The sequence below is a fragment of the Struthio camelus genome, chromosome 1 (genome assembly GCF_040807025.1).
Source record: "Struthio camelus isolate bStrCam1 chromosome 1, bStrCam1.hap1, whole genome shotgun sequence".
Lineage (NCBI taxonomy): Eukaryota > Metazoa > Chordata > Aves > Struthioniformes > Struthionidae > Struthio > Struthio camelus.
Genome location: NC_090942.1, coordinates 5,927,352 through 6,071,530, shown reverse-complemented (window position 1 = coordinate 6,071,530; position 144,179 = coordinate 5,927,352). Strand labels below are relative to the sequence as shown.

Genomic DNA, 144,179 nt, shown 5'->3' with positions numbered 1-144,179 from the left:
GGATTCTTCATAAAAGCACTAAAATATATTAATCACTTCAGTTTTGTGGGGGGGGGGGAGGAGAAATGAGAACGGGAGAAAGCTTTGTATGAAAATGATTAAATTGGGATTGTTTGAACTCAGTATTGGCATTATCAAGCTTTCTGTTCACTTGAAAGAAAAGTTCAGATCAATTATATGTACTCACTACATGTTCTTACTTTTTTAATAGCCTAAAGATAGGAGTAGGATTTCTTACGCACAGTTGCAGTCAAGGCATAAAAGGGACATTTTATTTCCACTGCAGAAGAGAGCAGAAGGAACAAGTTTGATTGCCATATCTAAGTTTTGCCTTAGAAGGGAAAAGGTCAAAATCTTGTATCCAGCCCTATGCGGATGCCCAGTTCAAGCCCCAAGCAATATTTCAGCTCTGTTAAACTCTTGAAATTAAGCTTTTGTGCTGTGGAAGTCTTGTCCCAGGGTGAGATGTGCTTTCAGTGATATGGTGCAAGAAGGAGGTTTTGCGTGTATGTGCAGTAGCCCATGGTACCACTGGATGGCAATGGTTACATTTGTCGCTAACGCTTTCAACTTTTCTGCAGTCGCTGTGATCTTCAGTGCGATGAACTTTAACATTTAGGTGCTGATTTTCTTCCAGAGAAGTTATCGAGAACTTTTCCATTGCTGGCTGCCACAGCAAGACTAAATGCAATATCTTTTAAAAAGTGAAAAAGTACAGCATAGCTTTCTCCCATGTTAACGCTCTTCACAGTGTAGGCTGGGAATCCCTCGATATGGATTGCAGGTGGCTGAGCCTTGGCAACTTTCATCCAGAGCATGAGTTAGAACAGCCTTTGGGCTGCTCTGACTTTCTGAGCGTGCAGGAGATGAGAGCTGGCCGGTCACATTCAGCTCCAGGCATACCTCATCTACCATACGTGGCACGGAGGATCTGACTGTGCTGGTTTACGTCTGCAGTAGCAGCCTTCCCCACAACAGGAATTTGCCTCTTCTGTTCATGTCATACGAGTAAAACAGACTGTACCGAAGAATCTGTTTCTTAGTGTATGTGGAAAAAATGCTCAGCATCTTGCTGTTTCTTAATCTTACCTTGCTGTCCAAAAGAGATGACTCACGGTGGGAATTACCAATTATACATCAATATACGAAAAGGTCATATTTAGGAGGCTTAAAAGATTTTCAGTGGCTTGCTAGTATTTCTTTTGATCTATGCAGGGTCAGATAATATGTTAGCAAGCCTATGCTTTCAGCTTGGGGACTGAGTGGAAAAACAATGGATGTCCTTAAGATTTATAGACCTGTGATTTTTTTAGGTTTTTGGCCTCATCCAGCTAGTAAGCAGCACACCTGCAGACTCAAGTGCAGAGACACAATTCTGTGCTTACTCCTGCTGAATTTAGTACGGCTGAGCGCTGGAGTAGTATCTACCACTGCAGATTACAGCATCCAATGTTTACACTAAGGTTTGCTTTGTTTTTTGGCTCCTGATGTCTGAATTGTGTCTAATTTCCAAAGATGGTCAGAGTGTTTTGTGAGGAGTAATGCAACATGCTGGAATGTTTCAGAAATGTGTAGTTGTTAGATATTGTTGATACTATGCTCGTATTTATGGGTCCAGGCAAATGAGGTAATGGATCAAAATGTCTAATCTAATCCTCATGGCAGAGCTCCACAGCTATGGTGTGATTTGTAGGATTACAGAATCGTTCAGGTGGGAAGGGACCTCAGGAGGTCCCTAGTCCAGCCTTCTGCTCAAGGCAGGATCAGCACTGAGATCACACAAGTCTGCTGAGGACTTTGCCCAGTCTGGTCTTGAAAATCTCTAAGGACAGAGATTTCAGAATCTCTCTAGGCCCCCTTTTCAACTCTTAATTATCCTCAAAATGAAGACATTTTTTTCCTTATATCCAGTTTTCTTAATCCTTATATCCTGTTTAATTTATGACCATTGTCTCTCACCCTCCTACTAGGCTTCTCTGTGAAGATCTTGGCTCTGTTATCTCAGTAACCTCCTCGTAAATATTGAAAAGCTCCTACCAGATCTCCCCAAAGCTGTCTCTTCTCCAGGCTGAACAGGGTCAGCTCCCACAGCCTCTTCTTACAGAAGAATTATTGCTCCAAGTGCTCCAGACCCCTGCCCTATGCTACTTTACCTCCCATGCAGATCGAGTAAATAGTCATGGTTGAGAAAGTGGAATTATGAGCTAGCCTTTATAATGATGGAGGGAGAGAGTAAGAAAAGCTGATGTAATTTGCCATGGTTATATATCAGCAGGAATCAGCACCTTTTTGGTGCATGAAGAAAAGAAGAGGAAACATTATTTTAAGGGAATATGCCCAGGCACCTGGTCTTGCTCAAAATGATGCCTCAGAGCAAATTCTAGGAAACTGTCCTGGAAACTCTACAGATGAAACACTGTGCTACCGTGGAGTGAGCTCATCTCTGAAATGGAAAGAGGCAGGTAGAGCAAAACTGCACGCTACTTTCATTTCTTACTCTCAGAGGGAAAATGTTAACAAATGTAATTTGAAACTGGGAACAATTTTAGATCTTCCATAAGTGACTGGAAAATTCATTTTGTCTAACTTTACGTGAATGTCTTGTAAACACTCATGTATGAATTAGCTATCCAAAGTCCCGAGATTGTTAATGGATAGATAGAGACCCTTCTTGGGCACAGTTCTTCTCATCCTTAGGCAAGTATTTAAAAGACATATTGTTAATTGCGGTCTATAAATGCCTGTAGTCCTTTGACTGCAAAGAGAGCAGAGGACACCTGAATCAGGTACATAGCTCTATACTCTAACTTCTAAAGGACTTTTAGAGGCTTTTAACAACTACACAATGCAGTGTTAAATCAGCTGTTTCGCAACATCAAGAGTTTAGGGATAGCAAAGGGTGTGGACCGTGTGGTCATGACAAGTCAGCAGAATGGAAGAAGGAATGTGAGAAGACAGGAGCTAAAAATTGGTGCCGAGAAGAGTGAATGCAAAAAGTGGATCAGAAACAAGCAGACAAAAATTGTACTTGACTATCCCACTGTGGTCTGCTATTTCTAAGCCGTGGGAAGAGGGTTTTTTTGTTGTTGTTATTAATCTAGACTATTTTTTTAAAACTCTTTCCCTCAGTTGTCTCAGCAGTTGGAGGCAACCTTCTTCTTTCCTCCCACCCCCTACACACACTCACACTTCCCTCCTCCCACACCCAGGATGCTTGACCTTTCACTAATATCAGTCATAAATTAGCTGACCTAGAGCAGAACTAATCATGAGAGCAAGCTGTAAGGAAATGGATTGCCAAGCAGAATTGTGCAAGTTTAAATGTACCTTTAAATGTGCCCAGAAATGCTGAAGACGTATCTTTATTTGAGGTAAAGGTTGTTTGTAACACTGTGAGAAAGAGACCGAAAAATTCTTTCCATTTAGAGGAAAGAATGTCCCACAGACTTTGTGGGCAGCTTCTTCTCAGCCTCCTCACACGAGGAAGAGGTACTTGTTATAAACTATTTGGTTTCACCGGATTAGCCAGCTGGATGAAAACTTTCAGGACTGGGTCTATCTGAGAAGGTTTGGCCGTATAGCCCAGTTCTCCTAAGAGACGTGCAAAATACTATAGGTCAGATAATCAACCATCATGTGCTGGAAAAAGCTTCATCTGGTGTTGTAGTCACAAATATCCATCAGTATTCATGGGTCTGTGTCATTTTTAACAGCTTACACTTTATCCAGGGAACTCTGGGCCTTCAGCATTGTCATTGCTACATAGGAGCCTGAAAGATGGGGAAATAACTTCTCTCATTTGCAGGGAAATACCAGAAGTAGATTATAATGACTTTTTTGAGGTAATTTAAGGAGAAAGATATAAACAGATGGCTCCTCAGGCTTACATTGTCTACTCTGGTGTGGTATCCATCACAAAGCATAAAATATATAGTTTATTAACACAGTAGCAGCACCTGCCTGGTTAGCCTACAAAGTTATGGTGGCAAACTATTCTGAGTCTTTTCAGTAGTTTCTCAGAGAGGAGAATACCAAATGTGGATTACTATGCAGAGAATGTGAAACAGCCTGGATTTACTATCCATTCATTATCCCTTTTTCAGCTCCAGCAGCCCATGTTCATTCTCCTCGTAGCTGGACTCTGTATGTTGGAGACCTACCTGTGAGGACATTAAAAGAATGAGATCAGGTTCCTTTCCAGGACAGCTGAGTATCTGCTATGAGAGCCTAAAGAGATTAGTCAGATCTATTTGGTATAGAAAATGTTATCTTGGATAGCCCTTAAAGCGAAGATGGTCGCTTATCTTTTTAGGTATCTCTGCTCTCTCCTAGCACTTGCAAAGAACTCTGACTAGGTCTAGGAAGCATGTTTAAAGAGTGGGCAAGCGATAAAATGTGGATTAGTTTGCTTTGAATAAAACTAGAGCTAGAGAAAGTTGAGGAAAGGCACTTACTCCTATGGAGCTCAAGCGTGGGACGGAAGAGGTAGAGATATTATTAGATTTGGTGTGCAGATCCCATTTAGTAAGGTTAGGTTAAACATACCATTTGTGGAATGACCTTTCAGAAGAAAAAAAAAAGTTAGCTTGCAGAGCATTCCTTCTTGTTAACGGCTTCTGTCTGTGATGATAAAAGATATTAGAAAGTAGAAGGTATTAGAAAGCAAAAGGCTGATACTTTTTTTTTTTTTTTAATCTTTCCAAAGAAGCCTCTCAAGGATCAGCTTGAGAATTTCAGAGTCAGAAAGATAACAGACTTCTTATTTCTGTTTACGGTTATACCAGTGCAAGTCTGTAGTGACTGTATTCAAGTCTGAGTACACAAGTAGGGCCCATACATTAGGTCTTAAGGAAAAACAATTGGTAGGTAACCAGAGTTACCTGGAATTGAAGATGCAGTCTTTCGCAGAAAGTGCTCTCCATCTTTGTAATGACAACCTCTTTTCCAGCTACATGTGTTCTGTTGCTTAGACCTTGTACATGCTGAATAGCAGAGTATAGACACATTTTTTTAGCAATCAAAGAAACCCCTGTGCCCTGCCCAGCAGACCTGAAGTCAGGGGAAGTTCGTTTGCATCAGGCTCGTTGAATCAGTCCACTGACGGCAGTCACTGGGGTGTATCTAATGTTTACACGTCTCAAAAAAAGAAAAAAACACGCACACTAAAATCTCTCACATGCCTTTAATTACATTGACATTGACTACAGAAACGCTCCTTATTCTCCATGCTTCTGAATGATGGTTTGAATTCAATTGGTGGAGTCTGGTCTTAACTTTGATGTTTTAAAAGCTTGAAGAGAAACTATGCAATCAGAAGGAAAAAAAATCTAATTAAAAGAAAAATGATGAGATCTGAAAAAAAGTTGCAGGAGTGGGGAGAGAGGGGGAGGGAGGTGTATATTGAGAGTTTGCTCTTAACTCCAGGAAAAGTTCCCCTTTAAAGGAAACATATATAAACTAAAAGACTTTTTAAAAATTAATTTTTTTAATGATAGTGAAGCAAAATTTGTGCAACTACATAGAAAAACAGAAAAATTCCAATTTAGAATTCCATCATGAAACGACACCATTCTAATTTCTCCAGGCCACGGTTTGTTAATATTCCACAAAGTCCCAGGATGCAACTATAAGACAGCATTCAAATCTATGAACATGAGGCAATCATGCTCAGCAGAGTATAACAATAATTATAATAGAGATTAAATAAAAATAATTAGAAAAAGTTCATCTAGTTTTGATGTATTAATTATTCTGACCCTGTTCTATTCAGAGTCTAATTATCTGGTTCAGTGAAAATGCCAAGATTTCTACGACTCATAAAAATTACATTCCAGTAATTATGTCAGCAAACTAAACAGTATTCATTTACCATGCCTTTTTATGCACACATTTGAATATGCTTTTTTAACTGTTTTTGCTCTTTGTTCCTATTCATGGGAAATAATACCTGTAGAGAAATTTGAAAGTCAGTAGCACTCTAAACGTAATGTGCAATTCTTGCTGATATTTTTCCTTTGTGAGGCTTCTGTAAGTCTCATATAACCTTTGTTTAAAAAACATGAATTAAAGTTCACTCTTCAGTTGTTTCAAAGAGACATTTTGAAGTCTGTGCTGCATTTAAAAAAAAAAAAGTTTAAAGAGGCAACACAAAGCAGAATTTCATTTCAAAAAAAGTTGGCTATAACGGAGATGAGAAACTAGAAGCAAACTAAGACATGTGAGATGTGGTCTGGCCAGCTCTTCCCCTCAATGACCATGGTACAGTGTGCTTTAACAGGGAGAGATTCTCACCCTAGTGGGTTCCCCCTTTTTTTTTCCTCATGGAAAGGTAAATAAAATGTGTATCACCACTTTGTTCTCAGGAATGGCACGCCTGATGGTATAAATCACTGTAGCTTGGCACACTATGACAAATTGCAGTCAGAGGAGGATCTGGAGGATCTCTTATTTTGATGGGACTTAAGTGAGACTAAGGCTGTCCTTTTACTCAGAAAGGAACCACATCTACAATATATAACACTATCAGGATTTAGTTAGTATTATCTAATTTTGAGCAATCTGATTTTATGTAACTGTGCAGCCTTGTCCCAGTACTCCTTTGCCTTCACCTACTTAATTTAACTTAACGCTTTGATTCTTAAACTGTCGTCCTCCATCCAGATGAAGTGATGGAGTAAACCAGAGGGTCACCTCTCATGAGGCCAGCAATATCACTTCTAGGTCAAGAGAATGGTATACAAATGGGTCACAGTATGTTATTTCTCTGCCATGCTAGCAAGTAGTATGGATACTGTGTACGCGGAGATAAAACAGAGACTAAGGCTTTCAGCAGTAAGGAAGAAGTTCAGGATATGCAATTTATTTGCATCTAAGGGAACAGTCTAATAGTCAACAGACCTGGCTGAGTACCACTTCAGAAAAATAAATGTCTCAAATGAAAATGATGCAAATATTCAATGGATTTTTTAAAAGGGCATTCTTCAGATCATAGTCTATGATGAAAATCCTGCAGATTATAGCTGATTATGTTTCACCTGCGAGAAACAGGATTGCAACTACCTACAATTTGTGCTTTTTTCAAGGGCAAAAAAAAAAAAAAAAAAGAGAGAGTAAGCTCATGTCCCTAAATTGGACCACAGAGTTTGTCCAAAGCAAAATCACATTTATTTGGTGAATTAATTTCTCCATCTGCTCTTGCTAGCAGCAGTTCTCTGTTTGCTTAGATGATCAAGCAAGACAGGAACCCAAGAGAAGCACAAGGCTCGAGATTTTTCCTTGCTTTGCTCTTGTGTGCAGTCACCTGACACCTTTCATAAGTGGAACTTCACACGTCTTAGTTACCGATTGTGCTGAAACAAAATTGCGTTTAAACTATCACAGAGTATTTCAATTTCAGCAGATGTTTATAGGAAATTTTCTTTAGGAAAGGGAAATACATAAAATATCCTAAAATTTTCCAGTCTAGTTTACCTGTTATTCCCTGAACTAGTGTCCCTCCTCGGAAAATTCAGAGTTCAGGAGGCTTTTAAGGCTTTCTCCATGTGAAGTTTGGTGTGTGTGTAAATCCCATTCCAGTTATGCAGTTTTTCTGTTCTTCCGTTTAACAACTTCCATCTGGTTCAAGTCAAATCCACATTCTCACAGAACTACCACTGTCGCATTTTCTGTTCTGCAAGCAACAGTACTGGATTCAGGATTTTTCTTCTTTTTCTCTTTGCTTTCTGTTCTGTTTGTATCTTTTTTTACTCAGGCTATTAATAATGGTCCCGCGAATTTGAGAAAGATAGTTAGCTCCACATTATAGATAGTATGTGTACCCAGAAAAGGACCAAGACACAACAACTGACCTAAGAACATCTATTCCTGACTGGTTCTCTGGGCTCCCTTTATAAACGAGGGAACTTGTAGGATGCGATTTGTCTCGTATCAAAGCTGAGATGTCTAAAATTATACATCTCATATCCTGATGTTACCTGTTTTTCTCCATTAACATTAAAAGGAGTGTAGTTATCTAAGCTACTGCTCCAGCTGATGGAGAGGCACAGATTATTCAACCCACTTGCCTCCAACTCCCCTTTTAAGAAGGACCAAATTGTCCTTTGAAAGTGGTAGTTTCAATCCCTTGACTACAAGGGGAGGATAGGTAAGAGAAATTCCTGTTCCAAATCTGAGTGTGGCTGAGGCAGAATTTAGTTGTCTAAGTCCAAGTAGGGCAGCTTTCTACTCCATTCTTCAATATGAAGGCTCCAGCAATTCCTAGATGGTACATGCCTGGACCTCTTTTCATGCTGTAGAAAGTGAGCGACCCAGCATCTCTCTTAGGATCTTTGAACATTTGTCTGGTTATGCCTAACTCCCATTTGCAGTAATGAGCTCAGAATTGCACAGCTGAGATTGACTATCACCATGCCTTGAGCTCAGGAGAGGATCAGTCGCTGGAGAAACCGCTCGTGACACACTGGGCCTGTATTCAGTGCCCTCAATTTGTAAAATGAGCACAAATAAAATTACCAACATATTTGATCATAATTATCATTGTAGACAGTTGCATTTAGGAGTGCTGAGTTAGAAGTGCATATTTCAAGGCAGAATATCTACCTTTAACCTCATTGTTTTAAACCTTCTCCATTTACTTTTAAGTGAGTCTTACCTATGTCTTACCTATTATGTTGCTTTTACTCTTTAAAAGGTCATAAATTATTGAAATGAAGGACTCTGTCCCACATGAAAAGACTGTCTTCCTTAATAGTAAGATAAGGTCTTGATGATAGCTGTAGAAGATGAATAAATGGAAGTACCTTTCTGCTACAACAGACTTTCTGAACTAAAGTATTGGAAATAAAGATGTCAAGTATCTCGACAGATGAGACATCCTCTGCTTGCTATCAGTGCAGCAGATGGGTTGACATTCAGCCTTAAGCTCCAGTACTGCAAGCGCTATTTCATGCAAGTTGTTTGATGCTCTTGGGTATTCCCCAACGTTCATGACATTATTCTTTACTGAAAATGTGAGGTGGGTAGAAAAAGTGCTATGTATTTCATGTGCTCTGGCATTTTTCCTATTTGTTTTATTTTTTGATGACACAAGAATAGCGCTGGGGAAAGGAAGAAAAACCCCAGACTTTTATAATCTTCTCTTTCATAAAAAAAGGGAAATGGGAAAAGGGAAAAAGGGGAAGAGAGGGGAAGGGAAGGGAAGGAAAGGGAAGGGAAGGGAAGGGAAGGGAGGGAAGGGGAGGGGAGGGGAGGGGAGGGGAAGGGAGAAAAAAGAGTTCACATTAGAATTATCTCCTGTGCAGGCAATTTTTTCTAAAACTAATTTACACAAAAATCAGTTAATAGTTCCCCACACTTCAGTAGGATAACTGCTTGTTTACAACAGTATCCTACAAAGCAGGTATTTTGTGGAGATCGAAAATATATCTCTTCAGAAAGAAATAAAGAAAGAATGTTTCCTTATTATTCCACGGAAAGCCTGGGTTATTTGTCGTTGAAACAAAAACTTTCCTAAAGAAAGAATGACTGGAATGGTAAACCAAGGTTTCTGTCTCTCACACTCTCTCTCTGTCTCTTAGCTGGAAGCTGGAAAGGTTAGGATCATCTAGCAGTACCTATGTCAGACTGCAGCATTTTGATTTAGTGTTGGGATGTGTCAACTTAGATTATTTCTATGGATAGTTCCCTTATGAGAGGAAAATTATCTCCACCAAAAAAAATGTATCAGATGGGTGGGCTGCAGCTATCAATTACCCTCTGAGCGCAAGCTCTGGCTAAACCTTGTTTGCTGCTTATTCCCTCCTGGGCCAGAGGTTAACCTGTTAAGTTGAGAACTGATCCCAAAGTAGACATTAATGTCTTAATGCATTTAGTGGCTGTGGATCTTTTTGGCGGCAGGCCCCTGGGACCGTACTGTTTCTCATACTTGACTAGGTCACCAATTGCAGAGGGCACCTGGAATGCTTGAATAAATATGGCTCGGTTTACCCTCTTCCCTCAGTTATTATTTCAAAGCTGTATGTCTTTCTGCTGCTGGAGAGGTTCATGCGCCTTGAGATATGTTCAAGGAACCAATAAGAATAGTACAATCGGTCTTTGAAGCGGCAGGGTCCACCTTTAATTGTGCTGTTGCAGGAACTGTTGTTGTAGCTTTGCAGGACTGTGATTTTATAAAAGGAAAGGATTTTGGTGTCGCCTTTCTCCGCATCACCCTTCAGTACTTGAACTGAACTAAAATGCTAAGACTGTTCAGCACGGGTCAGACTCTGAGGTCCGGCTTAGGTTTTACCAGGAAAGACTCTCAATTAGCATTTTTTGTCTGGTATTTGCATTTAGGTGTTCTACTAGGTAAAGATAAATACCAGGATTAAATTATAGCACAAAATATGTGGGTCTGCCTAGGTGCTTAGCATATTTTAAAGGCCTTGTAGGGCTTTTCTAGCTTCTGCGGTTAGTCTCAGAGTCCTGCGTTCTCAGAGCCAACAAAGTATTTTCACTATAATATTCGCTGTGTAGGGGTTTGGGGAATATCGTTACTGCACAGCGTCTGATCTTTATTGCTGCTCAGTCTTAACCTTGGATAGAAAGACCCGCAGGTAGTCTACGAATGTTGCTTTGCCTCTTTGGGGTGCTGTGCGAAGAGAGCGCTGTACGCTCGGCAGCGCTTCTGCAAACTTGGCTCCAGCGTTTCCAAGTGAAACGAAGCGTTGGCACTTAGGACAAAGCAGAGGGAGGGAGTTTTGCAAACCTTGTGCCAGGGTTTGTAGGCCCACCAGAAATTAAATAAGCCAGGCAAGGACTTAAGCACATAGTTCACAGCCAGACCTACGTCTACGGGTAGCTTGTGTCAATTCCGGTGGCTGCCGATGAAAGAAAATTACAGTAAAAATAGTCAGACTTGAAGGGAAGCAGCAGTCTTAAGGAATGAATGACTCTGAGAGAGCGTTTGCAAAAGCCCTGCGAACACCGTAACGAGGGGCTGCTCTTCCAAGGCACCGCGTTGTCTCCCTGCAAAGGGCCAAGCTTCTGAGTCAAAAGGACTCAGCTGCTCACGGGTGATATCAACCTTTTCGCTGGATCAGCCCCAAAACGAGCCACCCAAGGATCAGACCACACTGTTTGCAGCCAGGACTGTGCATGCATAGGCAATTACTCCTAGGAGAAAGTGATGAGAGAAAATGTAATGTAAACTCTGCACTCAGCCAATAAATCTTACAGTAGCCTAATTTTTCTAGGACTGACGCCTCAAGCAATACCTGTGTGGGCCGGAAAGGAAGGAAGGGAGAAAAAAAAAAAAAAAGTTTTGAAGTTTCTAAAATTCCCTTATCCTGTTTATCAGAACGCTGCTGCTTCTCTTAAATTGTGACCTTCCCCTTGGGGATTTTGCTCTCCAGACAAGGCTTCAAAGCCTTTGGGTTACTGCAGGAGACGTCCCTGTCCAACCGTGGACCAGAAGCACAGATTGTGCCCAACTGCAACTAATTTCATGCTGTCGGAGCAGAGCGTAACCTTGGAGTCAGCAGCCGCTGCCTGTTCTCAAGTGACTTTTGCAAGCCTTCCCGACGTCAGCTGACTGAGGCTGAGAAATAAAATCTCTTTTTTGGAGGTGATATTCTTTTCTCTCTGGTCAAGGATTGCCTATTTCAGAGTGTGTTACCAGCAGTTAGGAAAAAAAATAAATAAATAAAGTATTGCTATGAGGTGGAACATTTCAAATAGGCAGTCAGCGCAGCAAGTTGCAATCTGCTTATGATCATCATGCACCCAGAAAAAAAAAAAAAAAAGGTTATAATCTTTAAGGGAGCTTGCGATCCCTTTTCCTGTACTAGGGAGGTATATTTGAGATGACTTCACCTAACTCAGTCCATGAGGAACTCATTGTTTTTCGGTAGTCCTCATCAGAGGGAGTGAAAAATGGAAAGGTGAAGAAATCATAATACTCCAGAAGGAATGAGGTTGTTTCTGTTTTGCAGGAGCAGAACTTGAACAGCTATTTGCTTTGTCTAAATTTCCCCACAGACTTCTTTTCCCCCCACCCCCGACCCACTTTCTCAATTTTTTTCTTTAACCAAAACAAGAAGTCTTCAGTAAGTGACTTAGCAGGCATCTGGTTTCAGTCAGTAAATGAAAAATTTCAATAGTCATTTTGAGAAAACATTTGCTGGAAGTTTTTGCTAAATGGATTTTAAAATATCTTTTTCTTTTCAATAGATTTTTTTTTTTTACTTTCCATGATGGACTTTTGTTTTTTTCAATTGAAATAATCTTTTAGGGTGAAAAAATATCAAAAAGGAAACAAAACCCTTTTAAATTTTTGTTCAGCTATAATTTTTATTAAGAAGACAAGAAATTCTTTGCAGCTCTTAGTAGCATTTAAAAGCATACGAAAATCTAAAAATAAACAAAGTAATTAACACTCAACTCCTATTATATCTGCTCCATATTTAATCCTACTTAATTTTAAAGTTGCATTAGCAGAACTCCCTTTCCTCTACTAAGCTAAGCTTTGCTTCATTTGGGTGTCTCACTTACTACAGATTAAAATCAGACATGCGGACAGTTACCATGAGTCAAGTAAAGTATCGCAGCTTGTTATGCTGCGGTAACCAGTTGTGAATCTGAGCCCGAGCTTGCACAAATTAACTACATTAAATTCATATGTTTAATTAATGGGACTCTATCTATACAGGCAGTTTTTGTGGTTTTAAAACTACTAACCTGAGCATACTTAAGCCTGTTTTGCCATTACAGTCAGAATAAATCTGATTTTAACCAAATTAGGAATGATCACGTTTGCTGAAGGAGGAAAATTGGAAATAAAACAAAACCTAAAGTTTAATCAGCTTTAATTTCCATCCAGGAGGCAGGAAATTGTTTTCAGCCATCGCTGGAATTTCTGTGACATTACCACGAATTACTTATTTACTCCATTTTCCTCACATCGTGCTACCCTTCTGGTAAGTGTCAGCTTTAGAGCTTCCCTGATGGCAAACTCCTTCTTGGTAAAAAGGTAAATTCACTTGCAGAGCTTCAATATCCTTTCTTGGAGGCTACACAACATGAGGTGCATTTCCAAGCAGCCTGTTAGTAGCAGCCTGGCAGAAACTCTTAAGCTGCTTTATAGCCACTAACCTGTGAAAATAAGAGAAGTAAAGCAAGAAATGTCTGTTAGAGGCAGTGTCAACATAAGCTGTTCCCACCTTTCCTATCCCACTTTTTGCTCTTGCCTCTACTCTTCCCACCTCAGCATTTTCCAGCACGACTTCGTGATGTTACATGGTGGACAATAGCATTTTATTCATTTGGACTAAAATAACTGTTTTGTTTTTCACTTGTAGTGGCTTTTTGATTGCCTACTTTTTAGCAGAATCGGCTTCCTGATCTAGTTTTCCTCTTGTTCTCATACCAGCGGGAATAATACGAAGGCAAGAAAAAGCAACCAGGAGGGGCATGGTGGGGCAGAGCTTCTCAAGCCTCACTGTCTGACCATCCCCAGGAGCTCAGTGCACCAGAGGGGAGGAGAAGGACAAGGCAGTGCCTTAGCTTCAACTTTGAAAATGTCATGGTGGCTTTAGGTACCTAAATCCCTTTAATAACCCATCCCTAAGTGATTTGGCTGAGGTCACAAAGACGTTTTACAACAAATCGGGGAATGAAGCCCAGATGTGTTACAGTCCATACCGGCATCCTAATTCCTGTTCTTCATTCCCCCTTTTCACCTGAGCTCAGAGCCTGCTCTACTGTCATCGCGTTCCCCAACATCTTTAAGATGGGCAAAAGTTACAGCTTCCATCTTTGGTGGTTCAGAGCATCAAGGACCATCATAAAATTACCATGGGGGGCAGGATTTAAAACAACAACAACAACAACAACAACAACAACAACAACAACAACAACAACAACAAGCATACAGAGTTTTCTCTCTACTTCACTCCCAAGGCGAGGAATTTTTACAATACCCTCTGGAGTTCCCCTGGCCTCAGCATCAAACATAGAGAGCAGCAGCCAAGAACAAGCCCACACCCTGTGCTACTTGCCAGCAATAATTAATTAACTAAGCAGCAAACAGCAGCAAATATTCCCCTTATAGGCTCACCCAGCTTCATTTGGTTATGTTCCAGTGATCGGAGTGTCACTCCATCTCTTTGTTTTATATTTTGTTTTGTTTTTTTTATGTGTGGGTGTTTTTTTTTGTTTTGTTGTTCTTGTTGTTGTTGTTTTTCTTTAAATGAAAATTCAGAATCTGATTTTATAAGCTAAATCCCAACACTAGACTCCAGGAATGAACATAGAAATCCAGCAATTCATTCTCTCTTCTGCCTTGCTAAACTGCAGCTTACAGTGGCTCATTCCCGTCCTTTCAAAGTGATTATTCCTCCGACATGGCTAGGGCAACTCTTTCTCAACAGAAAGGATCCGCTCACACAGTGAATGCTTCTGGAAATATTGCTCCTCAGGCAGATACTTTGGGACAGCTCCACAGAGGGACTCAGAAAGGACTTCAACAGCTACTTATCCGTTTGCCTGACACCTCTGGTACCTAGCAATAATGTTCTCCCGAAGCCAAAAGTGCCCAGAACTCCCTCACGCTTGACAAGACCTTGGAGTTTTGCTTGTATGTCATTCCTAACCCAGAAGGAGCAACACAAATGATGTGTTTTTCTACTTATTTTGCCCACAAGGCTCCATCTGGTAGGTGTTTTCAGATCACTCCTGCACAAAACACAGCTGCCCAGTTCGGAGGAGGTACTGGAGTTCAACTTGATATAATGACTCCCTGGTTAAAGTGTACCCCACTGCCAAGGACCTAAATTCACGTTCTGACCCAGCTCCCCATCTCTCATTTAACAATCCCACGTCCTGACCAGCAGGCTATAGGGAGCAGTCCTTCTCCCCTCGGGAGGGTTCCCATTCCTTACAAGATGCAGAGAATTGCCCTCCACACCTCACATCGCTGTCCCAGGGGCTGTGTGTCTGGTTAACTGATTATGACTGATTGCAAGTAAAGCACAGGATGAATTGTTTGGGGCGCTGTAAGGGCATGGATGATCTCAGGCTTCCCTGCTGAAGCAATTTCAGTTTGCAGGTAATAATTCAACATTCCTTGGGCCCAAAAGAAAAAGTGCAGCCATGTGCAGTGGGGAAGCTGCTGTGGTTGTGTGCAAGAGAGCAGCTCCTGGAGTTCCCCCTCGATTTGTCTCTCCAAGACATGTTTTGCTCTGTGGATCTTGGCTATAAAAAGATCTTGATACGGCAAGGTACTGTTTCATAACCTGGTTCAGATGCTCACCTGGCAGGGGAGGAGGGGGACTTTGGGTTCTAGCCTGGAGGCCACTAAAAATTTCAATATCTGGTATTAAGCATTCAGTGTAGTGGGAACTTGAGTCTCTCCTGCCATTAAACTATAGATCTGAGTTTAAATGTCCTTTTTCTTTCACTGAATCGATGAAAATTCATTCAGAGTGAGACAGCTGTGACTGGAAAGATTGAGGGAGCTTCCCCCTGTGCTTCGTAACCCAGGACACTTTTCAAGGAGGTGCTGAATGTATGTTAACATTTTTCCATGTGGAGAAGGGATTCAGTTAAGCCTGCCACTTCTTGAACAAATACACTGTTTGTTGAGTTTCTTTGAAAAGAAAGGACTGATGCATTTCTTTCATTTAGCTTTGATAAGAAAAGATTTGAGTATCTAAGTCTAGAAATGCTCGGAGTTATGCGCAGGGAGGCTTGCAAGCCCCAGGAAGGGATAGGACACAAACAGACATCCATCCCAGCCACTTGTCCCTGGCAAAATTAGGTTGCTCCTTGCTGAGCATGATGGTTTTTGTTGCCTCTGCCCATAGGCAACTAAAATGCCTTTACCTCATAAAGTCATGCGCTCCAGCTTGTGGGCAGCTGCACAAAAACTAGGCATCACACTCCTCAACCTTGCGATGCCCAAGTCCCCCAGTGGATCAGTCTTTCAGAATTAAAAGGAACACAACGAAGGGCAGAGTCGTATGTTTTGACTTTCACGCTCTGCAGAGCACTGGATCATGCAGATGGCAGGAGGACACCGTGCCATCTCCCCCTTGCTGAGTCACGTCAAATTTGTCACGCAGAGGAGAGCCCGGGAGTTGAGGGCTGTGGCACTCTTACTTCCTTGTTACTCCTTGGTCTTCCACAAGATCTAATCTACATATAGTCCCACAGTAAAATAGGAAAGAAGAGTCTAGCGTTATCTCATTTAATATACTGGTCCCAAAGAGGTTAACAGTGCTGTGTGTGTTGAGTACAAATATCCTATTTCTTGCTTAAGGATCAGGCTGGCTGTAATACTGCCTAGTTCCCATATGCCATGTATTAATGGCAGCTGCTTCTGCAGGTATGTTCCTAAAATGTCTTTTAAAAAAAAAAAAAATTGTCCTTTTACATTTGTAAGCCTTTTAGAGGTCATGTTATTTCTGCAAAGTGGCTATAGGCTCTACTAGCACACATTGGCATATTCTCTATTGCCGGGGCCTGCGCTTTGTACAATTGTTCCCACCTAGGCAAAGCAGGCAAAAACACCATCAACAGTTCTCGAAAGCTCAGATTTGCTACAAAATTCAGCTCCCAAATCTGGCCTTTCCTTTACTGCATTACTCCGGCTGTTAATGAGCACCAGCCAGCTATCCACTCCTCTTAAAACACTCACTGAGGCAAGTCATATTTAAACTTGTAAAATACAGCTTGTCTTGTCTTGACCAGATTTTTAAATGCAAAAGAGCTAAGGAAATGAACATGACTTTAGGCACATGCTGATAGGCTAAAGAAAGCCTTAGTCACATAATGAAAGTGGCCAGAATTTACTCAATGAGAGGTTCTTGGGAAATCTGCCTTGGCTGCAGGTGTAGCATTTGAAAGCCTTGCCCTCGTGGTTCCAATTTATTAAACTTTGCTTCCTATCTATACAGCTTAAATGGGGATTATTTATGGAGAAGAGGGTACTTTTTCAATGAAATCCATTTTCTCTCAATAAAAATTAAGCAGGGGAGCTCCCCGTGCTGTTGCTTTCATCCCAGCTGCTTTCTGGTGCTTGCAAGGGCTCCCACCTCCAGTATTGTGGAGTTTTAAATCATGGCACATGCAGAGGATTTCCCAAGGCTGACTTACCAAGGGATGTGTGTGTGAGGAATTTCAGACTAATCTAAGAAGCCACGATCCCAGTACAGGGATCAAAGAAAGGGAAAAAAGGACATTTAGACCTGTCTCCAGGGTCATGCATTACTTGCAGGGAAAGGTTTGGCAGCCAAATGGCAAACTTATTGCAATTGAAGAAGGGAATGGTAACGAGGGGGGAAAAAGTCGGGGGGGGAAAAAAGAAGAAGCAGGCTAGAGTTTTCTGGAAAGGAAAGCAGCAGGCTATAGTCTTTCCTTTTGCTTTTGCTACACTCTTTATTTACTTATTTGTCATCAATTAATTAGCAGCACTGCAGAAACACTAGCTCCCAAACAGCTTGCCGCTTGTGCTCAGAGTAAATACCCAATACACACAAAGTAATTAAAAATGTAAATAATGCTATCGTGGAGTACTAGTTTGTGTGTCAGCAGAAAGGACGCTGCAGGACTAGGAGGCAGGAAGAACAACGGTGATCCGGAGGCTGCAGATCTGCTCGTTGTGCCGGTTGACCAGAGGGTAACACAGGAGTCTAATCTATTTACCCATCGTGGTAGGACCTCATTGTTGATCACTGTCAATATGCACATTGAGAATTAACCAAAAAGAGAAGAGTCGCTGTTGTCATGGGGACATCATGAAAAAAGGCAGCAAAGAGAGCTCATCCAGTTACTGGAGCAGTGGCTGGGGGCTTGGGAAACGTGGCTTTAAGTCCCTGCCTTGTCAAAGGGCTTTGGATATGACACAGGCAACTCTTTTATTGACTTGAATGCCATTAATTTCTTCAAAACAGGCATTTAAATGTTTCGGGGAGTCCTACCTCAGTTTCCCATCTTACCACCTCACTCTTCCCTACTATCTTTACTACTTTGGTGTCTATGAGCAAATATGTTTTTCCTGGGCACACTAATATGTAAGATCTCTTTCTGATGTGAATTCTCAGCTGTCCAATATAATATGATTTTTTTTTCCCTTGAATGAGGGGACTAATGTCTGCTATCTTCTCATAGTGATTTTCAATAATTTGTGGGAACACAAATATTCTTGCAAGCTTTAAGCCTCTGTCTTCAAAATATTTTGAGGGATGCACTCTGGCAGACACAAAGGAGCACAGAAGAGATGGCCTTTTTTCTACAGAAGCAGGCTAAAAAAGGGAAACAGCTTCTCAAATTATAGTTGTTATGAGTCAGAATACACTGGGAGTTTGTTTGGCTTAACCAAAGCTAATGTTGCTGGCGTTTTGCTTTTGATAAGGCTTGAGATTAACAGTAAGACTGAACTTGTAAGGTATGGTGTGTGCTCCATCAAATACAGAGTCAGAGCGCGTTGTGATTCAAGTGTTAACACTCATCCCTTGCCGTGGGATGGGACCTGAGCGAACTATTTTTGCTTCAATTTTGTGCCAGGCCTGCTGATATGCTGCAGAGGCGGGCTCTGCCCGTTGTCTCCCCACACTTGATCCCAGCTTTCTGCTGTGGGAGGTGTACAAAAGCCTCAGCACATTGCTCCTTACTGGAGCTAGGATTTGGATGGGGGAACCACCATACAGCGTGGTGGTTCTCCAGGAGCCCACAGGGCTGGCCAGATACCAAAAAGCAGTCCACAGGTCGTCCTGCTCATCCTCTTGAAAGAGACTGCAGAGTTGTGCTCATTTTTCCCTGTGACGAATCAAGAACCCCTCAATGGGACTAGAGACGTGCAAGGACATAACAGGTGCTATCTCTGCAGTAAGGTATAATATCTCAAAGGTTCCCCCAGAGCACCATGGATCCCGTGGCACTTCTCCTAGCAGGACTCATCTTACGCTTTCAGCCCTGGTTCAGCTTCTACTTGAATCCATTACACCAGATGACTTACTTAAATTCCCACGCTTTTTCAAGTAAAAAAAGCTACTGCTTCCACAGGAGGAAACCTTGCCTGTGTGCCACCGCGGTAGCCAAATTTTGAGTAAGGGGACCCAGAGGCCGTGGAAAAGAACAGGTCTGTGTCTACATTTCTGTGGTGCCATGGGACTCATAACTAGTCTCTGAGTTCCAGCACTAATTGTGTTGATTCTAATTTGGATTAGGTAGCCTGAGATGAGCACTGCTCTGACAGAGTTCCTGTAGCTGGGCACTGTCTGGACCTGCCCTCCAGCCATCCCCTCCAGAGAGGATGCTCTCCCTGCAAACCCTCTTACCCCTCCTCCACGTTGTGAACTCTTAATTTGAGCTGCTCCCATGGGCCAAGTCATCTGCTGGAGATGAATCAGTGGGCAAATGGGAAGGAAGGAAACGGTGGTCTCCCAAAGAGTGTGTTGTTTTTGAGTAACTAGTTCTGGTAGACATCAACTTCTTACCTGTTTCACATACCACGGACTCATACCACATCTACTAGTCAGCTGGGTAGGGCACATGGAAATTAGGAGAGAGAGAGAAAAGGGAATCCTGGCACCCTGGTAATAAGAGCTGGAGTAGGTTGTGAGGAGGTGGCCAGTTGAGTGATTCTCAGCGGGAAGCCCGTGGCCCTGGCACATGGGTGAAAAACACAGACTATAAACCTTCAAGTAAGAGGAGGTGGGATTACCATCTCCTTGCAGGCCTCCTCGTAGCAGGGTGGCATTTCGTTCCCCATCCTCAAAGAAAAAAAATGTATTTTTTTTCTGACCTCTGTTTGTTTTTTTCCCTGCCCTAAAGAGTTGGGAAGCCTTGTTGGTGCAGATTTGTCTCAGAGCTGGCTTCCCTACAGCAAGATATGTACACCTAGTAAAATGGATGGTGTACATTTTCCTAGCAGCAAGCAGGGATTTAGTTTACTGGAATAAAAATGGCTAGTTAGATCACAGCAGAGCATTATTATCTTATTGTTAATTGAATTTATTGAACATGATTCCCATAAAACCACAAAAATTCTGAAACAGGCATTGTATTTTCTACACAGAATGCTGTTTTTGTGAAGTGACACCCACTGACATGAGCAACAGCAGAAAAGGTTTATTTTAATTCTCTTTTTTGCTTTAGATCCCATCTCAAACTATCCACCTTTAAAACAATTACATTATTATTTAGAATGACAAAATTCTCTGTTAAAGCTAGTAAATTGCCTATTTTTGTTATGAAGTTAGGCTCCGAAAAACAAGTCCCGTCTTTGTCACTGAAATCCTTCTTCCCTCGCAGCTGCTCAGTCATTAAAGATGATGAGCAATTGTCGTTACAGTTAACGCACCATCTCGCAGGAAAAATCTTTGAGTGTGTGTGTACGTACATACATGTATATATCTCTATAGATCAAGAATTTAATCCAACGCATTCAGTTTCTGATTGGGGGCACTAATTGCAACTATGATATTAATAATAAGAGGGAGCAATCTAGGATATACAGAAGAAAAAGAAAAGCGCTTTGAAGCAAGGTCTGCAAGATTAACAAAACCACTTTTTCTCTTTTCCTTAATGCAATCTTAATTTAATATTCTGATCAGGAATTAGGAGGGAGTTGTGCAAAGCTTTACTTGGTTTATTCAGGGTTTTTGCATCATTAACATTATTCCTTGATAGTAATTTTTTCTAAACTGAGGGTACTGAATATGCGTTCTACTACCATACTGCACGTAAGGGTTTCTACTGCTTTTCAGGTATGTGCTATCTGCGTTAACAAGTGAAATGTACCTTTAAAAAGCTTGGAATTGTTTTTAATACCATCTTATTGATCAAAAAAATATGACCTAAATATTCATGTTAGGCACTGCTCAAATCAAAAAAAAAAAAATGCTTGTCTAGCATTGTCTACATATCAGTGGAAAAGGTCAAATTATGATCTCTGCTCAGGACCTTCCTATGATTTCTTGAAATTTAATTTAGTAAGTAAGGTAAGTCTGAAATGACTAAGAGATGCTCTTGTCTGTAGACTGCTTCCTGAGATATGTCATTTGAATACTGATTTCTTTTTATTGGGAAACAGAAGGGCAATTTTTATATCTCTCATTGAAAATAAGATGATACATTTAGTCACTTACATGCATGTAAAACCTTTCTTCTTCCCCTTTGACAATAGCATTTTTACTTTTCCCTTCAGTTTTTTCCTAGTGCTGTTTATATGCCATATTACACTCTCTAATTTCCTTTTATCTTTTCTTTATTTTGCAATGTCTCGGTACATGTCTCTTTAAGACAAGTTAATTTAGTCAATTACTCCAGTTTGGTTTCAGATAAAATCTTTAATTTATCCAGGCCCCTCTTTATTCTTTCTAAGATCCTCTTTCCATTAATTTCATGAAACATTCTAATTCTCCATTTTAGGAAAAAGCTAATTTCACTCACTTGCACAGACTTCCTCAGTCATTTTCCTCTGTTGCATGTTTTACCTAAAACTAAAGCATGTGGGGATTGCTGATGCTCACACACAGTAAAGAGCAGCTTTGCTTTCTTGAACTGCCTGAAGAGCAGATCCATTTGCCCTCTCCGGCGTTTTTTACTCAACAGGGAAAATGGTGAGATCCCAAAGGGGCGAGAAACGCTTCATATCCAATATGGGGAAGATATGTGCCATGGTCATTGCAAACAGTCGTGCCTTCCAAAGATGCCTCTGGGCACCATGTGGTGTAGAAGGTTACTGTCTGGCTTGGGAATGAATTGGTCACTGGTGGGATTATCTTGCTGTTGCTTATAGATTAGTGCTCTGAGGCAGGTATGAATCCCCCAGGTTTTCCCAGTATTGGATCTGGAGGTTGCTAAAGTGCGTTAAAGTCCCTCCATCTCCTCCGGCCAAGGATTTTGAGTTTCATGGGCAGCTTGCACCGCAGCAGTTCTCTGGGCTCTGCTGGGGACTTGTTTGGCCTCCTACGGCAAGTTGCTTTCCTGTGCCTCATTCTCCTCACTTGTGAAACAGGAAAGATCAACTCGTTGCAGAACAGCTTGAGCACCAGCAGTGCCAAGGGGCATGAAACAAATGAATAGGTAGAAGTTCTTGGTTACTTTAAGTGCTTTTATTACTTCAGAAATACATTGCCTTGTTTAGTTATTTCCTCCCTCGTTTGCAGCTCTTCACAAGTTTCATTTAAAGGATTTTAGGGAATGCCAAGTGATAGGTCCCTTATCCTCTAGGGGATTCCTTATTTCCCTAGGACCATCACAATACAAAAAAAGTGCAAAGCGCTGCTGTATTTGTGCAGAAAAAAAATGCCTCTTGCTTTCCCAACCACAAAATCCTTGTTCTGCTCCTTGATTTCAGCTCTGTTTCTCTTTTGAAATATCCTGTTCACGTTACGTGAAGAACTCCAGTTGATCTAAGACTATGCTAGCTGTTGTTTACTCTTTTCCCCTTTTTTTGATGCAGTGCAGATGCATGGACAACAGGATCAGGAAGCTAAGCTTGCTGAAACCTAAAACATACAGTTTTCAGACAGCTTATCAAGCTGTCCATGAAATGTCTCCTTCAACATAAGATGGAAGTGAGTTGGCAGTTATAATGCTCAAATCCTGGAAGATGTTGAGGACTTTCAAGGGAAGCTGAGAGCTAGTAAAAAAGCACACTGAAGTTCCTGGAACTAGAGTTTAAAATGTATCCCTTAAAACTGTTAAAAACAAAAATTAAGAGTATTCAGCAAAATTAACCTGCTGTATTAAGAAAAGGTATGCACTTTCCGCAGAAAGTTTTAAAAGCTTTTTCGTCTGAAAAATAGAAGACCTCCAAATGGAATGTGTATAGTTTAACATCATGCTACTGTATCGGAGATGTTCCTTGGCTAGTCTGCTGTTCTCCTTCGTCTTTATAAGCTGATCTCAAGAGTCGAAGTATATCCTTAACAAGCTTTATCTCTTCTTCATACTACTGGGAGTGTGTCAAGGACTGGGATTTAATATATCAAAGTGCTCAGAACCAGAAAAATGCAATGCAATGTATTGCAATCGATTATTCACCTATAACGCTGCAAAGTATTGGAAAATATAGCCCAGACCCTGAGCTGCAGGGTAGCATTTTGCCCTGGCCCACTCAGTTCAATCAGACTGTGTTTACACACACACAATCTCTCTCTTTCTATGCAGCGTGTCTAACTGAACTCCCCTGAATTAAACCCATTTTTGAGAAGGCACTTCAAAAAGCAACCTCCTTGTAGCATGCCACCAATTAGAACCGCATTTGCAGAGATAACCCCATCACGGTGGACTCACATTTGGAATAATATTTGCATATTCAATTTTTTCTATCATGAAATGCTCTATCAACTGTTACATTCCAATAACCATGAACATAAATGAGTGCAGACTTCAAATGGACAATCATTAACCTATGCTGTAATGATTATACAACATTCTTCAAATATTGCATGTTTTGAATATGATCAAGTGATTCTTTCTTGTTATTTTGACTTTCACACTAATTATTAAACTTTAATTATCCATTATGGGTAATTATTAATATTTATTGCACATTATTGTCATTATTCATGGGCTTTTTTAACAGGAGCTATACTTGATACAGAAAAAAAAAACCTCATTATATTAAATATTCATTTGGATGTTTTTGTAGCAACCTATTTTTAAAACAAATGGGTTTGAGTCTGTTTTTCTATTTGTTGTTATGCTTATAAATATTGATATAATGCCCATTACTCTTCTTGATTACACTTCTGTTACTTTTTACACCTTTATGTTTTCTCTGTAACCATTTTCTCCCTTGTTGAGATTATAAATGTGAAAAGAAAAAAAAAAAAGTGAATGGAAAATTAAAGTTTCTAGCAGTCATATCAGTACTAAAAGTTGTTGCCGCTGTTTGCACTTGAAGTAAGACATGCAATGACTGAGTGCTTAATTAAAAACAACAACAACAAAAACCCAAACACTAATAAACATTTCATACAGTATTTTTCTCCAAAAATTGAGATAGTGCATAAAGAAAACTGACTTTTGAATAAGTGCTCACAGCTTAGCTAATTTTAATTGTCCTTAAACGTAACAGGAGGCCCAATATTTCAAAAATGTCCATGCCTGCATCCAAGAAAGGGGCTTGCCCTTGGCCTAGGGATGAATGCAGACCTTCAGTGAGGCACTTAACGGACCCCAGAACTGAACCCAAAAAGCCCAGAATGCCTGGAGGAGGCTGTTGTGGAAACAGTATATCGCAACCACCATCCGCACTGTGGTGTGTAGGTGTTTTACTCAAGGGTGCAGAAAATTGCTTGCCGGCACCCACATTTTTTGCTATCCACCTACCTCTTTACTTTCAAAATCTGCATGGAGATGAGGTTTCTCTTTCCTTTTGAGACATGGCTAGAAAAATTTCAGGGTGAAAGTATTTGCCGTATGAACCAATTGCAGACCCCTCTCCACTTTGGGAGGGTTGTGGGAGAGTGTCATATCAGCAGGTCGTCTCATATCCAGGGGCTGGTGATGAGGGGACAGTCCTTGTGCGTGCCCTCCAGCCTCTCAAGCTCCAAAGCCCAGTCTCCCCTGAAGCTGGTGCATCTTGTGGCTACTCAACTGACTCTAGCTGAGTCAGAAAGAAAGCTAAGGAGAAACATGAGGAGACCTAACCTAACTCTTAAGGTATTTAATGATCAGAAGAAAGTTTTTCCTCTCTTTGTTTTTCTTTTTTACAAAGACCTGTGAAGTGGTGCCACGGCAAGGAGGTGTAGGAGAGCTCTGCGGAGGTGGAGGTGGTCGCTGTGAATTCCCTCAGGAAGAGGCAGGACAAGAAGGGCAAAACACCTATATTTAGAAGAAGGGTTCCAAAAAACAACCCTTGTAGCTCTGAGTAAAAGTGCCTAATCCTCACCAAGGGGCTTTAAGTACTAGCTCTACCATCAGTATTTGCCCGTGGGCATCAAGCTGTATGGGACAGAGAGATCTGCTGCATAATGTGAGGCCATGGATCCCATTATGATGATGTGCAGTCCGAGAGTTAACGGTTGCAATGCCCAGCATCACAGCGGCACCATTTTTGAAGGCTGAGTAATCGGAAAAAATATCTGGAGTCCCATGTGAGATTTTAGCCCAGCACTTAGACCCTTGGGTGTCCTGATCCGGAAGAGTACAGAGCATGCTCTATTTGGGGAATATGTCAGAAAAAAAAGTCAAACCCTTGGAAAAAATCAGTATGAAATATGTGCCCTTTATAAATAATTCCAGCGTGTGACCTTTAGGTTGCCAGCGCTTTTATATGTGAGCAGGGACAGAGCTGTGAATTGGACTCTCGCACTGAAGGAGGTCAAACAAGTGAGTTGCACTGTGGGATTTGGAAACTAGGCTGAGGCAAGGAGGTAATATGGAAGGAATAGACCGAAACAGGGCTTTAGAAAGGCATCACAGGCCAGGGCTCTGTGCTAAGTTCGAATAGATGAATGATCACATATGGCCCCCGCTGGGCAGTAGGTTAGTGTATACACTCCGGAAAAATTATGATCTGCAGCTTTCTTGAAAATTGTCCAAAAATGAGCCATGAATTCTTTCAGATTCTTTATTCAAAAGCATTCCTCAGCATATAAGCAGGGAATGGTCTGGTCCTCAGCACTTTGCTGAGGCTGGCTCCCACTGCTGGCTCACGTAGTTCGATGCCTGCATCCTGTGTCCTGCTGGCTGCACGCGTTCCCCGGGAGGACTGAGGTCAGTGCAGGCATTCGGTTAACGCAACTACGAATCCGAATCTGAGTTTCAGTCCCAGGCCTGACCGCTGTGCTCTTGCTAAAGGCATGCGCAGCGGGGAACTCGTGTTTTGAATATTTATAAAAAGCGAGCGCAGAGTGGATACGTGCCACGTAAATGGATTTTGCAGAATATTTTGACTTAACACTATACAAAATAAGTTTCACAGCACCTTCCATCGTACCTGCCTGCTATTTGCAGAAGTTTATTCCATGCTCCTTTCCAGAGGTCCGATGTGGCTTCAGTTCCCTGTAGCTCCAGTCATACCGAAGAGCTTCACCCCCTTACAGCACGTGGCCCGCTTTGTGAACGATATATGATGCTGAGCCTTTTGATCTTAAAACTGGACTCAGTCCCATCTTCTTTAAACATCCTCAGATAATCAGATGCCATGCTTAGGTCTGAAAGGCTGTGGTTTGCTGTGCATCGCTGAATTGCTCCCGCTCGCCCTGAAGCCCGAAAGAATAAGGATTTGAAGCAAAGCGTGCTCAGCTCGTGAGGAGGCAGGAGCAGCAGCATCTCCTCTGCTTTATGCACCCTTATTCGCATACTGATATCGTTTTTACACGTTCATGCAAAAATAATCGCAGGATTTACTTCCAAACAGCCCAAATCCCCCTTTCCCTTTATGACAGACACCACCGTGCCAGTTCAGGTTTCCAGGTGACATTTAAAAATGTGCAGTGCTTTTGAAACAAAGAGGCAGAATGGCTAAACCTGCTTCTGAAGTAAGTGACCCCAGCTCCTCTGCAGAACAGAGCTGGCCAGTGGATTTCACCTGGATATATATTCACCTGTTTTCTGGGGAGAAAGGGTGGCTATTTTATTGGTTTGGGTGTTTTTTTTAAGTAACATTCAGCTTGAAATCTGACTAAAATGCGTTAAAAGTAATGAATGTATACCACAAAAAAATACAGTAGAGGTGTAATCTTTGACCTGATTTCCCTGAAAATGTGCAAAAGGCATTTCTATGAGCACAGAAGGATTTTTAAAGCTCACATTTCGGCCCCGCGGTGCTCTCAGAGAGGCAAACTGCATAGGAGAACATTAGATTCTCGATGAGATAACAGCATTAGCATTTAAGATAAACTTTCCTTTCTTCACAAAGATAAACCCTCATTATTTAAAATGTGTTTCATCCTCTAGTTCCTCCATAGGAGACACTTCTACAAGCTACCCGCCAATAGCAATTAAAGCCTAGTTTGCGAGGAAAGCGGGTTTAATTGCCAAAGCACTATTTATAGGAAGTCTCCCATGAGGATTACCGAGCTGTAAGAATGCAGCTTAAGCAAAACGAGGGCAGCAGAGAACGCGATGCACTTTGGCTGAACGACACTGTCAGCCCGGAGAGGTGCGAGTTTGCCACCCCTCTCACCACCCCAAAGTAACTGCGAATCTCTCCCCGTGCTGATGATCCCTTTGCTCTGCAGCCCCCCCGGTGAGGTGGGGGGAAATGGCTAGCCCCATCCCACAGAGAGGTCCAGGGACCACAGCTCTCCCCCAGCAACGTGCTGGGAGGCTCTGGGTGCATGAGTTCAGTCTGCATTTTGTTGAATGCCTTGCAAAAACACACAGGTGAGTTTATCTCCGTGCTTAGCATCGCTCAGAGAACAAAGAATAACACAGCCAGTTAGGAGGAAAATCATAGCTAACCTGGGAATAAAATCTGAGCTTCTTCAGTTCTCCGTCTCTGTTTTGACTGCCCACCTTCCTCGTGCTCCTTAGCTGCTTAATGCAGAAGCAAAGGCAAGATTGTGTAGAAATGGGACAGGTTTCACTCCCTCCTTGCCTTTATCTTTGGACCTCCGTTCATCAGTCCCTTTCTACATGTACAGCTCACCTGTCCCATTTATTTCCTCAAATAACATCTTTTCCCTGTTCAAATAGAAGCTTGCTGGGCCAATGAGAATTATTCTCCTGTTCACTTTTAATTCTGAATCATCATTATTATCATCATCGAGCTGAGCAAAAGCCTTAAATGTTGCAACACTGTGGTAAAATGGGCACTGGAGAAATAAACATCTTGCCCTACAATTTTTTAATATCAAATGTTTCACTGAGATTGAAAATGATTTCTAATGTTTCAAATGTATTTCAAAATTAATTTTATATATGACTCCCAAATAGTTACATTATTTTATTTTTGAAGATATTTTCAACTTTGCTTAATGAATAATTTGGCTCCTCTGACACAAATTCACAAGAAAATTTATGTTGTCAAACCTACATTTTCACAGAAGGGGTTCTAGCTGAAAAATTACATCCTGCTCTGATTAAATCCCTCATTAAGATTCACGTCCTTCTGTCAGTAAATCAGTAATCTGGTAGAAAGATGGTAATAGCATTATACTTCTTCCTGTTAGCTTGTCTGTGTCCATCTCATCCTACCTTTTCTACACTATAAACTCCTTGCAGCAGGGATGGTGTTCATAACCCAGTCCAAAACTTGCCCAGCTGCCCAGTCTTTGTCTCTGCCCTATTAACGCTTATGTTCCCTGAGTTGCAAATGCCGTACTTTCTACAATGATGATGATGCAATGAAATCAAGGAAAACTGACAGATTTTCATAATTCTTTGATTCATACAATCAAAGCTTTAGGATGAAGAAAACACACAAGGGAGGAACTAGACTGAGACAAGGGTTATCCACATGCCTAAGTCCATAGGAGGGCAAGCTGTCTGAGTTCCTGTTATAGCCCATGGAGATGACGGTCCATTGATAGTCAATGAAGGTGAACAGTAGAGCCAAGCAATACTTCAATACTTTATGTTTAGTTTCATTACTTTCCATACTGCTTTTTCACTTGAACAGATACAACAACCTACACAATACCATGGCATCACACGATTAGTTTTTGAGTTTCTAGAAGAAACAGTTCCTTTTGCAAGATATACCCATGCATGTTATGTAGAACGGGACAATAAATGTCGCCTATTTGCCTCACAGATAACAGCATGAGCCTGAAGCCCCTGTTTTTCTCCTAACGGTGCAGGGATAAAGCCTATTAATGAGTGTGAGTTACTGGCAAATTTCAATACTGAAAGCCAGATATTTAATGACCTAGATACAGAGATGCATAACAACTGTTCTCAGAAGCCAAAATCTTTGAAGAGTTATCCATTTTTCTGCCATTTTTCTCTGGGGCAAACTGGGGAATAGAGAACATACATGTTCATCAAGTGAAGCAAGAACTGACTGTCTGTGTGTGAGAGGGAATTATTTGATGTTGCATCAGTCAGCATTTCATCAGCCAGAAGTATTTCTCTTGCTATTTTTACAAACTTTTTTTTTTTTTTTTGGTCTTCTGTGTCTTCCCTCTTTTAAGGCCTGCTCCTGAACTCGCAAAGATCAATGAAAGGACTCCTGTTGACTCTCATTGGCTTTAAATTGGAGTTCAGAAATAGATGGATGAGTCTACGTGGAAGCCAAGAGACTACTAACTTTGAAGTCTGAGGATATCCAGATCTGATCAAGGCTTGGCTCTTCCTCATTTGAAATACTTCTATATTTTCCCATCCTTCTGACTGGGTCTTTGTTCTTAGCTGGCAGAGGGACAACATGGTGATGCACAGCTGAACCATACTCTCCAAGCAGAAGGCCAACAAAAAAAGACAGGGTCTGCCTCTACGGCTGAGTCACGAGCACCAAGAACAAACTGTAACACGAAGGCTTCAAGGGGGAGCATCTCGCTCCGAACCCTATGAACTGTTCTCTCTGTTGAGTATGTTCTTGCCAAAAATTATCACTTCTAATTAATCTAAGACAGGAGGAGAACTATTTTTTAAACAAACCTCAAAAATGATTATTTTTAAGGCTGGTAAATCTATGCTAGCCGGTTATTGGTGCCATGTTCGGAAGCTCAGACAGAGCTAAATTATGCTTCAGATTAATGTATTGAGCAGTTCAGAGGTTAGACAAACAGCTGTTTCTCAAGCAGGCACACTACAAAGCTTAACTGTTCATTGGAAGGGCAGATATGGCCTAGCTAAAGTCCCAGTAGGCTAACTTTTATTTGTTTCTGATTGGGAGATATCCAAAGCTGACTCCACGCTACTGATGACCTCCCCAGCCGGGGCAAAAAGTTGAACCTCTGGAGCCAGTGTGATTTTACCAGTGTCTGGGAAAAAAAACACAACAAATCTTCAGTGACTCAGATAATCTGCAAAATGTTGCACTTTCAAAATCAAGTTTTTAAAAATCTGGAAAAAAAGTTATATGCAAATATATTTGTACTGTAGGGGGAAAAGAATACAAAACCCCCAATCAAATGTTACTTGTAATATCTTGCAAAGCTGCTAGTTAGCAGAGAGTAGCCAGTTCTATGAAACTGGTCATATGTGACATGGGTGCTGAACGAAGTATGTTCTAAATGCCAGATTGCTCAACGGGGAAAGAGCAGAGCAGGCTAGTTACCTGATATCATTGTAAATATTTCAGCAAAGCACCACGATCCTGAGTCAGAAAAGCAGCTCTCCACTTCAGAACAAGGCTTAAACATTTAGTCTATGTGAGATAAATAACTACATTGGAACGTCATTAAAAAAACCCTAAAACACATAAAAAACAAACAAACAAACAACCCCCCCCCCCCAACAGAATAGATTCAATGGTAAAAGTCCTATTAATTGCAATGAGCTATTTGATCCCAGTCTGGCATCAATCTGCTCCCTAAACCTTACGAGTACCATTCAGCTAACCTGTCTTAGGCATCTTCCTTCTGCCTAATGTTTAGGGCCTTCTGCATCAGCAGAAACAGGCTAAGACAGGTGGAGTGGAACTGACTCTTAATACTGCTGATGTTGCTTTGTGATACTTTGTGAATTTACGCTCAAAGGACTACAGCGTGCATCCTGTAGTGAATTTTCTGTCAGACGGCTGTCCTGCCATCACCCTGTCAGATCCAGACTTGAGGAGAGGTGACTGGAACACACCCCTGGACATTTGCTTTTAGAAAAACCCAACAGATTTATGAAGTGACTTCTAGAGTCATCTTCACTCATCAGTAACGAAAGTATTGATCCAGAGAATCAGAGCACAAGGCAAGCAATAGGAAGGGAGGAAAAGGAAGTCTTTACACCACCCAGATATTGCAGCCCTGAAGCTATTTATATGCTTAAATTGAGGTGCATGGTAGAGCATCTTGCAGAGTACATCTTCCCTGTCTACAGCCTTGAGACGAACTGACTGGGTTTATTGGCCTACTAACGGTGTTACGGGTCTGTCTCTCCACTTCCTGCTAACTCACAGTTCATTGCCTTTGTGACACCACACTGCAGCTCACCATGCTTTTTGAGGATGGGAGCTAAGCAAACCTCTTAGATCCTACTCTGGTAGAAGACAGTGTGGATGCAGTGCTTGAAGGTCAACTTGTGCTGTACAAATTCAAGCTTTCCAAAGGAAATATAGCTGTAGATTTTTCTGCTTAATGTACTCCGTTGGGAAGAATCCAGTGTGTTATATGTACATCAGGAGTATATCAGTTATACAGAAAGAGACAGTTACTTGTCAGAGGAGTGGACCATCCAAGGACACCATGCTGCAGATGTGTAATTGCTGCCTCCTTTTCCATCAGGAGGTCACAAAGAGGTCTAACAGGGGGCTCAGTATGACCACATGACTCTGCTGGGGTGGCTTGGAAGGCAGCCTTGCAGCTTAAATGAAAGAGAGACAATTCATACTGAGAAATCCAGGGGGAATAACTGGTTATTAGTTCACTTCTTGTGGGCAGTATGGAAGAAGTGAGTCATTACGGAGGATAAACTCAAATTGCAACCGGCTTTACTTTTATATTGATAACATCTATTGCTAAATTATAACAATAACAGTGACGTTATCTTGAGAAAAGTGCTTCAAAGTGCCACTTCCCATCTTATTCGTGCTCTGCACTAAGAGGAACACTAGTCGTCTAGCTAAAGCACGGAAGAGATGTGGGTTTGATTCCTGGTCATGCTACATGTTTCCTGTCTTGCCTTGGGCAAGTCCCTAAATCTGCCTGCGTCTCATTTCCACTTCTGTGAAATGGGGATCACAGTACTGCGTGCCTTTCATCCATGTCTATTTAGCAGGTAAAACCTTTGTGCTGCAAACTGCTTATACCATATGCGTGTGGGTATGGGTACATGCACAGAGAGAGAGGGGGGAGCTTAAGATGAGACCCGCGTTTTTGTTGGGTCCCATATCTACTGCCGTTAGAAACATGGATAAATCATGAGATTTATTTGGAATGCAGAACAGAAGCACAGTGAGATTCTTCTAAACAAATATTAATATCTTCACTAGAGCTTGTAGTCCAGAATAATAGGCAATCGGGCCTCTCTTACCCTGAAGTAGATATCATGAACAGATGAATATAAAGTTATCTGTTTCTTCTAGTACCTACAAAGGGATCCTTTCCATCAGAAATTAGCTGAAATAATAACTCCCCACTCCTAGCATTATTGTTCTTTTCTTGCAAGTGGCAACATCACTGGAGACCTCACAAAGCACATTTCAGGCCCAGAGGTAATGGCTGTTTGGTGCAACTCAGCAAAGAGAATTGTAACGTGAGAACATTGAAAGCTCTGGCTAAAGATAATATTTTCATTGAACAAAGCTTTGTTGCCATTAGTAACATGAAATGGGCAGAGTGAGCCCCTTACCTCCAGCACTGTGCCTTGACAAAGTCAGCACTACTGCATCCGTTAGAGGAAAATGGGCAAACCTGCAAGTAGGCAGATTTTTTCCCCTCTACTCCTTGCTGCATCCCTGCATAACGTTCAAGGTTGGAGAAGGGTTTAAACCCTGAAACGTACCATTTTTAAACCTTTATGCTGAAAGCAGTGCCATTTACTACTGTAAACTGGGATATTGCTGTGATCTTTTACAAGCTTGTCACTTATTCAGTTCTTGGCCTGACCTTTCTTTAAAGCTGAGGAGCATGAGCATCCACATCAAAGGGTTTTTATAAAAAACTTCCCTGAATAAACTTCAATACTGCCCCGATGTCATCTGTCCCAGGGACAGACTTTTTTTAGTCTGTATCCTTCCTTAACATGGTAGACAGTTTCTCGCCCCCTACCTGCATGAGCTCAGAGCAGGAAGGTCTCCTCTCTCTTGTGGAGAAGGCACTTCCCCATCCTTGCAGCTGGCAATCCTCCTTGCTGACTCATCCATTGACCAAGCTCAGTGGCTGTGCTCCCAAACCATTTATCAGCAGACTGTGGGAACCAATGTTTCTCTGTTTGGATATAAGCAAAATTTTCACACCAGTGTTCCTCCCTTGACTCTGGCTGAGATACACAGATGTGCAAATCAGTGCAGAAGCAGTTGCTATACCTCATATGCCATGCTTCCTCAGGAACTGATCCTATGCCCGCTGAAGTCATCAGCACACTTTTTACTGACCTCAAAGGTTGCATATTAAGACCTAAGTGGATTATCATCTCCTGCCAGGAAGCGATATTGTTTCAGCCTGCACACTCAACACACTCAAGCCGTTCCTTCTTCTTTTTTTTTTTTTTGAAGTCTCCATGCCTCCTGTTATGAAGCATTTATCTTGGAGCTGCATAAACTGCTGAAAGCTGTCACCACCTCCTGGAGTTTCTGAAGGTTAAAATGTCAGCACTCATATGGGTTTTTATACTGTCAAAGAAAAAAGTAGATTTCTCTGATTTTCTCTATGAATAGCTGCATGCTGTCGCAGTGGTTATCACATATTTATTTTGTCCCAGTCTCCAATTTCCTGATTAGTTACCAAAGTCAACCAAAAATAGAAAATAACAAGAAAATCATGGAGTGCTGGATCATCACGTGGCTAATATAAAAGTTGCTTTGTTATTTTGCACCAAAAGTGGATCAAACCCTCATTTGGTAGAACCTTCCCTCTCTCATTCAGCAATTTCTAATCGCGTTGCAAACAATGTGTGCTTGAAATCACAAGAATCATAATCCTCATGTTCATTCTGAGTCATAAAATATTATTATAATAAAAATTCAAGAGACTAATTATGAACATAAGTATCCTCTGGGAACAAACCAGTGAACCATCTCACCCAGAACCCTTTTCCAGCAGTGTCAGGATGAGATACTCATTAGGATGAGTACAAGATCTGGCCACCTTCTGCAGTCCATTTTTCCAAAGCAAATCAAATCTCTCAAAGTGCTAGGAGTCATGTTATTTACTGTTAGAGTAAGTAGACCTGAGACAAGGTGTTAAATGATTTATTCAAGATTGTACATGCGATTCGCAACAATCATGGGATTCACAAGAATATACGCAAACATGAGAAGAAGATTCAGTGCCAAGCAGGTGGATTTTTCCATATGTTTTCCTTGAAGTTAGCCTTTCAACACAAAAAAGAAATTTGTGTTCCCTTGATCTCAGAATTTCCCCATGTTATAGTCGCTTGTGTTGCCCACTCATGTATGTTATCAATCCTTACCTTTCAGCTGCAGTAAGGCAAAGACAGCAGAGTTACGGATGGTCCTGATGCTTTCTATAGAAAGAGACCTCTGGGCCTAGAATAATAGTAAAGTGTTAAATTACCCTTCCCAAACCCTTGTATTTTTTAGAATAGTCTGTATAATCACTCAGGACACCCAGCCCCAATACTTTCAGACCACAGGGCCCTGCTGATCTTCAGCAAGAATCTGACTTGCCCCTTCTTGCTCTCTGTGACCATGAGTTCCCTCCTAGATTATAGAAAGATGGACCGGCATGGAATTTGGCACGTTCTTTCTTCTCTCTGTGAAATTACGCAAGAGGTGATGAAGCAATGTCTGACCATTTGAAAGTGGCACAAGTTCTTTTCCCATGGGAGCAATTGGAGAGGCAGGGAAGCAATTTTATAAGAAAAATCATTAAAAATAATATGTTTCTATGGATGATGCTTCAGTTACATCAGACTTTGTTTCTTTCTTTCTCTCTCCTTTTTCTGTCTTTTCCTTTCTTTCCTTCCTTCCTTCCTTCCTTCCTTCCTTCCTTCCATCTGTCTCTCTCTTTCTCCCTTTCTGCCTTTCTCTCATTTCTAAGATGTAGGAGACTCATTTGTGGTTGCAACCTGTCCAGTGTTTTGTTTAAGGCTGAAAAAAACATTTCATTACCGGTAGGTAATTGGTTAAAAAAAATCATATTTCTGCAGGTTCATGAAAAACAATATATCTTTCATTCCCAGCTCAGTGGGTTTAGAGCAAATAAATAAGCAAATGAAATGAAAGTATTTCTGGTTTGTTGTTGGGGCAGTAGGGAAGTTCATTACTGGGATCATGTTGGGGGGGAAAATACAACTTGCCTATGAAAATGATGAATTCATGCCTGGGGCAAATGCATGACAGTTCTTCATTTACCTGAGAAAGAAAGACAGATCTAAAAGATACTACTCCCAAGGAAAACCCCAATTCACATGTATTTCCATAACTTCTTTACCGTAAAATGAGTATATTTAATTAAAATATTGAACTGAACCTGACTGCTTTCGTAGGCAGCCTTCTGTCACTGATCAAAACCACTTTATCCTCTTTGAATGCTTTGTCTTATAAAAAATTAACCTATGCAGGGTTTTTTCCCTCTCTTTTATCTGATGTAAAATAGTGTGTTTACCTGCCAAAGGCAAGCATTTTTGAGTTTTCTCTCTTAGGAAAAGGAGTCAGCAGCGTTCAAAGCAATCAACATGAGTTCTTTTTTCATTGAAATGCTTTTCTTAGCAGCACAGACCCACTTGACAGCTGGAAAACTCCACTCGTTTTGTTCAGTTGCTGATCACCATGAGTCGTCACAAATAAAAAAATAAAATAAAAGAGATGTAAATGAATACGCGTATAAGTGTTTGTGCGAGCAAGAGAGAGATGGGGGAAAGTATAGTAAATAACAAAGGCCAAAAACTTGTCAACACCGTAAAGTACTTGATTTTGGGGTAATATTGATCAATGAGTGAGTTATGAATGAGGATGCGAAAATCTGCCCTGCAGTAAGATAGTCAATTTAGAAATTGGAGCACAGGCTAGAAGAGACCACCAAATACCTGTCAATGCCTAGAAAACAACAGAGAGCATTAAAATCAAATGTTACTTTGATTTTCATGCTTGCTTTTAGCGATTGCATTATTAAATTAAGTTTGGAATATGCAACAAGGTAGTTGAAATTACTGCATCCAAAACACCAAATGAAAGCTTTGGATATAGTGAATCACCTCCCATAAATCCCGGAACCTTGCTTTCTTTTATAAACTGTGGGACACATCTATCAAGTACAATAAATAACCATTTGGATAACAGCTTTTTGGAAGAATGAGTTTGTACCACAGATTCACTTTCTGAGTAGGAATCCTTCAGTGTTTTCCTCCTAATGGCTCGCATTAAGACTGCCTTTTTCAGTTACTTAGTAGTTGCAATGTGTAAACTGCAAGTAGGTAAGATGGCCTGATCCTGTCCTCTATGTAGTCAAGACAGAGAGACAGGGCTCAGAAGGTGGTTCAGTGTCTAAATTAGAAGCCCAATTTTTCTTCTTTTATTATATATGGAGCCCACAAGCCTCTGCAGTGCCATTTAATGATCTTGCATGCAGGGCATATACTGAAAGGGAAGGCTCCAAAGCCAATTAGGAAATTGTGAGAATCTACATAGGGACCTTCATCCCCTTAGAAGCAGAATACTGAGTTCCCTTTTCCCTTTTTTTCCCCCTTCATTCAAACACTCCACAGGAATACTGCGTCTGCATGTAAAACAAGGAAAAGTCAACAATATAAATATGAATATTCAATAGCCAACTCATCTTCTCTTTGTTTCTTTGGCCAAAGGCTTCACTAGGTGGTATGAACAACCGATGAGAGAATGTGTCTTTTTCATAGCATTTTCCTCTCTGATGCACCTTGCTCTCCAGCTATTCTTAGCACCTAATAAAGTTCCTGGTGGTCCAAGCCAGTCTCAAAATTATTGGACTTAGATATCTGATTGTGGGTAAAATGGAAGGAGTTGTGTATAAGTATGTGGGTATACCAAAGCCAACCTGATTCCTCTGAAGAGGTCCTGGTGTCCTCAGCTGATGTACTTGTTATCTGTACACCTTATCCTCCAGTAACAGTGCAGGATTCCTACCAAGGCACTGTGACTCGATTTCCCTGTTGCCAGGACGATGGCTTCTGGTGCATGTGGGAATGATCTACATTTACCTTCAGTGCCAGCGTTCAGGCAGCCAGCGACAGCGATTACAGCTCTAGCAGTGCTGGGCAAATGCCAGATCCAACTTCTTCCTAGAGTTTGTTCAGCTCTGTCTTGGCACTGGGGAGCCAGCTGCAGTACGTGTTTCTTGTCACAGTGAACTCATATCTCCCTCAACGTAGAGATCCACATCCAAAACCGGACCCGCTTTTAGGATGACTGATGATGCAATGCCCTAAAGTTGGGAGCCTTCTGTGAAATTCCCAGAGATGAAGGAGATGCCTAAGTCCCCTATAACATAAAAGGAGAGTGGGAAATGCTTAAGAGGGTATTCACAATACCCAGGACTTCAGGTGGAGGATTGCCTTAATCAGTCAGTAAGATTTACCTTTCTCAAGCCAGAGACTGATTTAGGGTGTTCAGGGCCAAGTCTTGACTGATTTTCTTTTCTCTTTCTTGCTTCCGTCTTTTTATTTGTCCTAAGATAATACTGAAGAAATCCGGTTGTGTTGTACAGTTAAACATACTGCAATGTTAGCCGGGGTACAGTGACCTGAATTTTTGTTTGACTTCCAGAGGAATAGTAGGTCAGCAGTGAACAAAAATATTTTCTGTCTAATCAGCTAGTCTTTATTAAAATAATTTGGAGCTTTTTTGCAGGTCCAGCTGAATGACTAAATTCTCTGCAACGATATCCAGTAACCCACCTCATGCCTTTAGGGAAAAGACCTGCACCTGGATCTGATGAATTGCTCAAATTTAAAATTTACCAGAGTTAAAAGAGTAATTCATCCAATCAACAAGTATAACTGCAGCAAAATACTTATTTAGGATTGATGGCATATCAGGATCAGAGCATATGTAGGAAATAAGGACCATAAAAAATCTGGGAAGCAAACAGTCAGCACAGACTGTCTGAGTAACTCACAACACAGTGGTGATTTGAGCTGACAAAATGTTATTGGAGGGATCACTCTCTTCAACACTGTTTGCTTTGGGAAGTCAGGGAGAGATTTATTATGGCTGAAAGCCTCTACAGCTGTCAGATATAAGTGCTAGTTAAAAGGAGAGAAAATAGTAACTTGAATTAACAATGGGAGCTTGGGTCCGAACACAGGCAAAAGCACAAGGTTTTATCTGACTGTGGGTATCATCAAAATCTTGCTTGGAAATGCATTACTTTTAGATCACCTTACATACTGGCGAGGTGTGCTTATTTTTCATTTGCTCTGCCTTTATTAGAATACGTACTGACGACAAAGAAATAACGTTACCATCAGAGCAAAAGTTCCTGAAGAGATGCCCAAACTCTGTCCTTCTTATTCAGCAAAGCTGTTAAATATCGGTTTCTTTACCATTGGCTTCAATGAGACTGAAGGATGCGGGTAAACACACGCTGCTGAATTACTGCTCATGGACATTACACGTAGCGTCATTAAAATGCAGCTACTTCTGTTCAGCACTGATGCATAAGTCACATCAGGAAAATGTGTAAGTCAAGTTAAACATCCTGAGATTTGAACCTATGTTTTAAAAGGAAGTGCACGACTTGTGGGAGGAACCTAAGTTTGTATTTTGAGCTCTAAATGTATCTGGGCTCTAAATGTGCTCGAAGAACTGGTCATCAGCCCTTCTCAGAAAACGTTTAAGTGTCTCAGAAATATGGTCCTGAGCTGGGTAACACAAAATGTTGCTTGTTCTCCCTTACCCAGTTGAGTTACTCCAACAGTTGTGACGGGACAGGACAAACTTCTTTGCTAAAGAGGGAGCTAGTCTATCTGAACACAACGACCAGCTGTCTCCTCGGACAGACACGGACATGCACACACCAACATGCGCTTCTCAGGTGCACATACACACATAAATACATTTCATAATAATAAGACGGGGGGGTGGGGAATGTAGATGGGTGGTTTTGAAGGTCTCCAGAGAAAGACTCAGAGAGCCTAATTTAGGGACAAAGTTAAAAACGTAGTGTCATATCATCATTTAAGTTGAAAAGGACCACTGGAGACCTGGGCCCATTCCCCACTCAAATTAGGGCCAACTTAGAACAAGTTAATCTTTTCCATTGCAAAATTAACAGAAATAACTTGTCTAGAGAATAAAAATATTGAAGAAAGATACATTTTGCTTTTTTTTTTAATCACTTTTCATAATTTGGGCCACCAGGTCCATTTCTGCCACGATTTAAATCAGTGAGAGTCTGGCCGTTGACCTGACCTGTTTCTGTTTCTGTGTGCGCTGCGGAGCAGTCTACGTACTGTACAATCACGTAGCGAGAACTACCCTTTCTGCTGAAAAGCCTAACAGCTAGTCAAATAAATTAGTCAAAACCAGGTGAAGAAAGAGAGCGAGCGAGCAGTCTCCAATCACCTGTTGATCTGTTGTCACCAGACTGTTCAGATGTGATTAGAAAGCAGTCTGGGGTTTAACCAAGCACCAAGGTATTTCTAGGCAAATTATACTCCTATGCCCTCTTAAAAAAAGCATCGTGGCGACTAGATTATCCAGCATTAGAAGTTCCCTTTTATAAAGCCTATTTTTTCCATCCTACTCGTTAACACTTCCAGGAAATAAGAGGGCCCTGAAGTCTGCAGTAAAGCGATTCTTTAAAGCTCATGAAACATTTGTACATCCTTTACTATTAGAAGTGACACCCTTGTGCCGTCCAAATGGAGAGTTGCCAGAACATGCTGCCAGTCACATTCAGAGCGCGTTGAAAACACTAGCAAAGTGCTCTCCTCTCGCAAGTGCTCTCCCAGTTCAGCTCACAAAAATAATTTAGGGAGAATAAGAATTGTCTGAATTATTAGTGAGCTGTTGAGCAGAAAGAAATAGCTTATAGTCACAGCTGGCGTCACCGTCTTTGGAGGTCACGTGCCAAGCTGCTCTCTTCACATAGGCTTACTTCATGCACTGGGTTTGTTTTATGGCAAAAGTCCATTTTGGATAATAGAGACATTACTGCAGATTTTATATGGGAGAAGGAGATGTGTGGTCTAACGAGCTGAGAGCTTTGACACAGATTGACTGCGTGACCAGGCGATATCTCTGTGTCCAAAGATTGTGAGCTCTTGGGCGGGGAGGTAATAGTGTCTCGCTTTGCATATATATATATATATGTGCATATATATATATATATATACATATACCACAGTGGGAACTCTATCCCCTGACAGCTAATAATAAAAAAAAAAAAAAGACCAATCTGCTTCTTACTCTGGGATTTTAATCAGTGAAGGTGCCAGCCAGTCACATATTTATTTTCTGTTAACATGTGATATTTATGATTACCATATTTGCTTACAGAAGGATGGCTTACGTTTTCCCAGATTTTTCCCTTTAAAAACGGTTAGCATGGGCATTATTTCCCTATAAAGGTGTTGCTCATGACTAGTCAGAGGGTGCGGTTATACAGCAAGACCATTGTGTGTGCAAGGCTGTTACGCAAGCGAATATGGCATTATTTTAACTTGCTATTTGGCTTGAAACGTGGTGAGTAGAATTAATCTGAGTTGTGGTAGATGGCAGTAGATTCATTTCTGGTAGGTGACCTGTAGTTGCAAAAGAAACAGAAACTCTAATAAAGCCAGACTGTGAAGGGCTGGATGTCCTTTCCACCCACTGAGGACTAATAGGTTAATCCTGCAAAATCTTGATGTGCTTTATTATTTATTATTTTAATAAAGAAGCTCCTAGGAATTACAGTGGAGAATCAGGGCCCCATTAGATAGGATAGAGCATAAACAAGTGAGAAGAGACAGTCCGTGAGTTAGAAAGCATCTGCACGTCAGACGGGATGCAACGGTGGATATTAAAAGGACATGTGGGAGCTGGCCTGGGAGTGTGCAGAATGAGGCAACAATAAAACCAAGTTAATTTAGTGGGACAGAAGAGGTCTGGACTTGTTGCTCGTCTCACCTGAATACTCCTTATGTGCCTGGGAACGGCTAGCGAGCTCCATCACAGAGAAAGAGATTAGAGGCTCGGGGTGGGAGAGCCACGGGTTCTCCAATCCAGCGCACAGAGACGTGCAGAGATGCTCCGCGTGCGCTCAGGAATCACTGCCAGGAATTTCAACCCTGGATACTCAGAATAAAGCACTTTTCTGAACTATCTGCTGTACAAAGGTGTTGAGCAGCTGTCTCAAATAATCCAAATGCATGACTAGTTTAAACCTAGGTGTGACCCAGTTTACGTGATTTTAGCCCATATTTGTAACCAAAGAGAGAGATTAATTCCCTTTACCCCATGAAATGGGTATTTAGGCTGTTTAGTACTTAAGATTTTATAACGGCAGTAAAAATACTGATACTCTGGAGTCGGATAGCTGCATTTGTATGGTAAATTTGTTCCACTTTATTATGTATGTAAATATTTGGTGCTTTTGTCCCGTGCACGGTCATAAAATCCTTTGAAAAAAAAGATTTATTTAAATGCAGGAAACCAAATAACTCCTTCAGATTGGGAAGATTTTTAATGGGGTAAGGCACGGGGCAATTTTAAGCCTATACGTGCGTAAAGCTGGGAAATACCAGGAAAAAAAAGAATTTGAGCAAGAGATGTAACCAAAGCCAGAAATGTCCAGCATGTACATTTATTTTGCTACGGTAATAAAAATTTTCAGTTTTTACTTTGACCAAAACCTGGAGCAATGGTTGGCATTCTGTGGTACAACTCCATTGCTGGCACTTTCTGGGAGATTTCAGTCCAAATTACTGGTTCTGTATTGACAGGGGGGAATTATCTCCACTCAGCACTATATCCACACAGGTATGGGTGCAGGGGATTTCTAAATCTACTGTCCTGCCCAAAATAGAGACGGGAGGGGGCTGAGCCCAAGTGCATCCCCAAACAAGCAGTTTTGAGGACCACTCCAGTTCAAGTTTGTCTTGCCTTTAGTAGCAGCCATGGGGTTGCACAATCCTCATTCAATTTATTATTAATTCAGTTCATTTTCATTCAGTTCTTTCTGCAATTTCTGATAAGATGGCAATAGAACTATTTTGTTTAATGAAAATAATCACATACACGCCCCCACACACATGTACAATCAATCACATTTTAACTATATTAAACAACGGTGCAGTAAATACTGTGGGAAGCAAGTGGGTTTAGAAAGCATGACCTTAAAACAACTGTTAAACAATTTGTTTCTGACAATGTTTCTTTATAAGGAACAAGTCTGGATTTATTGTAGCTAAATGGTCCGCTGGGAAACATTCACTATTTTCGATGTCACATACAGGAAACCCACCACATATCTTATTAAGACAAAATGTGTCCTTTCAGATTGTAGATTTTGAGTGAAACATTACTCATGTGTCTCATGAAAATAACTCTTTATTTATAGCAATGCAGATTCATTTTAACATTTTTTATATTAATACACTTGCTCAAGAGTTAGGCAGTTGATAAAAATTGCTAAAACTCTAGTTTTCACTCAAAATGATACACTCAAAGTAGGGAGAAACAATAAGCTGAGTCATGCTAAGAACACACCTCAGAATTGCAATAGAGAGTCCAACTTTTATCGAAGAATATAGGCAGAGACAATATTGTCTCCTTTTGCTCAGATTTGGCCAGGCGGAAGCCAGCTCTGGTCTGGAAACTGCATAGAGCTGTACGAATTTGCGTTATCCTCTGTTTACGTGGGCCTCTTGGTGAAATTTGTTCCCTCGAGTGCAAACCACGAGGACACATCCCTGCAAACTTCCATGTTAAAGCTGGCTCACATGCAGCCAAGGCTCAAACGGTGCTTTGCCTTCATAGACACGGCGCACATGGGCTTAGCACCTCTGCAAAGGTTGGCTCCTGCTTGCATGAAAATGATGAGGGAAAAGGGGCTGAAGGACTATTCAGTATTTGGAATAGTTGCTTGGGTCTCAAATCTCAGTATACTGCTATCTCACAGAGTCCTTGCAGCTAAGCCTCCCCACTGGACAAACCGGGGCCGGGATGGGCTGGAGCGCTGGTTGCCAACGGTCTGTCCTGTCTAGCAGCTAGCACGCTTCGTGGCTTGGTGCTGGGCTGTGCCGGCTAAAACTCCCGCAGATAATGCTCAGACATAATTTGGAGGATAATGCAAGCCAAGTGCTGTTCCCAATAGGCAGTTTGGATGCCTGTCTTTTTTTTCTGGGAGGGAGAGAGAGTTGAGGCATGTGGACATGAGTCAGGCTGAGCCAGTTGGCCTCAGGGCGAGAGCATGAGGCATGCGTGTGTTCTTCAGGGCTGTAGAGGCAGCTGCCTTAGTATGTTCATGTCTCAGGTCTCTAGCTGTAAAATGGGGACAACAGCAATCCCTTACTACAGATGAATGCTTTAACAATAAGCACATTAAAGAATAAAAGATACAGATGTAGAAGTACAGCTTTCATGGAAAATGTATATTATTATAAAGCACGCTTGAGCTATTGCAACTTCAAAAAAAAAAAAGATGAACATTTTTATTCCCTTTACCTTTTGTTGTTCTGCAAAATGTTTATGCTAAATCAGAAATAATTTATATCTTTATCACATGTAGGGGTTCTGCAGTGTTTGGACATCTGCTAATTGTACTGCTGTACCTGTGAACGCAGGAGACCAGTGATGAACTTTATGTCTTTAAAGCCTTCTGACCTACTTGAAAAGACTAATTACTCTTTAATTATTCCGAATTCAAGGAATTTGATCTTCTCCTTTACACTGGAAATGTATTTCACCATAGTTTTTGCAGCAGAAGGTTTTACCCATTCTTAAACTGAAAAACAGGTTGCCTATAAAAACATTAAAGCTGTTGATTTTAATTATATTGTATTCTTAATTTCAATGTTCCATCAAGAAAGAGAAGGCGAGGGAGAGAGGAAAAGAAAAAAGGGAAGGAAGGAAGGAGGGAGGAAGGAAGGAGAGAGAAAAAGAAAGAAAGAAAAGGAAAAAGAAAGAAGAAGAAAGAAAAAAGAAAAAGAAAAAGAGAAAGAAAATGAAAAGAGAAGGAAGAAACGTGGATTTGTTTGAGGACATTAATAGGGAGGAAAGATAAATGTTTAATGAGGCATTCCTGGAGTATCTTATGTCGAAGCTTCTAACACAGGAGGACAGTATGTCTCACAGCCCTGAGTAGGATACTTGTGTGTTTGATTGTATTTGAAAATTGGAGGGAATTAGTAACTCTGTTTATGTGGTTTTGCTCCATGTTACGAAACAAATCTCTTTATTGGGTATAAAAGGTGGAAAAGCAGAGAAGGGGAACAGAAAGCCAAGCCAGCATGGCAATGAGCAGTGGAACTGGCAGCAGCGATTACTTTACATTCTCCGTGCCTGAAATTATCTATTTCCATTCTATAGCATCTTTGTTTGTCATTCTCCTGCTTATGTGGTTGCACATAGACTTTCTTTGTTTCTACATCCAAAACCGTTATCGTGTTACCTTTAAAGTTTGGCATCCAGCGACACAGGGGTCACCAGTGCCAGTTTGTGCACGGTTTGTATGACTTCATTAGCTAAATAGAACTGTGGGAACAGATTCTGGGTGACCCTCAAGACATAGAGAACTTTTCTTTTTCTTTTTTTTTTTAAATATGTTGCTCCAAGGACACCCAAAATGTTCCTTTAGTGATGTTTTCAGTGAGAATCTTATAGAAAAAACAACCTTGCTGGGAATGGAGGATACATCTGCTTTGTACACAAGGCCAAATTCTGCCTCAACATGGGTAACGCTGAGGCTGTTACTCAAGCCTTGCGTTTTTCTTGCTTGTCTATTGCAAACGCTTAGAGCGACAAATTCACTCGAATTTATTATAATGTCTTGATTATCATTGAGAGATGTAGCCTATGGAACCAAACCTCCACCAGCTTCCAATTTTCCTCATGTGTTTTGAACTAAATTCTGGATTTGATACGTCCTCTACATGAGGTTCTGCAAGAATATCATATGTGGTTGCAAGTTTCTGACACCAAGGCTACCCAGATCCCAGCCTGGCTTCTGCTCCTCTGCTATGTTTCCCTTTCTGCAGCCATATAAACTATTCTTGAGTAATATCCTCATCCTTTAGTGAAATGAGACTAGACAGCAGGAAATAGAGGTGGGATAGCCTGATATTTTTCTAACCATGAAGCCTCTGGGAATTTGCAAAAAGTCCAGATCCTACCTCATCTCACATCTCCCATTCTGAGAGACAGAGGCTCTCAGGACAGCATGACTACTAGGACTTCTAGGGCTTTCACACAGTTTCTCAGCTCTGCTGGTGTTTTGCCAAGTCATTTTATTTGTAATAGTTCAGCTTTTACAGCACAGAAGAATGTGCACAAAAGAGGAATAATTGCAATTAGTCAATCAGTGACATGCTGAAATGTCAGCACAATTTTATGGGTATCTTTAGTTAAATTGTTTAGCGAAGATAATGGAATTTTACAAGAGACTTCAACATGACCAGGATTCATTCCCTTGGAGCAAAGGTGGTGTGGCTGCTCAGGCTTAGACGGTCAGCGGGGGCAATCCACCGTATAGGTAGTACAGGATCACTGACTGTAACCAGGGGCAGAAGCTGACTGGCAGAACCAAGAATTTCGTGATCCTGAATGCAACGATTCCTGTTGCATCGACAGATCTCGGTGTGATGGATGATTTCCTCGGTCATTGGATTCTACCATATATCGGGTAGGCAAGTGGTCATGTTTAAGACCTGGAATAATACATGAGGGAACACACCATGGTCTGGATAAATACTCTGGAAGTTTTCACTGGTATGCGAAAACTGTGTATAAAATCCGGGGAATGCATTTTTGCTATATTAACTTATCACAGTGAAAAAAAGAGCCACTTTGGATTTTACTTCACGTCCTTTCGATATAACTGTTCAGATAATGCTTCTACATAGTCACTTCTTTCAACCAATAAACTTATTCATTACATTAAGTTTGGGGAACGGTCAGCCAGGTACTCTTCTTGTCTCTCGTGTTCGGCCCAATCCTATGACACGTGCTAGGAGTGACTGCATCTGAATAAGACACCTACCTCATGGACAGGCAACTATAATGCATCGTACTGACTGAAAGTATTAGCCAACATGCTTCAACTGCAGGGCTAAATTCTTATTCTCCCACGTGCTTCTTAAACTTCATTTTATTTAAATACGTTAAAGCTCATCCTTATTGACATCTTTAATGACCTACATAAAATCAAATGTGTAGGAGATCAAGTGAAGAAATCAGTGTTTAGATGTTATTGTTTAAAGCAAAGCCAGATCATTAGATCAGTAAATAATACTTTAGCTAGAAGCTTGGTCAGATGATAAGCACAGAGTTTATTATTAGATAGTACTTTATTATACTTTCAAAGACAAACTAGATTAACTGGGTGGAATGATCAGTTTCCACTCGTAATTAAAGTGAGGCAATATCTTAGGAGCAGAACAATGCTGAATTTTGAAAGGAAATGGCTTAGAATTTCAACCCGGGTTTAACCGCATCCAGATTTTTGTAGGTAGGGCCAATTGTATAGTTTCCGTGCAGCCTCACAGTATACATAGAATGGCTGCACTTTTTAAGTGATCTTTGTTTGAAAATAATATTTAGCATTTATCAAATAAAAGATTGATCTTTTAGCCTAGTACCAACTAGGAAAAATCTACTAAAGTCAATAGTTGGTTGACACTGCTGACATCTGGATCTTTCCGAGGGTTAAAAGAGAAGGAATCAGGAAGGAAAGTAAAAAAGATTCCTGAAGAGATTTCTGATTAGATGTTCAGTGGATTCATATCTCTCCCTAGTGCATACAAATGAATAAGGACCAGAAGCAGAATCTCAGACTCCCACTCCGAATTTCTGATGAAAGTAGAGACTGACGTGAATCTTTGGGGCTGAGCCAGCCTGAAAAGTTTGATTTTTGGTTCAGATCCAAAACTGATTAAAGTTTCTCTTCTGGATTCTCTTTCCATCCGATTTACTGCAGCAAAAACCTGAAGAGTTTTCTAAGTTGTCTTTAGGCTGATCCTTAACCCAAACCAAAAGCTGTATTTTGTCTATATTTAGTTCTGCACATTACCTCCTGGCCTATCTCTGTATGCTAAGAAAATCTGTAGTATCACAGTATTTGGGATATTCTGGTGCTGCAAACATATCTGCTGCATCACTTGGGTGATTCACAGGCTCCAGTTGACTGTACTGAATGCCTTTGAGGCATTTATTGAAAAATATGAAATTTGTACGTTGATTTCTTGTTTATGGTTTGTCAAGCTGTGAATTCAAGTCCCCAGGTTATGCATAAGGCACTGATGTGTTAATTTGGTAAAAGCTAGAGAGAGTCAGAGCTGGTCATCAGTCTCTTCTGTAGAAAAGGTGGCTATAGGTTTTGCTTTCAATTTTCATTTAAAAAAAGATTTTTTTTATTCTTGTACTGAACTGTTGCTGGTGGCAGACAAGTAAATTTAGCAATATTCACTATTTCTCAAACGTCAACAGTTGCTTAATTAGTTTAATACGTTGCAGTTTGCAATTACTGGATCTGAGACAATTCCCTACCATCTCTGGTGCACAATCAGTCTTGCGAAGTACCTCATCTTGGATCCAAATTTTGCAGCCTTACCCTCGCTGATTGTAAATTTAATACAGGTTTCTACTATGCAGGGTACCACCTTATTCCTCCTTCGTTTCTCTATGCATGCATGCATTTGGGTATCTGTTTAAGTGCAAATGAACCTCCTAATCTCACATCACAATTGCTGAACTCATTTGAAAGGGAAGCACTGATTTTGATAGAGCTGAGCTTCCCAAGTTCACGCTGCTTAGCTGTCATTGACGTGAATTTTTCTTCTGTGTCTAAAATCATTCTGAATGTATTTCAGACTACCTCCCACTGTTTGGCCCTCACATGTTGTGCTCACTGAAGATAATGTGACCCACCGGAGGTGCAGCAAGGTGTATGCTATGGAACATAGCATAGGTTTGTAGACCGCAAATAGGAAAACAACTGTTTTGGGTTTTTTGTTTCCTCTGTGAAAAGAGTTAAACACCATTTTATATAACAGTATTTTTATCCGTATGTTTTTAGAGCACTACAGATATATCTATATATAACTGAGGAGAGTGTTCACATCTATATGGATATTATTCTGAATTCTACTACTCCAGATAAGAACGCAAGTTTCCCTCTTTTTGAGTGCTGATCTTAAAAATGCTCCAGAAGATGTTAGATAGGTATCAGGAGCTGCTCTAACCACAAAACTGTCATCCTCATCCATTTGACCTCTGAAGGAAATAACCTGATATAATCATAAGTTTGAAAGAGTTTTTAAGAAGGTAAATGCATTTTTTTCATTTCCCCCCCTTTTTAATAGCAAATACTATCAAGAATGTTTGAAAACTTTTAGAATTCCCATCCAAGTTAATCCTTTTAAACCTAGCTATGCTTATTAGCTTTCTTTGAACAGATAAGGCTTAAACAGATGTGTCATTTGAAGAACTGAAGTCAATTTAATAGCAAAGAAGGATACAAAATAGTGGCTACAGAAGGTGAAATGTGGCATTTGATGAAATAGTGGTGATACATTTTTAAATCTCTTCTAAAACTATATTGTTGAAATGACAGAAATTACTAGTGAGCTGTTATGGTTTTAGGAATTATAGGCATCAACCTATTTAGTGGTGCTAAGAAGCAGCTTGAATCCCTGGCTGTCTCTCTCAAGTCATTTCTGATGGCATGGCAGCTTCTGGAGCTGGCTGTATCTGCAGACAAGAAGTGCCTGGCATTTATCAGCCAGTGGGTTGAAATGTAAAGATAGGAAACCTCTTTATCCATCTTTAGGAGTGGAAGGAAATTCTTAAATCATCTGAATTAAAATGGCAATTTTAATTGAGTTCTTGCCTGTATCTCATTGTATATCCATCCTGACGATGGCAGCTGAGAAATACAACATCACCTCATTTGGATTGTCCTATTGTGCCAACGGATGTGTCTGCTATGGCGAGGCAGGGTGGTTTAACTAGGATGTGTATAGAAAGTGTCTAAGGAGTTGAAAGACATTTCGTTAGACGTATCTGCAGCATACGTGAACGGGAGAACTTTACCGTAAGGGCACATTGTGCTGCATCGTCAAGGCAGAGTCAAAGGAAATTTTTCCACTTCACTTCACAAAGCTTATCTTGGAAGGTTATTTGGAGTTAATATTCCAAACAGGAGCTTCTGAGTTTCAGAGAGATCTCCTCCGAAAGCACAGGCAGTGAATTTAAAGCAGTGGCAGTTTCGGAACAGGATGGCGCTGGAGTGGGAGTTACAGGCTGAAGGGCTTTTATTTTCTGCCTACGGATTAGCAGACACTTGGGGCCTGACTCTCCTTAATTCAGCAGCCTAGTTGCACCGAAAGAGACTTCAGCGGGTGCAAAGATGCATCTCCACTTCGGGGTCCCTCTGCAGTGCCACAGCAGGATGCAGGAGCTTTACTCAATACACAAAATAGGTCCTTTAAGGCAGATTCCTCCCAGTTGTAAATCGTCACGGCTTCTTTGCAATCTCTGTGTCTCCTGGAAGGGCTGTGAACAAAAAAACAAGCTTTGTGTACATTTTCCCAGCATTACTGCATCCGAGGGAAATTCAGCATTACCTCATCTGGACATAGTCTCTCTTCGCAGATCATCCCAGAAGTAACCTGGGGGTTGGGGAGGGGTTAACACCTGTGGCCACGCTGGAGCGCTGTCCCGTGGGGACGTTGGTCCATCCCGTGAAGTAATGGGGCTTTGCTGAAGCAGAGGAAGGAACGGCTTAGTGAGAGACAAACTGGAGCTGGAGCCAAATTTAAATTAATTGACTTCAGCTAGACTGAAATTCTGTTGTGCAAAGTCAATGGCTGGGGCCGGCGAGCAGACTTGGAAACACCAGGCTGGGAAGAGAGTAAAATAATTAGCGTGTATCTTACAGCGACACTGATAACTCAGGCAACAACAGTTTGACGTTAGCAGTACCTAGTTATTAGCCAGAGCTGCTACTGGGCCCGTTTCTAAGTGACCAGTGTTGCCAAGCTCTGAGTGGCAATACAGACCAGCCTTTGCAATTTTAGTTGAGAACTAAGGTGATCCTTATTTTTTGCATATCTTCAGCTCCTGGACTATAATTATTGCAGCTCCTTCTTAGCTTTTTCTTTTTTTTCCCCCTGCATTTCATAAAAAAAAAATAAAAATATCTAAAAAGTGCAAATACATAAAATATCAACAGCACTCTTATTGATTCCACAATCTCTTTTTTTTTACTTTTTTTTTTTAAGCCAGCTTCCTGAGAGAGTGCATAAAATTAACAGTACTGTCATGGGATGAGCGGTAACTTGACATAAGCAATCTCTCCATGAGTGAACCGCAGGAATCTTTAAATATTAATTCTATTGTTCGTTTTCAGTAATAAAATCATGGGCCAAATCCTCAGTCATTGCCAATGGGGGAAGGACTACCAAAACCAAACCTCCTAGAAGTCAGTGATACTACACCAATTTGTGCTACTTGAGGATCTTGCTCTGTAGCAGGATTTTTAAATATCAGATCTAGGGTATAAAGTATACATATTTTTGTTCAGTTAAACAAATGCAATTGCAATTCCTTTCGTCTAATTGTAGTTAACCAAAAGGCAGAGTCTTGTCTAAGCTTCAGGTTTTGGCCCCTGGATAGTCAACGCAGAGAGAGCCACTCCTTCAAAGACAACAGTCTAAGGTCTCTGGAGATGCCACTTGCTCTTCACTTATTACAGAGGCAGCCCAGAGAACTGACTTCAAAGGATCTGGGCCTGGTGGAAAGAGTGGACAAAATCAAAAAAGGGTTTAGAAGAGAGAAACTGTGTGCGTTTGGAAGGGTCTCTTGTCTTTGACCCTAATTCAACAGCATGTACCTGAGCATACTAAAATCCTACTGTCTTCAGTGACAACTGACCATGTTAACTGACCACGCACATTTCCACTTTGCTGAGCAGACGCGGGCAAAGACAGTGGGCCCAAGTGCACAGCTGAAGCAGATTTCCGGTCATCATTCTTTGATTCCCAGGGTGCTATTTTCCCATGAAGACCTGCTGGTTCCCGAATCTGTTAATAAATACAAGTGGAGAAGATCAGCTCCACTCAGCAAGGTTACGGGCAGGAAGGGGCTACCAATGTCAGCTCAGTGGTGAGGGCAGCGCTGGCGGGGTGGCGTGGGACACAGCTAGCTCATGCGCTGGTGTAACCGGGGACTAGCACTAGTAACGTGGGCTAGCACGCCCCGCGTGTGCCTGCCGTCTCCTTTAATAGACTAAACACATATGTCTCTTTACCCACTTAGAAAAAGATGTTATGAAATGGCTGCAGTCACAAATGGGGTTTTAAATGGTTTTAACGTAATATGACAATCTGTTCACAAATCCTGACGTGTTTACAAAACATATCCTTGCTGCCTAATACGTTTATTTTAACACTTTGTTCAGGCTTAAATGCCATTTTCACATGCTAGGTTTGTTTGGATTTTGCATAAGGTTGTACCACTTATTCAGGAATGTCTGACAATAATGCAGCATTGGGAAAGAGTTCAACTTTTGTTTGGGTTGAATCACATTCAACCTCTGTTATTCACCATTTAGGGCTTGAGTCACCAAATAACAAAACACTTTGGTTAGGACTGTTTAGTTTCTGCTCTCAGCCAGAACAGGTGACCTTCTCTTTAGTATGACTACAGGCAACAGAAGTTAGTCTCATCTGGACAGAGCAGGACAAAGGTTAAGTGATTTCCAGCATAATCAAGTACTTTGCCATCGTGCAGTTTCCTTTAGTTAAGAACAGACATCCGCAAATTTCCAGTTTAACATGAAGGTTAGGAATGCAGCTGGATTCCTCCCCAGTTCTATAGCTGTTGTTAGTAAGATCCACAATTCACTGGTTTTACTGTTTTCTGCAGGTGAGGGAATTCTCTTCCATCCAGGTGACTGATTACTTGGTATCGGTTGCATTCCTTGTCTTCTGGCACCGTGTCAGCACATGCCATACCTGTGCTCCAAAACTTGCAAAAACTCCAGCAACTATGGAAAGTTGCAGGGTGCCACATGGTATGTCCTCAGCCACAGACATGTTCGCTCTTCCACGCTCTACATTAGATTGCCATACAACAGCAAACCGGTTTCAGCGCTTCTTCCTTCTTCTCAAGGTGCTCAAGGGCCAGCATTTCTAAAGATACAAGAAATTATGGAATGAAGACCATGTAAACACTCTCTTTCTTTGATGCAATGAACTTTTATAAAAAGATTAAGCTAGTTTGTGCTGGAGAATAACTACCAACCACACGCCTGGTTGTCATGGGATTTTTTAAGGATCAGAATGGTCATATTGCTTCCAGAACCTAAGGACAGGATCGACTTCTGGCCTCATTCAAGCTTTACAATTATCTAAATCTTATGATATTAAGGTAAGTAGTTGGCAGGTCGGGTACAGGATTTGTAAACATGCTCCCACCTCCATATTGAAATATCAGAACATTAGTGAATTAGGAGAAAGAGGGCAAACTACTGAATTCTGACATCACGTTTCCTTATATTATCCTTTCGTCATATGATACATTTTTTATCTATCTTCTGTACCAAGCAGAGCAGAGGTTTATTGATTTATTCAGTTTCACAGGAAAGTCTACCAGCATGTCATGACTTTGCCAGCACAGAAACACCAAGTGGTACCAGTGAAAAGGAAAGAATTTCCAGGCCCTACCACTTTCTGGGCCATGGGTACTGGGTAATTTATATCCTAGGAGATATGATATATAGCATGGGTCATTTATTGTGGACCATTTAAATCATGTATATCCATAAATGATTCTTAGTGCTGGTGAAGAGTTTAACTGTGGTGCTGCTCACTGGTGGGGATTTAACCTTCCTTTCATCTTGTTTTTCTAACAGATTATTATTATAAACTCCAAATTTATACCCTGTAGATATACATATATATATATATATGTATATATTTAAACAAATAATTACGGAACCTCACATTTTTGGGGGGAATTTAAACTAAGCAAGTTCCAAAAGAATTTTATCTGCAGCTTTAGTTTTCTTTGAATTTCACCTAATCCGAGTCAACCTGCCCATCATTCATGTTAACGTGGATTCAGTATAACAAGGCAGCAGTAGGCCACACCACATATGCCACAGTGTATTATTTTTTCCAATCAAAGGGTTTACTTTGGTTTCCAAAGTGTGGGAAACCTGACACAAGATGCCCATTGCAGATAGGGAAGGATCCTCCGCTCTTCAGCGTAGTGTAATAATAACAACAACAATAACTTTGATTTTGTTTCAAGACTTCTCACTTGGGATCCTACAGAGGTTCTAATATCCCGCCATGCCATCATATTATTTTTGGATTGAATGACTGGATGAGCTTGATTTACATCTTATCTCACTCCATAGCCCACAATGTGTTTTTAAATCACGTCTAAACAACTTACCACAAAAGCAAAATTGGAGGCAGGCGGTGGGAAGTATCTTGAATAAGTTGAGCATCAAAGAGAGAAACCTCAGAGGACTAAGAGGGGTAAATTTGCAGCTGGCTGAGTCACGTTTCATGTGGGGTATGGTCCCTTGCTAATAATAAGAAAACTGCTAAAATACTATTCCACGCTTTATTAACTTGTTCAGTAAGTTAGCGTGTCCTGTGCAGAAGTTTTCTGGCAACTTCTTTTCTTTAAGAACTTTTCCCCTGATAGCCTTCCAGATAACATTAGAAAGTAGCTTTTCCCTACATTTCTTGTGCCTTATGTCACACAGCCAAGCTTCTGAAGAGGCTTCTGTTGCAGGGAATAGCTGTGTTGCGATGTAGTGTGCATGGTGTTTATGCTGTGAGTCTACAGTGAAGTCACTTCAAAGACAAGTGATAATCACATAAAGTGAAAGGCTGCCATTAAAAAAAAAAAAAAAGATTGGTAAGGCTGTTAGAAATTGTTTGATAGTACTATTTCTGGATGAAAAATTGGGATTTGGAAAAAAAACAGATTTTTTCAGGAAAGATTTTGTTTGCTTTGGAAAGCTTTGCTTTCGTATGTTTTTCTTACAGGATATTTTTGTTTTGTTTTTGCTATAACCTTTCATTTTTAATAGATTATCTTTCCCTCAAGTTTTGTTCTGGCCAAAAGGGAGAAAAAGGAGAGCAATGTTAGAGAACACTGGTTTAAACTTAACCAATTTGGAGACCTAGATTTCAAGGACTGAATTTCAGACATAACTGTCTTTGACATAGCTCTCACTAAATTCTCAGATATGGAGACACATCTATTGCTAGTTATGTTTGAGAAAAACTGATCAAGCCTTTGGCTAATCAGGTATACATTTACCCAGATAGGGGGAGAAAGGCCAACCAGAGCTGTGTGTACTCTTGTGCAGTATGACATGTTAATGGTCACTCAGCTGTGAAGCCCCTTCATTAAATTTGATTGCGCCTGCCCTGATAACATTATAATTATGCAAATGAAAACTTTTACGCACTAGACTTAAGGATGGGGAGGAGAGAGGCTTATGGGAAACATTACATCTTAAAATGCTCCCTAGGAGGTGGTTCTGCAGCTCTAAGGAACGGGAGCTGCTGTCGTTTGAAGGATGCGTTTCAAAGAAGTGGGGAACTGTGACACAAGGACACGTGCCTCTTAACATAGACAGGACATCCCATTTATATGAATACATCCTCACCTTAAAAGAGTGAAGGCCCCTGTGGCTAACTCCTATTGGCGATGATGAAAGACAGGGCACGAGTAGTCCCTCGTGCTGTGATGAGAATAGACCCATCAGTTTTGTGGCTCTTCAGACACGAGAAAAACTCAGGTGCTCAGCTCTGCCTATCTTCTGTACATCTCAGGCCAAAAGAACAGGCTTGCCGGATGAAAAGGGCCATGAAATGCTGGCCTGAGATTTATCTGCTGGGACTGTCCCAGGTGAGAAGGGCCAGCTAATGCAGTCAGCACAATCCTGAGACAGCGAGCTACTACTTGTTCTGCCCGCTGGCTTGCGTTTGGCCAAAGGACCTCTTGCCATGCCTCAGCCAAATTAAGATGTTTTGTGCCTCACTCTAGAGACACCATGTTCTGTTATGCAATGTTTGTGTTGAATAGTGATAGATTTTGAACTATAATACTGTGACTCTTAAGAGGCTGTAGTCGGTTTCTTTCTTAAGGACACATCCTGTGCCTTTAAAGTGAGACTATGCTATATCTTAACACAGACCACGGTTCTCCTTAGATAATTGAATATAAATAATTTAGGGCTTCAAGAGGGAAAAAATGTAAGATCTGATGCAGGAAGGAAGAGAAACAAAGGGATAAAGAAAGGGAAAAGGGAACTTGTGGTCGAAACGAGAGATAACTCCACAGCTTCAGCCTTACTCTTAAGATAGCCAATAGTCCAATATTTAGGACGTTCAGCAGGGATGGAGGCAGTGAAAGTTCCTATGCTGAATCAGAGAGAAAAAGGATATGATCCTTGGACTCCCCTGTCCAATTGTGTTTTCTTACCCTGTGGGCCCTGCCAGTTTTAGGGACTGGGGTGCAGGAGTACTGAAGGACGATCCTCCCGTGGATGAGAAATTGCATCCTGGCTAAAGGAAACAGGCAAATTACCTCTATGGCCCCCATTTGCAAGCTGAAGGGCGGTTCAGAAGTCAACATTCTCTGTTAAAAAAAAAAAAAAGGGCAAAAAAAAAAAAAAGGAAATATTTGAAAAGCCTTTATCTACCTCCTATTTCATTCTGAAAGGAAAAAGAGAAAATTAAAAAATAAACTTCCCCGTATGAGCAATAGGAGATTCAAGGTTGTTTTAAGTAGATCTCAGGTTTCTTCACTGGCTGCTGGGACTTCTCACACTAAAACTACTTACCCCACAAACCAAACAGTGGTTCTGGAGCTGAATTCCTGCTACCTCTCAGCAGTGGACCTGGGAACCCATATCCGCCAGAGGGCTGGATTGGTCCTTAACTGTAGTAACACTAACACTTCTTCTCTGAGGGTCAGCACTAGAGGGCAATACAGCCACACTCTTAATCACACACTAGTGATTTTCAATGGACTGGTGTTGCTCTAGTGACATGAAAAAGAGAGGGTGGAGATGAGCTGTCAAAACCGAGGCAGAGAGAAAGCTGGTCCCACCTTAACCACATAATCTGTCTTATCAGACCACTATCAGAAATTAATACTAGGCAAAGCTGCAAGATAAATATCATTAATTCCATTATTAGAGATAGATGATATAGTACTGAGAAGTTTCACAATGATCTTGGAGAACGGTTGTTCGTGCTGCATATATATTGTATGCAACCAGCAAATCCAGCTTCATTCTGATTAATTAAAAATAATTATTACAGGATTGGCCAAAAGGGATTAAATTCCTGCTGGATAAGTGGTAAAGGAAAAAAAAAAAAAACCTTCAGACAAATAAGTAAAACTGATATTATTAATGCCAACCTCTATTCAGGGGTCCCATTCTGAACTTGGCCTTGCCCTTTACTTTACTGAAACCCTATACCTAAAAAATGGAGAGATGGCTGATACGGGACAGGCTAAAAAGTTCAATCTGTTGGGACCAGGATTCATTTCAACCCATCAGTGTTCATTATTCCGCTAAGTGGTGACATAATTACAGAGCTATGATCCTTAGGGACTCTGCTCGAGCTGTCCCCCATTTGCCGGCTTTCCTGCGAAAGAATGCTAGCCCCACACTAAGCCAAGTAAAGGTTTTGCAGTGAAGATGGTCATTTCTATGACATATTGAGCATGCTCTGTTCTTCCTCCTACTTTCTTCCCTGAAAACTGCCTATCATCTCCTTTGTAAGCTTGATTTTATAGCTTGCAGAAGGCTGAAAAAAGAGTTAAAAAGAAGTGCCACCTAGCCTATGTTGCGCACGGCACTGCTTTTTGCCTTCTCCAGCATGGTAAAACTCTTTCAGTTTATCACTGCCACTCTGCATTTCTTCAAAATAGCCACCACTTAGCAGGCTAGTGGACTGTGCTTAGAATTGAAAATAAGGCTATCTGATTATATTTCAGTACTGATATCTTTTTGCTATAGCAGGCATAAATCTCTGTAGTTATATAGACACCAGGACAGACTGGAAATTTTACACCTTGAAAGGATCTGGCTGAAGACTTTTACATAAGTCGATACTGATGGGCTCACCATGACCCAGAACCTTACAAATTGTCACTGGTAAAGCAGTGGGGCTCGGCACCTGCAGAAACACGGGCTTTTCATGTCTTTTCCATGTTTGCACAGTGGAGCTGTGCCAGGTCTGTTGCTTGCTGGACTGCATCTATGTAACAAAGCCGGGATTTGTACCTGAATGTGTTTACTTTTAAACCTGGCATCAAGTCCATCCACATGTCCTATATACACAGGGAAAATATGAAGTAACCGTTCGTCGTGATGTAAGTTACTTGGCCACTCCAATTATTTATTATATAGTTCAGTGCTTATATACAGTTCCGTGCTGTATTTATGTAGGCTGCAGTGCTGCTTCAGTGCGAATCTATATAGTGATTTCAGGTTATTAGAAACTCATCAAGGCCAAAAAGGGAAAAAAAATTGAGTAGCAAGGTGCAGCTCAGGAAGAGACATCCACAAACCCTACAGTTTAGAGGACGCATCACGATCAAAAGAAGGCAGAGAAAACGTTGAGTCGGTATAGAAGAAGCCTTTGAGACATGTCGAGGCAGATCATCGATGGGGTGACGTGAGAGAGTGACCATTTTAAGCATCTCCAGATCAGTCGAGAGCTTTTGGAGCAACAAACTGGCAACGGAGAAATTAACGTTATGAAGTGGGCAGTTATTTTTAGGCAAGGCTGACTGAGCATTGACATATACTATCAAGGAAAGTGGTGGATTTTTTTCGAACGCAGAATGAGTCGCATTCTGAGAGCAGGTTTCATGAGGTGGACGTTCTGATTTAGTCAAACAAGCTACGGCACTTATTGCAGAGGTAGCTGAATGAAAAGTAAAGGCCTGCTTTGTATAGAAGGTCAGACTGGCTGATCCAATAGCCCATTCAGAGCTTAAAGTCTCTGAGAGTCTATAGTCTGAGCTACAGGCTTAAGCCTCTTACCGAGAGTTGAAACAGTTTTGTATTGTCCATAGATCATGTATAGAGGGGAAAGCAGACCAGACAGTGAGCAGTGGGTTGCATACACCAGACAAGATGTAATTTGAAAAGGAATCTGTCCTTACACTGAGTCATAACAGAATTTTTATTATTACCTCTCTACATGTGGGTATAATACCTTATTTAAAGTTGGAAATACTAGGTAGCTCTGAAGTGAAGATTACAAAGCAGAAAGACTTTAGAGTGGTTAACAAGATATCAGACTAAACATCACCTTATGCCAGAAGATGAAAGGAGAAAATCAACAGAAATGCAAACATTTAAGAGCTGCTATTGTTGTTTTTAAATTCACCCCTCCTCAATGAATATTTAAGCTTGGGGAGGTTACACTGCCCTGTGTTTGCTCATCCCTGGTCTTTCTCAGCTCACCTACTGCTTAGATACGTTAGAAGCAAATAACACCTTAAAAAAGAAAAAAGCTCTGATTTGCGTTGAATCAAAGGAGTTTGTAGCTATCTGAAGTTTTACAAGTGGGGACTTCACTTTAGTGATGAAGGTTCAATGGCTTATTTCCTGGTACTTAGAGGAGATTTGTGCTGCACCAGTAGCTTGTTAAGCTATTACCCTGTTTTGTTAGGTACTAATTTCTTTTAATGTGAGTTTACTTTGTCTTGCTTTGTTTGCTGTTATTTCTTGAGTGGGTTTGGTTATCTCCTCCTTAAAAGGAGATTTTAGACTGATAGTATTTACCTAAGCGAGTCATGGACATTATCTTAACCTTTGGATGCATTTGTCACTTGACAACTATTTGGGAGGACCTACTTTCTTCTGCCTCTGAATAAATGCCTCTGAGTTTACCAGTGAATGTGGAAAATGTCACAGGGATGAAAAGTGATCATTACGTTTAACATCTTCATACGAAATGCTTTCTAACAAAAACATTACAAATGCATCTGAAAGGAGAAAAGGAAAAAGAGCAAATAGAAAGACTTGCCTAGCTTTTGTTTTTTTTTTTTTTTTTAAATCTAGTGCCTGCTACAAAGCTGAGTAAAGCCAGAGGAAAGATCCCCTTTGATTCTATTAAATGAGTCCTATTAAAAAAAATCTTATTAATTTACTACTGTATTTGTAAAACACATAGATCAACTAACAGGTATCCAGCAAAAGCAAGGAAATGGTGGGTCCTAGATGCCTTTAAGAAGCCCAAGGGCTGCACCTAGGCCAAATGCATTGGCTCGAGCGTAGAACCTGGTGAACAGCTCAGGAAAGGGAAATTCCCTCATAATGAACATTTACAGTATTTATTTTTACATTGAAATGCACATACATAAATCAGATCATTTTTCTGGGCTGTTTCCACTAATGGAAGTAGGTGCTTGGGCAAGGCTGAAAGGAGCCTCTAACAGGCTTCAGGGAACCCTTGCGTGTCAGGTTTTAGTGCAGGAGCGTAGGCAGGGCTCCTGGCCAGGGCAACGGTGTGGTGGGAGCTCGCACAAAAGCGAGGCGTCCCTCGCAAGTGTGATTTATAAGGTCGTTCTCACAGAGCTCCTAACCTTTCTAATCTTTCCGACTGCAGTTACGATTACCGTGCTGCCCACAGATAAATAGCAATGGCACGAACATTAGTCTAATCTTCAACCTCACTCGACTTGTTGTGTTGTAAAGAGAAGTCCAAGCAGTGAGGACACCATCAAGTTAGCAATGCTGTCGTGAGTCCAAGGGGCACCAGCAGCAAAGGTTTGCCACGGAAATAGCCCAGATTTAACAATTCGGTAAGGGACCTAGGTGCTTTAAAGTGCCAAGTATTCTTTACGTATTTTATCAGATGATTTTTAATGTAAATGTAAAAAACTGGAAGTTCCCTCTTTCTAGCCGAATATCCTGAGTCCTTCATCCCTGCTTCAGATGTTAACATCTTTTGAGGGTTTAAACACAGGATGACTGTAGCGACATAAGTGGAAACTGCATGGGTCAGAAAGTTCAGGCCAAACATAAAACACCAATCAACTGTCAAAAAAAAAACAATCTGAAAACTTATCTGAACTTTCTTGAAGAGTTGAAAAAAATACTCTATTTTCTATCCTTTCTTCTGCCCCACTCTTGATTTTAATTTCCATACTTTTTTTTTTTTTTTACTCCCGTTCCCCATCTGCATCACAAAAAATAGTTGAATTAGGAAATTTCTGTACAATACTTGACTGGGCAGAGAGGCGAAAAGCACCAAAAATGAGATCACATCATATTTCAAAATCAAAGTTTATGTAAGTACTAAAAAGAAATTTCTCTACCCTAAAAGCTCTAGAATTTCATGATTTTCATCACTATTTTATTTTTAGCTACATATAGCAGAAGTACTCAGCTGAAATTACGAATATTCTCCATCCTTCCTTTTTCATCACCTTACTGCCGTTGCTAACCATGGTACGAGCTCAACAGTTAATCTGCATTTGCTCACTAGGAGAACTTAGAGTCAAAATGGACAAAAAACCAATAACAAGTAGCACAGCTTATAGGAAGAAATAGCATTACAGGGATTCAGTAATTTGTCTGAAGTCATACAGGAAGTCTACTATCAAGGCAAATACTCAAACCTGGATTTCAAATCCCAGCCTACTGCTGCAATTATTAGGTAATTTATTATTGTTATTTTTTATTCATAGACTTGAAAGGTAAGAGCAACTACTGCTGAAAGTGCAAAAATACTTTTGGATAGGTTATTCCTGGCTCCACATACATTTTTCAAATTAGAAGCCCAAGAGATTTGTGAACTCGTGATTATTATTATTTATTACTGTAAACTGGCTTATGCGACAGCTTCCGAGGTTGCATTATCATAGTGAACCTGAGTACAGCACCCACAGTCCCTCCTACACAAGGGAATTTAAAATTTCTAAGAATCCAATTTCTAAGTATGATCTTTGGTGAATACCAGAGAAATATGAATCACTTCTCATGATTCACATGAAAATGTTACAAGGCATAAAACAAGAGCTGTTCATGTGAAACATTTTGCATGAAAAAAGGTGGCCAGCTGACTAGGTCAGCAGAGTGATTGCGGGACTTGCAAATTTCCAACGAGATTTTCTTGTTAATGTTAAAAAAAAAAAAAAAAGCGCTCCTTTGCTCAAGACTTGAGTACAAAGCGATGTGGCGGGCAATGTGAGTTGCAAATGGCCATGTTTAGCTCAACCCAGCAAAAAAAGTCCTTGTGAAGTCCAGTTTAGCACACAACAAGATTTTTGAAGGGTGTGAGAAGCCGATTCTGAAAACAAAATTGGTTAATAACAGGCTTTTTGTTGCTCTTACCACATTAATGCCATGGGTTCGGTGTCTGAAAGGCAACTGGTATATCTATGTCTTTAATTCTCTCCTTATTACGTGATTCACTGCCGTGTCTGCTCTGTAATGTTGATATACCTGAGCTAGCTTTAAAGTAGCTGGTGCTGTGGTCTGTGCAGGCCGACCGTGAGCCTATGCGAGCCGGTTTGTAGATGTCTTGGGAATCTCCACTGAAACCACAGCCTCTTTAGGGCAGACATACCCAAAATGCCCTCTTTGTGGATTTGTTCACCCCGTGTGCTCGTTGGGCTGGCAATTAACATCTTGTGACAGCCCCGTTTTGGAGATGATGAACTGTTGGCTTGTGAACTGGTGGGGCTTGCCCACAGTCAAACAGAAAGTCTGGGGTAGAGTGAGGAACCGTGCCCGGATCACCTCAAACGTGTTCAAAAAAGGGCTTCGCTGTCATAATGTCGTTATCCTCTGACGGATGGTTGTTCTGCGCATCCCTGGGAATAATCTGGCTAATTAATTTCATGACAGGGACTCTTTTTAAAACACTGAGTTTGAAATGAATAATACAAACCTGATAAACTACCCTGTAGATGAACGATTAGCTCGCCAAGGGCAGAGGGAGACTTTGCTATTTTAAAGATAATGGCAATAGGAGTAGTTACGGTTGTCTTGAAAGCTATGGAAAATATATTGGCGTTTTTGCATGCTGCATAAATAGCACTTGATGGGGTGGGTGGTCCGCTCTCAGATAAAGCAGGAACAGACAGTATGGAGCAAGCAGATCTGATGGGTCTGGGCCCACGTCTGCTACCAAAAGAAAGGGGTTCGTCCCTGGAAAACATTTAGGTTCTATTTCCAGCAAGCCACTCCCTCGGGTAACTGATGTCGCTCCAAGAAAATTAACATAAATATAGGAAAAAGGCAAAAATGTAGAATAGTTTTTCAAAGTATCCATTTTTTTTCTATGACAACATTTACTTCTCCTTTTAACATACTGAAAATAAAAGATTTACATCCCAGAGGAAAGTTCTGGATATGCTATGCTATGCAGTAACATTATGCTCTAACATTTCAGTCATCCAAATATTGTTTTTGGGATTGCTCATGGAAACTTCTCAGTGGAAGAGGAAAGGGGAGGGTAAGAGGCATGGAGAAAGATGGGGGGAACATCCTTTATTAAAGCTCCTTTAGCTCTAGAAAGGAACTCTGTGAAGCGCATGAAAAATATTTGGGATTATTCAAAGACACCTACCATTTGGGTGCCTGTTTTCAGTGTCAAATTTCCTCCTAACCCATATATACATACATATATTTTAATTATTTCTGCAGAGGAAGATAATGATTATTTCAGAAGTAAGTGGGGAAAAGATGGGTTGTCCTTATGCGAAGCACAAGTGTTGGGTAAGGCAATTAAGTGGAACAGAAAATAACTAGGATTAAAACCCTTTTTTAGATCCTGCCACGACTGAAGTCATCACACGGAGGATGCGTTTAAGCCCCAGCAAAGTTTGGATGAGGCGGTGGCGGAGACGACTGCCTAATGACGGCAAAACCTTTAGACCGGCAAGGCGAGGGGAGGTCTCGCCCCCAAGGAAGGGCACCTTCTTCTTTTATTGTTTTTTTTTCTTTTTTTTCTTTTTCTTTTACTGTCAAATGCCGAATGCGCACCTGTGATAAATATAACCCCCCCAGCTGTCACTCGCAGCCGAGAGCCTGGGGAGGAGTGGGCTGCGGGGCCAGTCGCCCTCCCGGCCGCCCACGCCGGCTGCTTGCAGCCGGGGTTTCAGCTCGCAGTTCCAGCGAAAGCAGGTGGTGGAGCCCGGGTGAATCACCCGAGCCGGCCAAGTTTGAGTCAAGGTTGAGGCAGGGTTTATTACACAACTTTCACGTTTGGGGCGGAGAGGGTTGGGCGTTCAGGAGAAGAGTAAACCCACACAAATGCAGCATTTGCCGGGGAAAGTAGGAGGCTTAACCCTTGGTGCTCTCTGCCTCCCCCTCCCAAAGTCTGCGGGAAAGCACCCGCGGAAGGCAGGATAGCAGGGAACGCATGAAGTTTTGGGGTGTTTTGTGCGACGCCGGTGAGCTGTCGTCATCACTGCGCTTCAGAGAACAAGATCCAGTAGACTTCAAACCATGTGGGATAATAATAATCATTTGTAAAAAGCAGAAAAACAACCCCTCATATGCACACACACGCAGACAGGGAGGGAGGAAACAGTCTTGTAAACCTGCCTCAGATCCGAAGTGAAGGGCAAGCTGCTGTCAGAGCAGTTTCCACTCCGGTGCTGCTTCAAAATGACTCCATTTTCCAACCCAAAGTGAAGGTCCGAGGATCCTACTGACCTCCTGCCTCTCTTTCTCTACCCCCACTAAAACCAGTGCACTAGTTCACCCCCAACCCTCCCGACGGGCTCGGACTGATAGATCTAAATAGCAGCAATAATGACAGCTGATGGTATTATAAGGGCAGTGAGTTAAGTGTGGGAGTCCTGCAATTTGAGAGGCAGCTTGTGACCTCTGGGCTGTCCTCACCAGTGATGGGTGCCCTGTGACACCCCCCTGCAATCAACCGAGTGGCGTGGGGAGCACGTGAGGGCACATTTCACCGCGTTCTGGCAAATCTATGCCTTACAAGAAGGAAGAAGTGAAGTTCATCCTGCCCCACGTTTCAGGGGGAATCAGAGGCTGGGCTCAGAGCTTTCCTTCTCAAATTCACCCATAGTCTGCTTTGTTATTTCCATTTTAATATTAATGGTATGCAATATTTCCAAATTGCTTGTGCTGGGGGTTGTGTGATCAGACACCAGTAGACCTCACTGCGACCTCGTTATTCCCAAGTGGGGTATAGACTCTGGCAGTGTGAATTTATAGGCTGGCTTCTGGTTCTTGGGATCACCACTGTTTCAAATTTTGCCTCTGCTGCTGATGGGATCAAAACTTTTTTTTTTTCTTTTTCCCTTGTGTTACACATTGAAATTTCAGACCCAGAATTTGCTGGCATTTGCTTCTGAGAAGAAAGTGGGGAAATTAATCTGTTCTGTTTGTTCTGGCTTAAATATGGAAACATCTGTTAAATTGTCTCCGTTTGCCTCCTGGCTACGTTAAAGTGATGACAAATTTTACCACTGATTGCTGAACGTGTTCTAAACTTTTTGCAGACAAGCTCTGCACAATGCTCAGGACGGCCGTACCTGATGGCTTAGCTTTCTCTGAAATGGTTGGGATTAGATTTGCTTATCGACCTTGCATATCATGCTGATTTAATACCCCATAGCTATGTGTCGGTGCACAACTTTGACGTCCTTCCAGGAAGGTTCCAAATATATATGTATATATAAAAGTATATATGTATATGTATATTTCTATATATGCATATCTATACTTGTACCTTGCTTCTGGCTTGGCTTTTTGACCAGAATCTGATCTGAAAAATAGAAAAGGGTTTGAGCATAGCTCCTATTTCTGAACACAGCATATCAGTGCTAAGCAAATTGTTCAAAATGGAGATGCAGCAAGAAGCGCTCAGTCGAGCAAAACGTGACAAAGATTGATCAGTCCTTTACTAGGGAGATGGGCCCAGTTCAGCAAGCGATGGCCACCTCTCTCCCAGGAATTAGGAGATAAACTGGAGGGCGGTTGATTCTTACACAGGCCAAGTGAAGGGGGAAGATTGGAAGGGAGCAAAAAAGAAAAAAAAAAAAAATCTTGCAATCTTGCAGGTGTCTCTGGGTTGGGGAAAAAGCTCCTGAGTGCTTGAGCGTAGCGGGGAGAAAAGCATCGAGAAAACGTAGCTGCGGATGGGTGAAGGAACGAATGGATTGTGAGGCTTTCTGAGGTTTGGTTCAGTACTCAGAAGTTTGGTTCAAGACATACGACCCCCAGGAAAGGGCACTGAAATGCATTGTGGGGTGGCACTAATCCTTTCTCAGCTGCTGAGGCAACCCAGATTTCAGAGGACATTTCAGTAGGCTGAGTGTAATCACTTGATTGGCATTTAGTAACAGTGTAATTAGCACTTTTGGCATATGTCCCTTTGAACATATGGTATTCAACGCTCATGTAAATAAGATATTTATACAACACTCCTAGCAATGGTCTCGGTGATCACTTTAAAGGTTATTTTCCACTTTTCCCAGAAGCGGTGCTTAACTAAAAGGTGCCGGACAGTGAAGGTTTCCAGAACATGCAGATGTTGACTTATGGGCCAAATTCTGCTGACTGGTGCAAAAGGTAGCGAACGCCAATTGCTAGCAAGGCAACTTTTGCCGCTGCGGTGGTGGAAGACAGTACACATGCGGCTGATCAAGGAACATCGTTTTGCATGGGGAAACTGGGGAATTCCTTGCTGCATTGCAAACCTGAAGTAAGATACCGGAGAACGGTTCAAACTTATTGACAAAAATGTCTAACAGTTGATATTAGAATTATTTTTAAAACAAATTAGGGAAGGAGATAAATCTTATTATGAATATTAATTTTGTACCAACCCCCCCCTTTTTTTTTTTTTTTTACAGAGGTGCTTTGTTTAGAAAAGCATTGCTATCTTTACTTATACCTGCTAAAGATTAGGTGGAAAGTTTCCCCCTGGGTAGTGCAATCATACCCCTTCAGCAGGGCTTCTTGCATTTTCTGCAGGAATAGCTGTTTCTGATCATAGAGGGGATCCTCCCCTTCTGGAGGATGAGGAAATATAATGGTTTCCTCTTGTTCCAAGTGAAGTGAATTTGTTAGTCATTTGATAGGACCCTGTGGCTACCTGTGATTCACAACTTTTGTTCAATAACCATTCAATATCTATCTACAAAATTCTGGCAGGGTGGGGGAGGAAGAAATGTAATAAGCTCTGTGCTTTCTCTGTAAAATTAAATTATTGCAGTGAGCATTGGTGACATTAGGAAAGTGACACAGCAAGAAATATAACTTTTTTCCCTCTATTGCCTTGAGTCACTTGATAATTCACAGCAGTGAACAAAAGAAAGCCAGTGGATAACATATGTTAGCAAGTTCCCTGTAAAATTACCATCCGCATTAGACTTTTTCTTTATCACTGAGATCCGCTGCCAGTTCACATTAAAATTCAGAGTGCTGACAAATGCGTTTCTCTTAACAAGATCGCCGTTATTTTATTTTTTCCGCCAGGTAGGAGCAGGGCAGCGACTAGTAAGCAGAGCTCCCGGCGCTCAAGAACGCTGTGGTTTAAGGGGGAAGGATCTGATCGTTTCAGGACAGCTACCTTCAGCTCATGAGGTCTGAAAGTCACCATAACCTCAGTGAGGGCATGAAGTGGCCCTTTTTACAAGAGGAGACTATGTTTGACCCTCTGTTGTCTTCCTTCCTCCCTTGCTTCCTCCCCTCCTTCCCATCCTCTGCCATCTCAGCCTTTCCCAAAGGGGATTATTATCACAACGTCGCACCTGGATGTCCAAACTGAGGTCAGGGCCCCACCGTGGTCCCCGGCTCGGAGAGGGAGCCAGAGGTTCAGCTGAACTCAATCTCCTGAGTCTTCTCATCTAGTCACCAAAACAGCCTAAGGCAGAAGAGGGAAGCTACTCTTTTTTTTTCATTATTGCTTTGGAAACGGAGTTGTAATGGGGTTGTCCCAACACGGGGCTGGAGTTGCCACTGACTGCAGCTGGCGTCCTTTTGGGGAAATCACTCAGTCGTCCTGTGCCCCTATCCTGATCCCTCCACTGTTACCAAGGCACCCAGGCAATGAACTGAGATACTGCATGCATCTGAGATATGATGTCTGGCTTTTACATGGAGATGTTTGGCTGTACTGGAATGCAAGTATGCTGCACTCTATAGCTTATAAGTATATCATATTACGAACTCGGAGCAATCTTTATCAGGGACGCAGAATCAAAGAATCAGCATGGGTTATCAGTTTCACAGGACTGTTAGCATGAGTCCCAGCTTCCGATCAAAACAATTATCCCCCTCCTCCAATACTGAAAGTTCCTTGAGGTGCTTTCCCACCACTTTTGGGCAGCAAACCTTCCACCTGCTCGCGAGCACGGGAGCTGTCAAACCTGACAGCCTGCATGTACCTGCTGTAAAGTCTGGGCTGATAATCGGTGTCTCGATCTCCGCAGATCCGAATGCTTTCAGCGTATCATCTAACCTCTCTAATACAAATATCTAACCTCAGATCATCTAATCAAATCCTGTAACCTCTCAAGCCTTGCTATCTCTTTATGAATCACACACACACCATCGTAGCGCCTATGCTGATAACAGATGTAATACTCTAAACCCTGAGGAGAGCACTGGTGAGACGGCTCCCTGGACAGACGCCGTGGCCCCAGCTCTCCTCTTGTGGCTGCCATCATGATTTCCATGTAACAGACAGCAATTTAGGGCAGTGTCTCTCACCTGATGGTGTGGGGTTCAGACTTTTCCTTTCCCTCCCTCAGGACTTGCAAGCTCCTTTTCCACTGGCAGGATCTGCCAATAAAAGAGGAGAGGGAAAACGCTGAATATGTGGTCACCTTTTTATTCTTCCTAGCTGTGCTAGCAGAAGGTGTTAGGCTTTGTCTTTCTGGCATTAGGACAATTATTGTTCGGTGACGAAAAAAAGAGAAGTAGAAGGCTCTGTATACGCTATGTTTTGCATATGCCTCAATTAGGTATCAAACTCAGGCTATTTAGCTGTGAGCTAGAATTCTTTTAAGAATTTCTAATTTTCGGATGGAAAACAGATTAAATCTGAACTGCTGAGTCTTTTTTGGTTTCAGCAATGGCTGGGGAGGGAAGACCCGAAACTCTTGCTTTACACTCACCCTTGGTCATACAAAGTCAAGCTCAGAATACGTACTTAAGAGTCATTTGGCTGTTTGTTTATTATGATAACCATGACTCTAATCTAAAATTTCTAAGTGTATGTTGCAAAGCAGGAGCATAAACATTCAGGGAAGTTTCTTTTGTGATTTCTCAGTGCACTAGATGGCACTAAAGCATGACTTTTATATACAGGGGGAAAAAATCCCCACAAAAATTGTTATGTAGGTTCAGTAAGCCTGAACTATTTCGGTCAGGTATATTTTCTGAAAGTTCTTTGATATATTATTTGTAATTTTTCATTTTAATTTTCAGATCATCAGAAACAGAGAATTAATTACACCCACTTTGATATTAAAAGAATTTCAAATTGAAAATAAATAATGCTGGAAAGTTGAAAAAAAAGAAACCCTGAAGAAACCAATTTACCCCAGGCTAGATGCAAAATTATTCTAATGTTCAAAGATTAGGGGGCTTGATGCAAGTAGAAAAAGTTCTGTACCAATTACATGGCTTTTGCGTGAACTTTAGTTATCGAAAACATTAAAGTCATAAAAAATGAATAAAGTCTCCAGATTTCCTATACAGAAAAACCATCCTTAATGTATAAGCAACTAGTTAGCTCCATGCTGTCTCCCAGGCATATCATACTGAAAACAAGAGGTAGAACCATCTTATAAGAGCAGGGCACTTCTCCTGTCACTTAAATAGCAAGGAAACAAAATTAAACTTTGCTTTTTTTTTTTAACTTCTCCTCCTCCCTTCTGCAAGCGAGGGGCCATGGTTTAGCTAGGTCGAAGTTTCTCCTAATGTGTTGTTGTGTATTGTACACAGTAGTGTTTGCTTTCTTACATGATCACAACACACAACAACAAAGGAAATATGAAGGGTGGATCCCTTAGAAAAATAAGCCTTCTAGACAAAACCTTAAAGAAATACATCTTAGGTCATCCTGGGTATCTTTATGTTGTTGTACCGCTCAGGTGGCTTATGGCGACATTTCAGGTCTTTCTGATGTTTAGATAAATCTGAGATTATTCACTGAATGTTTCTTTGAGAAAGGAAGCAGGAAGAAAAGAATGGGGAGTTAAAAAACCAAAAAAAAAAAAAAAAGAGGCACTTAGATGAGGATTGCATTCGAGTTTAACCTGTCAGTGATATTTTCTTGCAGCTCCTGGCTTCCTGCAGAGATATAGCAAAATGGTAGTCGCTTCATTTGTGCTGGAATCACAAGTAAAGGTGGGATCTGAGGGTCTAAACGCTGCTGAGCCTGAGCTATATGCAGGGCAGTGCAGAAATGTTATGTTTTCATCCTTGGGACTGTTATTGATTTCAGAAGTGGTGGTACCTGCAGGGGCTGGCAGGATCCGTTCCTCCTCGAAGAGATGGAGCTTCCCTAAGTTCATTTAGTTTCAAACCCAGTTAGGGGCCTGACCCACCAGACCCTACTGGCTCCGCTATAGGCAGTGCTGTTTTATTTTGGGAGGAGAGACCTGTGCATCTCTGTCAAGAATTTACCCGCATGTTTATAAGAGAAAGCCCATATATATATATACGCTATTGAATTTATTATTTATCTGTCAACCGAACCAAAGCCTGTATCTCAAGAAAAAGTATTTCATGGGAAAAACCTAAAATGCCCACATGAAACTATTAAATGTGACCTAAGAGCCCACAAGTCCTTAAATTACAGTGTTTGCAGCAGTCAGCTCATGCTATTCTGAGGGCTAATATTTTTAGCACCTCTACAGAAAATAACTTCCCTGAGAATCAGAAGTGAAGCAGTTTCAGGAGTACTAGTGCTTCGCTTTGGAAACATTCATTTTCCACAGTTCGAATGTGGAACTACAGAAAAGGAGAATGAACGAGGAGAAATGTACCAATTCATTCTTTATTTTATTTTGTTTTATATTTCATCAACAGCTTCACACACACGCACCCACCCACACACACACAAACTGGAAACAGAAGAGAGCAACTAGAGGCATGAATAATACAGTTGCATCTTCACGAATGTCCACTGGCACAATTCTACTTGCTTGGGACCTTGCTGTTTAAATATGATAAAAGGTGTTGGCTGTTTCAGAGGGGTACTATCGATCTAAAATGAACTTCTTTAAAAAAAATAGTTAAATTACAGACATCATTGAGAAGACCTCACGTTGTTAAAAATGAGAGAATGCTAAACTTCCTAATTTACTTTTCACTGCGTTGCCTGCAATTCTTTCAGTCTAGACAATTTCACTTTTTCTCTCACTCAGTTTCATTTTTTGATTCTCACGTGATAAGGCTGCAGCTACCAGAGGGAACTTTTTTTTTTTTTTTAAATAAATTAAGTTTCTTAACAAGAAAAAAACAAAAAGCGTGCTGCTTGTCCTGATTCTCTCTCCGCTTGCTTTTGCAATACGTTTTTTTTGTTCACATGCAAGGGGAATTGCACCATGTAGTTATTACACAGTCACAGCCCCTCAAACGCCTGGCCCCCCAAATCACTAGCTTCACCGCTTTGGCTAAAAGTTTGTATACATGCATACAAACATATGTGTATATATTTATATATGTATATGAGAAACGGTCTTTTCTTGAGGGGTGTTCTGACTGTCTTCTCCAGCCTGCTGCCAGCCGCGTGGTCTCCCTAGCGTGCTGAAGCAATACCAGGGCACTCCTGGACTAGTAGGATCGGGAAAGAATAGGCTTTTGTTGTAGTTGTTTTCCCTCCAGAAATGGCCATAGCCACCCACCTGAGCGACCACATGAAACTGAGAACTTGAAATTAACTCCCGAGTTGTGGTCCTGAAGAGCCTGCTTACCGCTGAAGGCTTCTATGTTTGTTGCTTAAACATTTCCCGTGTTTCACTTAAATATTTCCTGCTTGGCTGAAACTTATGGGATCCCAGCACCTAGTCAGGCCATGCCTTTCTGCACAAGACGAAGCACTTTTCCTTCCTCTCTGAGTGCAGCAGCTCCAAGTCTGAGCCTTCGGTCCTATCCAAAGTCAATAGCGTAGGCCTTTATTTCACCTAACTTTGAGACACTTAACTGAATTGAGAACCTGAATTCGGAGCAACACTCTAAGCAAGTTCCCAGCAGTGGGTCCACTTTACCTAATTTCCAAAACTACACAGTTGGGAATACAGGAGCTGTGGGGCAAGGAGGACTCTTGGGTCGCTGGTGGGACGAACCGTCTCCGATATTGTTGCCTTTTCTCACTGACTAGAGAGCGAGCCTAGGAAATCACTCGGATGACTAAACTGAATCCCACACAGAAGCTTGCCCTGCTTATACAGGCCTTGGACTATGCCCCAGTTCAGCAAGTAATTAAGTACATGATTATGATTATGTGCATGATTAGTTAAGTAAGTGCATGGTTATGATGAGTGACTGTGTCACTATTTATCATTATTTAAGCATTTGTCTAACTTCAGACATGCACCTGGCAGGTTACTTCAGCATTTTAAAATAGAGTTTATATATTTTTCATAAAAAGGAGTCAGTATTTTTAATAAACTAAATTAATTTCTGCAAATATTCTTCTCAAATTGTGTCTACTGAGCTTTTTCTAGTTTTTCCCCCCCTTTTCCATTTCCCCCTCTTTCTTCTTTTTTCAATAATGAAGAAAATAGATGGTGGAAAATAACATGAGATATTTAACCAGAATTATTAGCAAGCAATGTTTCAGAGCTTAGTTTCAGATTTTAATATTTTCCCTTGATGGTTCACACACAAATAAATCATTTGATTCAAGCAGTCAACATGCTGTGTTAACACAGGTAAGAGCTAGGGTCTTAAATAAATATTAAGAACAGATTTAATTATTCATTTTTAAAAAAATAGGTAAAGCAGCATAATTGGAAAGGGACCTGCATACTTTGAAACAAGGTACAGTTCATTTCTTTATAATTTAGGTTCATGTTAAAAATATGTCTGTAGAATGTACTGCAGGATAGAGACATCTTTTCATTGCATTTACATTATCTGTTGAAGGAATTCAATTCTGAAGCACCAAGCGCTGTGAACAACTAATGAACACCTTCAGAGAACCAAGTTAACTGAAACCCCATCACATCAATGCCATATTCTGATGCAGGGTCCTTTTTTTTTTTTTTTTCCTGAATCAGTTTTTATTCTTATCATTGCTCTCACTACCTAGAGGGAAACGTTATTAAATGAGGAAGCACTTTTAGAACACTGATGATGATCCAACCTAATTCTGTTAAGGTAGGGAGGGAAAAGAATAGAATATAGAGAAAAATTAATGAAGCATAGGAGGCTATTTTCTCCTTTAAATATCTTCAGTATGCTCCAGTCCAACCTCAAGTGATTGGACTTGCAGGAATTATTGTGTGGTATGCTAAGGCCTGCGTTTGCAGAAGATCTGGCTGTATCACAATTGTCCCTTCTGACCTTAAGGCCTACCAATGAATGAGGGGAAGAGTGGTGAGCTCTAAGGAAAAAAATGGGTGGCTTGCAAATGTGAGGTTAAGAAGATTCTGCTGTGTGCGTGAGACTTTTTTGTAGATATACATAGTGTGTACGTGTGGAGCTGTACGTGTGGGTCTGTACGTGTCAGAGTAGATCTATCTATAAAATAAAAGTTGGTTACAATAGATGTTCTTATCTGACCTACTTAAAATTGTACATGAAAGCACAGTTAATTTCATCTCCTATCTATCAGATTGATACAAATCTCCTGTTAAGTATTAATTATTTAAGCATGAATATTCTTCATTTTGGGGGGAGACTTTATGATTAAAGCTACTGCAGACAGAAATCCTGAACTCATTAAAATTCCCTCCCACACCCCCTCAATGAATGTGCATGCAACTTTTCAGAAAAGACTCATCACTATCCTGCCTGTCATGTAGTCTTTTGCACCTTTGGATAAAGAGTATGAAACGCTACCTCTGTGATGTGCTCCTGATTTTAAACGCAGTTTTTGCTCTTAGTGCTGTGAAATAAGTGTCAGCAATGTGAGCAAACCGGTCTCAATTTTCATCCTCACTACAATGCTTTCAGCTCATTTTCTGCCTGTTTCTTTCTGCTTTTAAATCCTGAAAAGCAGCTTGACCTCAATAGTTCATGAGGGCTGCTAGTGACTTGTTTGGTTCTCTTTTAATAAAGTAATGAAATCCTACCCAAATTGGTGTCAGCGATACGCGTAGAAACCAGGAATTCAAAGCTGAGGTTAGTAGGCTATAGCACTGGTCAAGCAACAAATCCAGAACACAAACTTGCTTTATTGCTGGGTTTTCACTTGAGGGTTTAAATCCCGTAGGATGATATTTCCTTCCATCTGGAGGTCAGTTTCTTCTGCCATGGAGGCCCTAATCTAGAAAGCTGGTGTGGCCAAGTATCCATGGGAGCCTTGCAGACTTCTGTCCTCTGCTCAACAAGAGGATCTACTTATCACAGTATCTGAACAAGCGCAGGAGGTATTCTGAACAATTGGTCTCATTACACGAATTTGGTTTTGTTTTCTCATCAGGAAGCTCCGTGCTGTACAATGAAGAGGCAAATGCAGAAAATCTGGCTTTCAAGTATTACCATTAACAGTCAAGCCAGGTTATTTGTGTTGCAGTAACTCCGTGTCCAAAAAAAGTGCTTTAGTGGTCAGGAGTGCTGAGAGATTTTAGTTACATGCCTTATACCCAGCCTTTCCAGAAAGAGGAGTGTACTTGGGTGAAGAATAACCTCAAAGGAAGGGGGAGAAAGGGGATCAAAAAACAGAATCCGATTTAACTCAGAAATACTGAGCTATCAATAGCTTACTTTTATTAGACTTTTGAAACTAGTATCAGGGACAAACCTAATTAGGCTCAACCATCTTCCAAAGAGAGAAAGACCCATCCTAAAATAGGCAGTAGACTATCAGATTTGGCTCCCAGCTTTATTAGATTGATGCCAGAACTAGCACTGTTTCTGGCCTGAAGTGAGTGCTATAATTGCTGGACTATACTGATTGTGAGAAATATTCTGAAGATGTCATTCTAAACACTGATAAATTTTGGTAGAATCATATGATGCAAAAATTCATATTTTCATATTTAAAAAATTAAGTTAGAACATGTCTGTCCAGATCTCACTCTGAACTATTAGAGTTTCTTCAGAATTATACTTCTTAAAGAGATGAACCCTTCTTATGACATAGATAGGAAGGAATTTCACTCTTGAGATCTTTAGAAGATACTGTCAAGAGCGGTCAAGGTAGCCTCTGAAGTGAAGATGAATTGGTCATAAGAAGAAGGGCTGCAGCAAAAAAAAAAAAAAAAGAAATTTTGTAAAATCCTTGTGTATGGCATACTTTCAAAAAATAGATAACGGAAAAGATATAGTTGCCCGTTGTGCCAAAAAAAAGGGAAAAAATTGCAATTTAGACCAGATAGATTTAGGTGCCTTTGAGTGTCCTCCTTATTCTCACAGCCAGGTGTCTCTAAGAAATATTTAGCAAATAGACTCTTATGCTGGAGTCAACAACCCTCATGCCATCATTTCCAGTGGGAAAACTAGCTTTGCATTGGCCAACTCATAATATTTGGTTAAAAAAGTACTTGCTCAGCAGAAAACATCTCTGAATTAGACGTATCTGTCAGGGTCAGATTTGAAGGTGAGATTTTGAAGGAAAAAATAGAACAGCAGATGAAGGACAACATAAACTGGTTTAATCTAGATATTCACTCCCTAATCTCTCAAACATCTATGGTTTTCTTTAACTCTACATGAACCTTTGCACCGCGTGCTCAGCTGCATATTGCACTGTGTTTTTAATGTCCTTTGGTTTGAGGGGGAAAATGAGAAAAAAAAAAAACAAAAAACTCATCTCAGAGTCATTCCACAAGCCATTTATTCATCAGAAATAATTGTGGTCAGACATTTAGCTGAGAACGCTGGTATTTGTCCTAATGTTCTGTAAATGTTTATACCAAACTTCAATGAATGTAAATACGCCATCTCTGAGCTCCGTGGTAAATCGTTTGTTCTGCACAGAGAGCGTTTGGCCGGGATGCTGCGCTATGGCCTGTTCCCGTTGAAATAATTGAGGCCGGTGGCAACTGGCCATCTAATCCACGGACTCTAATGTAAACAATTTGCTCCACAAGCAAAGCTAAAAAGAAGAGAGCCACATTTGGGTCACCCTAGCTCCTGAGAGCAAGTAATCTATACTGACCCCTTTTCAGACCCGATTTATATACCACTCCATGCTGCTGAGCTCTGCAATCTGCAATATAGAAAGTCGAGTCTGGGCTCTTCCTCCTTTCCGTTCTCTTTCGAGCCCTGGTATTTGCTTATCTCCTCAGGTTTTAGCCCAGCAGTCAAATGGATGAGCAGAGAGCAAAGATTTCAGTTTGCTTGCGATGAAACCTTGATGGAAAACTGCTGCTGATTTCAAAGAGAAAAAGAACTGCAGGCCTGCACTTCTCGCTCCCCAAAATCAGAGCTCTCAGATGCAAATTCAGGAATTGCAATAGGCAGGTATCAGTTACACTAATTAAGTCTCATTTATCTTAACCATTTCACTACTAATCAGATAGCACAGTGATAAGATGCTATAAAAATATGACAGATAGTCAAGGTCTAGACTTCACTAATGTGGCAATTTTTTATATTATGATCTTTCTTTATATATGCAGATGAACTGCTCTTTTATTAACTTCCCTTTGTAAGCATTTCACATGCAAAAAAATCAGATATGACTTAAAAAAAAAAAAAAAGGCTTTCCAAGACTGATGAGAATTAATTAGCCCATAATTGAACTGATTGGTAAAAGTTCAGTACAATGTAATAAAAGTGCACTATTATGAGGGTTTGAACTTACTATTTATTGCTGCTCTTTTAACATTAAAAAAAATTATCTTTGACCACACTCCATAGAGACTTACCAGTGTTGAAGTAGGTAAGAAAGTCTTACTAGTTTTTTTTTTTTTAGGAAAGGTCCCTTCCTACCGATATAGGTAACACAGTTATTTAATGATTAATATGTATTACTTGTATTATACTAATTTTTGTGGACTCTCACCTGAAGTGGAGGATTTTTATGCTAGTTGCTTTTCATAAACCTGTATATTATTTGGTGGACAGAAAGATTAAAGAAGAATGGTCATTTATCCACCCAGAACATCCTTACTGTAAACCTAAACAACAATCTAAGAACATCAGCCTATTTCCTCCATTAACAGCATGGAGAAGTAAAATGTCAGAGGTCTGTTCAGTCTGGCAGACAAAAATATAACAAGATTTAATGTCTAGAAACTGAAGCTAGACACCACCCTGACTGGAAAACAGTCACACATTTTTGAGTTGGAGGCACATCAAGCAGAAGAATGATATACCTGGACTTCTGCTGAAGTCTTTAGCTCAAAATCAAAAATGTTTCCGACCCTGCTGCTGTGACTCATTCAAAAGCAGCTAGGGGAGGTGTCTGGGTTCTGCTTTGCAGGTAATCAGATTCTCTGAATTTTCATGACTTTCTCATTTGTGAACCTCTGGAAATTTCCCAGTGGCAAGGCATCCTATGGTGAAGCCTCCTGACAAGAAATTTGCTTCTCTTAGTTGCCTTTGTGGCTTCCTTGGAGGTAGGATGAGAACTACAGGACTCTTTGGATCTCATGAGCCCTTCAAGCTCTCACAGTCCATTAAAGAAAGTTTGCCTTTCTTCAGTACCGTAATTTCCTCCCACGCGCTTGGAGGAAGAGATATGCAGTGCGATTTGAAGGTTACCTCACTAGGAATATTTCGGACAAGGGGAAGAATGAATTGAAAGCCCACATAGAAAACACATCAACTTGTTCTTGCTAACACTAACAGAGCTCCAGTTAGCCTTCGGTTGTGTCACCGGAGGAGGGGCGATAGCTGGGGTATACAACAGGACCTAGGGAGTTACCAAGGTCCAAATGAACTTCTCAATCTTGACCCAGAAACTTTCCAGTTGTCACGGAAATGGCTAGTCTCAAGTTAAACAAAAGCAATAAAGTAGACCTAGGCGAAAAACAAAACAAAAAACCCCTACCACCAATTGCACCATGCATAGCAAGAGAGGAAATACACAGAATAGCCAGAAATTTAAAGGCCCCTTTTGGTGAACAGAAACTCCCACAAACAGCCAGCGATGACGAAGTTACCTACCTATGTGATTCCGCTATCAGAGCCACATCTTTTGCAGGGTAAATTGTCACAGCTTCTACGCCTGTGTCTCTCAGGCTGCCAGGCATGACATTTTGAGGGCTAACAGAAGGCCAACAACGGGGCCATGAGGCTTTCAAATATTTTTTGCAATAGAAAAGAAACGATGACCCTTCCAATCTTATCCGTTGAGACCCAAGTTTTCTCCATTTACACAAGTATGTCACTGACAGCATAAATAAGGTTTTCAGTCTTGATATTTTAATTCTTGCTTTTCTAAAAAATAAGGGAAAGAATCGCTGAAAATATTTGCTTCAAGGGAGCTTACAGTTACAGCTTGAGAATCGCCAGGCTACCTACCAGTCCTTTCCGTTCTGAGCCCCAGTACTCTGACTGTAAATAAAATGTTATGTAGGAGAAGGAATAGCGAAATGAAGAGAAATACCCTGTCTTTTTTAAAAAATAAATTACCAGGTAGGACAACTTGAAATTTAAGTAAATAGGGCTCCGAGCTTTAAAACAGAAAGGTAACGGTTTGTTATAATTTGTCTTAATATTTTAATCACTAATTTAGATTTAGTCAGTGATTAAAATATTAATATATTAATATCACTGGAGAAGCTTTAAACTGCATTTTCTAATAACAATCAGAGACTGCAGCTCACAGTTTCTTTTTGAGTTTTTGAATGCCTGGAATGGTTCAGAAAGCCTCACTTAATGAAATCATATAGCTCAGAAGAATTTCAGTTTTTATGATAGTAAGGCTTTAGACCTTAGGACTCCAGACAGAGAAGCTTGTACTGCAAATACAAGAAAATATAACAAAATGCTTAAATATAGGGAAGTCACCCAAATTTACTATCTTTCCTTTCTTTTAATGTTGTGATTGTGATGCTTACCGCTTGATTTAGAGAAAGGGGTGACTTACTAAGACTGAAAGGGTGAATGATTAAATTTTCAACAGCAAAGACTTTCTTAGAACTTGATGAACTAAGTCATGCTTTTTTTACTGTGCTTTGCAGAGTATTTTTATTAAAATTAGGATGATTTATGAACAGTGGCCAAAGCTAGAAAAAGTATAATATAGAAAAATCAGAATTTCCCATATTACTTCTTCTTCTTCTTCTCTGGTATTTATGTCTTTAATTGTGAAGCTACCTTTTTCTTTGTCAGACAATCTCTGACTTATATTGGAAGCACTTGGGAGCAGCCTATGCCTGTTCCATTGAGATTGCATTAGGCTATTGATGACAGTTAGACCAGAATGCATTTTTAAACTGAAATTCAGCATATGTCAGAACAGAAACTGAACTCTTTTCGGTGTTTGGATAGATTATCAAGATGATATTTTATCAGCATTAAGGGTATTATAAAAGTATTTATATTGCAGCAATATAGATTCTAAGTCATTAAACACAAAAGATACGTTATATTGATTTCTTCCAATCCCTCAGAAATTCCATTCAATAATATTTTTGTCCTGTGATCCTAAAACAAAATAAGTTGTGAAGAGATAAGGTAACTGCAGTTTTAATTGCCCTTTTTGAAAGGGGAATTATTCTGCAAAGCCTTTTACCAATTCATTATCTGAATGCTCCCAAAGCAGAGGCCTATACCAAAATACTAACACATCCTGACAACATGTTGTCTTCTTCACCTTATTAGAGAAGAGCTGGGCAGATGTGGTTTAGATACCCCTTCGCCACGCCTCATTCTTACACACTGTCTACATTTCATCATCCTTTTTTCTCTGCTCGTAAATATTCCAATAATAGAGCTGTAGCAAGATGTTTAGGAGGGCACTGGTTTGCTTATTTTTCTCTCCACCTTATTCGTCATCTGCCAACAGTTGCTATTCCAGAAACCAGATCTTGTCTCCATGGTTTCAGCAGAGTTGGATGTTGGTGGGACTTGGGAGCTAGGATCCACTGGGTACATTTCCACCGCAATATACCATAAATCCCCATTTCACTTCTGGTCCTGGTGTCCTCAGTGTCCATGGTACCTAATGCTGTTTTGTTCTTGGCTTCTCTTTTGGAGTCACCCAACGAGCTCTCTGCAGAGCAAAACCCCAGTGCAGTTCCAGGGACAGTAATCAAGGCCCTGTAAGGAGGAGATTGCTCCAGGTTTCGGTCACTATGGCTTATGCTCTCCTCATACACTATTCCACAGAGCTTTGCATCCTCCAACCCCCCATTTAGTACTAGCCAGCTAGGGAACACATATTTTGAGGTTGCTGCTGTAAAAACACTGCTTTGGTGGACTTCAGCACGGACTTTACACTATTTCAGACACTTTGAAAATAAACTAACAACTGAAAAAAATAATAGTGGAGTTTTATGACTGCAGGGCACTGCATGGGAACAATGTTTTTAGTGATGGGAAAGAGGCACACAACCATGTTACTATACTCTCTCACCTCCTTCGCTCCCTCCCACTACAGAAAAAAAAAGAAAGAATGGGACGGCTGCACTTGAGCTGGCTGTTGGGACAAGCAAAACCCAAGTTGTGCTTAGGTTTTGTTTGGGACAGTGGTAGCTGGCATTGTCCAGGACCATATCAGGTATCTTGTTAAAAAATGGTATGGCCTCACTCCCAGTGCTCCAGGTCATGCCTGAACCCTTTTGATTTTGTAGCCCTGGAAGAGGTGAAAGTGCCCCAGGCTCAATGTCTGCGCAGTGCGGGCACAGCCTATCTGTTCTGGATGCAGACAGCTCTAAGCTCTGTGAAAGCAGACACTTTGCACCAGACACTTTGCACCACTTAGCAAGGACTGCAGGAACTACCCTCAGGTCAAGGTATCTAGCAGTGCGCACGTACTCAAATCCTCTTGCATTTACATTTGCATCCTTACTACCTTATCCTTGTTATGGCATTGTCCTGGAAGGGGATGGGGGAAATATGAAGATATATCAAGATGGGGTTGTAGCAAGAATGACCCTGGGTATGCCCCATATGTTTAGCTCAAAGTGACAGGGTCTATGGAAGGACTTAATGACAGCAATCATTTTGACTCGAGCAGCAAACCTCTGTGTAGGCTGTTAAAAGAAAGAATTACATCGTCCCTCCTCTTGGGGGATGGCAGAGTGACTCATAACAGCCTTGATATTGCTCAGCCCGAGATCGAGGAGTGGGAAGGGAAGATCCCTCGCAAATACCAAGTTTACAAATAACAGTGAATTACTGATTCCAATACTTGTTGTAGTGAACTCGGAGAACGTCGCTCTTTCTGTGTGTACAGTCCTGTTCATCATCCTGCAAACCTCGTAAGGGCCCGTGTGAGTTCTCGGGAGGATGCCATCCTCTTAAGTTAGAGGCTCTTAATCCACTCCATGGTAGCTTGCCTGTCCCCTAAGCACCTATCTTTAAGTACCTGAATTTAGACCATATAAATAGTCTGTCTCCCGTCCCCAAGTTACACAAAGGAAAGGCACTATCAGATTGAAAGAGTTAGTCATTTTCAATAAAAAGAGAGTTCTAAGGAATTTCAGAAAAATATTATTACTGTTTTACAGGTGAGTAAACAGAAACCTAGAAAGATTTAAATGAACAGCTCAGTCACTGGCTTAGATAGGAAAGGAACTTAATTTTTCTAATGTGAGCAGGCTGTCTCTCCCTGTCACGCCACTTCTGCTAGTAAAGCTATCAGAGAACCACTCTTCCTTCCTCTCTCATGCTCTGCATGTCCTTTGAAATGACAATGCCTCCTCTTGATATAGACATCAGTGAAATAACTCTGTCTAAACATTTCTGTAGGCATCTTTGTAAAATAAGGTGGACCACTTAACTTTGCACGTGCGGATCTTGACGTCTTATGCACACCTATAAATATTCCAGGCCTTGGAGGGACCAATTAAAAAGGAATTTCCCAAATGTGGGTTTTAACACAAAATTGGATAAGCAGCAGCCAAGCTTCAGATTTCCTTTCGTTGGCTCTTTGTCTGCTACATCTGCATGCAAAGTTATTTTATGAGCTAAGAGGAACGAACCAAAGGCCGGACAAAGATCATAGCCGGAAGCTAATCTGCACGTTTTAAAAGCCTTTGATAATTGGACTATCTTATACAATAGGGGCGATTCTGACCTGAATGAAGACAGGGAATCCCACACCTTACTCCTTGCTCTCTGCGAGAGAAGCACCTGTGGTGTGCTGCAATGCCGATGATGGGAGATGGACTGGGGGAGGACATTCACCCCTCTCAGGGTGTCTCTACATCTGGGAGCTCCTGGGGCTAGAAAATGTGCACGCAGAGGACAAAAGTCCATCTTTTATCTCAGTGAAATTAGCAAAGTAACTAGTCAGAGCTGCTCGTGTGCTGGCTTCCTTGCAAGGAAGTGGATGGCCGAGGTAAAATAGTATAAATTTTCTTTCCTTGTGTGCCCAGACTGCTGGGGCTTTGGGAGCAGTGGCGTTTGTACAGAGCCTGCCTTGCCAGGTGGGCTTGTGAGAGTTGTCCTCCTGCCTCAGTTCCCCCTTCTGTACAGCAGCATTTTCTAGCTCTCTTCTCCATCCTGCTATGAATACCGTAGAGAGATAAAGAGCAAAGGAAACAAAGATGAACTGATGGGCTTCCTCCCTCTCTGTCGCAAAAGGCTAAGGTTAATTTACCGGTAGGAGCTGTCACAGCTTTCACGACATATATAAAGCTTTAATCCCATGTAATCACCATTACCAAACTGGTCTATTCAATGGGATAAAATGTCTTCCCTTTGCCCACTAAATGGGAAATTAGTTGATTAGAAGCATTTATGGAACCAAAAAAGCTTTTTTGCACGCTGCCTACAGATGACCTTTTATAAATCCCACCAAATCCCAGCTTGCCTTTCATCATGTTGCTAATAGTTTGATCTGTGGCCTGCTAATGAGGTACATATTGCTTCACCTTCAGTAAAGGTATTAGGGTGTCTACTCCATTCTGCAGCACCACGGAGACTGCAGTTGTTTGTGCCAGGAGGAAAAGGAATTTCCAGGGCATAAGTCATCATTTAGAGTTACTAACAAAAGGATTTATTATGTTGATCTGCTTCAAACGGTGGTATACACGATGCCTAGAGCATGCCAGAGTGCAACTACCTACCACATTATGTCCTAATGAATCACCACTCGCTGGAGGAGCTGCAGAACATCAACGTTCAGTCGAGCATTTCTCCCCCACACACCAAATTGACAAATAAGGCCATAATGGCTTTGCACTTTTATCAGGTAAAACTGATCTCAGGAAGATGAGTACATAGAAACTGCGTCAAGAATTATGTGGGGTGGTGGGGGGTGGGAATCCACCTTTTGAAAAAAAAAAAAAGAAAAAGAAAAGAAAAAGTACTGGTGCAGCAAAAGAGCTCTAATGCAAAGTAAGTGCTAACCCCTAACCCTGCAGGCTCCAGGGGTCTGCGTCTGTGCCCTGCAAGTCAATGGGATCTTTAACCATGACTTCGGGGCTTGCAGAGTCAAGCCCTACTGCTGTGTGTGTTTCTGAAGAAACTGTGAAAAGAACTGCCCTTCCGAGGTTTGTGGAGATGAGCCTGACTAAAGGCTATTGAATTTTGCTTGTCCACACTTGCCCTCTGTGTAATTTATTATAATTGAAGGCCAAAGGCTCTCTCTTCTAAAACAAGCAGTTAAGAAATAATTCCCCTTTTACTGAACTAGGGTCCTGTGAGGTTTAATTAAGCAATAGCTAGAGTACATTGCGAGTTCTCCGAATGGCGGGAGAGACAAATTATTATTTATTTACTCTTACTCATCTCATTTTATTTGTATTTTCATGCTTAAAGGCCTGGCTGTGGCTTTATTTTGTTCTGATTTTGCTTTCAGCAAAGGTGCGGGAAATTTTCTTATTGACTCCAGTTGGAAGCAGGATCATTTAGTATTTATTTGTCCACGGTTAATAGCTAGCATAATCTCTGAGATGCTATGGCCCTCTCTTGTTTTGTTTTGGCAGAGAAAAAGAAGAAAGATTCTAATACACCAGTTATTTCTGTTTGATGACTGAAGAAATATCGGCATTTTTAAACATTGCTTTACTTTCAGATTCTCACTGTCGCTTTTTAGAGAGAACTCTTCCCCTGGAAAAACCTTCTTTCTCCTTCACGAAGGTAGTTCGCTTTATCTTGGAAGAGAGCTGGTCTTTCAATATAATGAGACAAGTTTCTCTCTCTTCTCTCTACTCCTTCATCCTCTTGCTCCCTCTCTCCCCCTAACCCACAAAGCTCTGTGTTGAGGAGTAGGTTTCAAACAGGTCTTCTGTTTGGTCCTTTTCATAGATTGCAGTATTTCTTTTTCACTCCATTTATTTATCCTTCCAACTAATGGACCTTAAGGTACATGGACTTTTCACCTTATTGTTAAATAGTTTATCACTTTCGATGGCTTATGAAGGAGAAGGCCAATGGCATCCCAAGCAGTGTATTTTAGGACCCTGTCAGCATCTCAAAAGAAAGGTCTTCTAAGAAAGGAGAGCAGCCGTAGAGGTAATTTCTAACGTTCTACTTTTAAAGCAAAGCATGGGCCAGATTCTGCTTCCACTGAACTCTGTGGCACATCTCTCAAAGCTTTTGCTAAGAGGAAGCTTGGGCCAGGGGATGACGAAGACAGTGATTATGCAGCACATTATGTTAAAGAAAAATTAAATCAAATGCAGTTGCTTTTATATAATTCAAAGACAGAACTAAGTGTTTTCTTAAATTATTTTTGGTTCCTTTTCCTCTCTCCCTTTCCACACACTATCCACACACTTGCCTACAAAGAAAAGCTTCAAAGAACATAAGCAAATCCAACCCTTTTATTTTAGTTTTTCTTTTTTTTTCCTATATTTGAAAAAAAATATATTCTACTTGACTCTGTAGCAAAGAAGACAGTCAAAGAAATCCTGCTTTTTAGTTCCTTCTCTAACGCATTTGTGGTGTTAGGAACTAAAAAATATCTTGATGGGGGACAAGGTGATGTGTACCTTTGGAAAGCATCACTGTCCATTGTGATCAGATGCAGCTGAACTAAGTTAAATCCGCTCAGTAAGACTCGCTTTGGAACAAGAATCTACATGCTACTGACTACTGGAACTTAACACGGCCAAAAGGTGGATCAGAAACCTTGGTGGGTTTGACAGAACATACATAAAACATGAATTCAAAATTCAAATGTTGATACTAAGTGGAAAAGTCACTGTATGAAGAGGAAAGGAGCTTTAAAATGCAATTAGATGCTTTGCAAATTGCAGAATATTGTATCTCCTAAGAGAAGAAAATCTTTAACTGAAAATATTTGACTTATTATTGAGTCATTAATGTGACTCTACAGTTAAGGACACTTTCTTCTTGCTGCTGAAGTGCTGATTCAGCAAACCTCTTAAGCCTGCATGAAACCTGAGCATGCTTGTGGTTCCACCGAGTTCATCTGGGGCCCAGTCACATGAATAAAGTGAGCTACATGGGCGTCTCTGAATCAGGGCCCTATGACAATGACAAAACTTCCAGTTGGCAAGCAATTACAAGATGTACCATCAAGCAATTTCCACTGGAAGCTGAATATTTGCTTTGTTTTACTAAATCGGTCGATGCTATTTGCTTCTGTAATTGAATATGTGGACTTTTTTTAGTAGATTCTTGATAACTGGTGTTTCTGAATATACTACTGATGCTGTAATTACAATAACTTTTAAGCTTTGCATACGTCTTTGCCTTACTTTACATCATTCAAGAAAAAGAAACAGCAACCACACAAGCAATTTCCCCAGAGATCTGGGAGGAAGAAAAATGTCTGTGTTGTAACTAACTGCTTTATTTTTAATTACTTGTGAGATGTTTCATGCAGAGCTGAAAGCATCTGAACTTATGACTAAGCAGATAATTTTATCCATATTGAGATTCAAAATTTAGCACGTGTTTTTAAGAATATAATTATTTTACTTTGTTCTAACATAGGAGAGGAGGTGAGAGAAGAAAGAACTGCCAGAATAAAGCACAATTAAAAAAAAAAAAAAGAGAGAGGGAGATAGACAGAGACAGAATGAGAAACAACTTTTCTATAGAACAGTTGGGGAAATCACACAACTTGCATGCATTTATTTTTCACATAAAATAGTTTGTCCTAGAGCAGATATTCATAAAAGCCTCTCAATTCAACCAGCTGACAGATCAGATCTGTTCTTGATGTCGGTCACAGAGTTACAGGGCTTCTTGCTCTGTGCTGCTATAGTGATTCTTATTTTGTTTATCTTTGTGCTCACATAGTATATCAGTATAAATTTACACTTGTGTATGCATATTCTATACATACAGCCTATCTTTATTATGCAGATGACAGCAGTGGTAAGCTTGCTGCAGAGGGCATCTCCTTCATATTTCAGAGGAATGCTAGGCAAGGAGACCTGTTTCTAAAGCCCACAATATTAAAATAAAAAAGAAGAAATTTTCTTCGCAGTGCAGTGGGAAAGAACAGTAAAAATATGAGAACAATAAATGCAAAACCTTTTTTATGAGATCTGGGAAAGGAAAAACTTGGCTTTTAAAACATTTAGAGCAACCTCAGTGCTCAGAAATGGAGTTACTGGGGCTGATTCACCACTGCCCAGTGCTCTGTATAGTCAGAGAGCAAAGTGGGTGGAAATCACTACCATCCTCCATCCCAGCAGAGGCACGTTCTACTCCCACCTTGCTTGGTGCGAATGAGTGCAAAGAACAACGCAATGGAAACATATAGACCGTAGTTTTGTGCAGAACGACAGATGATCTTTTTCTTACGTGTTTCCACAGTTTTTTTCTAATTGATGCTATTGCTGTTATTATTGGATTAAAACTGAGACATTCATATTTCTTGTATGTTCATGTTTCTGTTTTCTACCGCAAGCATATTAAGCAAGCATATTAAGCAAGTTCCATAATCAGTGAAAGGACTGAAGTCTGTTTTCCAATGGATTCACTGAAGTTCAATAAGATATGTCCTGCAGTGCGGATTTCACAGAGGTTGCACATCCAGTAACCCCTACATCTTCCATGAACTCTCTAGCATCAAGTTGTATACCTCAGCCTTTCCTCAGTCCAGACTAATTTGGGCTTTCTCATTACTTTGGTGCCTCTTTTTTAAAGAACTCACAGGGACTCCATATCTTTGAATCTTCTGCTCTTCTGTTGAACTTGGTTGAAACTGATCAACAGGTTCCAAAAAAAAAAAAAGGTACTGGGGGGATGGACAGTGGACAGACAAGCAATCACACAGTGTGATTGTGTGAGCTTCGCTCCTTGAGAAAACTGTATTTTACATTCTTTTTGCACATAAAACACTTTTTGAACTACTATTATCCCCAAAGGTAAGGATTCATCTAGTTTGGTCCTAGCTGTTTATTAGTGAGGCATTAGTTGGAACTAGTCATCTAGGATGAATGGATATGTTCATGGAGAGAAGCTGGTATTACCACCCAGAGGCGAACGATCCACTCCTAAGATATGCATCTTAAGTAGACAGCATGAATTGTCTTTCTGAATAGTTCTCTCCTTCTCCACTGCCTACAGAGGAAACTCTTGAAAGTCTTGTTTACACTAGACTTCTAACCCTTAGATGATTAAGGTTGGGTGGGGTTTACCCTGCTCTTAGAGAATATCATGGGAAATCATTGCCAGTCACTATTCTATATCTTCTGGGTAATAGATAGGAATAAAGAGCATGGATTCTTCGGGCTGATTTTTCAAGAGTCCAATGGTGCCTTCATCTCCCATTAATGTGAACTGTGGTGCTTGATGTCCCTGAAAATCAAATCCAATAGCATCTTTTAGATCCCTATTGCAAGCCAAACTCCTTGCTCAGTTAAATGACTTGTTAATGTCAATGAAGACTTTAACTTAAACCCTAATGGGACAGTACAGCTCCAGTAATCAGAGAAAACAAATTGCCCTAAATCAAACTGTCTGCTACCAGCTACTGAGTTTGTTCGTTCAGTCTGTGACTATGCATAAGCGCAAGATGTGTCATTAAACATCTGAAATGGATCACACTTTCTCTGCAATCTTGCTTGTGAGGTCTTGATACCTGTGACACTGGAAAAGTCAGGACAAGATTAGGAAATAGCTCTCGTGGAACAGATGCAACAGAAACCAACATAGAGCTCCCTAGGCCTAGAGGCCGAGGAGATTCGACCAAATGCTCACCACGTGGAGTTCATAAATACAATGGGACAGTCAGTCAGACTTGGTTGGAGTTACTTTTTTGCTTTCTTTTCCCTCTGAAGCAAACCAGCAGATCAGCTACATACCAAATGTGTCTGTAAGAAACTATTGTAGCCAGAGAAGAAGAGTCTTGTGATGCCTAGTGCTTTCGGAGGGCTTGGTGCTAATCCCAGCACATAGAGTGTCTGCCCACTCCTAACGAAGCGTACCTGGCTTTGAACTGGACTCGCCAAAGTACGAATCAAATAATGTCCCAAATTTTTCTAAAGGTGTTGCAAACAATGCACAATCAAGTCCTAGACAATCAAAAACCAAGGGATTGCAAACTATGGTGCTTAACAGAACGTTTGGTTTTGATCGCACGTACAAATGCAAAAAGAGAGCTGGAAAACTGGCCTGTACTACTATTTGTGGCATTTTTTTCATTCAAAAAAAATCTCATTAATAAAGAAATAAGGGAAGAATTTCAATTTGTGAACAATACCACATAGAAAAAAGCTGTCTGGAGAAAAAATTTAGAAGCTGTGCTACTGTAAATCATTGCAACATAAGACTTACTTCTACTTAGATACTATATCCCCAAATGCATTTGAAATTCTTCAACAAGTGAGAGGAATATAAAATTAAGGGTGTGAGATACTGCAGTCAAACTGCTCCTTAACATCTCTATCAAGGCAGTAAATTTCAACTTGGCGCATTAAAAATGCAAACGAAACCTTTAACTCCTAAGATCAATTGCAAGCATAGGCAGATTCCAGGTTTAGGAAGAGCATTCTGTCTTGTCAAGCTCACCTTATCATTAAGGAAGAATAAACAGCATAATTATTCTCACCTTTTTGTTTGTTTTCTAATTGGGTCATTTATTACTTTCAGGAAATTCAAATCAACATCAGATTTATAGCGCAAGGCTCCTGAAATATTGGTTTGGTTATAGAAATGTCAAAGTTGGCAGGTAAGCTGTCTTGTTGCCTCAGGAGTCTTTTGCATTAGGAGAAATTATGGAAAAGGCCTTTAGAATTGAGTAAGTTTAACAATTTTTTTCTGTGTTATGCATGGCAAAAACTCTGTTCTTTCACCGATATTTAAACTCCATCTGTCAGCCTCTGGTTTTCAACACTGGTGTTTTTGAATCAAATGTACAAAAGATGTAACTGCAACTGTTCTCTTTTGCAGAATGTATTTAATTTCTCGAATGGCTACAACACCTTTCTGGATGACTAGTAACACAGGTCTTCTGGTTAGTTACCGAAAAGCAAACCACAGATGATGCTGAAATGGATCCTCTGAACTGCTCGTGAATTTTCATGTACTCAAAGTGTACATTAGCTATCACTGAATCAAAGTTGTGCTCTCTGCTTTTCAGCCATTTGTGTTTCTGCAGTTCTTTTTACCAGAAATGCCAAACTAGCCCCTAAAAACTAATTGCCTCAAGTATGCACATTAGAAAACTTGGTCTGACTGTCTGCCTTTATGATCTTAAGGAAGTTAACTGCCAGATTCACGACCTCCACTTGTGAGCCAAATTCGTTCCGTACTAACGTGCAGTATCTCTTCAACCATGCCTGTACTGCCTTTGTGCTTTTTTGTGAATATTAACAGATCTGTTTTAACATGTTCAGAAAAAAATCTTGGACAGTGACAAATTTGGCATTTGATCTAAGTCTCATTGAAGTCACTGGAAAAGAGAGTTTGAAACCAGCCACCTTCCTAATAACCTGCCAAAACGTAGAGCAAAATTCTGCCGCAACTTATGGCATTACTACTCATAAGAAACTCCCATTAGCAGTAATTATGACGGTGCATGGAAGTGGGTTTCCATTTAATTAGTATGCTTTATCTGTACCGTAGACAGGAAGAAGCTGCCATCAAGGGGGCGATTCAGTGCACGCAAGTACATTGAGCTAGTCACCCTGCATACCCTTTAAAACCAATAAGGGGAGAAGGATGCTTTTAAGACATGGTTCATCTGACTTCATGTCAATGTTTACTTTCGAAAAACAGGATTGACCTTGTAGGAGTGCCTATTTATCTTGACTGGCCGTAATGGGACACTAATTTGGAAATACATATCCACACGAGGGATGAGTACATTTGGCTGGGGATACTCCCGTGAGATCTCAAATTTTCCCTAAAGCAAAGTAATGTTGAATAGTGGGAGCCTAGAGGAATTAGAGAGATGGGGGGAAAAAGAAAAACAAAAGAAAGAGATATTTTTCTCTTTTTGTGATGAGTGTTGCATTGGAATTGGTAATAAGAATAAATCAAGGAGCTCAGAACTTTTTCTTTCCCATCCTTTCTTCATGCACATATATATATATGTCATATTTAAAGAATCTGAAGTTTTACAAGACGACAGACAGAGGAATCAAAAGAGAAGGTAACACAGTTTGTGTATATGCTTCGCCTTAGAACTTTTATTGCAATTAAAAATTTTAAAATGATGAATAAAAATAGAATATAAATCCTTAAATATAAAGATACATTCATCAAGTTTTACTATTTTCTCTTTTCTAAAAACAAGTTCTAATATAATCTGACAAGGGATCCATTTTATAAAATCTTTTCAGCAAAAAACATTCAAACTCAGCATTTCCTATAGGAAAAAGAAAATATAAAATAAAAAGGCTTTACTTTTCCTTTGAATTTAGGAAAAACCTTTAGGTGTTCCTAGACAATTCTCGCAGAACACAGAAAACTTTCAAAAGTGAGCTTATACTGAAGATATTGTGCGTGAAAATATTTTCTGCCAGGTAATAGGAAAATATTTATCAGGCAAAATATCTTCTCAGTCTGAGCTACAGAGAACAATTTGTAACTAGAAAATTGAACTTTATTAGGCATTAGGAATGGAAATATTTTCAATGATGTGCTCCATTTTTCACAAACCCCAAAACTATAGAAAAAAGAAGCAGGAGAAACTGCATTAAAAAACAAGCAAAAGACTATACTGTTCAACCACAGTGCGCTCCAGAGAAAAGTGAAATGAAAAATGGAGAGTTTGTCATGCATCTACACAGGTAGTGCAGGAAGATATGACGGTCGGAGAAATCATATACAAAAACATGGGATAGCTTCCCCACAGTCAGAGCTTTCAGGTGCTGGGATAGGATGCTGCAATATTCTCGGTAAGTATACAAAGGCTTTTTAAACATAGTATTAAAACAGAACTATCCCAGAGTGTCTGGACAGTATTGCAAGAAAGGGAGAAATTGTTTCTAAAGTCCTGGACCTTTGTCGCTGCAAACACAAATGCATACAACAGTAACATATATAAACAAACTGTCCTCTCTTTAAATAACAAGATTCATATGCTATGTAGTTATTTGTTCTAATAGTTTGGTTGATCAAGGCCTGAGTTTTTAGTCCCGATCAGGAAACAGCATCTAGAGTATATTCCAGTGCTGATGAGCTTCATTAGGGCTTTATGTCCCATTTAGATCCATAATAAAAATCTCCCTGACTTCAAAGAGAATGAGATTTAACTCTGTGCTTTAGCTGGGCTTTTGTTCAATTACTTGTCTAAAAGCACAAGCAAGAACCCTGAGCGCAGGTGGGACATGCTGCTGTGTAATTATTAAAGCCAGAGATTAGTAGTCATATCACCTTGATTTTAATCCTCATTTTTCCTGATTCACAGTAACCCTAGGCAAAACTTATTCATATTCCTTTATTCACCTGCAAAACAACAGGCTGCAATAATTCTAAGCTGCCTCTGGGTTGCTGTCCGGTCATTTTTTTTTTTTTTAGTTGTAATAAATACTTTAAAAATGCTTTGAGATTTTAACTGAAAAGTACAATAGCACCAAGTACTGTCACTATAATGACCTGCAGAGCTTTGTCTAGCGACTGGACAAGCCCTTGATCACAAAGAAAGCACGTTGGCATAATATCATCTCTGACTTAGTGTGAGCTGGTACCGTCCACCGGTGCCTGCTCCTGAAACCAATTTATGCCACGTGAGGATATGGCCCAAATCCTTTTATTCCAGGAAATATGAGCTAGCAGTGAATATTTAATAGCCCCAGTGACCATCCTGTTTATTTAACAGCGGAGTACAGCTGAGCGTGAAGCTTAGCATGGCCGAGCTGCAGAGCCCCGGTGGCAGGTCTCACCGCGCAGGTAGGACCGCTCTTTCCCCCTCCGCCCAGCGGAGAACAGCAGGGTGCAGACACGGACTTTTCTGCAGAGCCGCCGTGATCACTTCGCCCTTTTAAACTCTAAAAACAACTAAGTACAGCACAAAACCGGCGACAAGAGTTGTGGCCTGCGTCTGGCAACCACGCTCTTTCCCTATGCAAATCAAACCACGCACAGCGCGAGGGCCCTTCTGGTCCACTTTATGACAGGAAGGGAAAACCCACTTTTTACCGACACTGGTTGGAAAAAAATGAAATATTCAAATTTCATCCAACAAAAACAAAAATCGGCAATGTTTTTCACAGAATTTCTTTTTGCCCTTTTCAAAGTATTCCTTTAAATAGATATTTCCTTTTTCTGCACATCTTTTCCTGTGTAATGCTTCTTTTCTTCACTATCTTTTTCCATACACATCTTTTGCTCTAAGCACAGAGAAGGCATTTATTAAACAAACTAGTATTGCGCTTAATTACCTTAAGGTCTGCTCTTTCACCTTATTACAAGCTAAGTTAAACATAATATTAAAGCATTTTCTTAGTATCTTTGAACTTACCTTCATTTTTCTTTTTCCCTCCACTAATGGGAAATGCTGTTACTCATTCACAGTCCATCTGGCTAATAGAAACTAGCTTCTGACAATTAAAGTGCTAGCATGTAAATTCTTGTATGACATGCCCCTATCTGAAGATTAATTTGTGCTATTCAAGACTGGTGAGATGCATTATTATCTGCAAACTTATCACCTCTCTTACCGAAGTTTCAGCTCAATCTGATCTTTGTTAAGACTTAATGAAAACAAATGCAGTTCTAAGAACTGTGGAAAAAAAGGTGCAAATTACAATACATTTTGTTTAAACCCTCTTTAGAGATACTGTCTGTGGGTGTTACTACAGTTATGAATCGCTTTATAACCAAACTTGAAAAAAATAAAACAAATTTAAAAAGGGAAAAGTCATATGTTCTTAGAAAACTATTAGTCTATCAACATGTTCCCACCTTAGTAACAAGGGAAAGGAAAAAACGAAGCTTCAAAGGATTTGAAACTGTAAAATGATGAATAAGGAACTTAAAATCAAGCACATGACCATTGACATTTGGGGGAGGAGGGTGTTTTCATTTTGAAGAAAATTAATTCATGCAGTCAATCTGCTCTGGGGACTGTCATGACTTCCACATAAAAGCCTGACCTTCAACACAGAGTCTTCTAAGAAAACTAAAGACGATACTTTATTAAGGAAAACCGATGCCCTGTGGGATCTCAGGGTTTGTCTGAATGAATGGGTTTTGGCTATATGACTGATGGTTTTTGGGAGTACAGCTGCTCATCCAGACTGGCCACAAAGTCTGGTCCTAAGCCTCAACGTAACGTAACAGTAGAGTTCACCAGGACAAACAGACAACGAAGTACAGGCAGTATCAGCAGCTCGGTCCCCATCGTCATGGTGTGTGGTCAATGTTATGGACCAAACAACACGCACTGCATCATGTAGTATTTGATGCTTTCTGTCTCACACTTGAATTTAACAGTGGAGGCATCAGCTTGTAGCTGAGGAGCATTGCATGCTGGCAGCCGAGCAATATGAATTCCAGTTCCACAGGTGCCATTGACCTACCTTGTGAAGTGGTTATTTCATCTCTTTCTGCCTCTATTTCCCCTCCCATCCTTCATCTGACTTGTCTATTTAGGCTCTCTTAATCTCTGCGAAAGAGCGCGAGTCTCCGTTTCTTCTGTGTGAGGTGTTGATTTCTAAAGAGCTTCTTGCTATTATCACAATAAAACCAAATCATTATGCTCAGGAGACTCCAGAGGGTGAAATCTGCTCTCTCATGCACTGATAACTGCCTGCAAAGTCGTCTGTGTTGCAGGAGCATATCAGCCTAGACTTGGGCTCCTCTTACTAAATACTGTAGTAGGGTGATACTTCCTTCTGTCAAAGAACTGTTCTATTTTGGGATAGAGCAAAACCTCCAGTTTCTGTGGTACAGGCATAGTCTCAGGACACGTGATTTCTATAGTTCTTTAACCCAACTGTCTTGACCACACAAGTCAAAAAGCATGGGTAGAACGAGCAAAAAGCCAAAAACAAAAAGGAATTTGAACTATTCAGGAGGGGCCTAGAGGCTAGACCGAGTGCTTGCTGGAATAAACGGGAGCCTTTACGCGGGCGCTGGCGAGCTTCGGAGGAAGCCCACAAATGACTCTACTACTTAGTTACGCTTTAATTCTTGCCTGAATGCGGAGAATTCCCCCGTAGCTTACAAACGCCATGGTCAAGGGTGACGGTTCATGTGTAAATATCACCAGGCAGTGAAAGAGCTGGGAGGCGAAGAGAAGCCTAAAACTTCTCAAAGCTTCTTGCAATGTCTTTTCCTTCCTGTGCTGCGCATTGATCTCCTTTGCTTAGATTAAAACCTCCAGCTTCTGAAAGACGCCCACAACTGACACCTATCCCACTAGACTGAAAACCATTTGAAAATGATGCTGCACTGTGGTTTTTTTACAGTCACGCTGTGATCAGAGAGAAATAGATTTAAGACAAGGTTATTTACATTAAAAAAAAAATTAGATTGCTTGTCTAACGGCAAACATTGTTATATGTCATTAAATGATAAGGACTGAATACAGCGCATAGATATCTGTTCATTTCCCAACACCGAACACATTTCTTATCCTTCTGACATTACAGTAATTTAACTTTGCAAAGTTATACTCAGACCTTGCTAGTTTTAAATGCTTTTGTACATGCTTATACAATTCATAATATGACATCCATTCCAGAAATAACTGTCAAGCCCTCCTGCTTTAAAGAAGACACAGTATATTTCCCTGAAAGGCTGTATACTGCAGCATTAGGACAAGGAGACTGTTGAAGAATTTTAAAAATATGATGTGGACTATTATTGCCCTGCGTGCTAGAATTATCATTTATCAAAAATCTCATTTGGCAAATTGCATTTCAAAAGAGATCCTACGCAGGACTGAAACTTGAGCTCTTTTGGGGGGCTTGGGTTTTTTTTAGGTGTTTTCCTCCCCCTTTTTTTCATATTTCACACCTAGGGACATGAGTAACGTCCCTGGATATCAGAAAAACGAACATTGCGTTCAGCCCCAAATCAGCCTGGGTGGGGGAGAAAATGCAACCCTGAATTCTAAAAAGCGACGTAGCGTTCACAGTCTACCTAGTAACCCTCAGGCTGCGATTCGGATTCAGAAGTTCAGCAGCCACTGAGCCACCTCGCTGGGGATCCTGCTGGCTGTTGGCTCCCCCTGTAGTTGGTGGGGACAGATAAGATCCTCCGGAGACAGACTCAGATGCTGGGTGGCCTGAGTCACCGTGTGGGGGTGACATCAGCCGGGGGCAGAACGCTGCTGTGAACCGCCCCTTCCACGTAAAACACAGGGAGCGAACAGAATTTTGGTAGAAAAATCATTCCTTCCTCCTCCGTCCATCCTTCCTTTTAAGACGTTTATTGTTCAAAGGGCAAAACGGAGAAATCGCCTTTGTGCAGTGAGCGGAGACTGAGGAAATGAAATGGATGCACTTCAGAGCGCTCTTTCATGGCAGGAAAGGGAAATGGGGTTAAGATTATACAGCAATACTGTACGTTTGCTCACCTTTCACTTCAAAGGTTCACTCAAATCATTCTCTCTTCCTTTTTGGGTAGCAGGATAGATTTAAGGGTTATGCCATTTGCTCAGCTGTATTAAAAGTGTCCTCCTACACCAAACTCTACCGGCTAACACCAATCATAGTCTGCAATCCACTTTCTGCAGTACCCTGTGCCAAGTTATCTAAAAGATATGGCACTAATATAGCTCTCAGTACAAAGCACAGGAAACTCCTAAGACAGCCTGAGGTAAGAAAAAATATATGTATTATAGAGGTACTTTAATATCAAACCTTTTTCTCTCACCAAAATAGGCCATTGCAAGAGTGGTTTAGACTGATGACGATGTGATTACGGCCCACAAACACCACCTCCCTCAGTACCGGTGACTCTCTGAAATTCTGAAGGTTTGGTGAGCCTGGATGGTAGACCACGAGTCAAATCCTGGGTGTAGTCATTTGTTTCCTAGACCATATCTGATGTACACTGACTCGAGAAATTCTCTGAAATGCTAAGTTTTGGCACAAATCAGAAATGAGTTGATTTGTATAGAGAATCTGGGAATACTACTTTCTGCATCATTTTCAACCTCGATGACGAAATACCAAGAAAATTAGAAATATGTGATGTCCTACCACTGGGGTCCGCTAGCACTGAATCTTTCTCTTCACATCTATCAACCATGTTGGTGATGTTCCAACCTGAACTGAAATCCACCTGGAAAACAGAGACATTTAAGAAGAGTAGCCATTATTATTTGTTCTGGTTTTGTGAAGGAGTACAGAGGAGTCTGAGGTGAAACAGCAAACGGTATATGGCAGTGGATAATCTTGGCAGTAGATCATCAACTGGTCCCATCTTCCATCGAACCTAGGACCATCTGCTAAATAGATCTGTCCTGAATTTCTACGTGAGATTGCAGCTTAGTACTATAACAAGCTCATGAAAACCAAAAGTTTGGGTGCAGGCATCACTGCAAACTTCTGTGCTTTTGACACCTCAAGATGAGGACACTCCTTGTATTCTCCATAAAACTCTCAGTTAATTTCAGTAAAGCTGACATAAAATAAAGATTCTTATTTTTGTTTTTCCAAAAAGCTCTAGATTTTGAGGGTTCTGTCAGACTAAGGATACACACCCATGCTGGGTTAACAACATACAGATAGTGCCCCCATTTTTCTTCCATTTTAAAAAGTTCTAGCAGTCTAGAGTATTTTTCCCCATTGTTATTAAAGATGAAACTTTTGGAAAAGTTAATCTCTCACACAGGGAGACACTTCATCTGTCTGGTAGACTCTTCTGATCCATGCTGGACCTGTTAACTTTACTAATGAGGCTTAGGTGTGAGTTCAGGACCTGCTATCAGATTTCCTCTTGAACTGCGGAGCTCTACCTGCTCCCTGCCATGAATCCCTTCCTAATACTCTCAGTCCAGATCTTTACGGGGAAACCACTGAGCAAATCTAAATTCTTTGTATATGACTGAATAATCAGCCTCTCATTCACTTCCCACTCTCTGGAATTGAGCTGTATTTTGGTTCTGAAACACGTAAAGAGCCAGGAAGAGGCCCAAAGAGCCAGGATGGGATAAAAAGAAGAATTCTGCTCTCATTGCATGTACAGATGCAGACAAATTAAAAAGACTGTGTAAACCACAGTGATATGAGGCTTGAACAAAATCTAGGGTACCATCAAGTTTGTCAACTGCTGCTTTTCCTGTCTAGTGACTGCAATGCATTCTGGCCAAAAAAAAAAAAAAAAAGAAGAAGATAAACAGATAAAATAGGACTTTTCCATTTCTAAATTCTCTGTTCTTTTAAGTCATGACACACAGTCATATGGCAACGTCATTTTAATAATTCTAGCTTTTCTATCTAAACTACTAGCTTCTTCACTGTTGACTGTAAGTGCAATAGTACGTGGTAGCCTTACGTTAAACACTTATATCTTTCGGTTATTTTTGCATTTCCAAGGTGCATTCGCCACTAGGCTGACAAGGCAACGTCAAAAGGGTTAATAGTAAAACATTTTTTCAGCGCCTTTAGCAAGCAGGCGGGGTTACATATGGGTTAGAAATGTTCATGGCAGAATCGAGCTAAACACTACTCACTAGCCATGGCTGAGGAGCAAAATACTGGGCTCTGCCAGCGAGCAGTGCCAGGGTACTGGAGTGTGCACAGCGCATTGTCAAGCGCATTGTGGGAAATGCAAAAGAAAAAGACTGGATTTTGCCCCATGTACCACCAGGCCAATTAATCAGAGACTGCTTGACAGGTCATGAAAAACAGATTTCTGTGACACCAGGAAAAAAAAAAAAAGAATCTGTCATTATGCCAAATCAATCAAAATCTGTAGGCTAGATCCTGAAACTCATTTGGCTATATGTAAAGAAAAAGATAAAACTTTGGACTCTGCCAATGTGCTAATTCACTGGTCAAAACTGATAAAAATGGGTAAAGGCTTTATGAATATAAGTTGCAGCATTCAAAAATGGGAATTAAGACCGAAATCTTGTATTTTGCAAATTGTAAAAATTGACATGCTTTAAGGCATGCAAAGATTTTTTTCATATTTCTCAAACAGCGGAAGAATGCAGGCTACTAAGCTGCTGTTATCAGACCTATGGCTTCTGAAAATTGCTGATGCTAACAATTTTCATCATCGAATCTGTCTCCAGTGCAAAATAAATACATTCTTCTCTTTACAGTTTTACACAAAATCATAAAAGGCCATAGTTTTATATTGATTTACTGGACATATAAATAAAGTTTATTTGTAATTCTGTATGTATTTTTAAAAAAAGAATGTTGAAATATCAAGCACTGATAAGCTAGGCTGAATTTTCAGAATTAACTACATCTCAAAATGTGGTTTCCCTTAGTAGCAAATTCTGTTTGTCAACTAATACTAAAATAAAAATAAGAACAGTAACAACTTCTACAAATTTCTATAATACTTGCTATTCAAATTCCTGTCATCTTAAGCTATCTCAGATTATGGTAAATATTGAAATGTTTAGGACGCAGTTGTTAAGTTTCTCCTAAATTGAATGCAAATGCCAAATTCAGGCATATATGACTTTAGACCTAGTTTTCTGGTTTCCCTCAAACTTGTTTTCTATCGTAGATCTCATTGAGACTTGAGAAAAATTGGTTCAGCAGTTCCAGTCTTCCAGCTGCTTAAATTTGGCAAGATATAGATTAAATTGACATGAAATTAATAAAACAACCGCTGTAAAAATATTGAAATAAAAATCCCATTGCATGCATTTTCATAAAGCTATTCGGGAAAAACATCTATGTTTTTGATATCCTTTAAGCATTTTCATACACATTTTGCTTAATTATTAGGTTGGTAAAGTAGAAGCAAAGAATGATCCTCAATTTTAAAACAGCTAAGCACATACTCAACTTTCTACGTACAACTGCAGCCATTTGCAATCTTCAAAAGAAATAGGACTACTACCTAATATAAATCCACCTAGGAAGGTTTGCAGGCTTGTGTTTAAAGTTTTGATTGTTAGTTATTTTTCATTCGTCCTAATTACATTTTTAATTGAAACATACAAGGAAAAATGCGTTGGGTTGGTTCCTGAATAATTCACACTCAATCATTTTGACTTGAAAAAAGAAAAAAAAAAAAGGCCTTTCAGTTGAATCCAAGCATGGAAAGTTTCAGCCCCCCTAAATTTATTTTGAAAAAAGTTATGAATGTCTGGAACAAGAGGGGAGGGAATAGGCTGGAACTGACTTCTGAATGCCACATTATGTAGCTAAATCCTGTTTCCTCCCTGTTGTTACAGAATGTTGCTCCTTCCCTACAGATTAACAAATGAAGAAAAATATATACTGGAAAGATTCTAGTCTTTCCAAACTACGTATTATACACACTGCTTATGATTGCTTTGATCTTTTCAATTCCAAAATTGTAAGTCTATTAAAGGTTTAGTACACTAAGAATCAGGAGCTAATCTTACATTAAAGTGATTTGATTCATAATAGTGTGAAATGTTGGTACAGCCATATATGCAATTTATTTAGATGCCATGAGAGGCCTGTGAAATGGTCGTCTCACTTTGCAATGAACAGGGGAAACACATCTGAGTCTGATCACTTCCTTCTGTAAAGAAATTGGCAGGGTTTTGACATGGGGAATCTCAGATAAATGCATTTCACTAAAATGTCCATGTGCACCATTTTCACTGCAGTTAGCCTGGCTTGTTACTCGGGCTAGTCTGCACAAAAAAAAAAAAACAACAACAAAAAATAAAACAAGTAAGCAAAAAATCCGACCTATTATTAATATAGGTTTGGAGTTGCTAAATCTCTCCTGGCTTCCCTCTGCAAGGACATAGACCTCATTTCATTTTAACCCAACCTTGAACCTGGTGTCTCTGTAGTCAAGGGGTACGCTATCACTTGGGAGCTGATAACTCTTCCAGACCTTTTCTACAGTTCCTTGCAAAGGGCGAATTAATGCTCTTGTGATTCACACAATGAAGATGTCTCAGCCCGGGGACCGCTTGGGTATTCCTTAGACGTATTAGCACATGAGCAGAAATCACAAAACTGTGTAATGCACTGCGAGGTAATTCTGTTGCTCGAGCCCTTATGTTAATCACTCACATCATTAACTATGCGGTGAAATAATTCCTAAGATAGTGTATGCTTTTGTTTTCTCTAGTGAATGGGAAACCTAAGTGTTTTTTTGACTTCTAGTCCCAGGTATTAGGATTTGATCCCACAAAATGTTGTACAGGTCAGTTCTGATCTTACGTTGACTTAAAGCATACGGAGAAGTGCTTTGCTGGATCATTGCCAGATTACTCAGCACCTTCCAGGACCAAACCTGCAGTGTTACCTGAACAAGAGATAAAAACTCGCTCTTTTGCTTACGTACGTCTTAGCTTCCAAACCCTGCTGCTCACACACATGGAGTTAATTACACCAACCCAATCTCCCCCTCCTCCCTCCGGTGGGGTATATTTATTAGTGTGGTAAAAAACAAAGAGTGGTTTCAGGCTTCTTAAACCCTCTGTTCTTGGGCAACCACAAATATTTGTGTAGCTACAGAAGCCAGCACCACTGTAGCAGACGACCTGTTCCGTCCTTCCCTACGCAGAAGTAAGAGTGAGACTGACCCCAGAAGAGTTAACACACCTCTAAGCTACTAACTTCCTTCAACACAGTGTCGTCGAACACCACACGGGAGAGAAATATTTGCAAAGTGTCATCTTTAATAACAAAACACCCATCTGATCTCCACAAGACAACACGTTTCTTTTTCTAGAACCTGAAAATTTCGTAGAGGGGATGTGAATATTTTGTCTGCGGTTCACATGATCCTTTATAAACATCTTATTGTGCAATTATTGGATCTCTTTCGTTGTATCAGAATAAAAAGTATTGTGCCTGCCAATCTCATCCACTGTCTTCTAACATACATATTTGATAAAGATACCATTTTCCAAGGCTACTTTATTTTAAACTATGAGATTAAATACACGGACAAACATTAAGACAGTGTTTTGTGGTTGTTAGTTGGGGTTTTTTTTCCGGCTATTTCGGTTTCCAATATATCAGACACATTTTAGTACTTGGTGAACCTCTTTATAGGAAGGTCTGCTATCTGCCAGGTGGGGTCTACGTCATTAGTGTGTCACGAAGAAGCAAGTATGCATTATTACCAACTTCATGTTGTTATAGTACTAATAACCTATAAGTGTGAAATAGGGTCTGAATATTTCTCATCCTATGCTGAGAAATTTTGATAAATAAAATAGTAGAATATCCTATCAAGAAAGTTGATAATGACCATTTGTTATAGATTTAGGCTTTCAATTACTGTAGGAAAAGCAAGTCCTTAGTATTTGCCTGACTACAGAAAACCCTTATTTACTCTCTAGGTTTTTTGGTACTTTTTCCACGTATAGAATAAACAAAAAACAACTTCATCATCTTCAGAAGAGATAGAAATGGCAAGCATTAAATAAGGGGTTATTTTTCAGCCCTCAAAGTGGTATTGACTAAAAATGCGGTTTTGAGCCTAAACCTGGAATCCTTAGTCAGAACAAATGTTGATCGCAGTGATGATGCTATACTGAGCTAATTCAATCATTTCATGTCAAGGGTTGCATGAATTTTGCTTTTGCTCAGATGAGAACCACAAAGGTCACTTCACCAATATATATTACTCACGTTCTTCTAAGAATCATACTGTTTGAGCAACCCACGTACAGAGAAAGCCTATGAGAAGTTTTTACCAGAGACAGCTCTGCATAATACACATTGATTAATGTCAACTAGTGGACATGCATATATAGATTTTAATTTAATTTTTTGCAAAAAATAAAAATGGGCAAATACACTGTGGTGAGTTGGTCTGACTTTTTAAGGCAAGCAAAAGGTACAATCCTGCCGGGCTGGAAAATGTTTCACAGGGAATGCTACTAGACAGAATATGAGAGTACTAAATCTGTGCAGTAAGCTCTGAAAAATGGAATGAAAGAAAGGAAAAAAAACAGTAGAGGACCTACTTTACTTTAGGTTTATTAAGGAGTAGGAGAAGCATCTACCTAACAACAAAATTTCCCTGGATCTGCTGCTGTATATGCAAGCTGCAGGTCCTTCCAAGATCTAAAAGACACAAAGACATTGTACTCCATTAAAGTTCTTTTCATTACCTAATATGAATTTAAAAGAAATTCCCTGAAAATATTTTTTGTCAAACAACAAAAAAATTATTTTGTTCTTATTCTACAAAAAATTGATTTTTTTGCATTTTCCTCATAATTTTTACAGATAGTTATTTTCACATCATTTTTAAATATTCTAGAATATTTAATGAAAATTATCCAACAGTTCATTATAGATGCCTTACTCATTACCAAAACCATATTTTATATTTAATGCAACACAGTAACAGTAATTTCAGTTGAACTAAAATTTGAAAACAGGTGAGGAAAGAATTCTAATTTAAAATCTGGTTAAAATTTGTTGGAAAGCTAAAAAAGAAATGCCAATGTGGACTGATCAAGATAAACCCCTGTGATCAACCTTTTCTTGCACTTGGGTTTTTTGGGCAGAGGTGAGGGTTACTCTGCTGCAAGGACAGCTTCAGGTTTGTTCTCCCTCTTCAGCCCTCAGGACTAATGGTTCTGCTTCAGTTCCTTGTTGTGAGGATTTTATGAATCAGTTTGCCTCATTTTTGCTCCAGAAGGTATAAAATCCAAGATTCTCTCCTTCTCTCTGTGTTTGTGCAGATCTCAAAGAGGGCTCTTAAAATCTCATATATTTGTGCCCACTTTACCCATTGGCGTCGTCAGCTGCTGCGGTCGTCACTGATAAAGGTTTTGAACATCAACCTTTTTAAGACTGTTCCATGAGATTTGCTACTTTTGCAAATCATTTTGGAAGTCAGTGACTCTCATCTTGCCGAGACCTTTCAGCCCTATTGTAACAACGAAGGGGAAAATGCAGAGCGAGTAAACTTAGGTGAAGAGTACAATTCTGTGCAAACGTTAATATTTAAAAAAAGAAAAAAAAAAACCCTTTCATCAGCTTCTGGCTACTGATTTGAAAGGTGGTTTAATCTTAACTGTGACTGAAGGGGGTTTTGCCTGTTTGATTTAGAGCCATTCTGCCTTACTGAGCTTCCCCAGGGAGTACGAAGGAAGTTGCTGGGATGCTTTGAATTAGGGCTCAAGGTGGAAAACTCTGATTCTTTGTGGTCAGAAAGCACAACAGGATCTCACGGAGCTGGTATTTACTTACAGAGTTTGGTTTTGTCTTCTGAATTCTAGCTTCTAGACCGTACTAAAGAATAAAAGCCTGAGACAAAAGTGGAATGTATCTTTGGCGCGGAGAAATCAGCCTCTCCTCAACAGAGGAGGAGCTTGGATTGACGTGGGGTTTCTGCACTTTGCTCCCAGTCACTTGGTAGATGTGTCCAGAGACATTCACCACATTTAAAAGGGGGAAAAAAAAAGAAAAAAAAAAAGAAAAAAAAAGTCATTATGACTTCTCTTCACAGGGCAAGAGACAAAACTTCAGCGACTCCTTTGCCTTTTGGTGACTCAAGCAGATTAGTGAAATCTGGTGAAATGCAGAATTCTCATTGTATGATGTTGTGGAGATGATGGAAACTTGATCTTAAGAAGAGCAGCATTTTGCAGCACTGGCTCGGGTTTGAGCATCAGGTTCATAATCCTGCTTCTCAGAGGGGACAGATCCGATATTCCAGAGAGAGGCACAAGATCACCTCCCTGGGGGATAATCTATTCCCACTTACATCAAAATCAAGTAAAGCCTCAGATCCTGAATTCTTATAGTAGGACGCCCTACTACAAAAATATGAACAAATATATAAGCCTGGATTGCAAAAGAGTTATCAGGATTTATTTGAAATAGTATTTTATGCTACTGCAATACAAATTCAGAACGTGCAACTTTAACTTTTCTATTTCAGCTAGAATTTAGTTTTTGGAGAAAAAGGTAGTTGACAGTGGAGAAGGGTTTTTTTTGCAGCCGAGCCCAGCATGTGTCTGCAGTTAATTGCAAAAAATCTAGTCCGCGAGATGCTGTAGGGTCAAGCATCTCTTCCAATGAAGCATATATAACACTGGCAGAAACTGTTTCTCTTCCAATTTGAAGCTTCAGTCCAGTCCCATACTTTCAAAAATAAAACTTTCTGACATGATTGCTAAAAACAGCGGGTTATGACCTAAAGATTCACTTCTTACAAAAAAAAATAAAAAGGAAAACAATAACCCAGCAACAGCTGTTGTTAACAAGTTTCAGATGCTGGGCTTGCAGCTCTGCAAGAGAAAGGATCAGATGCAGACTAACGGCAGCAGGTTTCCTCATCAAACAAAAACAACAAAAAAACTTTTCTTACAGCCCCAATAGGCTTGCACAGTCACAGAGCCATGATCTTAAATACCACCTGTCTCTACCTTTCAGTAGCAGAATCACAGTTCATATTTATCAAAGAATAGATATAACCCCGAGAATCCCTCCTAGGTTATGCATGAAATTCAGTGAGTCCTGAACAGTGGGAGCATCATAAAAGTGACAGCGAAGGCTGAAGGCTTATAATGAATGAAATGATCAGCAAAAAGCATAGAAAAGTATCTGCTGGGTCAAATCATTCTGATCCGATTCCTTTGCGAGCCTGATGTGGCTCGACGTGCCTCGATGTACGGAGTAAGATTTTAATACGGTAATGGCTGTAAGAAAAAGTTTCACACAGTATTTCAGCAAGAACTTTGTGGTTCTCCAGCCTCCTGCAGCTCACGGACTTGCAGTGTGAACTATCTGAACTCAAGTTCTGCTGATTCAGAACAAGGATTTGAACGAAAGATTTTTAGAAAGCCAAGAGATTCAAGGTTAATTCAAGATTTCTCAAAGGTGAACTTTTTATCCCATAAAACTATTCCATTTTCTATATCACCTTTAAGCTCAGCTAGAAAGAGGGAAAAAAAGGTGCCAAGCTGACTTCAGAAGTTTAGGTCCTAGTTAAAACATGTATAAAGAGGGGCAGGTTATAGAGGGCAGTAACCGTGATGAGATAGTTTTATGGCTATGGCATCTTCTTATCACATGGAAGGCTTTAAGTTACATACTTTCTATAAAATAATTATAAAACAACTTACTGCTGAACGTCACATGAGCAATGTGAGCACCTTACTCGCTGTTTATAAATAAGGCACCATCATTTTATTCCTGTTATTGTCAATGTTGCTTATGAATATAATCTGAAAAAAAGGAAAGGAATTCATTATGGGAATGCCAAAACAAGTCATACTGATGAGGAGCAAAAGTAAGCCTTGATGAAGCTAGATTTGTAAGGACCCCCCCAATGAACTTACATGAATTTTTAATAGAAAACTATTTTCTTTCTTCTTTTCTTCCTTTCCTCCTTTCTTCCTGCTTGCCTGCCTGCCTCCCTTCCTTCCTTCCTCTCCCATGTCTACCATTTCTCAACCAATTAGGTGCGCTATTATTGAAGCACTTAATTTATATATATAGTTATTTATTTATTTATATATTTAGATGTGGAATATTGCTTTATGATAGAGACATGATATAATTTTTCGGCACAGACTTCTGCACTCCTACCACTACTAGATCACGTGCTCAATATATTTTCCCATACATGGAAATGGAAAGAATTCTACTGTCCATCCCAAAAAAATACACTGCTATGGTGGCAAATACAAATATTCCTCCTAATTCTTCCTGAGAACAAGCACTGATGAGTTTTATGCAGTTGATGCTGAATTTCTTAGACATTAATCCAGATTCATTACCTCCATGGTTGTTTCTCCACTGACTATGAACTGGATCGTGATCAAATCCTCATGCCTTAATAAGTTACATCCAGACGGGGTTTTTGGATGCACATAGAGATTAGGGAGCAAGGTGTAGTTCCACCAGTATGTGACCTCGTTACTTCATAAATGCTGCAAGCAAATTTCATTTTAAAACATATAGGTATATCTTCAGAATAACATACGAAAACAAGTGTTTCAGTGATAAACAGAAGCACAAGAATTTTTCACTTTATACCCAACCTGAAGCTGCAAAAGAAGCAGAGTTCTTAATACCCATTGTGTTGTTGAATCAAGATGTTTCTGAAGGTCTGAGTCACTTCCATGCTATATAACATCTGGGGGTGGTTCTCAGGCTACCGCTTCGGAGTTGCTCAGTTAAGATAAGCGCCGCTGAACATGTCCGAGATGATAGTTTCAAAATCATTCAGAATCCCTAACCTTCAAAGCCTGAACGGTGAATGAAAGTCAAACTCATTCAAGCACACCAGTGACAGGGAAAGTTTCATGACAATTTAGCATTTATGATTTTTCCAAGGAAAGGATGAAGCTTGCTTCTCCCCACCCTTCCTGAGACCGACACACTACAATACGTTCATTCTCTTTTCAGGTGTGAGCATGAAGCAAACTCCCTCTTTGCACAGCCTCTCCCCTCCGTTCCAGGGTTCACTTGCTCTGAAGCACGGACTGCCCTCATCATTTTTTACTGTTCCTCATGCAAAGCAGTTTCTAGCATCTAACACAGATAGTGCTGATGGAAACCTAATCCCAGCTCTGCTAGTGAGTCGTGCCGACCTGCTTCCATCCCTCCCAACTTTAGCTGTCTGCAAGCAGCCTACGTTCCCCATCCGTGATCCCCATCAGCAACAGACAGGCACCTCCAGCGCACGGTTCATCCCAGCCTAAGAAAACGGTGCAAAACGGAGAGGATGACATGTCTTCGGAAATGTCTGTGCCTGTGTGACAGCACTCAAATCTCTTTTCCTCAGTTAAGCCATTTTAACTCTGGAATTATTATGCCGCTTTGCTTCGCAAGACTGTCACTCAGATTGTGCACGAACCGCTTTGAAGGTGAGAAGTGTTAAGAGCTATGAGTCAAGATGCACGATTGTGGCCTCCCTCTAGTGACAATGGATACCAGTTTTGGTTGCTGTGCTAAATGGAAAATAAAGAAATAAATAAGGGAGCGTAATGTGTTTGTGAGGCGATGAAACATGAAGCAAAGGTATCCCTCATGTTTCAGATGGGTAATTTCTTCACCTCATTGTAAAAGCATGCATGTTTGTGCATGAGAATAATGTACAGTTTTATTAGCAGGTGAACTTATATGAAGTAGTTTCAATGGCAGATATGTATTAGCTCTAGAATTCAAAAATAAAACTGCAAAATAGGATCTTTATATCTTTATCAAAAATAGATCCATGCTCTTGGTTTGTGCATTTTTAGTGCTTTCCTGTCAAGAAGACTAACTGCACGGCCATTGGGCTATTTTCCATGTCATTTGTTGAAGACAAATAAATAATTTAACTCAAATTTATAATTTAGTCAAATAAAGATAATTTCCTGAAAAAATTAGTTCATGGTACACAGTTGTAATGAAATCAGGTATTCTAAGGATCTAGTTAGTGCTAATAGCAAAGTTTAAGGGACATGTATCTCTCATATTATACTGAACCACAGGGAAAAAATGAAATTGATACGAAAGAAAGAGAGAGTGGCAGAAAGAATAAGAAAGGAAGGAAGGAAAAAAGTGTTTTTCTTAAAAAAATACAAAGCAAAAAATCATTTTTCAATTTCTTCCTTTCTTTTATTTCCTTTTTCCTTTTGGAAAGGTGGAAATTAATGAAAAAATAAGCAGAGAAATCTGATAACAATAATAATCACAGCTAATGGTTTTTGATCAAAAATTATTAACATCTGAAAACCAAAGGAAATTTAATTTAGCATTTTTGAAAGTCTCTTCATCCTTTAAGGGTAAAGAAATTGTCAGCTCCCCCCCACCCCCATTTTATTTTTGAGTTTAGGTTTTTTTGTAGGGAGAGGGAAGAGTGACCATATTTGCCTTACTTTGTTTCTGTATAAATGATTCATAGTAACATGTGTACAGAGTAAATTCACACTACGTGGGAATCAAAAATGTACGTTCTTCCACGAAGGAGTGAGAAAATCAATTGTGTCTGGCATCAGCACCTGCAGACATGAGTGCAGTTAAAAACAGGTGGGTGGCTTTGTGGTAACACTAGGGGGAAAAATGAATTCTAAGAAATAAGAGGGGGGTAGTACCTATCTGGAAAAAGGTGGGTTATTTTTAGATCTAAGGAACACGCTGTGCTAATATGAAGGTTTAAGACCTGAACATCGCTTTGGTATAAAGGTCAAGTTCTCAAATCCCATTTTTCAAACCGACTTCTTAACGTGCAAAATGTGGTAATGACTTTCTTTCAAAAAGATAATATTAATTCAGGTACTTCAGAAACAACAATTTCATTTTTGCGATATATGATTAAATTGCATTTTACTTATGATTTTAACACCATTAATTTAATGTTGATGGGAAGTACTGAATGAAGCTCTGTGATAAATAAAGAGCAGGTGGGAGGAGGAATCTCTTTTTCACTGTCCACTCCTGCCAGCGATTACTTCCAGGAGTTTCTAAAACCACTGTTTTTTCTCCATTCCAGTAGACTGTACTATGCTGACCAGAATTAAAGTGGGCAATTAGTTGCCACAGTGGAAACCCAAATGTAGTGCTGAAAACTTTTAGAAATACATATAGTGACAGAAAAAAAACAAAAACCCTCAGTAAGCACCAATTCTAAGCCAACTCCTCTTTAAGGACAGATGACTTATTTCTCTAAAGTGCCTCTGTGGCAGATGGGCAGTTGGTTCATTTTAACCACTAAATACTACTTAACCAAAACTGACGGACAGTCACCAACTCATATGTCCATTATTTCCATGGACATGATGTGACAGCCTCTCTGGGCTGACGCTGTAGGGGACTGACCTAAGGACCCTGAGTGCTGCAAAATATCCCCCACAGATCGGTGCAGCTTGGGTGAATAATCTAATCCTAAGTACATCCCTGCTGTTGGTGTCTCAGTTGCAAGCAGGGGTTTATATTCTCAGAGGACAACAACACTACTAAGGTTGGCCCAGGTGGCTACTTCTGCCTACACTGAGCTCTGCAAATGCTGCACAGGCCTGTGTGAATCTCACTGTAGGACCCAGACTACGTTTCACCAATGACCTACATAATGCTAGCTTATTGAGGTACTGAGACTGGAGGTATCCAGGCCACTGGAAAGGAAAAGTCTCTGAGAACAGCTTGTTTAGTCGTAGGTAATATCAGCATGAATTGTATGATAGTGCTTCCCTCATCTTCCTGCGTTCCTACCGCAACATTGCGGTGTTCCTGTTTCATGTGTGGGTACACGCAGAATCACAGAATCACAGAATCATTTAGGTTCAAGCTCAGCCAGGGTCCTCTAGACCACATTGCCCAGGATCACATCCAGACGGGTTTTGAATATCTCCAGGGAAGGAGACCCCACAACCTCTCTGGGCAACCTGTGCCAGTGCTCTGTCACCCTCACAGTGAAGAAGTTTTGCCTCATGTTCAGATGGAACTCCCTGTGGTTCAGTTTCTGCCCGTTGCCTCTTGTCCTGTCGCTGGGCACCACGGAGAAGAGGCTGGCCTCGTCCTCTTGACACTCCCCCTTCAGATACTTGTACACGTTGATGAGATCCCCTCTCAATCTTCTCTTCTCCAGGCTGAACAGGCCCAGCTCTTGCAGTCTTTCTTCACAGGAGAGATGTTCCAGTCTCCTCATCATCTTGGTAGCCCTCCGCTGGACTCTCTCCAGCAGTGCCATGTCGCTCTTGTACTGGGGAGCCCAGAACTGGACACAGTACTCCAGGTGAGGCCTCCCCAGGGCTGAGGAGAGGGGCAGGATCACCTCCCTCCACCTGCTGGCAACACTCTGCCTAATGCACCCTAGGATCCCATTGGCCTTCTTGGCCACCAGGGCACACTGCTGCCTCATGTTTAACTTGTTGTCCACCAGGACTCCCAGGGCCTTCTCTGCAGAGCTGCTTTCCAGCAGGTCAGCCCCCAGCCTGTACTGGTGCATGGGATTATCTCTCCCTAGGTGCAGGACCTTGCACTTGCCTTTGTTGAACTTCCTGAGGTTCCTCTCCTCCCAGCTCTCCAGCCTGTCCAGGTCCCTCTGAATGGCAGCACAGTCTTCTGGTGTGCCAGCCTCTCCCCCCAGTTTGGTATCATCAGCAAACTTGCTGAGGGTGCACTCTGTCCCTTCCTCCAGGTCACTGATGAATACGTTGAACAAGACATGAACAATTTTTTTCTATAAAATTGCATTTAGAGAGATGTGGGTGATCCAGTTGACCAAGGAGAGCAGAATGCCTCCCCTCTCAAGTCCTGTTTGGTGTTGAGGTTAAGTTAGAGAGTCCTGAAGGTATGTAAGCCCATCCTAAAACAGATAAAACTAAAAACGTTCTTGAAGTGCCTTTTCCTTTCCCTCACATTCATAGGAAGCCTATGTGACCAACTTGAACCAGAGGCCTAATTTTTGGATGACAAAGGAGGATGAAATTATTCTCACCTAGAATGAAAACCATCCAACAATGTGATTCAGCCATGAAAAATGCAAATACGATTTTACATGCACAAAGTGAGATGTTTCTAATAGGCAAGGGAGACCTAGTGCCACTTATAAGCACACTTCAGCCTTTATCTGCAGTAGTACAGACAAGGCTCATTACATATTTTCAATAAAGTTTAGCTTAAAATAGGAAAGGAAAGCTGGAAGAGGGCATGTGTCTCGGAGTAGATACAATGGTTTGGCAGTCAATGCAAAACAGGTAAGACAGACCATGAGTATGGATGGTATAAATTGTCCATTAATACATTTAGGCTGGAAATAGGGATATGTTCATATATTTTAGCAAGAGACTGACCTATATAAAGTATGATTCCCCATCCAATTCCATGTGCCTATGATACAGGCTGTGCAATCTCCTTAGCTATTCATGTCTCATTATACATGACACATCCTTCTTGATTCACATTAGCCACAGAACGCCGGGTTTTGCTGACTACAGCTTTCTCTTAAAAGACATTAAAAGGGGCAAGGGAAGTGAGAAGAAAACCCTTAACTGTGAAAGTAGGAAAAGAATAAAAGAAGCTTAGTGCAGCATATGCATGTGTGTGCTCATTTGCAGATGTCCCTAACACTAAACACGGTGTAAAACGTTTAGTAAGAAATGGATTAAGACATCAGGCTGGAACTCAGGGTGTGAAACTGAAATTCAGTTTTTTTATCTGTCTCTCAGTTCTTAATGGATTTGAGATTTCTTAGCTTATAAAGTATCTTGGAAAATGAATTGAACACTAAAACAAAACTGATGGTTGACCACCTCACCTACAGTAGTCTTCCATAAGAGCTGTGTCCTGGAACAAATGCTAGAAGTCATTTTACTGCTACTTAAGCATAGAACAGGTAGATGTTGGTCAAGGGCTCAGAAAAAGATCATTTGTTAGGCTCAACATTTCCAGCCTGGGACGAGGTATTGAATTTCTAGGCCACAAAGACTGGCACTTATTCTTTGACCTAGTGACTAATCCAGTTACTCCTTGGAAGAACATCCCACCCAGAGGCACATCTTGAAAGGCAGAGTCCATGCTAATCAGTGCAATACCATGACCTACATCCTACCGCAAAAATCCATGTATGTGAAATACCCCTGTGAGGCCTGGGGCACTCCAGAGGTTAAAATAAGAAACATATTTACTTAATAGTTAGCTAAAGCCCTAAGAAAAGCTCCTATAATTATAAAAGCTCCCAGTCTCTCTTCCATCCCCCATTCTCCCTCCTTCCTGCACAACTACAAAGAGAACACATACCAAAATCCTGGTATGGGGCAGAGAAAGGCATCTAGTTAGATCTTTTGGAGTTAGCTGATGGGAGACAATCTACTGTCTTAAAGGTTAGGAAATGTGATGACACATGAAGCAAGACACCAAGAGGAAAATCGAAGAAGAGAATAAGTTTCAGCAGCAGAGAGCAGTGACTCTCGCATATGTGACTAACACAAGGTAATGCTTTACAGAGCAGGATAGGGGTCCAAAGCCTGCTTAGTTCACCCTGGCAACAGGATCAAGCTTCTTTGCCCGGATAAGGAGAAAAGGTCAGGCAAATGATTTTAGACAAATGCCACCAAAGATGTTTCTGTCCGTGGAGACAATCAGGTCCAGTTGTCACACAGGCTATCTTTGAACCGTGTTATTTTGCTAAACAAAAGCCATCTTCTACTTGCTCAATAGAGGAACAGCCCAACAGGGATAATATACTTTGAAAACAAGCAAACTACTTTTAAAAATTACTTCTCAATAATCTTACTGAGGGAGGAAATTTCTGTTCTGTTGTCAGTGCATGTAAGACAAGTTAGCAGTAGCTGGAAAAGGTGGGGTACCGAGGACTTGCTCCAGACACTGGTGCACACCTGTATTGTAATACAGATGTTCCCAGAACGAAAACCCAGCATCCCCCTTGAGTGCACGCATGGCCAATTTTTCAGGAGCTCCACCTATGTGTGAGGCAAGATACGGCTTCCAAGCCCTGAAATGTGAGCACCCGCAGGACTTCCTCATAACATCCCTGAAAGGCAGGAAGGGTAGTGCTGTTGTGATAATCTTGCAAGTGAGAATTGAAGGTATGGAGAAAATGCATCAAAGAAGGCTTCAGTGGAGTGGAGGACTGCATCCTGTTAGTCCTACAGCCAAAATAATCATTGCATCATCCTTATTTTTTTTACAGTCATTGGTCTATTGTAAGCTCAAAATATAATCTAGTCCTGAACTACAGGACCTGTATGGTCCCAGACTATGGCTATGTTTGTTCCATCAGTTACGAATACATTTACACACACCACAGTGAATTTATACATATACTTACTGGACCAGAGCGTTTTTTTTGGTGTCTGAAGGAGAACAGAACCCCTCTGTAGTTCATCCTTTTCTTCTTGCTTGATTTTCATGAGCAGCTGTCTTTGTCCCTTTCTGCCCTGTATCTGCAGAATTAGCCATCTGTGATTAGACAGGGTGTGGAACTAGGCAATGCACATCCTCTCTTCCCTTTGCTCATCTGTGCAAAAATTAATAAAGCTGATGCTGAACAGAGAAAAGTTACAAACATTGATGACACTGACCCTGAAAAATTAGAATCTCAAGTAGAGGATAACAGCATGGGATTAAGTCTGGATAAATGCAAGCTCATAAATAATCTGTAGGGAATAATGTATATTCTAATCAAAGTTTAATGTAGTCCGGAATTAGAAAAGGAAGCCAAGTCACTTTAAATTTGACCTTCATTATGAAATCGACGATTCGAGATGTAAGAAATAAGCAGAGAACTAAGAAACAGTGAAAAATATATTTAAAAAAGAGAGAGAGGGAGAGAAAAATAGCTTTTGGACCTTTTCAGTGTTTCATAGGGTAAAAAACAACAAAAAATCCCTCAAAACCAGAGACATCAAAAGAAAGCTAAAAGACTAAACTCTTCACTTTGATCATCCTTGTCCTCTACCCTTTCTGTATCTCTTTTCCCACTCTTGCTAACGAAATACCCCACACCTTATAGTTTTTGCTATGAAAATCATCTTCTCCAAGGAAATTAAAATAAACACTTTTTTATATATAACTTTGCTGATTGTACATTATAGTTTAAACAGCTCATTTTCTGTCCATCAGAAGACACTAGAGAAGTTAGAAGAAAATCAGAGGAAAGACAAAAGATGTAAAAGATTGAAAAGAGCGAAGTTAGGAAGGTAAATGGATTACCCAGCAAAGCTTTCATGTACTGCAGTAGAACCACTTGCATGGTAAGTGCGTGTTGAAGCATTCTGATGGACTAAGGAATAAAAGAAGGCAGGGTGTCATGAAAAGATCATTGAAGTCAGCTGGAAATCTTCTGCTGACTTCAATGGCTATTGAGGAGCCTTAAATGTGACACAGTACAAAACGAGAACAAGGAGACATAGGTACCCACAAATATTGTAGACTTCCATTCCTTCCGATAGCTCATGTATAGAAACTTTAGGGAACTTCATCCACACTGATTTCTATTATGTGCCAGTGTGAAAGACATCTGAACCTTCCTTCGTCTTTCTGAGAATAAGCACGTTACCCATCATGCTAATACATCTTTTATCATTTAGCACTATTTCAGGTGACTTCTCTGCTATTCAATCATGTGAGATAGCCAAGAAGATAAATGCATTTGGGAATAGCAAAGAACAATACAGCAGTATTTTAATCTGTGTCCTGGATTCCTCTTTTTTTATTTTTAATTCCCCCTTTTAAAGTTTATTTGACAACTGCATTTATTTCATGTTGCAGTTGCTACAGGTTAACAATATTGTTTTATCGGGAAACATTTATCTTGAGGAAGAAAGTTATCCTAATACAGGCGATATCTTATCCAAGGACAAATAGAAAGGGGAACATTTCCAGAGGGTAACGTTAATGTCTCTAATGCTATAAAAATAAATGAAATCTGATTAACACCACTAGGAAGAAGTAAGTCACAGCTTATATATAAAATATAGTTGCCTTGATTGGGAGCATTACTATTTTTTGGCAGTTTAAGGTAATGCATTAAAAGATGTGATGACATTAAAACTATGAAAAATATCTTAGTGCTTTAGCATTATAAACAGAGCTTGAAATCTGGGAACCTGGAAAGCTGTTAAAGTCAGCTTCTTTTACAGTGAGAAGAAACTAGTACACTGCAAATCTCCATGTCCCCAGGTTTTGGGGAACGGCATGGATAATTACACTTGCACCTGGGGGAAAGCTGGGCTGTGTAGCAAGGAGAGCCCCCTTGGGCTCCGCTACCTGGATGGCTCATCAGAGGGCTCCTTCAAATGCCAGTATGATTTATGGCATTCTCTGATATGATCTAAATTGTGTTTTTTTTTTTAAAAAAAACCCCATACCTTGTGCAACTTCTAAATGGAGTGCAAAGCAACGAACAGCTTTGCATGCACCCTTTAGCTTCCTTGTCTCTCCGTGGCTGGCGCTCCCAAAGGTGATAGCTCTGATTGCCAACAGCAGTCTGTTAAATCAGGATGATCTTCTAACCATAGACAAACATCTAAGATGTAAAGCCAGCTAGGGACAGCAGGTTCGTCAGGAGAGGTGCCACCTTGGCAGCAGAGCCCAAAGGCCTGTTAGCATCTTGCTGGAGAGTGACATGACCAAGGCAGCTGAAAGCCGTGGAAGAGATGGTGCTGCCTTTACTCAAGCAGCCATTTTTCAAGAGAAAAAGGCATCTTTTAAGATAAAGAAAGTTGCATTAGAAGCCTAGTGAAGGACTGTTCAGGGAACTTGCTCCTTTTCTGTCTGAACATAGAATGACCTTCCCAGTGATTATTAAGGCTATGACAAGCAATAGCAAAGGGCTTTTTGCTCAGCCTTTATGCGATCTGTTCTCTCTTGCATTCTGTTAAGACAACCTCCTCACCTCTTGCATACGATTTCTGAAAATGTTAGGCAAGAAGGTAGATGCTTAAAGGGAGTCGGGGGTTTCTCTGAAGACATATAAGAAATCTGAGAAATAAAAACTGAAGGTGAGAAGAAAGAGCTTTACTACATGGAGTCCAGCTCTTTCAAGGAGTACTAGATAGAGAGCCTGTATCCTGACACTCTCCTAGCTTTAGAGAGGTAGCTGTGTCTGGCTGTAAACAGACTCCAAGGTGTAATGAACACAGGACTACAGGCAACTGGATCTGCTGGTGAGAGCCTTTCACACTTTTATTGACCAGGATAAAATTTCTGAAAGAAAAAACACTTTTCCAAAGCACTGAATAATTGCCATCGTCAAGCAGGAATACAAATACAGTAATTCTGCTACAGGGCCCTGGGATCTTCTGTTGCCCAAGAAGGGTTCTTCCCTTTTCTTACATTCTTGCCTATTCTCCATTATTTTTTCCCTGTGGTCTGAGCAAATTATGAGATGTATGGAAGCTAAGTGACCATTAAGGATTCAGGACATCAGTAAATTCCAGGGGTATTTGAAGGGAATTTCATTGGCCATAAAACTGAAATCCTGGTGTTAGATCCAAATGCAAGTTGAGAGAGGTTATCCTTCCTATCCTGCTGAGCAGAGATTCAGCACTGGTGAAGCCATCTCTGGAGTACTGAATCTGATACTGGGCTCCCCAATACAAGGGAGGAATGGAGTTACTGGAGCGAGTTCAGCGAAGGCCCACAAAGATAACTAAAGGACTGGAGCATCTCTCATACTAGGAGAGGCTGAGAGAGCTGGGACTGTTCAGCCTTAAGACAAGAAGGCTCGGGGGGATCTTATCGATATTTATAAATACCCGATAAGGGTGTGTGAAGGAGATGGAGCCAGACTCTTCTCAGTGGTAGGGTGAGAAGCAACGGGCACAAACTAAAACACGGGAAATTGCATCTGAATAAAAGCAAACACTTTTTCACTTTGAGGGCAGTTGAACACTGGAACAGGTTGCCCAGAGAGGTTGTGGAGTGCCCATCCTTGTAGATATTCAAAATCCATCTGGACATGGTCCTAGACAACCTGTTATAGCTGACCTTGCTTGAGCAGGGGGGTTACACCATTAGATCTCCAGAGGTCCTTTCCAACCCTCACCATTCTGTGATTCTGTGATACAACATCTTTAAAATCAGAGCCTAAGAGAAGCTGGAAGGGATCTCAAAGCTCCTGTTGAAGGAGATTTACATTGATTGACTATGTAAATACTAAATAGAACACACACACGCAAATTGTTTTTCCCCATCAAACAAATTAATGGGACATATTCAGCTCTAGCTTTCACTTTCCATGAAAGTTCCTGTGGTTCCTGAGGTAGATTAAAAAGGGAGCTAACTAAGTCTAAAGATTCTGCATTGGCTGTTACCGTAATGCCAAAACATTGGTGAGCATTTCTGCAGGGATCTAGTAGGCACATATTTCATACATAAATGGTACACTTTGAATAAAATAGATATTTTTAAGCACCTAGATTTCCTATGTAGTCAATGGAAAGAAGTAGAAGACTTTGAAAGGCTCCAGAGGCTCTCCACCTTCAGAGGTAGGCCCTAAAGCAGTTTAGGTACGTAATGTAGGCAGGTGAGATCCTCCTCTGGAGACCTTCAGAGGTTCGTAACTCTCCCCTTTGCAGAGTGGAACAGAAACGGATAGCTACATTTTAAAATCGAAATTACACCTGTGGGAGTCTCTTGTTTCCTGCACAGTAGAGATGCCAGACCTTGTCTGAAACTCATATTGCCTTTAGAACTGGAAGAGATAGATTTTCACTGAGAAGTGTCATTTAATACAAACTAAAACTTTCCTTGAAGCATAGCTCATCTGAGCAAAGGATGCAATTCAAAACAAAAGCAAAATTTTGCTTCTGAACTAGCCTGGTCTACAGGACATATTTACAGTGAAAGCAAATAAAGGTTCGGATCTATGTTCTGTCTATCCAGACTAGAACACCTGTATTCTAGGTGTCCCATGCGGGTAAGCAGTTGTTCTGAAACAGCTGACATTTACTTCCAGTGAAAACTTCACATATCAGGAAATCTCTTGTTCACCTCAAAGGAACAGTTTCACCCGTGATTGTTTATTATCCTGTGGATGCTAGCCACCTGACTCAATCTGAAAACAAAAGAATCAAAAGAATTTGGGTCCTCTTTCCATCTAATCTGTTTTGTCTGTATTTCTGTCCTTTAATTATAGTGACAAAGGGATACGATACTCCCTGCATGAACACACTTTGAGTGCAAATATAGTGTTTATATCATACGTAAGAATGCTATAAATTCCTACACAGTATAGAACCATTATACTAATATAAGGTACCTTTACACTATGTTCACGTGGCAGCCCTTTCCTTGAAGGAGTGACACATGAACTGATGAAGCCATCTCAATGTAAAGATTAATTGTAAAACAGTTAGTTCCACTGTAAAAAGAGGAAAACCCTCCTACTTTCTGAACTAAAAAATATTCCTTAATACTTATTACTTGCATTCATATGCCCTTAGCAGATCTTGGGGCTGCAGAACTAAGTTGAACTCAGCTTTCAAGTTGAGCTTGAACATAGCTTTCAAGACTATGGGGTCAAAATTCCCATCCTTGGCTCTGACCGGACTTTCACAGTGCAATGAGGCAGTGGCAGACAAAGCCTTGATCTAAATGGGAGAGGCTGCAGCTGTATTAGTTACTTCTAAGTTATTCTGGGACCGTATACCGCATGGAAAAGATTCTCACTACTGGAAAAAGGCTAATATCTCTCCAGTAAATCTACATCTGTGCTTAGCTGCACTGAAGGCAAGCAGAGATGCGCAGGGAATCAAAAAGAAACTTCCAAAAGACATGTTATTTGCTGAGATGCTGTAGGTGTTGAAGAGCAACAGCTGACTCTTGTTTTGCATCCGTTCCTGTCGTCACAAAATACACAAGCAAAACTGCTTCCAGAGACAGGAAAGGTCCAGAGTCATGTCATTTGCAATCACTGAATTCATTTACATCACTGAGAATTAAAATATTTGTATTTCCATTACTTAAAATTTCCAAGTTAGCAAAGCCTGTAAGCTTTTGTTGTTAAGCTTGTCCATACTTCAGCATTCACATTTGCATCTTTTTTTCTGGTACATTATTCATTAGCTTATTTATCTATCTTTTTAATTTCTATGCCCATCTGCCTAATTATCTTCTTAGAGAGATTATCAATGCTTTCCATTTCCTTTGATGTTAATTTGAAAAGGGACAATGAGTTTAGAGACAGCTATCGTTTCAGCCATTTTGAAGACATGCCTTGCCCTTTGACCAGCGTGGCAATCATCTGACCCTCCCTACTGACCTTCGCATAATTACCTATCCAATTTCCTTATCGCCATTCACCCTTTGTCTTTCACTCTTTACTTCCAGTTCCTAAGAGCAATATAGCTATGGTCACTGTCAAAGTCATGGGGACCTTATTAGGAGTCTTTCTATACCCCTAACAAGATAACCGAGCAATGACTTATTCCTTTATCTCAATGTCAAGTAACTTTTACAACTCGTGTTATGTCTTATTTTTTTCTTTGCCTAAATGTTAATTAACTTGACCAACTATTCCTCTTTTGTATTCACCCATTATTTAAAATATAATAAAGCACATCTGAATAGTCCTATACCCCATCCAACTATTTATAGAGTCCAGTAACTTTTAGGACTCATTTCCTGTACTATTATGTACTTCTTAGAAAAAAAAAAAGAAAGTCTCAGGAAACTCTGCGAAAAATTTGTAGGAATGACTGCCTTGGTCTGTGAAGTTCTTTCACAAATTGCTCCCAGGTAGGTCTATGAACATCTTGTTCTTCTTTTATGTACACAGAAAAAGTGTCAGCTTCTGCTTATTTTCTAGATCAGACTGCGTTATGTATTTTTCCTACTTTCCTTTCCTGACCTCGTAAGCCTTTAAAAAATTCTAGATCACTCTTGGGTGCTATGAGAGAAAACTACTATAAGAGCCATAAATAATTTTGTTTACAGATTTGTCTTTTTATCATCCTTAACTTCTAAAGCTTGGAAAGGCCATTAAGTGTGTGCCATACTTCTCGAGGGAAGCTGCCTTTTTATAGAAGTTGCCCCAGTTTAAATTTTTCAAACTACTTTTAACCATTTTCATCTACTCAGTGCAATCTGCAGCATAGGCATGCAAATATCTATAGAAACTTGGACTATGCTGGCTTTAGATTTGTCTGGAATTCACTAAATGTATTCATAATAAGCGCAAACATTTCCAATAACACCAAAAGTTTCTTTATCAAAACGACAGCACTAGTCATTTTGTTGTAAATTACTTCTACCTCATCTACTGGATACATGTCTTCTCATATGCTTCCTAAACTGTCACAAGGAACATTTCTTTCTGTAGGCAAAACTTAGAGGAGGTCATAGACTAGTATGCATGAGAGGTTAATGTAAAGTCAGGCACTAGGGTAGATACATTTTATGAAAGAAGCCTATGCCTCCTAAGACTACAAGACATTATGTTTATTTCCAGGGTTTGCAACTGGCAGGGGGGATTGAGAAGCTGCAGAAAAACAGTGGCACTGGAAATAGGAAAATGCCTATTGCTTTGACCAGGGGGCGAGATGCGGCTAACGATGGTCAAAACTTGCCCTAATACCCAGGCCTGCTGAAGGCACGGTGATGCAATGAGCGTGCAGGACTCTGCTTCCCTTTTTTATGTGATATTGGTTGATCAAATCACTCCCTTTCCTTTTAAGAGTTCAAAAGAACATGTGGGTTGTTTGCTCTTGAAAGTGAGTTCCCAAAGACAAAAACAAGTAACACATTGGACATTTCAATAGTATGGTAGTTCTTCAGAGCAAAGACCGGTAGGGATAACAACGTGCATAGAATCCTGTTCTTGTTGGAGCTGATGAGAATTGCTATTCCATATTTTTCCTTCAGATTGAGACTTTATGCATTTTAATCTTGTATATTTTTAGACCAGTTTCCTAAAGAAATGAGGTTACAGGTTAACGCTGCATGTGAACATCCCTTTTTAACATTTCATTTCATCCCAAAGAGTAGTAGAGGTTTCATGAGTATTAAGTCTGTATTCATCTTCTGTCACTTCAGGGTATGAGTTCAGTGGACGACACACAAGGCTTCTTCTCCCATGGAAATGGAAAATGCTCTAGAGATCTTGCCTGTCACCCAGTTACCTCTTCAGGAAAGCATCAGTCTTCTCATTGTGCACAGGGAAGTCTCAAGTCCCTACAGCATCTCAAATGCCACTGGATGCCTCCATGTGAGCACTGGAATCAAACCCTTCGTGTCTATAGTGTAAGTAGTAGCTGCTTACCTGAAATCCCGTTATCATTAATGACATTTGAAGTGGGATTTAGCTGAGCAGAAGTGGTTTTCTACTTCAGCATTCAAAGCGTCAAGCACTGAACACCATCACCAATCTGTATAGCCTTGGTGGGAGAAGGTGTAGGAGCGGCTGGCATCAGATCTCTAAGACGGGGAAGCCTAGCCAAGACTGTTTTTCTTTAAAAAAAAAAAGAAAATCTTAACATATTTTCATAGCCATAGTTTAGAAGGGAGACTACATATGGCTGGAGCCTTTCTAAATGTTGTTCCATTGTACAATTCAGGAGCTGGGGTCAACTGTTCTTTTTTCTTTCTCTGAGATGTGTAGTGTACTTGGCTTTCAAGCGCTTTCTACATAAATACAGAGAGCAAAGTTTTACCCCTACAATTTATAAATAAACCAAGTTTGACCTGACTCTGATTGTTTCTTTAACAGGATTGTTCTTTTTTGGACGGACCACCCTGGTAGAGTGGTGTGATAAGTAGGTGTGATAATTTGTTAAAGGTAAAGACCAAGGCAAAATGGACACAGGAAAGAAGTAACGGGGTAAAAAAATGGGAAAGCCCATCAAATCCACACAAGCACAATGGAGTGGGTTAAGGAGATCATCATGCCAACACTGTCCAAGCTGTTGCTGTACAGCATCAGCCCACATGTCTACAGCTGCATTTATGCTGCTTTCTGATTGACTTAATAAGTTTTACACACACACACACACACACACACACACACACACACACAACTGGATCACATACAGTCAGCTTGGGTGCCCTTGTCCTATATCTCCTTTCACGTCTGATTCCAGGGCAACTTCTGAGGAGCCAGCTCAGGTGTACACAGCCACAGGATATGCATGCCTCGGGAGAAGTTGACTCAAGGCTGAGAATATAGGATCTAGCTTTTTTTTTTTTTTTTAGGGCTATCAGGCAAGCTGGTGTACTCAGAAAAGGCAGCCATGGAAAGGAATATACTCGAGGGGATGTCAGGTGAGATATGTATTCTGCAGTCTTTTCATCTGAATCCCAGACTAGCTATTACAATAAAAAATTGAACAGAAAACTTTTGACAGCTATATAAATTTTGAGGTCAGAAAGGACTATTCTGATCATCCACACTGAACTATAAATAGCAGTGCTGTGGGCCTTTATGCCTCTCCCTTAGTCTCTTCGCTGTCCAAGAATATTTGCCTTGAAAGAGGCGAGTTCTCACCAATAAAATTTCTCTGCAGCAAGTGCTCGAGTTTGCCATGAATCCCTCCAAAACTGCACATAAGCAAAGTCAACAGATGTTAAATGTATGATCAATAGGCAAAGGCTGTAACTGAACAGCATTCATCTCTCCTTCAAAACTGACATATTTGTGGAAGGAATCAGTGCCAAAACAAATACAAGCAAAGCAATAGCCTGGAAATACTTTAAACATATTATTTGAATTCTCAGAAGTATCATTTTTAACTTAAAGTAAACATTGGCATGCAAACCTAACAGTCGGCGTAATCCAGTCTTGAAGTGTAACTTTATTTGTTATGGGGATTTGCTCAAGGAAAGGGGGAGGAGGACGAGGTGGAAAAATAAAACAAAAACATCCCTCCTTCTGAAAAACCCTCCTCTCCTCCTACTACGAAGAGGAGCTGGTTGTTTCTGCAACCCTGCAGACATTTCACAAGGTCGTGGAAGCGACTGTCTCAAGCTGCTTTGGCGGTTTGTGAGGAAGGATGGGTTGAATCGTCGTGCACTTGGACGTTCGCTTGGCGCGCTGGTCGGGGTAGTCGTTGTAGCTGCTTTAACAGGAGTCAGAGGCCAGGCTGTGCCAGGCAGATTTCCACCCTTGCAACCACAGGCGCCAGGAGCTGCGGGATTGCTCTTATGTCAGGAAGGAAGGGCCCTGCCCCTCCTTCTTCGGGAGTCTCTTGTGTCATGCTGTGGCCTGCCAGCTTCTTCTGAAATAGTGCCGGCTTCTGGTAATCTCCAAATAAAGTCTTCAATTAACAAGGAAACAAAAGTCTCTGAGGACTCGATCCAGGATGTGCTATTAAACAGAAGATGTTGCGTGCACCTTTTCCAGCTGTGAGATAAATGAGCAAAAGCCTGCTGACAATATCGTAACAAGAGAGGCTTACAAAACAGTCCTCCCGTGCCAGGGATCAATTTTATGCATCAGGAAAGAAACAAGCATTTTTATGAATTTTCTCATCTAAATTCTAGTTAATAGTCCTAATTAACTAAGGAGGTAGCCAAGTCTTCTTAGCTTTATATATGTCAAGTTCATCTCAACGGAGTTATCTGTCTTTCCGGGTTCCATATTCAATGAACAGACTTACCTTTGTCTGCATTATTTTCACTGCAGGACTAAAACCTCCATTTTCATACCATGCCTGGTATAGTTTGATACACCATTTATAGTTACTACCCCAAAAATAAAGGTTGACATTTTCAGAACCTGGTCATTTTAGAGGAAAGTGAGTTTCATCTCCCTTAATGTTATGGATCTGATGCTGAGATGTTCAGTCAAAGCTTGTTATCTGGATTTTCCCTCTGATTACTGGACAGAAGCAGCGAAACAACCTACAACGAGACTCATTCCCTCTTGAGTTAAGTATGTAAAATGGGTGACGTAAAACACCTTGTAGAAGTATACAGCTTGCCTCAGTGGATAAAAGAGGGATCTTTGCAGACCGGCTTAATTAATATCTTGACTTTTAGATGACTAAAGGTGAGGTGATTAACCTGATCCATGCTGTCCTTTGGAATTAGTCAATGGCCTAAAACTTAACCGGATTTTTTGAGAGTTTCAGACATGCGGTAATTTGAAGCAGTGTTCACCTAATGTAATAAAAAAGGTGAGTGAACAGGACAGAGATACTAAAGAGGCTGAGAGAAACAGCGATCACCTTTCTTAGTTGGAGCAGGTACACTGCTGATGGAAAGGAATCACTAAATTCTCGGCGTATATTTTCTCTGAAATGGTATCTTCACGGTGTTTCCACATCATACCCTCAACCTGGTGGGAGAATATTTAGAGCTACTGCAAAACCATTCACTAATCAGAACTATGGGGGCTTTTTATGCACAAGGTCACATGGGAATAAATACCATTATTATCCTTTGGCAGTGGAAAAGCTACCAGAACTGATAACACATTTGGCAGATTGCATGGACAGCCTACTACAGATTTCTGCGTTCTATAACTTCATATAGACAACTGAGGGGAATTTGTCTCCACTTAATATTAAATAATTAAATAATTAAATTTAATATTTAATAAATGTTAAATAATTCCAGTCACTTAATATTGGAACAAGGAGACTATCTAGTTAAGTAGTTATTGCATTTGAATGAATGAATGGAAGACCACATTTTTAAGTCTCATCCTTAATGACTGTTTGATTACTTATAGAAAGTGGAAGCACTTCAACAGGAAATTCTAAGAGACACCTACCTCCATATTGTCACCCGAACGCAACAAACGCCCCCATGTTTGGGGCTCTTTTCTGAACAGAGAAAGCATTAGAGTGAGTTCTTGGCCTAATGGGACAGGAAATAAAAGGTGCATTTTTCCCAGTCTTGGTTAGTCTCAGAAAACTTTGACTATGTTAAGATGGCCATCTGTAATCTTTCCCCGTAAATTCAAAAGCTCTTCAGTTTTTCCCAAAGCAAAGTAGAGGGAAAAAAAGCCAAAAAATTAATGTTATAGCCAATATTCCACGTCTTGGAAGCCCCTGGTTTCAAGTGAAGAGCCAGCTGAGAAGGGTTTGACTTGAGATTCCCAGCTTTGCTTTTGAATATGTACACATTTTACTAGCGCGAATGTAGCCTCACAAACTGCTGAATAATCCGAGCCATTCACTTCTATGATTAGAAAGAAAATAGACACATTTTTATTCAAAGACAAAAATAAAAATAAGATTTAATATTGCAACCCTTCTCCTCTTCCCCCCTCTCATTCAAAAAAAAAAAAAAAGAAAGAAAAGAATAGAAGAATAGAAAACAAAATCGCAGCACAACTGAAAGCCAATGCACGTCAGGAAAATAATTTGGCATCAACCTTTATCAACAGCTGTGTTTCACTTCAGCACCTGTGTGCATCATTTTAAGTGATGAATGATTGGGGAGGCTGTTTTGTATTAACGAAACAGGTTGTGGCAAAGCATGTGGCAAAGCATTTACAGGATGAGCTTGAGTTTAATCTGTTTTATGAGACTCTGAGCACAGGGGAAAAGGTGGGATATGTTGGCTATGTTTATATTATTAAACTCAGGAGAGCCTCTACATTCTGAAGTCTGAGTAGATCTGCTGGCAACTTTGTGTTAAGGTGAGACCTTCTCTGCCTTGCCCTGGTCTCCTGTTTTTCATGCAAAGGTAACACAGTTTCATGAGACAGGAACAGTGCTGCTCACCAACTGATCTGTGATGATGATGATGATCCTCTAGCTAAAATCCCATGGCGTTTCATATTGCACCCAAACAGGTAAGATTCAGCTGTAGGAACTCACAAGAAGAAACTTTGTGCAAGGGGAAGCAGAAAGATAACATATATAACTGAATTTAATACAGAAGGATCTCAAATTTTGTGGCATGTGTAACACAGCAGGCTAACCTAGATGCTCAGCCTTAAAGAAAGGTACTGAACATAGTTGCTTTACTAAAACAACAAACGTGGTGTCCTATGTGAAGCACGGAAAAAATGGCAAATGGTAATTCCACTGAATAATAAACTTCTGCAGAAATCAGAACTGCTCACAGACTCTGATCCAAATTTCGAAGCCATTTCAGCTGGAATATAGGTAGGGAGTAGAAAGGGAAAACTAAAAACAGAAAAAAGTAGTGAAAGTAAAGCATCTTACTATTGCATTTCTATATGCTATTCTCACAAAGATATTGCCTTGAATTTGGGAAGAATCTTCAAGTGAGAATAAGTAACAAACAAGTCAAACATTTCATAAGCCACTGGACAAAACACATGTCCACTAAAACTAGAGAGCTATTTCAAAAGAAATTGGTTTAGATTAATCCAGGCTGATAGTGTTTTTCTGAAGGTTTTTGTTTTTCTCATTAAATGAAAGCCCTCCTTATTTGTGCCCTAAGATATTTATTTCCAGAAGCTTGTTTCAAATGCCATTGAGATTGGTGAAAGACTACCAGGTGACATTAGTGAGTGTTCATTTAAAACCCAACGAGAGGAAGGGAGGAAAGGTGGTGGGGGGTTTGTTTGTTTTTTGTAATTTAAAAGCCTTATGAAATTTTTGTGAAAGAACAATGCTGATTGTCAAAATCAAGGATTGATCTTTGTCTTGCTCTTTTTATTTTATTTACTAACATAGTATCTTGGAGACATTAATATGTGTTTATTTCTTAAAATTCATTCTGAAAAGAAAAAAAACAAACCAGATCTCTCTTCTTGTCCCTCAATGGCATTAATTGTTGGATACGCATCATTATCGTAACGTTAGAATTCTGGAGTCTTGGCTGATGGAAATTACAATAATCCTACTGTCAGCATGAGTTTATATATCCTAAAAGTCTGGTCCATCTTTTTTAACAGGTGAGCAAGTGATAGCACATAGAACAGGCTGCAATAGCTTGGAGTAATGTTTACTTCAGTGTGATAAAGTGCACAGATCTAAAATACACTACCTAAAGTACACTGATTCCAGGATACAGGGACACATTTACAATTTATCAGTTTTGTTACCCAAACTGCCTAGGCATCAATATTTAGATAATGTGACTTTTATGGAGCTGCAGTAAGGCTATGATAGATTAAGAAATACTGACTTTGATTTTTCTGTCTGTTCTAGAGTTTTAAGGTTATAATAATATATATTTGCTCATTTGATGATTTTTAAGGTTTCCTGATGATGAGACTGATAAGATTAGAGCCATCTCCAATATTTTGGGTTTTTTAACAGGTCCTGTATTTTTCTTAAGTCTTGACTACTGTTAAATATGTTCCGATATTAGTTATCAAGTCCGAATCAAGAAATTCTTAAAATATAATGGCAAGAGAGCAATGAAGGCTTTCACACGCTCTAAGGTGGGTGAAACTGATTTCTACTTATGCTCCTGTTCACTCAGCTGAGTGTGTCCAAGTGTACGTCTTACCTCATCTATATTAGAGATTTAGAATGTGCTACCTAGAAACTGGGAGCTAAAAAATTCTAGCAAAACATTAACCTCAGCAAAAACAGATTTTGTGTCCCTTTTGCCATGCTACAAAGCACTTTTGAGTGCTTGATGAAAAGAAGGATCTCAGTTTCCGAAAGAGATGATGCCTATGGTCCACCAGTGAAGCTGAAGGGTTGTCCCCTCTGCTGCAGGGTACTGTGCAATGCTACCTGGGGTAGTTTTATGTAAACTGCCTGATGTATCAGATTCAGTATAACCACAAAGAAGAAGAATCAACTAATCTGATCTAGTAGAGCTAATTTTGCAGCTAATATTTTATACATGTAAGTACATCTTTTTCAACCATTATAATGTTTCTTCATCTTTTTCACTATATGTCCCTCAAATATGCATTCACACACAAACACACACGGATATTTTAAGCTGGAATGGTGAAGAGTGATGAATTTTTTGAAATTCTGGAAAATGGCTTTTTCTGAATTTCTTTTTTTCTGAATATGGCCTCCAAAAAAACAGAAAAGAAAAATCAAAGAAAGACAAACACATCTCTAGAAAAATATATTTTAAACTGATCAAAATTTACTTTTTGCACTTTGTATTATAGTGTATATTTACTGCGCACATGATACATTCAAAATAAAAAGCCATTTCAAAACAAACAAGAAGAAGAATGTTTTATTCAGAAATGACAAAATTCTTCCCTTTATGTTGTTAGAAAAATATTTATTTATTTAAAAGTGAAATTCTGGTGAACTGGAGCCTAGTCTATGAAACAATTTTCATTTCAAAGAACTGCTTAAGATAGAGTTACTTTGTGAAAAATATCAAATGCAGCTGTATCCACTGACTTAAAATTTATCTTCCTGAATAATATAGTTTAATCACATTTTTGTCATTGTACTTTAAGGTTATATTGGAAAATTAAAATAGAATGTATTCTCACTAATTACAGCAACTATACTATTATTTTTACAAATGGTCTTTCATTTTGTCCATTTTGAGGATAGTTTAATGTGTTACCCAAATAGTTCCTTAAGAGAATGAGATGCATTTGCCTAATTGCTACAGGTGTGACATTCCCAAAAGAAATGATTGCTTTAAAATGAATCTAATGCATGCCACTGGTGTCAAGGGGATTATCTATTTGCCTAGATCTAATTATGCTGAAGGGAATCTCAAATGCAATTAGCTGCTTCTCCTTCTTTCATACGGCAAGAGAAAATTAGCTGCTTAATTAATAATGAAAGCTTGATTTTGCCAATGGAAATTAAAAGTGTGTGTTGATACTTTAAATGAGCATTTCTGAAGTCAGGCTGAAGTTTGCTTGTTTATAAAATGCTGCACTTGCTTTTTATTAAGCTCTGTCTACGGTATTTGAAGTGGGGATCGTTTTGCCTACCCTTTAATCCGAGTCACTCACCAAATATAGTCTTTTGGAGCCAAGAGAGACAGGCAGGGATACGCTATGTCGGTGACTTTCAGGCTGTGTTCACAGGACACACATGGAATGATACTTGAGATAACTATGAATTAAATAGGTTTGGAAACAATTTAGACACATTACTTTCAGGGGTCTGAACTTTATTTACGGCTAGTTAGGGTAGCTCTGCATAGTCACACTTGAAGGACCTATGTGTTCCCCGAACATAGCAGCATCTGACCACCTTCTGGCCGCCAAGCAGCCCCTTGGTGAGGTACAGAATCACTGCCATTTCCACCTTACAGCACGTAAGCTGGGAAGCAGAGGCTTGTATGATTTGTTCAAGTGGCATGAGGAACACCTTATGCAGTACTGTCTAGGACCTAAGCTGCCAAAGATGTAGCGTAGCCCTCTTATTAACAGAATTTCTTTCCTTCCTCTGGAATAATTTGCTTCTTCAGAATTTTACACTGCCTTCCTAACACAACCGCTCGGAATAGCTTGTGACCAAGGCTTTAACTTCTCTATAAGAGGCTTTAGTCCCTGTCTACACAAATGACCTATGTATGTAAGGTGTCACAGCTACCTCAGAAAAGGTAGCAAAACCTCATAATGCTCATCTACAGCATGGGAGAATGGTACAGAGGGAAAGACCTAGCTCTACTTCTTCAGTGATTTTTGAAGGGAGCCTGATGAACAGGTGGGGTCTGAAATGCAGTATTTGCTGCATGTGAGAGGGAGAGCTTGGAAACATCACCCTAGCTGCTGACTGCATGGCCACTCACAGCCCTTCCTCATTCTGAATGAACAGGGACAATGGTAATGGTGCTAATACAACTTTGCCAAAGAACAACCTATTTCTGGCAGCAGCTTCTTCTACAAGATCTTCCTCCTCTGGGTTCTTCCTTTGTTGTGTTGATTGTCCATTGAAGCTCACATCTTCCCATCCTCTGAAGAGCCATACTACTTAACACACCTTCTCCATGTTGTTCTCTTCAAAATACACCCATGGTTCTTACGCGTTATTAACCTTCTTCGTACCTTATACAAATTTCTTTATACAAATTCTTCTTCTTTATACAAATTTATCCTTTTGAGTTTTTTTTTTTTTTGAGAAATGATGCCAAGAAAGCAGTCCTATGTCACCCTTTAAACAAAAGTCTTTACATCCATCTCCTGAAACATCACTGCTGCTTTTGAACCTCACACAAGCAGGGATTTCTTCGGACTGCTTTCGATAAAGTGGCAACAGTCATTGATTACTGACTCTCAGCTATGATTATCAATAACTTTTCTACTCAACGTCTTAAATTTTTTTGTCATTTTGAAGACATCAGTGGATAGTAGAAGACACAGAACTTCAGTTGAGATCATGTCCCATTTTCTTGGTACAGGTTTTAACACAGGAATAGAAAATCAAGGATCGTATGGACCCAGGGTATACTTTTTTTGGCAGTAGCCCACCTTACTTGTTTAATATGCACAGAAACCTTGGTTTCTCTCATCTCTGCTCTACTGTCTGGTTCTCCGTTCTGCTTCTGTCAGTTAAGATGAATCTGATGTATATACTTTACGGGAAAGGAATTATAGAAAAAGTAAACAGTACTGTGCTATCCTGTATATCTCACCCACAAGGAGGATACAGGAGCGAAAACATTTAATTACTCTGAATTCAGGCTGCACATTATTCCTAGTTTTTCTCCCCTGGAGTGTTCAAGTTTAAACAGCATGGAACTAGTGCAAACCCAACAGGGGAGGCATACTTTGAATCTCACACTAAGCTTCACCATATTGGAATTTGACCAGCCTTTCAAAAGAGCTTTTAACACATCCAGGGTTTACCAAATCCATCCAGATTTAGCATTTTTTTCTCTCACTTAAATCATGTCTCTCTGGCTGCTGCCAGGAATGAATTATTTAAAATAAACACATACTGCTATGATACAATTACTAGATCTGTTAATGACATCAGTTCTGTGTAAAAGCAATAGAAGAAACACATGCAAAAGCCATCTTTATTCATATTTCTGGTATATATTATGAACATAGTTCTGTGTTACAGTTTTTCTCTCCTGCTTTCTCTGCTTCATCCTCACTCCAACCTCTTTTGTATAAATTTTCAATTTGTTTCACTTTGTGTTCCCTTAGGAATCTTTCTCTATTTCATCTTATTTATTTCTTTCTTAATAGTCTAATTATGTTCAAGTTCAAGGTATATCCAGTCCTTTAATGGCTCATCACATTTGTGAGAAGACAAAAGATTGTTTACTGTTATTAAAATGCCTTTATTTTACTGCTTATATTGAGGACATTTACTATGCTGCATAAAATATACATCTGTTAACATTTTACTTTATAATCACCTCTTCTATCAGGCTGTTTTCTGATCTGAGAAGCTAGGTAAGCTGTAAACGTATACAAGTCAGGCTGGACAAACCGTTCAGCATTCTTTGGGACACTGCAGTTGGTTACAGAAAACTTTCTAAAAATCCTCCGTACCCTGAAGGTAGAATTTGTCAAGATGCTCACGTAATTGAAATTTTCTATGGCTGTTAAGAACCAAGAGAATAGTAGTTCTTCCCTCCAAATGAAATCTCGCTGCCAGATTTGTATGACATTTCATGATCCAAGCTTAATTTGTTATACATTGTTCCCAGAAGGTGAGATGAGATTACATGGAGTCATACATTAGTTAGAAGATTTATTTTACACTTACCCACTCAAAGTTCCTTTCTAGTTATTCAAACAGAATAGAGCGATCTTGATTAGTTAATCTCTCTGCATCAGCGTTTTTTCCATGGAGCACTTCACAGAAATGTTTTAAAATTTCACCACAATTAAAAAAGCAATTAAAAAGGATTATCAAAATCAAAGTCGATCTTTAATTACTGCCTATATCTAGATCTTCATTCCATGATATACCAGATAAAATACTCTTAAAAAACGCTTTGTTAATAGCTTTTTATTACTGAGAACATAAGAAATTTCAGTCTTTTGAGGCACATGCCATTTCAGATCACTTCATTTTCAGGTTGTCATCTAAAACTTTATTTCCATCAATCTTGCCTTGTTACAGCTGAGTAAGCCATTTCTTTATCTGCTGGCCATGGTAAGAATAGGCCACCTTGCAATGACTTGTATAGCATAGTCGTGATTTCTCCTATTAAAAATTTCTCTATATTGCCATCTCAGTGAGCAAATCTCCGCTGGCATCTGTTCAGTCCAGTCTGTGTATTTGAATACCTGCAATCAATTTTTGTTCATCTGGACTTCTATAAATATAGCAGGGCCATGAGTGCTCTTTTTCCTCATACCAGTGTTGACATAATGGTATACCAAAGGTCCTTATGGTTTTATAGATCTTGCTGTACTAATATTGCTTTAAAATTAATTGTTGCTGAGGAGATACAACAGCAGAAGCTTCTCCAAGGATGATTTCAGCCTGACTAGCTGTAGTATTTGGTGAACAGAAAAGAAGAGAAGAAAAACAGTTTGCCTTCATGTGTATCCCGTGTTTGAACATATTCACACTTAAGGTTGTAACAATGCAGAATTGTTCAGTTTTTCATTGCTGCTCTCTTGCTATCAGGAATGAAGGTGTAGGATTCATAAGAGATGTGCCTTTTACTCCATATTGTCTGATCCATAGGAGGTTTTCTTATCCACATGTCACTAAAACAGTGTTAGAGAGCACGGTGGTAGAGATATCTAGTATGTACATTACAGGGACTGACTTTGGGCTTGGGCATGCCAGCAGAATTCTATTATCCCAGAAAATTCATACATATGCCCATTTCACAGACAAAACACAAATGTCTTCCTGGCTATGGATGGCTTCAATGTATTATCCTTTGATATATTTGGGGATAGGTTATCCTAAGCAAATCTTCAAAAAGGCTTAGAGGAGATTCATGTCAACTGTAGGAAAAAAAGCCCTATTCTTTCTAAAACTCTTCTGTGGCCTGACCTTGCAAGTCCTCACAGAACTGAATATTTTGGTGATGCAAACTATTCACACAGACAAAAGCATTTTCTCCTGTCTTCTACCGTTTATGTTTTGTTCGTGGGCAGCAGCAGTGAAGTGTCTTTCATCATGAACGACCACCTTGATTTTGCGCTTTTTAAGCATTCTTGCTGAGCTCAAAGGAGATACTCATGCACATGAAAAAAATGAAGCAAATATTTAGCTTATTAGGTTTTTCTTTGTGGAGCCATCAGACTTTCTAGTATAGAAGAGTAACTTGACAGCAAAGAAGGATTTTTCATCAGATTAGCCAGACCTCCCCAGTTAAGCAGAATTCAGATGAAAATAATCCAGCTCTTACTATTTTGACAGCTGTCCAATAACTGGCATCATTGTGTGGCTTATGACATCTGAGAAAGGGTTAATCAGATGTCGGTTGTGATTCATGTCATGCCTCTGGGTACGACTCAGCTAATTAGTTTGTTCTAATGTTCTTAATGCTGTTACTCTTGCTCCTCTGCCTTCTTTCTTTTATTTCTTTCATCTGGGACACTTTGCACTTTAAAATATAAACACGGCCATGGAAAGAAAAATGGGATAGAAAAGAGAAGAAAAAAAAATGTTTAACATATTCGTTATACTTCAGCAGAGGCTAGCGGTCCCAAGCAGTACACAGCATACGCTCCTGGGCATAGAGAAGAGAGTCGTCTTGGAGAATAATCTGAACTTGGGCTGTAAGGTCACCAAGAACCCGTCCATAATTCCTGAAAGATAACTCCCCAGTTCCTGAGTTTGCCTCAACTAACTCCATGAGTAGCCTAAGAGTTTGCATTTCATCAGGTCCAAACAATTTGAAAAGATCCAAGTACTGCCTAACCCATTTTTCCTTACTTGTTCTGTTGTTTTACTCCCTTTGTTGCTGTTATTAATTACATCAGCTGCTTCATTACCATTGATTGTTTTGGTTAAAATGAACCGGAAGACATTAAAAATACTCTAGCTTTCTCAGCGTCTTCTATATACAGTTTTTACTGCCCACTGAGTAGCAAACCAACTCTTTCTTTAGTACTGCTCTTTCTGTTAATGTATTTTTAAAATTATGTCTTCTACTTAACACTTCATATCCCTGCTAGTGGTACTTCAGTTTGTTACTCGTCCTTTCTAATTTTACCCTTATGTAATGTGTTCTTTCATTCCTGTGGATTAGGGTAGGTTTCTCTTTTAATATGGTTTCCTTGAGGAACTACCAATGTTCCTCCCAACTGCTCTTTTTCCATGAGAACTTATCTACTAGTTCTCTTAGTTTATTGGAGATACTTGCTTCTTTCTTTCTTTTTTCTTTTTCTTCACTCTTCTCCATTCTCTCTTTTTTAAGGGCTGTGAACTTTGCGATTCCATGCATACTCTCGTTCAGCCTGCCATCAGATCTGTTCTCAAGCAATTCCTTCCTCATCGGTGCTGACCTGTGTAGATCATCCCTCTCTAGCTGATTTCTCAAAAATTCCTCGTCAAAAATTGTTACCAACCTAGCTCATGAGATATCTAGTCAATCCTCCTCCTATCCTATTTCTTACTGTAGAGATTTTTGTCTAGAGGTGAAAAACAGATAAAAGGGCAAGAGGAGAAACAGATTCAGAGAAGTGAAGCTTATTTTCAGAAGCTTTTCTTTTGCTTTTTCAGTAACATAGAGAAGGCTGTGACTAAAAAGAACAGATTTTGTGTTGATGAGCAACCAGTCTAGGGTCTCGTCTTTAAATCTTGCTGTCTTTTAATGGTCATTAATTGTATTATCACTTAAAGTCTGATAGTATCCTCTTTCCCTTCTCACTGAATAACCATACATTTTTAAACAAATGAGGAAATAAACTCTGAGACACGATTTTGAATTCACAAACTTCATGCTATATGAAGGAAGCTTTCGTGATGTACACATATTTTCAGCTACTGTCTTTTACGAAAGAAGTAAAGGACATGCTGGCGAATGCTAGTGAACTTCGGACCTCTGAGTCAATCTATGTCTTAATGTTAATATCTAAATTGATTTGGGACAGCTAAGGTGGAACTCGGTCCCAAATTCAAACACCTGGTTTTAGACCTGGCTCAAGCACATAAAACATACCTGGGCACAATTCAGGTCCTGTACATTGGTGTCTAGTACCATCTGAGACATCTTAGGTTATCTCAGCAGGTCCATGGTTGTTGCTCTAGAAAGATGCAGGTCTACCATGGCTCTTGTGTTATATCCGTTATATCTATACTCTAGGGCATCTCAAATGGCACTAGTCAGTATTGTAGACATTACTGAATCAAACTTTTTTATGTCTGAGCTTGTAACTAGGCTCCTGCTATAGTGACTTGGAGTATTAACAGGTTTTTTCTCCTCCAGGAAACATTGACTAAATGTATTCTCACAAAGGTTTATATTTACAGATCTTACATTAGCTTAATATTTTGAATCTTCTTTCAAGTTTGAACGGAATTGGTTAGTGGCTTCAAAGTCTATTAGAGGGGACTGACAGATGCATGCATACTCCACTGGAGTTCTTCTCCTGATTAAATAAGGCTTAAAGGACAATATTTTTTTTTTAATTTTGATTTCTAACGTAATGGTATTTGTACATCTTATAAATTTATAAGGACTATATCTGGACTTTTTTGTCAAAATTGTCTGAATGTATGGTTGTGTCTAGCTTCATGGGAACCTGCACAATCATCTTGCTGAAATCACACCGTGCCTCTCTGTTTCATAGCAAGGGTGGATCGTGTCAGAGGAGGCCAAATCTGGTAGCCCAACAGAGGCAAGGCTGCTGGAGCTCCCTGTCCCCAGATCCACACAGCAGCGAGGCTGAGCGTGTATTCCCAGTAGACACACACAAAACCACACATGTACAACATATATACACAGATGGCCACACAGACACAAGCAGCAGTCACGCAAACATGAAAAGTACCAACGATTTCATCCTGTTGCCCACTCCGCTTGATCAGGATGAAGGTCTATTAGCGGGATACACACACACACAGACACATACACACACACACATATATATATACACATTATAACATTATATAGCATTGGGTTCCCTCACCTGACATGTGCCTCTGTCCTCCTCGTGTGCATGCAGACAAGCTTTTTATCACTAGACTTAACAGATCTGACAGCCCTTTGGGTTTCCCGAGTAAATCTGTGCCAGGTGCACTGGGGAAGACTTTAAAAGGTGCATTTTGAAATGTATTCTCTTGTCAAAGTTACTAAATATTCAACCAAGAAAACGTGACAGAAACCTCAACTGCTCCTGATGAGAGTCTGCGAAGTGCAGCGAGTTATTCAAACAACCAGAATGTTAAATAGAGGGATTTTTATTCTGGCCTAGGGGGCAAAACTTCATGCAACCTGTACTATGATGGGATAAAGTGGCTCCTGGTTTGGGAGGAGCTGTATCTAGCATTTAGAATGAGTTAAATACTTACTTATTTACTAAAAAATACAGCACAGCCTCCACAGAATCATAACACTTATTCTTCAAATGTAAAATAAGCTTTTGGAGTTTGTGAATTTTAAAACAAACCCTCTAAAAATGATTCATCTGTCATTAGGACCATTTCTATTCCAGATCATCTCAGTCATAAAATAGCACACTCTTCAAATATCACACACTGTTTAAATTCACTGGGATCTCATTCATAGGCTATACCTGAAGTTTATTTTTATTATTCTAGGATAAGTTATTATTTTTGCATGTATTTCTTCCAACCCGAAAGTTTACCTTCCAGCAGAGATTGAAGTTTTTTTTTTTTTTTTTTAATTCCAAACAATAGGATTTTTGCAATGAACTCTTCACATCACTCAGTGGAAAAAAGGATGCTGTCATCTTCTCACAGTGCATCTTCCAATTGTCTGGCAGCCTACAGGACTCTCTTGTCTCTGTGCCACCTGCGTGAACCTTGGCTTCACTCCTGCTAGGAGTAAAAGCAAGAGAGTCACTTTCAAAGAGGCCGGTCTGCAGGCAGGAGCACATATCTAGTGTGTAACAAGACTACATGGCTGAGTGAATGGGGTCTGACTCTTGAGTTAATGGCTCCGTAATTGTGCTTTTACATAAAACAACCAATTTGGATTTCTGGTTTTGTAATACTTTGTTTTCTAAATGCACGCCTGCAAGACACTTTATCCTAATATTAAGATATTGAAAAAACATGTTTTCACTTCAGCATACTGGTTTACATATAACACTAATATGAGTAGATATACTAAATAGAAGTATGTGCATATCAATACATATATATTTATACACTTAAAAATGCTTAAATATATAAAATGCTCTAATAGCATCCAGTCATTTATTTTCTTCTGAGTAGTAAAATAACTGTTTTGTCTATAGCTGAAAAAAATATTAAGAAACAAGAATATAGATATAGAAATCACTAGAGTGAAATTACTGTTCTGTTTAATTAAAGATTACTACGGTCTGCAAGCCTTAGATCATTAGCAGGTTTTGATTTCTTATAATAGAACCCAGGATTACACACTTCTTACTTGGAAGATGCCGAGAGTTGGGCTCATCTCATCAAATTTCAGCAGCCTGAAACCTGTGCATCTAGTTTAATCTGTTCATCTAGGGCTTGATTCAGATGCCTCAGAGTCAGAGTGCAGTGCCATCCGAGGTGCCGTATGTATCCACCTGGCCTCTGAGCATCCCTCCAAAGGGGCACCTCTTGTAGATCCTGTGTTGTATCTGCTAGCCCCGCATGAATATTTTACATTTAAGGAGGTGTTTTAAATGGCACTAGGCACCTAGTTTAGGCAACCCTAAAGCAGATTTTACTTCTGAAATGCTCTAGCAACTCTTGGCACAGGGATATAGTGAGGTTGAGGAGGTGTGTATTTTAATCTGCATGCCAGACCCCCTAAAATTTTGAAGTCTATATGTGGGAATCTGAATGTGAGATGGGTATCTGAGGTCAGTGAAGAGTTAGATAAATTCCAGTGGCCAAAACTCTAGGGAAATGAGTTGAACCAAGTCCAGTGTATAATGATAAGGATGATTATATAATGAATCTTTTCTAGAGCTCTTCAGAGTAGGAGAGACAAAGGAGCAATTATTCTCTGCCTCTTCTGTTTTGAGACATTAGCAAAAGTCCTGAATCATTACTTTATAGTGCATCCTAATATGTACAAGATCAAAAGCTCAACTTTTGCCCTGCAGCCCTCGCAGTTTGTGGGACCCTGAACCCAGCTTGTTTGGACTAGGGCAAATTGATCTATCCGAATCAATAAATCCCTTGTTGGCCTCTTTATCTCAGTCTGAACTCGTTCAGATCCTAGCCACACTGAGCCCCCACCAAAACAGTGCAAGCACAAGGTAAGCAACAACACAAGGTAAGCAACAAGTCTCAGGGCCAGGTGAGGCTTTTGTGAAGTGATAGCTGAGCAAGGACCTTGTCAGCCAGGTTTAATAAAGTCATTCTCTGCTCCAGTAGGTGTGTTAGGCCATCAGGCAGTGTTTCCAGGCTTGCTCTCGTACCGCAATCCCATGCTGCAGCAAGACATGAAATCTTAATGTTCTCAAAACCTTTCCTTTTTAATATCTGGATTCTTTCATAATTATTTTCAGATTAATTTTTCCAGCTAATACATAAGGATGAAATTTGGTGCATGACCTATAACCCTAAGCATGTTGTAATTCTGTTACCAATCTCCCGATTTCATGGGGGGCTTAACAAGCACCATATGTGAAGCACTGTGTTCTTCTATGCTAATACGGCCTAGCGGTTCAGGGAATCTCTCTGCTACTCTCCCCCTTTGCGACAATGGCAATCCTGAGGTCTGCTGAAATGTCTTTTATACATCTGTGGTCTCAAGACTGCAAAGGGCCCTAACACGCTGCTCACCCATGCATAAGCCAGTCCAGAACATGCTCAGGCTGAAGTGTGTTGAGCAAAGTGATGGAAGGAGCAGGACTGGGCTTTCAATTCATGACTGCAAACTCTTCCTGCGGCACGGGTGTCCTACTGACTACCTCCTTTCAACCGAGGCTCTGGGCTCACAATTCTTTAGTGTTAACACTCATTTGACTTATTTCCTCTGCCCCTACATTTTCTCTCTTCTTGCTTGAAGTTCCCACCTCTGGGACACTATATGGACACTTTGTGAAGCTAATCCAATTTAAAAGTGATTAGGTTTGATATGGAAAACCAAAGTTCTGGGTTTTTATTTAAGCTGGGTGCCTCTCTTGGCCCATTTCACAGAGCGACTGCACTAACAGGTATGCCAGCATGGGGTTTGGCCTATTTGCCTCTAGCTGGCACATAGACGATGCACCTCTAGCTTGGACAATGCATAAGGCCAATTCCATCTACCCCTAACCCCTGCTGTTGCTATGGTCACACTGTTGAGTTGAGTTAAAAATAACTGATGGTGTATGAACTTCCAAACTGCCCTGAAAGCAGTTAAAAATAATGCTCACTGGGGAGAACTGAGGCTGGTCCCGGAGGCAGGTGAAAGCTTCCCAGCTCTCTGCTACGGGCTCCCATCTGAGACAAGAACTATTAACAAAGGAAGAGAGGAGATCAGTACGTGACAGCATATCAAAGGGGAAAACACGTCTGGCGTGTTGGCAGCCACGCTACAAACAAGCCTAGGATTCAGAGGTGAACTGCCTAATTATCCAGATGCCTCCTTGAAAGCTAAAGCTTGACCCCAAGCCCAGAGGTGTCCATGGGACTATTTCTGCCAACTACTGTGGACTTTGTGGCTCACACCTGATGGGCATGCCACGTGTGCTGCTGCACAGGGATGGACTGGAGGCAGTTTGGTCTCCTTTGGTAGAACTACCGATTAAATCACAGGTAGTTTCTAGGTTGGATGATAAAGAAAGTTTCCCCAATATGCTCTGCTCTCCCCTGGAACCATTCCCTCCTTGAGGAATAACTCTGTCTTTAGCGCTCCCTTCAGGGAATGACTCGTCTCCTCTCTTCTCCCACTGACTCAGACATGCTTCGACATACGTGGGGCCAGCAACTGCAAGGCTGCGGCAGGAGAAACAACAAGAATTAGGGGCACTATGCCTACCAGCTGTCCAGGTGTTGTCCTGCCCTGATTGTTTAGCCCTGACGCCGAGCCATAAAACTTTGTCATCCTGGCTACCCCCTTCACGCTTTCTCAACCCTGTGCATGCAACAGCTCTCATAAAATGCCATGGATCTGGAGTACTGTATGAAAATGAGCTTTAAATCTAAAGGTTTGTAGGCCTGGGGGAGTTAAAGCCATTATTTTTGATACATCTCTGCAAATATGGGCAATTACAGATGGAAAAATCCTCCTTAGCAGCACTGAAACTCTCTGTGATCAGCTGTATTCACCGTTTTCACCTATAGACTGTAGAACTGAAAAGGCTCCACTAATGATTTCTACACTGAACCAAATGATATCCCTGAAAATAATGTAATCCCTAGAAACCTCACTCATTTCCAGTTGTCACCGTTGGGGCCACAGGCTTGCACAGATCAGCCAACACGCTCCTCCAGACCTGCACTTATGTTTCAACAATAAAAGCCCAAACGCAGAACGTTTTTTCTCCCTCTCCTCTCTCCCAAATGCTACTGATCGTCCTATTACCATGGCAACCAACTCCTGCTGGCATGATCAAGAAAAAACCTGATTTGGGATTTTAATTAATTGCTTGGAAATGGAAATGTAACAGTGACTGGCAGTTCAACTAAGCACGTTTGCAAAGTGAATAAAAATAGAGTTTCTGAAATACTTGAAATTGTTTCACTGGATATAACCCACATTTTTTACTAGACACCTTAATTTATTCCACTTCATAAAATAAATCTGCCAAATGTACTAAGCCATTTTGTCAACACAAATCATTTTGGCAAATACTTTAATCCTTCTTCTTAACAAAATGTATTGTATTAAAAAAAAAAATCTAACCCATCAGTATAAACCCATAGGTTTCATCTGAACATATGCCTTTTTCACCAGTAGGTCAAATTTATAAAAGGCTTTCATCTTGTCTTCACAAAAGAGGATGTGCTTCTTTCAATGCACGTGATCTCTAATTAACATTTATGGCAGCTACACCCCCGTTTTCTGCAGAGAATGGAACAGAAATGGTTCTCAGTGGATTTTTTACCTCCAGTCTTCCTGTCTTTAAAGAAAACAAAGCGGCCGCTGCTTGCATATACCGCCGCCCTCTTCTGGGTGCTAGTAGCACTGCTGAAGTGGGTGCCACAGGTCCTATATGGCTGAGTCAAGAAATAGCTCCATTTATTTCTTGGTTTTTAGCAATAAGAGGATAAGGAAGATGTCCATGTTGTCTCTATGCCCTGCCCATAGGTTTTAACATCATACTAATTGTGTAGGTCTTTGGGTTTCACACTGTTCGTTTTATATATACATTTATGCACACCCACACACATACACACCCCCACACACATATCACTTTTTCATTAAGAAATAAGGAGAGGTTGTGAAAAATTCAGAAGTCCTGCATAGCACCTGAAACTTCATCAGATGCATCAAACTCTTCCGGTAGATCTCCACCTTTAAAGGTTGGCGTGGCAGGAAAACGGCATAGCACATATATTGCTGTACGATAAACACATCGTGGACACTTCACAGTGATAGCATGGTAATGCATGGCCACGAGGAAACAAATATTTCCCTTACATTACTCAGGGAGCTCCAGTTGCTCACAAGCATGGGTTAGGTTGCCTTGAAGGAACTGGAAGCCTTGCAGGCCAAACCAAAAGCAGACTAACCTACCTCCTTAGAGTTTTTAGCTTCTTCATCTCCTTTTACTCTTTATACCATACAGGCCAATGATTTTTGATGACCAAAGGTATATGTGAGTGATCTTACCTTTAACTGCTTATTTTCATGTATTTGCTAATTTTCCTCCAAGTGGCTTTTGTTAAGCTTCCAGATTTAAAATACCCTGCAGCTCCTGTTACCTAGTCAACAATGAAGGATCACAGGATCATATCACTGACCCTGAAGACATTAAGCTTCCTTACTCCATAGCTGAATTGCATTTAAGAGGTGACCGTTCTTGCCAGTTTTCACACATTTGCAATGTTGCTCATTATTCATTTAGCCCCTGAACTGTACTCCTCCTCATGGTAGACTAGCTCAGTGAATAGAGCATTGTGTTGGACGACCTGAATCGACGCTAATGGATTATCTTTAAAGTTTGCACGTGACAGGGCTGGAAAAGGGCCTGGAGAAGTCATCTTATTTTCACTCTTGAGCGGCATTGATTCACAGTACCCTGCTTGTCTTTCTTTCTTCTGTGATATCTGTAAAGTGTGAATACTAATTTCTATCACTGGAACATATTTTAGGAGCCAAATATCATTAAGCTAGCAGAAACTGTGATGCCAAATAAAAACATAAGAAATCTGGTGGTTATCTGTCTCTTCAACTCTCTATCATCTATTGGTATTACTAAGGCAACTATCTGCGTTATCTAAGCACTGTAATATAACACAGTCACTTGCAAGTTGTGCCTAAGTGCAGTGGGTTTTACTTATTAATAACGCAGCACTTAACTTCAAAGTGCTTCACAAACTAATTAATTCTCACAGCACCTTCTCCCTGTCAGGCAGGTGAGACAACTATTATTGCCATTATACATATCATTAAGATTATTACTTGAGGAAACAAGGTTAAGTTACTTATTCTATCTGCCAAAGAGACAGAGAGCATTAGAGAGAGGACCTGAACTCAGACATTAGAGAGCAGGGGTATCTGACCTGTTTTGAGACCACTTCAGCTTGCCTTATGCATGGGCAGCATCACCAGTAGCATCACCAGTAGCATCATAACTGCATGTTTCGGAAAGTGCTAGCATGGTGCTAGTACTTGCAAAACAAGATGGGATTCTTTGTTTGAGACTCGACTGTTAAACTTTTTGACAAAGGACCCTAACCATCCAGCGTGCCCTGTGTTGTTGCATGAGTCATCCAGATTCATCAGACTTGTGAAATAACATACTGACTTGGCTGCTACAATTCCACGTGCTTCTTTATGTTGCTATTGTTCCTCAGCCAAGCAATTGCTGTAGTAAAGCACTCCAAGTTTCTGCATCTTCAAGGCAAGAAAGACACTCTAGCCTGCTTTTTGAACCACTCTGATTCCTTGCTAGTGCAAAATTTTTTCTGCTTCATCAGACTATTTATAACTCTCTCTCTCTGCTAAGCTGCTCTGAAGATATTGGCCCCCTTATTCCACATAAACATGCATTTAAGAACTAATTCAATTCTTCTCAACTTCAACAGCTAACCCGAATTTAAGCTCATGCCCAAGGTTATTGCATAACCATTGGCAATAGCTAATGACATTCATCATACGAGGTGGTTAAAGGAGGTAAACAAAGATAAGGGCACAACAGTTGCCCAAATGAAGGAGGTCTTATACTAATTAGCCACACACTACAAAGTAATCTTATCAAGCTGTAGGATGGCCTATAAGCTACTTAAGCTCCCACTTGTTGTGTAACGATGATACAGTGGGCAGAAATTCACCAGCTGCCTCCTCGCAGGAGAGCACCTTCTGCAGGGTACCTTCCAACAAAAACATTATGCAGCAGGATTAAAATGCACTTTAATTATTTGCTGAAGGTCAGCTTGACAATATAGCCATTAAATATATACATACACACACACATAGCTTTATTCCTATAGAATTAAAAACATGAGACATTGAATATTGACACACCTGTGTTCTATAAGGGTGAGGAGCGAACTTCAAAAGGTTGGTTCGAGTTTCAGGAAAACACTCCAAGCCTTTGAGGTAAAATTCATCTGCTCTAACTTGGACAACTTAAAATTAAACAACAAAGCCTGAGCTCGTCACCCAAGCACCCTTGATGGAGAGAAATGGGCACCTCTAGAGGGTGATTCATCTTATCCCACTATAGGCGCAGGAGATTGATCAGATGACTCACGCCTTGGAGGTGCCCATTTCTATGAGAGTGAAGTGAGCCTAGCTCGGACTCAGGCATTACATTTTTTGATATATAACGTTAGATGAGACGAATCCCACCCTTGCATTTTCTACTCAAACTTTGTTCAAGCCATTTCACAGCCGACTGATGCTAGCAGGGAAAATACAGAACAGGTTCGGTAGGAAGCTGGGTCTTTTTTTGCTCTGCTAGATAGGACAGAGTTTCAGAAATATAGTGGTACAGAAAAAGAAGGGAAAAACACCTTCTTCCCTGCAAGATTTAGGTAGAGTTGGTAACCGTCTGTAATTGGATAAGAGGGAACTGCTGGCAGGATACCTTCAATTCGATATTTCCTTACTCAGCCGTGATATACAGACCTCTATTTTAGCAGGTGAGTAATGTCATTGATTTCAGGAAGATCACGTGGCCAGTGAAAGCTGAGCACATACATAAGTGTTTTCAGGATCAGGCACACAGAAATTAATCAGAATTACATATTTACATTCCTTTGTGGATCTTGGCCTTTGTTCATAACCTTCCTCAACCGTGGCTGGAGTCTGTAACCTTCACTGAACGTGATACTAGACTTATATTTTCTGTTGGGAAGGGCGATGCCTACGATGCAGAGGAGAGAGAAGGAAGGCAGGTTTACAGTTTTAGCTGGACGATATGATCATGATTTCATTGGCAAAATTTTTAGATTGTTCCTGAGATATTGCTATTTATGTAAAATTCGTGGAGACTATTTATTTCAGAACAAACAGTGTAAGTGTTTGCCAGGGGAGGGCTGAGCTTTGAAAGGGGATGAGGGTAGTCTTTGCATTTCTATGCATTTATTTGAATAAATACATAGAAACTTGAAAAAAAGATATGTGCTCTAACTGTATAGAGTCAACTTTGCGTAGCTTTTTAGCTTGTTCATGTAAAAACTGCCTTTCTGTTCTGTGTTTGTACAGCTTGGACCAAAAAATAATAAAAACAAGAACACAGCCACAAAAAAGATTATTTTCAGTCTCCAGCTCACTAGAAAGGAGAGGATTTGAAGTCGTTCGCCCACCTTCGTTGCATGGCAAATCGTTTTCCTCTCAGTTTTTTCTTCCCATGTCAGAAGAATCAGGCCTCATTCGCAAAGACCCCCCCACAAACACACACACCTTCTTTTAATGCACTTTTGCTGTGAGAGCTACACTATCTGTGGAAAACAACAATAAAGCAAGCAAATGTTGTTAATGTATCCGGGAATAGTGGGTGGGCCACCTCTCAGGTGAGAAAAGGCATGCTGCAGAGCAAATACCTGAAGTGACTTCTGCTTGTTTGAGTCTATCACCCTTAGGGCTGTGTTCTTTTGGCTAGGGATATCTGTTGATCTTACCTCTTAACAGTAATTATGCCAGACAGCTTTTTGGCTTTCGGTACTGCTCCATAGGTAACATAAATCAT

The 144,179-nt window shown here is 40.3% G+C and overlaps 1 long non-coding RNA gene across 5 annotated transcripts; it reads right to left on the bottom strand.

The window, feature by feature from the left end:
* Nucleotides 1–48,311: 48,311 nt before the first annotated feature.
* Nucleotides 48,312–92,151, bottom strand: LOC138065723 (uncharacterized). 5 transcript variants are annotated; one of them, XR_011138823.1, is made up of 4 exons: nucleotides 91,966–92,151; nucleotides 67,599–67,670; nucleotides 49,462–52,029; nucleotides 48,312–49,390 (listed from the first exon to the last, which is right to left on the bottom strand). It is a non-coding gene; the product is annotated as an uncharacterized lncRNA (long non-coding RNA). The 5 variants fall into 5 exon arrangements; XR_011138824.1 differs by having other exon boundaries at nucleotides 48,312–49,737; nucleotides 49,820–52,029; XR_011138821.1 differs by having other exon boundaries at nucleotides 48,312–52,029.
* Nucleotides 92,152–144,179: the final 52,028 nt, after the last annotated feature.